Here is a 144,179-nt window from a genome sequence, read left to right on the forward strand (position 1 = left end):
TTGTGCCTTGTAGATGGTGAACAGGCACTGGGAAGTCAGGTGGTGAGATACTCGCCACAGAATTCCCAGCCTCTGACCTGCACTTGTAGCCACAATATTTATGCGGCTGGTCCAGTTCAGTTTCTGGTCAATGGTAACGCCCAGGATGTTGATTGTGGGGGATTCAGCGATGGTAATGCCATTGAACATCAACGGGAGATGGTTAGATTCTCTCTTGTTTGAGATGGTTGTTGCCTGGCACTTGTGTGGCACAAACATTACTTGCCACTTATCAGACCAAGCCTGGATGTTGTCCAGGTCTTACTGCATCTGGAAACGGGCTGCTTCAGTGTACTGGAATAGTCAAGCCTAGAGGTAACAAAGGCATGGATGGTTTCAGCAATACATGAGCTGAGGCAAGGTTGGAGGCAAGCGATACTAATAAGATGGAAAAAGGCAGTCTTAATGGTAACACAGTTATGTGGCCAGAAGCTCATCTCAGGGTCAAATAAGACATCAAGACTGCAGGTAGTCAGGCTCTGCCTCAGCAAGCTGCCAGGGAGAGGGATGGAATTGGTAGGTAGGCAACAGAGTTTGTGGCAGGGCTTTGGTCTTGAATATTTAGTTAGAATAAATTCCTGCTCTGTACTGGATGTCAGACAAGCAGTCTGATAATTTTGTGACACTTTGAGGGGTCGAGAGAGGTGGTGCAGAGGTGTCAGAAAGTGATGTGTTTTCAGATGATGTTGCTGAGGGGCAGCCTGTAGATGAAAAATAGGAGGGGGTCAAGGACAGGTTTTTGGGGGACACCAGAGTTAATGGTGGGAGAGTGAGAAGAGAATTCACTGGAGGTGATTCTCTGGTTATGACTGGATGGATAAGAATCCCTCATTGTGTCAATCATTTTGCAACAATAACTTGACGCAAGTACTTCTATCTCACAGTAGCAAACTTGTTTTGCATCAAGATGATAGGAGATTTTGGCTGATGTGTTAATGCTTTAATATTGTAACATATATACACACCCATATAGGGATAAATACTTGGAAGGAATTATGATGCATTAACAGAAGGTCACAGACCATTGCTACTGTACTTGGCATGGTGCCTTATACAAGTGTCAATCTGTGATAGCACTGGGGAAAGTGAATGACAAACTCACTCAACGATGCTGTAATACAATTAGATACAGTCTGTGATCAGGATCCTGCTGTCACTTTGACCCAAGCAAACTGTTCCATGCAGTGTCCTCAGCCTAAACCCAACTGGACCTGTGAAGTTCAGTCTATCTGTACTGCATCCAGTTCATTCAAAAATCTTCTGCATTTTGTCATCAACACTTTCAGGGCTTCAGATACCAACACTTCAGGGAGAAGAATTCCCGTTGACTCTACTGAAACTTTAAAGATAACAAAGCTTAGTGAACAGCAATTCCACAGAATCTTGGTCAGGTCTGGCACAATTTTTATTTTTTATATTTTAGAGATACAGCACTGAAACAGGCCCTTCGGCCCACCGAGTCTGTGCCGACCAACAACCACCCATTTATACTAACCCTACAGTAATCCCATATTCCCTACCACCTAACTACACTAGGGACAATTTATAACAGCCAATTTACCTATCACCTGCAAGTCTTTGGCAGTGGGAGGAAACCGGAGCACCCGGAGGAAACCCACGCAGACACAGGGAGAACTTGCAAACTCCACACAGACAGTACCCAGAATTGAACCCGGGTCCCTGGAGCTGTGAGGCTGTGGTGCTAACCACTTATTCCCCTCATTGAGTAAATGCTGGAATCTATTATTGAGGAAGACTTAATGGACTTAGAAAATCATGGTATGATCAAACAGCCAACTTAGGTTTACGAAAGGGAAATTGTGTTTGACAAATTTATTAAAGTTTTTGAGGATATAACTAGTAGGGCAGATGAAGGGGAATCAGTAGATGTTGAATTACTTGGATTTCCAAAGGCATGCGATAGGGTGTCACACAATGGTTAATTCACAAGATAAGGGCGCATGGAAATGGGGGGTAATATATTAGCATATATTAGGATTGGTTAACAGGCAGAAGCAAAGAGTTGGGATAAATGGGGCATTTTCAAGTTGGCAGGCTGTAACTAATTGAGTGCTGTAAGGACCAGTGCTGGGGCCTCAGCTATTGACAATCTATATTAATGATTTAGACGAAGAGACCGAGAGTAATGTATCTAAGTTTGTTGACGATACAAAGCTAGTTGGGAATGTAAGCTGTGAGGAGAACACAAAGCAATGAGATATGGATGGGTTAAGTGAATGGGCAACAAGGAGGCAGATGGAGTATAATGTGGAGAAGTGTGAGGTTATTAACTTTGGTAGGAAGAACAGAAAAGCAGAATATTTTTTGAAAGGTGTGAAACTTCTCATTGTTGATGTTGAGAGACTTGGGTGTACTTGTACAAGGAACACAGAAAGTCAGCATGCAGGTAGAGCAAGCAATTAGGAAAACAAATGGTATTTTGGCCTTTACTGCAAGGGGATTGGAGTATATGAATAAGGAAGTCTTGCTACAATTGCACCGGGCTTTGGTGAGACCACGCCAGGAGTACTGTCTGCAGTTTTGGTCTCCATATTTGAGGAACGATAAACTTGCATTAGAGGTGGGACAGCGAAGATTCACTAGATTAATTCCTGGGACGAGAGGGCTGTTCTATATTGAGAGGCTGAGTAAATGGGCCTATACTTTCTGGAGTTTAGAAGGTGATCTTATTGAAACATACAAGATTCTGAAGGGGCTTGATAGGGTGGATGCTGAGAGGTTGTTTTCCTAGGCTGGGGAATCTAGAACATGGGGGACACAGTCTCAGGATAAGGGGCTGATCATTTAGGACTGAGATGAGGAGCAATTTCTTCCCTCAGAGTTGTGAATCTTTGAAATTCTCTACCCCAGAGGGTTGTGGATGCTCTGTCGTTGAATATATTTAAGGCTGGGATAGACAGATTGTTGGTCTCTCAGGGAATCAAGGGATATGGGGAGTGGGTGGGAAAGTGGAGTTGAAGCAAAAGATCAGCCATGATCGTATTGAACGGCAGAGCAGGCTGTATGGTCTACTCCTGCTATTTCTTTTGTTCTTAATATTTTGGTAACAGGATGTGCTGCCTAGACTTGCCTCTGCACTGCAAGTCTTCACCCTAGTACATCCAGCCTGGTTGTAGAAATTTACAACTCACAAATCAAATCCAATCCTGTTTCTTCAACCCACTATTTTCTCTTCGTTAATAAAAGACTCAATTCAGATGATAGCATGGAGGGTGAATGCTCTCTGCTGATTTAGCTACAGTTGGCTTCAACAGCCTGAGCTGGGGAATTCCTGAATGACATTTACTGACCACTGAAGAAAGACTTGTCTTTATATAGCGCCTTTCACAAGCACCAGATGCACCAAAGTGCTTTACAGCCAATGAGGTACCTTTTCAAGAGTAGTCACTGTTGTAATGTAGGAAATGCTGCCAATTTGCACACAGCAAGCTCCACAACCAGCAATGAGAGAACCAGATGATCTGTTTTAATGACATTGATTGAGGGGATAAATACTGGGCATAATATCGGAGAGCTCTTCTTCAAAATAGTGTATTATGATTTTTACGTCCACCCACGAGAACAGACAGGGGCCTTGGTTTAACGTCTCATCCCTCAGTACTGCACTGGTGTGTCAGCCTAGATTGTTGTCCTCAAGGCCTCGGGTGGGAAATTAACCCACACCTTCTGACTCACAGAGCTACCCACTGAGCTATAGCTGGTACAACACAAGCACGTGTGAGAATGCTTGGTGAGGGAAGACTGGGCTTAGTCCAGATATGTCTCTCCCCACAAGTGGGATTGTAGTCAATACACGCAGCCTGGGCTCGCACATGAAGGAACTGTCTCCCTGCAAGATTCAGCACCTACTGGAAATGATGAAAGAAACTCTCGGGTGGGGCAGGGGCCAGAGACAGAGAGCGAGCGAAACGTGGGCGAGCGGTAGCGAGAAATGGATCAAGTGACCCATTATTTTCTTCACCCCAAAAGGCAGGGGGATGGGGACCTGAGGATAGACTCAGCTGGGACAAAATCAGAAATTAAAATGGAAGGCGGAAAATCAATGGATGAGTCTGGAAGTCAGAGGAAATGAGAGTTAGAAAATAAAAAAAAGAGAGTTTGGCAGTGCTCAAGGTTATCTCTTTCAATACAAGGAGTATAACAAATAATGCAGATGAGCTGAGGGCACAGATAGACACGTGGCAGTATGATATAATAGCTATTACAGAAACATGGCTTAAAGTGGGACAGGAATGGCATCTCAACGTTCCTGGTTACAGGGTTTTCAGACGTGATAGGGAGGGGGATAAGAAAGGAAGGGGAGTGGCAATTTTGGTCAGAGAAACTATTACAGCTGTGAGGAGGGATGATATGTTGGAAGGTTCATCAAATGAGACCTTATGGATTGAACTAAGGAACAAAAAAGGGGCAATCACACTGCTGGAGTGTACTATACACCCCCAAACAGTCAGAGGGAGATGGAAGAGCAGAAATGTAGGCAAATCTCTCAGAAGTGCAAGAACAATAGAGCAGTAATAAGAGGGGATTTTAACTACCCCAATATTAATTGGCATAGTTTTAGTATGAAAGGAATTGAGGGAGCAGAATTCTTGAGGTGCATTTATGGGAACTTTTTTGCCCAGTATGTAGCAAGTACAACAAGAGAGGGCACAGTTTTAGAAAATGAAGAAGGGCAGGTGGTGGAAGGAGTGGCAGTGGGAGAGTATTTTGGTGGTAGTGATCATATTATGGAAAAGGACAGAGATAGAACAGGAGTTAGAGTTCTCAATTGGGGCAAGGCTAATTTTACTAAACTGAGGAGTGATTTAGCCAAAGTGGACGGGAAACAGCTACTTGAAGGTAAATCAGTGTCAGAACAGTGGGAGGCATTCAAAGGGGAGATCCAAGGGGTTCAGGGTAAACATGTTCCCACAAAGAAAAAGGGTGAGGCGGCCAAATCTAGAGCCCCATGGATGTCAAGGAGCCTACGGGGTAAGAAAAGGCAGAAAAGAAAAGTTTCTGTCCGACACCGAGAACTCAAGAAAGCCAAAAGGAGAATAGAAAGTGGAGGGGTGAAATCAAAAAGGAAATTAGGAAAGAAAAGAGACGGCATGATAGAATATTGGCAAGCAAAATCAAGGTGAACCCAAAGATGTTTTGTCAGTATGTAAATAGTCCAACTCGGGAAGGGGCCATACTGGACCTGGTGTTGGGGAATGAGCCCGGCCAGGTGGTTGAAGTTTCAGTAGGGGACTACTTTGGGAATAGTGATCACAATTCCGTAAGTTTTAGAATACTCATGGACAAAGACGAGAGTGGTCCGAAAGGAAGAGTGCTAAATTGGGGGACGGCCAACTATACCAAAATTCGGCAGGAGCTGGGGAATGTAGATTGGGAGCAGCTGTTTGAAGGTAAATCCACATTTGATATGTGGGAGGCTTTTAAAGAGAGGTTGATTAGCGTGCAGGAGAGACATGTTCCTGTGAAAATGAGGGATAGAAATGGCAAGATTAGGGAACCATGGATGACAGGTGAAATTGTGAAACTAGTTAAGAGGAAAAAGGAAGCATACATAAGGTCTAGGTGGCTGAAGAAAGACAAAGCTTTGGAAGAATATCGGGAATGTAGGACCAATCTGAAACGAGGAACTAAGAGGGCTAAAAGGGGTCATGAAATATCTTTAGCAAACAGGGTTAAGGAAAATCCCAAAGCCTTTTATTTATATATAAGGAGCAAGAGGGTAACTAGAGAAAGGATTGGCCCACTCAAGGACAAAGGAGGAAAGTTATGTGTGGAGTCAGAGAAAATGGGTGCTATTCTAAACGAGTACTTTGCATCGGTATTCACTGAGGAGAGGGACATGACGGATGTTGAGGTTAGGGACAGATGTTTGATTACTCTAGGTCAAGTCGGCATAAGGAGGGAGGAAGTGTTGGGTATTCTAAAAGGCATTAAGGTGGACAAGTCCCCAGGTCCGGATGGGATCTATCCCAGGTTACTGAGGGAAGCGAGAGAGGAAATAGCTGGGGCCTTAACAGATATCTTTGCAGCATCCTTAAACACGGGTGAGGTCCCAGAGGACTGGAGAATTGCTAATGTTGTCCCCTTGTTTAAGAAGGGTAGCAGGGATAATCCAGGTAATTATAGACCAGTGAGCCTGACGTCAGTGGTAGGGAAGCTGCTGGAGAAGATACTGAGGGATAGGATCTATTCCCATTTGGAAGAAAATGGGCTTATCAGTGATAGGCAACATGGTTTTGTGCAGGGAAGGTCATGTCTTACCAACCAAATAGAATTCTTTGAGGAAGTGACAAAGTTGATTGATGAGGGAAGGGCTGTAGATGTCATATACATGGACTTCAGTAAGGCGTTTGATAAGGTTCCCCATGGTAGGCTGATGGAGAAAGTGAAGTCGCATGGGATCCAGGGTGTACTAGCTAGATGGATAAAGAACTGGCTGGGCAACAGGAGACACAGAGTAGCAGTGGAAGGGAGTTTCTCAAAATGGAGACGTGTGACCAGTGGTGTTCCACAGGGATCCGTGCTGGGACCACTGTTGTTTGTGATATACATAAATGATTTGGAGGAAAGTATAGGTGGTCTGATTAGCAAGTTTGCAGACGACACTAAGATTGGTGGAGTAACAGATAGTGAAGGGGACTGTCAGAGAATACAGCAGAATATTGGAGAGTTGGGCAGAGAAATGGCAGATGGAGTTCAATCAGGGTAAATGCGAGGTGATGCATTTTGGAAGATCCAATTCAGGAGTGAACTATACAGTAAATGGAAAAGTCCTGGGGAAAATTGATGTAGAGAGATTTGGGTGTTCAGGTCCATTGTTCCCTGAAGGTGGCAACGCAGGTCAATAGAGTGGTCAAGAAGGCATACGGCATGCTTTCCTTCATCGGACGGGGTATTGAGTACAAGAATTGGCAGGTCATGTTACAGTTGTATAGGACTTTGGTTCGGCCACATTTGGAATACTGCGTGCGGTTCTGGTCGCCACATTACCAAAAGGATGTGGATTCTTTGGAGAGGGTGCAGAGGAGCTTCACCAGGATGTTGCCTGGTATGGAGGGCGCTAGCTATGAAGAGAGGTTGAGTAGATTAGGATTATTTTCATTAGAAAGGCGGAGGTTGAGGGGGGACCTGATTGAGGTGTACAAAATCATGAGAGGTATAGACAGGGTGGATAGCAAGAAGCTTTTTCCCCCAGAGTGGGGGATTCAAATACTAGGGGTCACGAGTTCAAAGTGAGAGGGGAAAAGTTTCAGGGGCATATGCGTGGAAAGTTCTTTACGCAGAGGGTGGTGGGTGCCTGGAACGTGTTGCCAGTGGAGGTGGTAGACGCGGGCACGATAGCATCTTTTAAGATGTATCTAGACAGATACATGAATGGGCAGGAAGCAAAGAGATACAGACCCTTAGAAAATAGGCGACATGTTTAGGTAGAGGATCTGGATCGGCGCAGGCTTGGAGGGCCGAAGGGCCTGTTCCTGTGCTGTAATTTTCTTTGTTCTTTGTTAATACATTAAGGGTAAGAGGATAATTAAGGAGAGAGTAGGGCCCACAAAAGACCAAAAAGGTAACCTACGTGTAGAAACAGAAAATGTTGATATTGTTCTTAATGAATACTTTGCAACTGTCTTCACAAAAGAGGGCAACGATGCAGATATTGTAGTTAAGGAAGAGGGGTGTGATATATTGGATGTTATAAACATAGGGAGAGAAGAAGTATTAATGGGATTAGTATCTTGAAAGTTGATAAATCACCAGAGCCGGATGAAATGTACCCCAGGCTGTTAAAAGAAGCAAGAGGGGAAATAGTGTAAGGTCTGACCATCATTTTCCTGTCCTCACTGGATACAGGTGGGGTGCCAAAGGATTTGAGAACTGCTAACTGTTTAAAAAGGGAGCGAAGGATAAACCGAATAATTACAGGCCAATCAGTCTAACCTCAGTAGTGGGCAAATTATTGGAATCAATTCTGAGAGAGGATAAACTATGACTTAGAAAGGCACAGGTTAATCAAGGATAGTCAGCATGGATTTGTTAAGGGAAGATCTTGTTTGACCAACCTGATCGAATTTTTTGAAGAAGTAACAAGGAAGATAGATGAAGGTAGTGCAGTTGATGTGGTCCCACATGGCAGACTGGTTAATAAAATAAAAGCCCATGAGATCCAGGGAAATGCAGCAAGGTGGATACAAAGTTGGCTCAGTGGCAGAAACAAAGGGTAATTGTTGACGGCTGTTTTAACGACTGGAGGGCTGATTGCAGTGGCATTCCACATGGCTCAGTACTGGGTCCCCTGCTTTTTGTGGTGTATATTAACGATTTGGACGTAAATGTAGGGCGGACGACACAAAGTTTGGCCGTGTGATAGATAGCAAGGAGGATAACTGTAGGCTGCAGGAAGATATTGATGGTCTGGTCAGATGGGCAGAAAAGTGACAAATGGAATTCAATTTGGAGAAGTGTGAGGTGATGCATTTGGGGAGGTCAAACAAGGCAAAGGAATACACAATTTATGGGAAAATACTGAGAGCAGTAGAGGAAGTGAGGGACCTTGGAGTGAATGTCCACAGATCCCTGAATGTAGCAGGACAGGTCAATAAGGTGGTTATTAGCTGAGGTATAGAATACAAGAGCAGGGAGGTTATGCTGGAACTGTATAATTCATTGGTTCGACCACAACTTGAATACTGTGTGCTGTTCTGGTCACCTCATTACAGAAAGGATGCAATTGCACTAGAGAGGGTACAGAGCAGATTTACGAGGATGTTGCCAGGACTGGAAAAATGCAGCTATGAGGAAAGATTGAACAGGCTGGGGTTGTTCTCCTTGGAACAGAGAAGGCTGAGGGGAGATCTGATTGAAATGTACAACATTTTGAGGGGCCTGGATAGAGTGGAGGTGAAGGGTCTATTTACCTTAACAGAGAGGTCAGTGATGAGGGGACATAGATTTAAAGTGATTGGTAGAAAATTTAGAGGGGAAATGAGGAAAATCTTTTTCACCCAGAGAGTTGTGATGGTCTGGAACTCACTGCCTGAAAGGGTAGTTGAGGCAGAGACCCTCAACTCATTCAAAAGGAGTCTGGATATGCACCTCAAGTGCTGTAAGCTGCAGGGCTACGGACCAAATGCTGGAAGGTGGGATTAGAATAGGTGGATCGTTTTTGGCCGGCAGAGACACGATGGCCTCTTTCTGTGCCTTAAACTTTCTATGATTCTAAGGCCACATTTTGCCAAGCTCATCCAAGATAACCCATCCACAGCCTTTACTTACAGATGTAGTGATCTCGAACTCTGCCAAGACGGACAAGATTCTTCAGGACATCGTGGCGGAAAATCTCACGACTGCAGGTGTCCAAGCGAGGATTCACAACTGTTGCAAATTTTCTCCCTAAAGGAAAAGGAACAATTCACCTCCACATCATGAAAAGAATCAATGCTTTAGACTAGTCCAATACCTGAAACCACCAGGCTCATAGTTTTGAAACAGTCAAACTTATCATGTGCAATTAAGAATATGACAGATGGAAAACAGCATCAATATGGTGCTGATAAAACTGGATTTCCCCTACTCTGTCTTTTGGAGATAAATATTCTCACTCCCTACGTGGGATAGCTAAAGTCAGCACATTTGGCGAGGCCAGGATTTCACTTCATTGCAAAGTGATACCCTACAAAATTAATGAACTGTGCTATTGTCAGTTAACTATCAGACTTTACACAGAATTGACAGCACAGAAACAGGCCATTCAACCCAACAGGTCTGTGCCAGTGTTTATGCTCCACACAAGAATCCTCTCATCCTAAATAAAAACAGAAAGTGCTGGAAATACTCAGCAGATCCGGCATCATCTGTGGAGAGAGAAACAGAGTTAATGTTTCAGGTCTGTGATCCTCCCATCCTACTTCAGCTCATTCTATCTCCATATTCTTCTATTTCTTTCTCCCTCATACTTACCTGGCTTCCGATCTATGATATTTGTCTCAACTACTCCTAAGTGGTCGTGCATTTCATATCCAATCACTCTCTGAGTTTAGCAGGTGATTTGTATCACTCAAACTCCCATTTTTCAGAAGTTAATTTTTTATTGATAAATTTATAATATACTGATTTTTAATATACATAGACCACAAACTGCATAACACGAGCCAAGGTGACTAAATGTCCTGGGCCAAACTTTCTTCCATAGTGTTCCAGAACAACTGGTGTCCATTACAGGCCACGCCATAGAATCAATGATGCAACACAGGAGGAGGCCATTTGGTTCAACATATCTTGGCAATTCTTTAAAAGAGTTATCCAATTAGTCCCACTCCCCTGCTCGTTCCCATTGCCCTGCAAAATTCTCCCTTTCAAGTGTTTATCCAAACCCCTTTGAAAATTACGACTGAATTGGCTTCCACTGCCTTTTCAGGTAGTGAACTCAGATCACCATAACTTAATGCATTAAAATTTTTATCTTCATTCCTGCTCTGCTTTTCTTGCCAATTATTTTAAACCAGAGTCCTTGCGTTTGCCAACCCTTCTACCAGTGGAAACAGTTTCTCCTTAGTTACTCATTCAAAATATTATTTTGGTTAAATCTCCCCACAACCTTCTCTGGTCTAAAGAGCTCAAGAAACCGACTTAAAATTACAGCCTTCATACATAACAGGCTCACCATTCACTGTCTGCACATCGATGACTCCAGGAGAGAAGCAGCGCTTTAGTTCGTCTGCCAGATCCCCTTCCACAGGACTCAGCAGAGTTATATCGGGAAGAAGTCGGTAACTTGCTGTGGCAACGGGAGAGAACTTGGCGTGGTCTTTACCTGAAGGGAGCACAAAAGAAAATATATTCACATCGCATCTTACACTTAACTAAAAGAAGTTTCTCGGAATTCCTTATCAGATTTATTAATGGCCATCATATATTTAGTAACATAAGAGCAGGAGTAGGCCATTCAGCCCGTCAAGTCTGCTCTGCTATTCAATTAGATTGTGGCTGATCATCTAACTCCATGCCACTTTTCCGTGCTATCCACATATCCCTTGGTGTAATTAGTGTCCAGAAATCTATCGATTTCTTGAACACACTCAATGATTGAGCTTCCTCAGCCCTCCGGAGTAGAGAATTCCAAAGATTCACCACCCTCAGTGACAAAATTCCCCCTCATCTCAGCCTAAAATGGCCTGCCCCTTATTCTGAGACAATGTCCCTGGTTCTAGACACAACACCAAGGAAAACGTTTTACTTTTATTTTTAGTTATTTTTTACAATCTTTTTTTGCATTTATTTCATTTCATCTTAGTTTGTTCAGTTTGCTTACCCACTGTTTTATTCATGTCTGTACTTGTTGCTGTTCAACCTTCAGTCCATTAACACCCTATTTGTACGAATGCTTTGTCTTTCAACACACTATAAACATATTGTTTGCCTTTGCTCCATGACCTTTTGGTCAGCTATGTGGCCTGGTCCAAGCTACACCTTCTCCTTTATTTATTTTATTTATTTATTTAGAGATACAGCACTGAAACAGGCCCTTCGGCCCACCGAGTCTGTGCTGACCATCAACCACCCATTTATACTAATCCTCCACTAATTCCATAATCCTACCACATCCCACCTGTCCCTGTATTTCCCTACCACCTACCTATACTAGGGACAATTTATAATGGCCAATTTACCTATCAACCTGCAAAGTTTTTGGCATGTGGGAGGAAACCCACGCAGACACAGGGAGAACTTGCAAACTCCACACAGGCAGGACCCAGAATTGAACCCGGGTCGCTGGAGCTGTGAGGCTGCGGTGCTAACCACTGCGCCGCCCTTTGTTATCTCTTGCTCCACCCCCACCTCACTTGCTTATAACCTTTGACATTTCTAATATTTGCTAGTTCCGAAGGGTCACTGACACGAAACGTTAACTCTGCTTCTCTTTCCACAGATGCTGCCAGACCTGCTGAGTGGTTCCAACATTTCTTGTTTTTATTTCAGATTTCCAGCACCCGCAGTATTTTGCTTTTATTATACCAAGGAAAATTTCCTATCTGCATCCACAGAATTTTGTGTCTTAGAGGAATGCATATTTGTTGTTGACCATGTAATACTTCTTTAATTACTAGCCATTGCCTGTCTATCAAATCTTTTAGCGTATTTTCCCAATCCACCATAGCCAACTTGCCCCTCATACCTTCACAGTTTCCTTTGTTAAGATTTAAGACCCTAGTTTCAGAATGAACTATATCACTTTCAAACTTAATGTAAAATTCTATCATATTATGGTCACTATTTCTCAAAGGCTCCTTTACAGCAAGGTTATTAATTAGCCCTTTCTCATCATCTAATACTAAATCTAAAATAGCCCAATCCCTCGTTGGGTCTTCAACATATATACCCTCCAGGAATTCGTCCTCTTAAAGCATTAGTGCTGATTAGGTTTACCCAGTCTGTGTAAATTGAAGTCGCCCATTATTTCTGTATTACCCATGTTACATGCACCTCTAATTTCCTGATTTACAACGTGCTAACATTACCACTACTGTTTGGCGGCCTATAAAATGACGCCCACGGTCAGCCTCTTTTGCTTCCACTGTTACTTGATTATCTGACACTCTTCCACTCCATGCCTTGCTGTTTCTTAGCACCATCTAAACTGATTCTATATCTTGATCCTTCGATGTAAGATCCTCTCACTAATGCACTGATCTCGTCCCTTATTAAGAACGTTACCCCACCTACTTTTCCTTTTTGCCCATCCTTGCTAAATGACAAATATCCTTGAAAATTCAGTTCCCAGTCCAGATCACCCTGCAACCACGTCTCTGTAATGGCAATTAAATCATACCATTTACCTCTATTTGTGCCTTCAAATCATCTACCTTGTTGAAAATGCTATGTGTTTTCAGATAAAGTGCCCTTAACTTTGTCTTTTTAACATTATTCTGCACTTTGATCCTATTTGATGCTTGCCTTTGCTTCATCTGTCTTTTTTTATTTATTCGTTCTTGACATGTGGGCGTCGCTGGCTAGGCCAGCATTTATTCCCCATCCCTAATTGCCTTTGAAAAGGAGGTGGTAAACTGCCTCCTTGACCCAACTGCACTCCTTGGGATGTAGGTGCACCAACAGTGCTGTTAGGAAGGAAGTTCCAGGATTTTGACCCAGCGACAGTGAAGGAACGGTGATATAGTTCCAAGTCAGGATAGTGTGTAGCTTGGAGAGGAACTAGCAGGTGGTGGTGTTCCCATCTATCTGCTGCCCTTGTCCTTCTAGGTGGTAGAGGTTGCAGGTTTGGCAGGCGGCTGTTGAAGAAGCCTTGGTGAGTTGCTGCAGTGCATCTTGTAGGTGGTACATACTGCTGCCACTGTGCGTTAGTGGTGAAAGGAGTGAATGTTGATGGTGGTGGATGGGACGCCAATCAAGTGGGCTGCTTTGTCCTGGATGGTGTTGAGCTTCTTCAGTGTTTTTGGAGCTGCACCCATCCAGGCAAGTGGAGAGTATTCCATCACACTCCTGACTTGTGCCTCGTAGATGGTGGACAGGCATTAGGGGAGTAAGGAGGAGAGTTACTCGCCTCAGAATTCCAAGCCTCTGATCTACTCTTGTAGCCACAGTATTTATATGGTTGGTCCTGTTCAGTTTTTGGTCTGTCATAACCCCCAGGATGTTTACAGTGGGGGATTCAGTGATGGTAATGCCACTGAACATCAATGAGAGATGGTTAGATTCTCTTATGTTTGAAATGGTCATTGCCTGGCACTTGTGCGGCGCAAATGTAACTTATTACTTATCACCTCAAGCCTGCATGTTGTCCAGGTCTTGCTGCATCTGGACATGGGCTGCTTCATTATCTGAGGAGTTACGAATGGTGCTGAACATTGTGCAATCATCAGCGAACATCCCCACTTCTGACCTTATGATGGAGGGAAGGTCATTGATGAAGCAGCTGAAGATTGTTGGGCCGAGGACACTAGTAATGTCCTGAGACTGATATGTTTGACCTCCTTCGTCAACAACCACAAGCATCTTTTCTGTGCTTGGTATGACTCTAACCAGCGGAGAGTTTCCTCCCTGATTCCCACTGATTTCAGTTTTGCAAGGGCTCCTTGATGCCATACTCTGTCAAATGCTGCCTTGATGTCAAAGGCAGTCACTCTCACCTCACCTCTGGAGTTCAGCTCTTTTGTCCATCCATCCAAGTACAAAGAATCTCAAACCTGTTGGGCAATTGCAAGAGCTGAGGCTCCTCCACTTCTGCCTTCTTGATCCCCTTACCTGCCTCACTTGCGGTCACACCCACCTGTCCCTGACCAAATCAGAAGACCTGATCCTATGGGATGTGACTGCCTTCTGCAACAAAGTGTCCAGGTAACTTTCCTCCTCCCTGATGCATCGCATTGTCTGTAGCTCGGCCTCCAGCTCATTAAATGAGCCGAAACTCCTCAAGCTGCAGACGTGTTTGCTGTGGATCACACTGGCGTCCACCAGCTCCCACAACACATCGCCTGCCCTGCCATCTTTATAATGTGTTAATTAATTTATTTTTCTTAATTAACTTATAAGTAATAACCCCACTATTACTAAGTTTTACAACAGCTGGTGAATCTTACTACAACTAATAAAACCGTACTAAGAAATCACCTCAATAATCAGAAGCTTCTTAGGTTTCTTATTCCAATTAATGTTATACTAACCCCAATTAAAATTCCTTAGTTTAGATAAGAGAAAAAGCTAACCAACCACTTACCTTCTTTGATGGAACATCACACAACAATTCCTCTTTCCCCCTCTGCACCGAATTCCCACGTGAACCAAATTCCTACCTCAAACTCTGACTACGTCTCACTCCGGCGAAGTCTCCACTCCATAGGGGCCCCTAGTAATGGAATACTCAAAAGTGGAAACAGCTTCTCTATGTAACCCTATCAAACCCCTTGGTAATTTTAAAGGACTTGATTCAGTCACCTCTCTGTCTTCTCTTTTCTACAGAAAAGAGCCCCAGCCTTGTCAATTTTTCTAACACGGGGCTAACAGCCTTCTGGTACCTCAGTCAGTTGGCTATGCTTTACTCTGCATTAGTACTCCACCAAGGTTGCTGTAAACAATAGGCTCCCACCGCGAACATCCCCCCACCCCGTCTTACCGATTCCTTTCACGCAGTGCATGACAACATCGACTTCCTGCCCTGGCCGGAGCTGAGCAATCAGGATATCATCATGTACAGGTCGGATGTCAACCTGTCCGAAGAGGTCAGCCTGGTTCCCAATTGGTACCCACTTCATATGCTTGGAGTAGACTGCAAAGACAAATGGAAGAATGCAGGACCATTCTGTAACTGTGGTATGACATTACACGGTATTCATACAAGAGATCTTTGTTGAATATTGCAATGGTCTCAAATCAAGTCCCTGTTAGTTTTTATATTTAACTCCATTTTAAGAAGCTGCACCCAAACAGTGCAAGCCTGAAATGAAGACTGTTTACCTTTATGATTAAGATACAGTTCTTCAGGGTCGGAAGAGTCTTTATGTGCTTTAGGATTTCTCGTACACTTCACTTTAAGTTGAAACTGAAGAGTATCGATCTCTGTCCCTTCTTCATCCCCTTTATGTATAAATAAAGTATTAACATTTGTACAGATCCTTATTGCAATAGAACACCTCGAAGTGCTTCACATTTGATGAATAACGGCTGCCGATATGCAGCAGCCATTCTGCACCAGTCCCACAATCAGCCATGAAATGAATATCCGGTTAATCAGTTTTGGGTGATGTACACTAGGATAACACCTTGGTGTTCTTCTGAACAGTGCTATAGAATTGTTAACATTCACTTGAACCACTGAAATATCAGTTAGAGCCTGTTTAACATTTAATTTGAGGAGCAGCACCTCAAACAATTCACTACTTCTTCAGTACTGTACCGAATCATAGAATGGTTACAGAACAGGAGACCATCATTCGGCCTGTTGTGTCTGCTCCTGCTCTCTGAAAGAGCAACTCACCTAGTCACACTCCCCGCCTTTTCACTGTGGCCCTGCAATTTCTTTCTTTTCAGGTAACTATCCAGTTCTCTTTGGAAGGGCTCGATTAAATCTGCCTCACTCTCAGGTGGTGCATTCCAGTTCCTAACCACTCACTACATAAAAAAAGTCACAACACCTCAAACAATCAGCACCTTTTTCTCATGCTGTATAAACTGTTGCTCCCTTTGAAATTTGGCATTCTTGTGTCTGTCCTGATGAATGCAAGATGAAAAGCTTCAACAACATGTCTTTTTTTCCAGCAACAAAAACGTTTTTCCTCCTGTCACCATTGGTTCTTTTGCTAATCATCTTAAATTGATGTCCTCTGGTTCTGGATTCTTTGGCCAATGGGAATAGATTCTTCCTAACTATTCTGTCTAGACCCCTCATGATTTTGAACATCTCTTCAAACCTGCTGCGCACATACGCATTAGGAGCAGGAGTAAGCTACTAAGGTTCACAGGCCTGCTCCGCCATTCAACAAGATCATGGCTGATCTGTTTGCAACCTCAACTCCACATTCCCACCTACCCCAATAGTCTTTCACTCCCTTGCTTATCAAGAATCTATCTACCTCTGCCTGGAAAATATTCGATGACTCTGCTTCCACTGCCTTTTGAGGAAGAGAGTTCCCAAGACTCACAACCCTCAGAGAAAACATTTCTCCTCATCTCTGTCTTAAATGGGCGACCCCTTATTTTTAAACAGTGACCCCTAGTTCTAGATTCTCCCACAAGGGGAAACATCCTTTCCACATCCACCCTGTCAAGATCCCTCAGGATCTTATCTGTTTCAATCAAGTTGCCTCTTACTTTTCTAAACTCCAGCAGACACAAGCCTAGCCTGTCCAATCTTTCCTCATAAAACAACCTAGGTATTAGTCTAGTAAACCTTCTCTGAAATGCTTCCAACGCATTTACATCCTTCCTTAAATAAGGAGACCAATACTTTACACAGTACTCCATTTGTTGTCTCACCAATGCCCTGTATAACTGAAAGAATAATCTCCCTACTTTTGTAATCAATAAATATCGCAATAAACAATAACATTCTGTTAGCTTTCCTAATTACTTGCTGAACCTGCATGCTACCCTTTTGTGATTCATGCACTAGGACACCCAGATCCCTCTCAGAGCTCTGCAATCTCTCACCATTTAGATAATATGCTTCTTGTTTATTCTTCCCACTCTAAATCATCTCCAAGGAGGAGAACAGACCAGCTTCTCCAACCTATCCACGTAACTGAAGTTCCTCATCCCTGGGTCAAGCTGTGTAATATACTCAAGTTCTGGAGTGGGACTTAAACCTACAACCCTCTGATAACAATTATGCCAAGCTGACATTTCATTGGAGCATTCTCAATTATTATTAGTTATATATTTTGCTATTGTTCCAACAAATCGGTTTGTTAGTTAATGGCTAAAATTACATCTGATGTTGTAACACTCTATTGATAAACCTGTAGCTAAAGCACTGAACATTTATTTTTCTGTTATCCTGGGCTTGCTATCAAACCCAGCTAAAGATAGGGGGCCATGGAAGGTAATAAAGGCTTATTGCTTACGAGATTAATCTGAAATATAGAACCTACAGAAAATACATACAGCAAGAAGGGTAGAAAGGACAAAAATGTATCAATAATATTATACAAGGAGAGGAATTTTATACCATATATCACAAAAATGAAGTATGGGTTTGGTTTATTTCTTTGTCACAGTACATAAAAGAGTTAGCTATACTCAGAAAATGGTTCAGCCTGTTTTGAAACAATAGCTGCAGAATAAATCGGTTTAGTCAAGTATCTGAGAAAAAGGCAAGGTCATTCAATTCAAATACAAGCATCTAGCAGATTTTGTTTCATTGGCAAAGCTTTTTGAATTTAACAGACATTTGATTTCCATTACCACCAGCGTGTTTCTTGGAATTCTTTTTCAGCCTGTCCTGTTAAAATTGAGTAGTCTGTTTGAAACCAGCGAGATTCCATGGACAATCAGTAAAAACAACCCCATAAAGATCAATCCTTTGGGAATTTATGACCAGTCTACACTGTAGTTTAGTGCAGCAGTCACAACTCCTTGCTATTTTTCAATTTTAACAGGACAGGCTGAAAAAGAATTCCAAGAAACACGTTTTTATTTCAGATTTCCAGCCTACTCCATGTACCTGCCCACCCTAGGTTTATAACCCTCCTATTTTATGTAACCCACATTTGCAGATCATCCCACTCCATGTAACCCCAGGTTTACAGATCCTCCTGTTCTATAAATTCCTTATTTAGAGACCATCCCATTACCTGGTCTTCATTAATACAGCACAGCTTATCCTGAAATCGGGAACCAAATACCAGTTGCATTCCCATCTCTGAACATTCCCTTTTCTTTTAGCTTCAAAGTTGTAAACTGCATTCTGAGGAAGTTGCAGAGTAATGGAGAGGCAGTAATTTAGTTTGTCCCCTCATCCCCACCCCCCTCCCCCTAGGTCAGTCCTTGCCTCCCACAATTTAAAAAGGACAACACTAAATATTAGGAAGGCCATAACACATCTCTTCATAATTGAGGTGATGCAACCCCCTCACCTGTGCTCCTATACTCAAACAGTCGTGGGTCTGCTTTGATGGGGATGAGGCCCAGTCTGTGTGCCAGAATCTCATCCTGTACAATGGAGGTGTTGTTGTAGATAAATGCCTTCTCCACAGCCATTGTTGGGACCTGAACAACAGCCAAGGTTGGATTTAATGTAGCATGTTCAACATATTAAACAACAGCAAATGACGTCAAATAGGATCCACCAAAACTGGCAGCTCCCAATTGGTTCTGCAAATGTACTTGGTGAGCATTTGATTCATCCAGACCTGACAGTCTCATTCAATTCCCAGTTTGTGCTGAAATAGTTGATCTCTGCCAGGTTGGTGATAGGGGCGCTATAATAAGCCTCATGTGTGCATCTACTTTGATGGCCTAGAGTGTGCACCAAATCTCACCCTGTACAACAGAGGTGTTCCTATGGATGAATTGTTGGGTTAAAGAGGTGGATAAGAGTTCCTATTCCCGATTGCTGGAAGCACGTCTGTGCGGATGTTGGGAAAGGACAGGATTGGGCTTGGCAGTGATGCCATGGGTATTGAAACCATTTATCATTGCTCTGGCTACCATCTAACCCAGAAAAAAGCAGGAACTGAAGCTGAGATCTCGTGGGATTGTATGGCTCAGCATCAGACTGCAAGGTGCAAGTACCCGTTAAGTCTTCAAACCAAACTGAAGGTTTCTATAGTGGCCACATATTGTTCAAGACAGATCAGACTGCAAACGTCAGAGGCAAGTGTTGCAACATCACACAGCTATTCAAAGTCTCACTATATTCTCCACCACTGCACATTATAAAATACAAATATTTTAGCTTTTAAATTTAATACCACTGGGGGGACCTGATTGAGGTATACAAAATTATGAGGGGCATTAATAGGATAGATAGGAAGAAACTTTTTCCCTTAGCGGAGGGGTCAATAACCAGGCATAGATTTAAGGTAAGGGGCAGGAAGTTTAGAGGGGATTTGAGGAAAACATTTTCACTCAGAGGGTGGTTGGAATCTGGAACACACTGCCTGAAGAGGTGGTAGAGGCAGGAACCCTCACATTTAAGATGTATTTAGATGAGCACTTGAAACGCCATAGCATACAAGGCTATGGGCCAAGTGTTGGAAAATGGGATTAGGATAGGTGCTTGATGGCCGGCACAGACACGATGGGCCGAAGGGCCTGTTTCTGTGCTGTATAACTCTACGACTTAAGAGTGCTGCAAGATGAATACCATTACTAACCTAACACAGCCTGGAATTTCATTACCTCAGCAAGAAGGATCCTGCGGAAGGCATTTGCGATAGCAGCATCAATTCCAATCATGTCAAACTCCAGCGTATCTTCCTCCAACTGAACAATATCAACCCTGAAATTCTGAGAAAGAGACAAACTTCACAGGCAGTTCATAGCAAATGTAACACCTTTATTCAAGGAGGGAGACAGAAAGCAGGAAACTGTAGGCCAGTTAGCCTAACATCTGTCACGGGGAAAATGCTAGAATCTATTAAGGAGATTAGAGCAGGATACTTAGAAAATCATAATGGAATCAGGCAGAGTCAACATGGTTTTGTGAAAGGGAAATCATGTTGGACTAATTTATTAGAGTTCTTTGAGGCAGTGCAAGCAAAGTGGATAAAGGAGAAATCTGTAGATGTGGTGTACTTGGATTTCCAAAAGGCATTTGATAAGGTGCCACATCAAAGATGACGACACAAGATAAGAGCACATGGTGGAGGGGGTAACATATTAGCAGGATAAAGGATTGGTTAGAATTAGAACATTACAGTGCAGTACAGGCCCTTCGGCCCTCGATGTTGCGCCGACCTGTGAAACCATCTGACCTACACTATTCCATTTTCATCCATATGTCTATCCAATGACCACTTAAATGCCCTTAAAGTTGGTGAATCTACTACTGCTGCAGGCAGGGCGTTCCACGCCCTTACTACTCTCTGAGTAAAGAAACTACCTCTCACATCTGTCCTATATCTATCACCCCTCAACTTGAAGCTATGTCCCCTCGTGTTTGCCATCACCATCCGAGGAAAAAGACTCTCACTATCCACCCTATCTAACCCTCTGATTATCTTATATGTCTCTATTAAGTCACCTCTCCTCCTCCTTCTCTCCAACGAAAACAACCTCAAGTCCCTCAGCCTTTCCTCGTAAGACCTTCCCTCCATACCAGGCAACATCCTAGTAAATCTCCTCTGCACCCTTTCCATAGCTTCCACATCCTTCCTATAATGCGGTGACCAGAACTGCACGCAATACTCCAGGTGCGGTCTCATCAGAGTTTTGTACAGCTGCAGCATGACCTCGTGGCTCCGAAACTCGATCCCCCTACTAATAAAAGCTAACACACCATATGCCTTCTTAACAGCCCTATTAACCTGGGTAGCAACTTTCAGGGATTTATGCACCTAACAGGAAGCAGAGAGTAGGGATAAATGAGTCTTTTTCAGGTTGGCAAACTGTAACTAGTGGAGTGCCACAGTGATCAGTGCTGGGGCCTCAACTATTTACAATCTATATCAATGATTTGGATGAAGGGACCGAATGTGCGGTAGCTAAATTTGCTGATGACACCAAGATAGGAAGGAAAGTAAGTTGTCAGAGGAGGTAAAGAATCTACAAAGGGATAGATAGGTTAGGTGAGTTGGCAAAAATTTGGCAGATGGCGTATGATGTGGGAAAATGTGAACTTGTCCACTTTGGCAGGAAGAATAGAAAAGCGGCATACTATTTAAATGGAGAGACTGCAGAACTCGGTGGTACAGAGGGATCTAGTACATGAATCACAAAAGGTTAGTATTCAGGTACAGCAAGTGATTAGAAGAAAGCTCTTCTGGTTAATATCAAGGAGTTTTAAACCATGAAAGAAAATGTCTGGACATCTGTCTTGTATGACATAAGCTTTACCCATAATGGTACTTTGTTTTCATTAAAGAAAGACAATAAATTACTTTCATTCCTTCTCAACACAGTCCCAAAGGCCTGAAATTTAGAAGAATGAGAGGTGATCTTGTTGAAATATTTAATTTTTTTAAAGACAGCTTGACAGGGTAAATGCTGAGAGGCTGTTTTCCCTGGTTGGAGTAAAGAACTAGAGGACATAGTCTCAGGAAAAGGGGACTGAGAGAGCTGTGGATGCTCAGTCTATGAGTATATTCTAGACTGAGACCGACAGATTTTTGGGCACTAAGGGGATAGGGCTGGAAAGTGGAGTTCAGCCTTGATACTATTAGTAGTGAACAACTAGAGGGGCCAGATGACCCACTCGTGCTTCTGTTTCTTATGTTCTTATCCAAGCTGCAATTGCCACCCAGCCCCCTCTCCCAAGCATTGATACGCATCACCAATTGGGAGAAATGCCTGTTATTTTCACCCCCAAATCAATACTTTCCAGATTCCCTTGAGCCATGCAAAGCCATAATACACTAGCACACACCAACCGAACCACTGATTAGTCCTACTGTTGAACATGGTGTTAACAATGTAAATTCCTAAGTGAATTTGTCAACAACGCAAGGCCACCTGAAAACAGGAGCACTGCAACATGCCTAGAACAGGCAATCTAATGCTGTTCCTTGCAAGGACAGCGACATCATTGATGAAGATAACTTATAAAATGGGTGACATTCTCCGGCCGGACTCTTTTCACTGTAGCACTGTTTAGCTGTTACTGGTGCTCTGTTCATGTTGTACCTCCTCAAACCGCTGCTGGTTCCACGTGTCATCGTAACCGGGGTAATTTCCTGGGAAATCAGTAGTGTGAACCTGAAACACAAAAACAGTCGCGATCAATAGCAATCCCACTGATTTATATTAGTTAATTAAAACACAATCCAACCGACACTCACATTCTGGATCCCAAATTCCTTGAGAACCACACGATTCCGAATCAACTCAATCCGCTCTCGACCACCCGCCATGATCGCCAAGGTTGGTGAACTTTCAACCTCTGACCTGGCAAGAACCGGTTCAAACTCGCACGAGACTTCCGCTCCCGTTCCTGCCCGCGCGCGCAACCGTCCGTCAAACTCCACCCAGACCTCGCGAGATCTTTCCAAACGTCGCGAAGTTTTGCTGTCCACGTCGATCTGTCGCGGGTGTTTACAGTTGTGACCGATTATAATCGCTGCAGAAACGGTAGGGTTTGGAGCAAAACATGGCGGCAGGTGGTGGAGGGGAAAGGAGCGGCGAATGGGGAGCGTTCGAGGAGAACCTGCTACAGGTGAAATAATCAGATGGTGTAATGGTAGAGCGATGTGCCCCTTCATCTCTCTTCCCCCCCCACCCTCCGCCTCATCTCTCCCCTCCCCCCCCCATCTCTCCCCTCCCCCCCCATCTCTCCCCTCCCCCCCCCATCTCTCCCCTCCCCCCCCCATCTCTCCCCTCCCCCCCCCATCTCTCCCCTCCCCCCCCCATCTCTCCCCTCCCCCCCCCATCTCTCCCCTCCCCCCCCCATCTCTCCCCTCCCCCCCCCATCTCTCCCCTCCCCCCCCCATCTCTCCCCTCCCCCCCCCATCTCTCCCCTCCCCCCAATCTCTCCCCTCCCCCCCCCCCATCTCTCCCCTCCCCCCCCCCATCTCTCCCCTCCCCCAATCTCTCCCCTCCCCCCCCCTCCATCTCTCCCCTCCCCCCCCCCCATCTCTCCCCTCCCCCCCATCTCTCTCCTCCCCCCCATCTCTCCCCTCCCCCCCCCATCTCTCCCCTCCCCCCCCATCTCTCCCCTCCCCCCCCCATCTCTCCCCTCCCCCCCCCATCTCTCCCCTCCCCCCCCCCATCTCTCCCCTCCCCCCCCCCATCTCTCCCCTCCCCCCCCCCCATCTCTCCCCTCCCCCCCCCCCATCTCTCCCCTCCCCCCCCCATCTCTCCCCTCCCCCCCCCATCTCTCCCCTCCCCCCCCCATCTCTCCCCTCCCCCCCCCATCTCTCCCCTCCCCCCCCCATCTCTCCCCTCCCCCCCCCATCTCTCCCCTCCCCCCCCCCATCTCTCCCCTCCTCCCCCCCATCTCTCCCCTCCTCCCCCCCATCTCTCCCCTCCTCCCCCCCATCTCTCCCCTCCTCCCCCCCATCTCTCCCCTCCTCCCCTCCTCCCCCCCCATCTCTCCCCTCCCCCCCCATCTCTCCCCTCCCCCCCCATCTCTCCCCTCCCCCCCCATCTCTCCCCTCCCCCCCCATCTCTCCCCTCCCCCCCCCATCTCTCCCCTCCCCCCCCATCTCTCCCCTCCCCCCCCATCTCTCCCCTCCCCCCCCATCTCTCCCCTCCCCCCCCCATCTCTCCCCTCCCCCCCCCATCTCTCCCCTCCCCCCCCCATCTCTCCCCTCCCCCCCCCATCTCTCCCCTCCCCCCCCCCATCTCTCCCCTCCCCCCCCCAATCTCTCCCCTCCCCCCCCCAATCTCTCCCCTCCCCCCCCCAATCTCTCCCCTCCCCCCCCCCATCTCTCCCCTCCCCCCCCCATCTCTCCCCTCCCCCCCCCATCTCTCCCCTCCCCCCCCCATCTCTCCCCTCCCCCCCCCATCTCTCCCCTCCCCCCCCCATCTCTCCCCTCCCCCCCCCATCTCTCCCCTCCCCCCCCCATCTCTCCCCTCCCCCCCCCATCTCTCCCCTCCCCCCCCCCATCTCTCCCCTCCCCCCCCCCATCTCTCCCCTCCCCCCCCCCATCTCTCCCCTCCCCCCCCCCATCTCTCCCCTCCCCCCCCCCATCTCTCCCCTCCCCCCCCCCATCTCTCCCCTCCCCCCCCCCATCTCTCCCCTCCCCCCCCCCATCTCTCCCCTCCCCCCCCCCATCTCTCCCCTCCCCCCCCCATCTCTCCCCTCCCCCCCCCCATCTCTCCCCTCCCCCCCCCCATCTCTCCCCTCCCCCCCCCCATCTCTCCCCTCCCCCCCCCCATCTCTCCCCTCCCCCCCCCATCTCTCCCTCCCCCCCCCCATCTCTCCCTCCCCCCCCCCATCTCTCCCCTCCCCCCCCCCATCTCTCCCCTCCCCCCCCCCATCTCTCCCCTCCCCCCCCCATCTCTCCTCCCCTCCCCCCCCCATCTCTCCCCTCCCCCCCCCATCTCTCCCCTCCCCCCCCCATCTCTCCCCTCCCCCCCCCCATCTCTCCCCTCCCCCCCCCATCTCTCCCCTCCCCCCCCCATCTCTCCCCTCCCCCCCCCATCTCTCCCCTCCCCCCCCCATCTCCCCCTCCCCCCCATCTCTCCCCTCCCCCCCCATCTCTCCCCTCCCCCCCCCATCTCTCCCCTCCCCCCCCCATCTCTCCCCTCCCCCCCCCCCCATCTCCCCTCCCCCCCCCCATCTCTCCCCTCCCCCCCCCATCTCTCCCCTCCCCCCCCCATCTCTCCCCTCCCCCCCCCATCTCTCCCCTCCCCCCCCCATCTCTCCCCTCCCCCCCCCATCTCTCCCCTCCCCCCCCCATCTCTCCCCTCCCCCCCCCATCTCTCCCCTCCCCCCCCCATCTCTCCCCTCCCCCCCCCATCTCTCCCCTCCCCCCCCCATCTCTCCCCTCCCCCCCCCATCTCTCCCCTCCCCCCCCCCATCTCTCCCCTCCCCCCCCCCATCTCTCCCCTCCCCCCCCCATCTCTCCCCTCCCCCCCCCACCTCTCCCCTCCCCCCCATCTCTCCCCCCCATCTCCCCTCCCCCCCCCCATCTCTCCCCTCCCCCCCCCATCTCTCCCTCCCCCCCCCACCTCTCCCCTCCCCCCCATCTCTCCCCCCCATCTCTCCCCTCCCCCCCATCTCTCCCCTCCCCCCCATCTCTCCCCTCCCCCCCATCTCTCCCCTCCCCCCCATCTCTCCCCTCCCCCCCAACTCTCTCCCCCCCCAACTCTCTCCCCCCCCAACTCTCTCCCCCCCAACTCTCTCCCCCCCCAACTCTCTCCCCCCCCAACTCTCTCCCCCCCCAACTCTCTCCCCCCCCAACTCTCTCCCCCCCCAACTCTCTCCCCCCCCAACTCTCTCCCCCCCCAACTCTCTCCCCCCCCAACTCTCTCCCCCCCCAACTCTCTCCCCCCCCAACTCTCTCCCCCCCCAACTCTCTCCCCCCCAACACTCTCCCCCCCCCAACTCTCTCCCCCCCCAACTCTCTCCCCCCCCAACTCTCTCCCCCCCCCAACTCTCTCCCCCCCAACTCTCTCCCCCCCCAACTCTCTCCCCCCCCAACTCTCTCCCCCCCCAACTCTCCCCACCCCCCCCAACTCTCCCCTCCCCCCCCAACTCTCCCCTCCCCCCCCAACTCTCCCCTCCCCCCCCAACTCTCCCCTCCCCCCCAACTCTCCCCTCCCCCCCCAACTCTCCCCTCCCCCCCCAACTCTCCCCTCCCCCCCCAACTCTCCCCTCCCCCCCCAACTCTCCCCTCCCCCCCCAACTCTCCCCTCCCCCCCCAACTCTCCCCTCCCCCCCCAACTCTCCCCTCCCCCCCCAACTCTCCCCCTCCCCCCCCAACTCTCCCCTCCCCCCCCAACTCTCCCCTCCCCCCCCAACTCTCCCCTCCCCCCCCAACTCTCCCCTCCCCCCCCAACTCTCCCCTCCCCCCCCAACTCTCCCCTCCCCCCCCAACTCTCCCCTCCCCCCCCAACTCTCCCCTCCCCCCCCAACTCTCCCCTCCCCCCCCAACTCTCCCCTCCCCCCCCAACTCTCCCCTCCCCCCCCCAACTCTCCCCTCCCCCCCCCAACTCTCCCCTCCCCCCCCAACTCTCCCCTCCCCCCCCAACTCTCCCCTCCCCCCCCAACTCTCCCCTCCCCCCCCAACTCTCCCCTCCCCCCCCAACTCTCCCCTCCCCCCCCAACTCTCCCCTCCCCCCCCAACTCTCCCCTCCCCCCCCAACTCTCCCCTCCCCCCCCAACTCTCCCCTCCCCCCCCAACTCTCCCCTCCCCCCCCAACTCTCCCCTCCCCCCCCAACTCTCCCCTCCCCCCCCAACTCTCCCCTCCCCCCCCAACTCTCCCCTCCCCCCCCAACTCTCCCCTCCCCCCCCAACTCTCCCCTCCCCCCCCAACTCTCCCCTCCCCCCCCAACTCTCCCCTCCCCCCCCAACTCTCCCCTCCCCCCCCAACTCTCCCCTCCCCCCCCAACTCTCCCCTCCCCCCCCAACTCTCCCCTCCCCCCCCAACTCTCCCCTCCCCCCCCAACTCTCCCCTCCCCCCCCAACTCTCCCCTCCCCCCCCAACTCTCCCCTCCCCCCCCAACTCTCCCCTCCCCCCCCAACTCTCCCCTCCCCCCCCAACTCTCCCCTCCCCCCCCAACTCTCCCCTCCCCCCCCAACTCTCCCCTCCCCCCCCAACTCTCCCCTCCCCCCCCAACTCTCCCCTCCCCCCCCAACTCTCCCCTCCCCCCCCCAACTCTCCCCTCCCCCCCCCAACTCTCCCCTCCCCCCCCCAACTCTCCCCTCCCCCCCCCAACTCTCCCCTCCCCCCCCCAACTCTCCCCTCCCCCCCCCAACTCTCCCCTCCCCCCCCCAACTCTCCCCTCCCCCCCCAACTCTCCCCTCCCCCCCCAACTCTCCCCTCCCCCCCCAACTCTCCCCTCCCCCCCCAACTCTCCCCTCCCCCCCCAACTCTCCCCTCCCCCCCCAACTCTCCCCTCCCCCCCCAACTCTCCCCTCCCCCCCCAACTCTCCCCTCCCCCCCCCAACTCTCCCCTCCCCCCCCCAACTCTCCCCTCCCCCCCCCAACTCTCCCCTCCCCCCCCCAACTCTCCCCTCCCCCCCCCAACTCTCCCCTCCCCCCCCAACTCTCCCCTCCCCCCCCCAACTCTCCCCTCCCCCCCCTCCTCCTCTTCCCCCCCATCTCTCCCCTCCCCCCCTCCTCCTCTTTTCCCCCCCATCTCTCCCCTCCCCCCCTCCTCCTCTTTTCCCCCCCATCTCTCCCCTCCCCCCCCTCCTCCTCTTTTTCCCCCCATCTCTCCCCTCCCCCCCCTCCTCCTCTTTTTCCCCCCATCTCTCCCCTCCCCCCCCTCCTCCTCTTTTTCCCCCCTCCTCCTCTTTTCCCCCCCTCCTCCTCTTTCCCCCCCTCCTCCTCTTTTCCCCCCCTCCTCCTCTTTTCCCCCACTCCTCCTCTTTTCCCCCAACTCCTCCTCTTTTCCCCCAACTCCTCCTCTTTCCCCCCCTCCTCCTCCTCTTTCCCCCCCTCCTCCTCCTCTTTTCCCCCCCTCCTCCTCCTCTTTTCCCCCCCTCCTCCTCCTCTTTTCCCCCCCTCCTCCTCCTCTTTTCCCCCCCTCCTCCTCCTCTTTTCCCCCCCTCCTCCTCCTCTTTTCCCCCCCTCCTCCTCCTCTTTTCCCCCCCTCCTCCTCCTCTTTTCCCCCCCTCCTCCTCCTCTTTTCCCCCCCTCCTCCTCCTCTTTTCCCCCCCTCCTCCTCCTTTTTTCCCCCCCCTTCCTCCTTTTTTCCCCCCCCTTCCTCTTTTTTTCCCCCCCCCTTCCTCTTTTTCCCCCCCCCCTTCCTCCTCCTCCTCCTCTTTTTTTTCCCCCCCCTTCCTCCTCCTCCTCCTCTTTTTCCCCCCCCCCCTTCCTCCTCCTCCTCCTCTTTTCCCCCCTCCACTCTTTTGGCTGTTTCTTTGGATTTCATCAGTAATTGCACTGTAATTTTCCACGTTTTTCATTGAAAATGTTTAGGGTAGAAGCTCAGCAGTGATCGACATGGAGAACATGGACGACACATCCGGCTCAAGCTTTGAGGATATGGGAGAGATGCATCAGCAAATGGAAGAGGATGTTGGTGAGGAGCCTGTTGCTGCAGAGGAGGATGATGGAGCTTTCCTTGGTGTGAAGGGGTTAAAAGGGCAGTTGGGCCGAGATGTAGCAGATCAGGTATGGATGAAGATTTTGTCTTGTGTTGGGTCTGGTATTTTCATTCAGCGGTGAAGTCGCCTCATGATGAATTTCTCCTGTTTGTGTTACTTCACACCGTGCGAGATTGGGGAAAACATCTATGGACATTGGTACTAGTTATAGGAGATGTATCGGTGAATGGTCTTGGCTAGTGGCCCTTCGATTTGAAAGTGACCTTCATCTAACTGTTGACAGCAATGCCAACCAAGTATTTAACTCGAGTCCTGTTGTTTGCATTAAGAATCTAAAGCTTGCATACATAATTATTCTCCTGCTGACTTGTAGGAATCCCCTCCCCCTGAATTAATGTTGTATTCACCTCCCATTGTGCTTAGTCGCAGAAATCACTCCAATACTGGGGCTCTTCCTACAGGCAGCCCTTTTGTTTTACTTGTGCTTGATCCCAATATGACTGCCTCGATTTCCCATGGCCTGTATTGGAGTGCACCTGATGCCAATCTGGTGTTCTTTGTACAAGGGTCAACAGTCACTGGGACTTGCTTTTGTACTGGTTCAACTTTGGGAAGCCCAAAGCTGCCATCTTTTGCTAGTGCCACTGACTGCCCGAGAGGAAGGTGTAATCAAAAATTAATCAACAAAAATGCCATTTTTTAAAGGGGTGGGAGCAGTAAATGCCATATTATAAATAAAAAAGGGAAAGAAATCTTAACCTCTGCTGCTGAAACCTTTATTTCTGTCTTTGCTCCTTGCTGCCCTCCAAAACTGCCACATATATCCTGTCCTGCACAAAGTCATGTACTTCCACAATCCTTCAGTCCTGGCTGAACTATGTTGACTCCCCAGCTCCCAACATATGCCTGTGTGGAGTTTGCAAGTTCTCCCTGTGTCTGCGTGGGTTTTCTCCGGGTGCTCCGGTTTCCTCCCACAAGCCAAAAGACTTGCAGGTTGGTAGGTAAATTGGCCATTATAAATTGTCACTAGTATAAGTAGGTGGTAGGGAAATATAGGGACAGGTGGGGATGTTTGGTAGGAATATGGGATTAGTGTAGGATTAGTATAGATGGGTGGTTGATGTTCGGCACAGACTCGGTAGGCCGAAGGGCCTGTTTCAGTGCTGTATCTCTAATCAAATCTAATATGTGTTGTGTGTTCTATTCTGTGACTTTGACACAGGCATCCATTAAATGATCTGCCACTTCTAAGTTCGGATTATCTCTTGCAGGTGTGGCAGGCAGGCAAGAGGCAGGCATCAAAGGCTTTCAATGTATACGGTAATATTGATATTCTCAGACCGTACTTCGATGTTGAGCCTATCCAAGTCAGGAACAGGTAGGTGTGTATCCTGTCTTAAACTGTTATCCAGCTCTTTTCTAACATTTATGGATCAATAAAAAAAAATACAACTTGCAATAGAGATACAAACTGTTCAGCCCAACCAGTCTGATCAGCGTTTACTCTCCAGATAACCTGTAGTCTTAATTCCATGTGCCTGCTCTGTTCCCATATCTCTTTATCCCACTTTTATTACAGCCACCTCTATCTGTTCTTAAATTTGACATGTACTCTGCTTCAATCACTAACTCTGGTCATGTATTCCACATCCTCAAAATTCTGTGTTTATATTTTTAAAATATTCTGCTCTCCTACTTTTTCTGCATTTAATCTTGTATCTGTGTCCCATCTATGTAAAATTACACTTAGAATTTAAGTATTGCTGAAAATAGGGGCATTATGTCAAAGCTTTTCGTCTTGCACTCATCAGGACAATTCGCAAGAATGTCACTAAGGGAAAACAAATTTATACTGTATGGGAAGAGATTGGAAGGATTTTTCTAAATTTTCCTTTACAATTGCAGTTAGAAATATAGGAACAGTAGTATTCATTGTAACCTAAATGGATTCGACTGTAGTTTGTTTGAAGTTTATGCATTAATAGGAGCTTAGTTAATGGGTTGCAAGCCCTTTTTCCCTTTTTGTACTTTTCATATTCTGCATTTTTTTTGTTCACTATATCCCAGGGCTTTTAACCTTTGGAAATATTCAGACTTTGGATTCTGGGCTTCAGGGTCTGAAATCAGAGTTTGAATTATTCTGTAGTTTGAATATAGCAAGTCCTGCTACAAATAATCACAGTCTTGTACTGGCACTTAATACATTAGAAATCAGGCATGCACCACTTAGAACCATAGAAAAATTACGGCACAGAAGGAGGCCATTCAGTCCTTGGTGTCCGTGCCGGCCGGAAAATAAAAACCAGCAGTCCGATCTAATCCCACCTTTCAGCATCTGGTCCGTAGCCTTGCAGGTTACAGCACTTCAGGTACATGTCCAGGGACCTTTTAGAAGAATCGAGGGTTTCTGCCTCCACCACCATTCCTGGCCAGACACCCACCACCCTCTGGGTGAAAAAGTATTTCCTCATGTCCTCTCTAATCCTTCTACCTTAAATCTGTTTCCCCTGGTAATTGACCTCTCCACCAGGAGAAACAGGTCCTTCCTGTCCACTCTATCTAGGCCCCTCATAATTTTGTACACCTCAATTAAGTCATCCCTCAGCCTCCTATGTTCTAAGGAAAACAACCCTAGCTTCTCCAATCTTTCCTCATAGTTGCAACTTTCAAGCCCTGGCAACATTCTTGTAAATCTCCTCTGTACTTTCTCAAGAGCAATTATGTCCTTCCTGTAATGTGACCAGATCTGTACGCAATACTCCAGCTGCAGCCCAACCTGCGTTTTTGCAGTTCCAGTTAGAGGCCTGCTACCTGACCCAAATACAATGGGACCTGACGAAATGTGTCGGGTTCGGGTCGGGCCCATCTTCCAGGGCTGGCTTTCGGGCTCGGGCTGAGTCCAGATCAAGTCGGGTTGGGTTGGGCCGGACACACGCTAAGTGCTCTGCTGGTAAGTATTGGAATTTTAAAAAAACTTACCTGAGCTGGGAGTCCAGGACGAAACTGAGTATGCGCAGTGAGCGACTGACGTCACTATGACGACATCGCACATGCGCTGCAGGTTCGGTGTCAGGAAGGTAAGTAAAGGGATGGTCGGGTCGCGTAGTGGCGGGTTCGGGACGGGTTGGGCTCGGGGCAAAATCGGAGGGACTCTGGCCGGGTCGGGCTCGGGTCCGCTGTAGTTCGTTTGGGTTCTTTGTCCCAACCTAAAGCAGGCCTCTAGTTCCAGCATTACATCCCTGCTTTTGTGTTCTACACCTTGGCCAATAAAGGAAAGCATTCCATATGCCTTCTTCACCATTCTATCTATTTGTCCTGCCACCTTCAGGGACCTGTGGACATGCACTCTAAGGTCTCTCACTTCTTCTACTCCTTTTCCATATCCTTCCATTTATTGTGTATTCCCTTGCTTTGTTTGCCCTCCCCAAATGCATTACCTCACACTTCTCCTGACTGAATTCCATTTGCCATTTTTTCTGCCCAGTCAACCAAACCATTGATATCATTCTGGAGTCTACAGCTATCCTCATCACTACCAAATACATGGCCAATTTTTGTGTCATCTGCAATTTTTGTGTCATGGACAACTAAAGAGATTAGGGATAGCATAAAACAAAAAGAAAGGGCTTACAAAAATGCAAAACGCAGCACAGATACGGCCAAATGGGATCGATACAAAGACCAGCAAAGGGTCACAAAGCAGCTTATAAGAGCTATTAAAAGAAATTAAGAAAGGAAACTTGCAAGGGACATCAAAATCAATAAGAAATTTTATAGTTACATCAAGGGAAAGCAGGTGGTCAAGAACAATGTAAGTCCACTAAAAGCTGAAAATGGAGATATTGTCATTGATAATGAGGAAATGGCAGACATGTTGAACAATTACTTTGCCTCAGTATTTACAGTTGAAAAGGAGGATAACTTGCCGGAAGTCCCGAAAAAATTAATAGCCGATAGGGGACAGGAACTTAATACAGTCAAGGAAATTAATGGAACTCGAGTGAGAAATCTCCAGGACCTGACTGTTTCCATCCGAGGGTGTTAAAGGAAGTAGGGGAGCACATTGTAGATGCCCTAACTATAGTCTTTCAGAGTTCCCTAGATTCAGGAATGGTCCCTCTGAATTGGCAAGTTGCACATGTCACTCCACTTTTTAAGAAGGGTGAAAGGGGGAACCAAGGAAATTACAGACCAGTTAGCCTGATGTCAGTGGTGGGCAAGTTGCTGGAGTCTATAATCAAGGATAAGGTGACTGAACACCTAGAAAATTTTCAGTTAATCAGGGACAGCCAGCATGGATTCATGGCGGGAAGGTCATGCCTGACAAATCTCATTGAATTTTTTGAAGAGGTGACTAAGGTAGTGGACAGGGGAATGTCTATGGATGTTATTTATATGGATTTCCAGAAGGCATTTGATAAAGTCCCACATAAGAGACTGTTAACTAAGGTAGAAGCATTGGCAGGATGTGACTAGTGGTGTCCCACAGGGATCTGTGTTGGGGCCTCAATTATTCACATCATTCATTAATGACTTGGATGATGGCATAGTAAGTCATATATCCAAATTTGCTGATGATACAAAGTTAGGCGGCAGTCTAGATGATAGCATAAAATTGCAAAGAGATATTGACAGACTAGATGAGTGGGCAAAACTGTGGCAGATGGATTTCAATGTGGGCAAGTGTGAGATTATCCATTTTGGACCAACAAAGTATAGAGCAGGATACTTTCCAAATGGGAAGAGGTTAAGTACAGTGGATGTCCAAAGAGACTTGGGGTTCAGGTGCATAGATCTTTAAAATGCCACGAGCAAGTGCAGAAAATAATCAGAAAGGCTAATGTAATATTAGCCTTTATATCTAGAGGATTGGAGTATAAAGACACAGAGGTCATGCTGCAGCTGTACAAAACCCTGGTTAGACCTCACTTGGAGTACTGTGAGCAGTTCTGGGCACCACATCTCAGGAAGGATATATTGGCCTTGGAGGCAGTGCAACATAGGTTTACAAGAATGGTACCTGGACTACAGGGGGTTAAGTTATGAGGAGAGATTACACAAATTAGGCTTGTTTTCGCTAGAATTTAGAAGGTTAAGGAGTGATCTGATCGAAGTCTTTGAGATATTAACAGGAAAAGACAGGCTGTATAAAGATAAACTATTTCCACTGGTTGGAGATTCTAAAACTAGGGGGCATAGTCTAAAAATTAGGTCCAGACCATTCAGGAGAGATGTTAGGAAGCACTTCTTCACGCAAAGGGTGGTAGAGGTTTGGAGAAAACTCCCACAAACAGCAGTTGAAGCTAGAACAGTTGTTAATTTTAAATCTGAGATAGATAGATTTTTGTGAAGCAAAGATATTAAGGGATATAGGCCAAAGGCAGGTATATGGAGTTAGGCTGCGGATCAGCCATGATCTCATTGAATAGCGGGACAGGCTCGAGGGACTGAATGGCCTACTCCTGTTCCTATCTTCCTATGCCCAATCATGCCTCCCACACTTAAGTCCAAATCATTAATATATACCACGAACAGCAAGGGACCCAACACTGAGCCCTGTGGAACGCCACTGGAAACAGCTTTCCATTCGCAAAAACATCCGTCGACTACTACCCTTTGTTTCCCATCACTGAGCCAATTCTGGATCCAACCTACCATATTCCCCTGTATCCATGGGCTTTCATTTTACTGACCAGTCTGCCATGTGGGACCTTGTCAAATGCCTTACTAAAATCCATGTAGACCACATCCACTGCGCTTCCCTTGCTACTTCAAAAAACTCAATCAAGTTAGTCAGACATGACCTTCCCCTAACAAATCCATGTTGACTATCCCTGATTCATCTGTGCCTTTCTAAGTGGCAGTTTTTCCTGTCCCTCAGAATAAATTCTAACAATTTACCCACCACCGAGGTCAGACCGACTGGCCAATAATTATTTGGCCTATCTATCGCACCCTTTTTAAACAATGGTACAACGTTCGCAGACCTCCAATCATCTGGTACCTTGCCTGTATCTAGTGAGGATTTGAAGATGGTTCTCAGAGCATCCGCTATTTCCTCCCTGGCTTCCTTTAACAACCTGGGATGCAATCCATCCAGCCTTGGCGATTTATCCACTTTCAAGGATCCCAGACCCTCTAGTACTTCCTTTCTCATTATGCCTATTGTATCTAATATTTCACGCTCCTCCTCTTTAACTACAATGTCTGTATCAACCCTCTCCTTTGTGAAGGCAGACAAAAAGCTCATTTAGAACCCTGCCCACATCTTCTGCATCCACACATAAGTTCCCTTGTACATCTCCGATAGGCCCGACCCTTCCCTTAGTTATCCTTTTGCTCTTAATGTACTGATAAAACGTCTTCGGGTTTTCCTTGATATTTCCCTGCCAATAATTTTTCATGTCCTCTCTTTGGTTTTCTAATTTCCTTTTTTACTTCACCCCTGCTATTTCTATACTCCTCTAGGCTTTCTAAAGTATTAAGATTTTTGGCCTTTCCTAGTTCCAGACTTTAATATGTGTGTGTGTGTTTTATATTTTTTACCATTCCAGATTGCTGGAGTCTCTCATACCAGTCCGAATGATCAATTTCCCTCAGGTGTGTTTGCTTTGGTTCTGTTTATATTCCACTCCTAACCATCCGCCATTACTAGTTGAGAATGTAGTTAGGCACCCTGATAAACATTGTATCTAATGTTGAAAAAAATGTATAAATTAACCAAAGTGAATTTGTTAGAGGTGTGTATTACATGGTTAGGATAAACCTTGCTGTAAACAATTGCAATATGGTGTGGGGAAGGGGAAGAGTATTAGAAATCTGGAGCTTTCGTTCCACATTCCTATGCCCCCCCCCCCCCCCCCACCCCCCAACCCCAGACCAAAGAAATAGCTGTTGAGGCTGGGTTAAATTGAAAATTTGAAAACTGACATTGTTAGGTTTTTGTTAGGCAATGGTATTAAGGGTTATGGAATCCAGGCAAGTAGATGGAGTTCAGATACAGATCAACCATGATCTAGTCGACTGGCGGAACATGCTGAATGGCTGACTTCTGTTCCCATAGACCCAAGCATTTTCGTGGATTTGAATTTATTGAATACCACTGTTTGAAGAAGTAGTTCATTTGTTAGGAATTTGGTGGAATATTATTTACTGTGTTGTTTCTCTTGTAGAAAGTTGCAGGAGAACTGTATGGCCCCTTGATGCTGGTTTTCACACTGGTGGCCATTCTACTGCATGGGATGAAAACATCTGGGACAGTAATTGTAAGTATCATATTTGAGTACATGACTGATGAGTGGATAACAAGCAGTACCACATCAGATTTAGTTGCTCATCCTTCTTGGTTTCTATAATGATTTAAAGGTGGTGTGTCTTTATGGTGCAGAATAAGATCCTTCCTGGTCCATTTCATTTTCACCTCCTCCACTGATCACAAAATGTTTCATCTCATAGAAGGAATAGCAACACCATATCAGTATTTTGACAATCTTTGTACTAATAAATTTTATTTGGCTGATTATTGGGGATTCAGAAATGCTGGTGATCTGGACTTGGGTAGACTAAAGAAAATGAGAGGAGAACTGAAACAAATTGATTTTATTCAACAACACTTCAGCTGAAGACAAGTCAAGCACATTTAAGGGTATTGTGCTGAACATGCTAGGTAAATATATACTCAATATTAAGATCAAGTGAAGATTAAACAAATGTGATCTAAATGGATTAACAAATTAATCAGAAGTGAAATGAGGGGGTAAAAACCTACAAATCCTGTAGGGGAAAAAGGGGATGCAAAGTACAGTTGTTTGAAATTCTTTCATTACTATGACAACAACAGCTTGCATTTATATAGTACCTTTAACATAGAAAAATGTCCTACGATGCTTCGCAAAATGCCAGAGGGAATTTTACGACAACAGCAGAGGTTAGTGAGAAATGCCAGTTTAAAGTTATTAATGGCACTGATACCAAAAAATTACTGTAATTTATTTAATCTGCCTAATCATTTCCTCTGGAATTCACCCCACCAGAGAAGGTATGAGCAACATTTCCTCTCTAAATAAAATTATCCTAGCAGAATTGGTGGCAGAATTTAATAACTTCTCCATAAATGAGGTGAAAATCTGAGATACACTAAAAGAAGGAAAAATAACCTCCACAAATTGTGCTAGGGGAATAAATTCCTGGAATGGGTGACATTTATCCCTAAGGACTATGAGAGCTTAGCAGATTGGAGGCAGGCTGAAATGATGTCACTTTTTTTAAAAATGGAGACCAAATAGGCCCTTTAATCTTGTTACAATATTATATAAAATAATGGAATTGATTATCTGGAGTAAACATGAGGGTTGCTGTTATGATCACTTAGTCCATGCTGGTTACCATTTACTCTGATTGGGAAGATCCTATCTGACCAACTTCCTTGATAACACTATGGAAATCACTGGTGTACCTAGACTTCCAAAAGCATTTGCCAAAAGTTTTGCATGAAAGGCTGTTTAAGGCAGTGATAATTCAAGAAAATATGAACAACTCCATAACATCATTAGCAGCATCCCCAACACCGAACACCTATTCCTGCTGGGGGACTTTAATGCCAGGGTTGGGGCCGACCATGACTCATGGCCCTCCTGCCTTGGGCGCTATGGCGTTGGAAGGATGAATGAGAACGGGCAGAGACTGCTTGAGTTGTGTACCTATCATAACCTCTGCATCACCAACTCGTTCTTTCACACTAAACCCTGTCACCAGGTTTCATGGAGGCACCCAAGATCACGTCGTTGGCACCAGCTAGACCTCATTGTCACAAGGCGAGCCGCCTTAAACAGTGTTCAAATCACACGCAGCTTCCACAGTGCGGACTGCGACACCGACCACTCCCTGGTGTGCAGCAAGGTTAGACTCAGACCAAAGAAGTTGCATCATTCCAAGCAGAAGGGCCACCCGCGCATCAACACGAGCAGAATTTCTCACCCACAGCTGTTACAAAAATTTCTAAATTCACTTGTAACAGCCCTTCAAAACACTCCCACAGGGGATGCTGAGACCAAGTGGGCCCACATCAGAGACGCCATCTATGAGTCAGCTTTGACCACCTACGGCAAAAGTGCGAAGAGAAATGCAGACTGGTTTCAATCTCATAATGAAGAGCTGGAACCTGTCATAGCCGCTAAGCGCATTGCACTTTTGAACTACAAGAAAGCCCCCAGCGATTTAACATCCGCAGCACTTAAAGCAGCCAGAAGTACTGCACAAAGAACAGCTAGGCGTTGCGCAAACGACTACTGGCAACACCTATGCAGCCATATTCAGCTGGCCTCAGACACCGGAAACATCAGAGGAATGTATGATGGCATGAAGAGAGCTCTTGGGCCAACCATCAAGAAGATCACCCCCCTCAAATCTAAATCGGGGGACATAATCACTGACCAACGCAAACAGATGGACCGCTGGGTTGAGCACTACCTAGAACTGTACTCCAGGGAGAATGCTGTCACTGAGACTGCCCTCAATGCAGCCCAGCCTCTACCAGTCATGGATGAGCTGGACATACAGCCAACCAAATCGGAACTCAGTGATGCCATTGATTCCCTAGCCAGCGGAAAAGCCCCTGGGAAGGACAGCATTACCCCTGAAATAATCAAGAGTGCCAAGCCTGCTATACTCTCAGCACTACATGAACTGCTATGCCTGTGCTGGGACGAGGGAGCAGTACCCCAGGACATGCGCGATGCCAACATCATCACCCTCTATAAAAACAAAGGTGACCGCGGTGACTGCAACAACTACCGTGGAATCTCCCTGCTCAGCATAGTGGGGAAAGTCTTTGCTCGAGTCGCTCTAAACAGGCTCCAGAAGCTGGCCGAGCGCGTCTACCCTGAGGCACAGTGTGGCTTTCGTGCAGAGAGATCGACTATTGACATGCTGTTCTCCCTTCGTCAGATACAGGAGAAATGCCGTGAACAACAGATGCCCCTCTACATTGCTTTCATTGATCTCACCAAAGCCTTTGACCTCGTCAGCAGACGTGGTCTCTTCAGACTACTAGAAAAGATCGGATGTCCACCAAAGCTACTAAGTATCATCACCTCATTCCATGACAATATGAAAGGCACAATTCAACATGGTGGCTCCTCATCAGAGCCCTTTCCTATCCTGAGTGGTGTGAAACAGGGCTGTGTTCTCGCACCCACACTTTTTGGGATTTTCTTCTCCCTGCTGCTTTCACATGCGTTCAAATCCTCTGAAGAAGGAATTTTCCTCCACACAAGATCAGGGGGCAGGTTGTTCAACCTTGCCCGTCTAAGAGCGAAGTCCAAAGTACGGAAAGTCCTCATCAGAGAACTCCTCTTTGCTGACGATGCTGCTTTAACATCTCACACTGAAGAATGCCTGCAGAGTCTCATCGACAGGTTTGCGTCTGCCTGCAATGAATTTGGCCTAACCATCAGCCTCAAGAAAACGAACATCATGGGGCAGGATGTCAGAAATGCTCCATCCATCAATATTGGCGACCACGCTCTGGAAGTGGTTCAAGAGTTCACCTACCTAGGCTCAACTATCACCAGTAACCTGTCTCTAGATGCAGAAATCAACAAGCGCATGGGTAAGGCTTCCACTGCTATGTTCAGACTGGCCAAGAGAGTGTGGGAAAATGGCGCACTGACACGGAACACAAAAGTCCGAGTGTATCAGGCCTGTGTCCTCAGTACCTTGCTCTACGGCAGCGAGGCCTGGACAACGTATGCCAGCCAAGAGCGACGTCTCAATTCATTCCATCTTCGCTGCCTTCGGAGAATACTTGGCATCAGGTGGCAGGACTATATCTCCAACACAGAAGTCCTTGAAGCGGCCAACATCCCCAGCTTATACACACTACTGAGTCAGCGGCGCTTGAGATGGCTTGGCCATGTGAGCCGCATGGAAGATGGCAGGATCCCCAAAGACACATTGTACAGCGAGCTCGCCACTGGTATCAGACCCACTGGCCGTCCATGTCTCCGTTATAAAGACGTCTGCAAACGCGACATGAAATCGTGTGACATTGATCACAAGTCGTGGGAGTCAGTTGCCAGCATTCGCCAGAGCTGGCGGGCAGCCATAAAGACAGGGCTAAATTGTGGCGAGTCGAAGAGACTTAGTAGTTGGCAGGAAAAAAGACAGAGGCGCAAGGGGAGAGCCAACTGTGCAACAGCCCCAACAAACAAATTTCTCTGCAGCACCTGTGGAAGAGCCTGTCACTCCAGAATTGGCCTTTATAGCCACTCCAGGCGCTGCTTCACAAACCACTGACCACCTCCAGGCGCGTATCCATTGTCTCTCGAGATAAGGAGGCCCAAAAGAATTCAAGAAATTGATTGAAGGAAAGGAAGCTGTGTGTACTTATTACAGTAGTTATGTTGGGTTGGAACCAAATTAGATTAGATTAGATTAGAGATACAGCACTGAAACAGGCCCTTCAGCCCACCGAGTCTGTGCCGAACATCAACCACCCATTTATACTAATCCTACACTAATCCCATATTCCTACCAAACATCCCCACCTGTCCCTATATTTTCCCCACCACCTACCTATACTAGTGACAATTTATAATGGCCAATTTACCTATCAACCTGCAAGTCTTTTGGCTTGTGGGAGGAAACCGGAGCACCCGGAGAAAACCCACGCAGACACAGGGAGAACTTGCAAACTCCACACAGGCAGTACCCGGAATCGAAGCCGGGTCCCTGGAGCTGTGAGGCTGTGGTGCTAACCACTGCGCCACTGTGCCGCCCCAAATCTGAGTGAAGTCCCCAAAAATTGGTGTTGAAAGCCATTAAATCCAGATACTGCAAGTTGCTCAAGATCATGGAGGATATTAAACTAGTAGGAACAGTTGAATCTGAGAAGCAGTTTGAGAATTTCTATTTAAGTTGGATTTTGCAAGTGGACAGATCAATGGCGAAGTGCCAGGTGACTGTTAAATGTCCCGTGATGCTATTCAACGAAGAGCAGGGAATTCTCCAGTGTCCTAGCCAATATTCTCTCTCTCCAATACCTCTAGTAAACAGGTTAACACCTGGTCAGTTGCCTCACTGCTTTTTGTGGGCTCTTGCTGTGCACAAAATGAATATTAGAATTACCTACATAAATCACTACACTTCAATGTAATTAATTGTATGTGAAGTGCATCAAGAATTTTGTGATCAAGAGCTGCATAAATGGAAGTGGGTATTTTTCCTTAATCCATTTATGGCTAGAGCAGCATCTTGATGGGAGCAGTAGAATGCCTTTGCCTTCAGCGATTTATGCCAGCTACAGCACCAACTTAGGCAATGAATGGAATAAAAATATAAGAAATAGGAGCAGAAGTAGGTCATACAGCCCTACGAGCCTGCACCGTCATTAAATAACATTCATGGCTGAACTTCCCTTTCCAACAAAAAAACAATTAAACACGTACTTTGGTTCTGTCTTCACAAGTAACGTCCCAGAAATGTTAGGGAACAAAGAGTCAAATGAGAGGGAGGAATTGAAGGAAATCAGTATTAGTAAAAAAAAAAAAATAGTGCTAGGGAAATTAATGGGCTGTCAAATCCCCAGGGCCTGTTAATCTACAATCCTAGAGCACTAAAGGAAGTAGTGGATGCAATGGTGGTCATCTTCCAAAGTTCTATAGATGCTGGAGCAGTTCCTACAGATTGGAGGGTGGCAAATGTAACCCCATTATTTAAAAAAGGAGGGAGAGAAAAAACAGGGAATTACAGACCAGTTAGCCGTACATCAGTATTGGGGAGAATACGAGAGTCTATTATAAAGGATGTGATAGCAGGACACCTGGAAAGCATAATCTGGATTGGAGAAAGTCAACATGGGTTTGCGAAAGGGAAATCCTGCTTAACAAATCTACTAGAGTTTTTTGAGGACGTAACTAGTAGAATAGATAAGGGAGAACCAGTGGATGTGGTATATTTGGATTTTCAGAAGGCTTTTGATAAGGTCCCACATAAGAGGTTAGTGTGCAAAATTAAAGCACATGGGACTGGGGTTAATATACTGGCAATGTAGAGAACTGGTTGACAGACAGGAAACAGAGAGTAGGAATAAACGGGTCTTTTTCCAGGTGGCAGGCAGTAACTAGTGGGGTACCGCAAGGATCGGTGCTTGGGCCCCATCCACTCACAATATATATTAATGACTTGGGTGAAGGAACGAAATGTAACATTTCCAAGTTTGCAGACGACACAAAGCTGGGGGGAATGTGAGCTGTGAGGAAGATCCAAAGAGGCTCCAATGTGATTTGGACAAGTTGGGTGAGTGGGCAAATGCATGGCAGATGCAGTATAACTTGGATAAATGTGAGGTTATGCACTTTGGTTGTAAAAACAGAAAGGCAGATTATTATTTGAATGGTGATAGATTGGGAAAGGGGGAGGTGCAACGAGACCTGGGTGTTCTTGTACACCAGTCGCTGAAAGCAAGCATTCAGGTGCAGCAAGCAGTTAGGAAGACCAATGGTATGTTGGCCTTCATTGCAAGAGGATTCAAGTACAGGAGCAAGGATGTCTTATTGCAGTTATACAGAGCCTTGGTGAGACCACATCTGGAATATTGTGTGCAGTTTTGGTCTCCTTATCTGAGGAAGGATGTTTTGCCAGGGAGGGAGTGCAAAGAAGATTTACTAGGCTGATTCCTGGGTTAGCAGGATTGATGTATGAAATTGGGTCGACTAGGCCTATATTCACTAGAGTTTAGAAGAATGAGAGGGGATCTCAAAGAAACCTATAAAATTCTATGGTATGTTGGCCTTCATTGCAAGAGGATTCAAGTACAGGAGCAAGGATGTCTTATTGCAGTTATACAGAGCCTTGGTGAGACCACATCTGGAATATTGTGTGCAGTTTTGGTCTCCTTATCTGAGGAAGGATGTTTTGCCAGGGAGGGAGTGCAAAGAAGATTTACTAGGCTGATTCCTGGGTTAGCAGGATTGATGTATGAAATTGGGTCGACTAGGCCTATATTCACTAGAGTTTAGAAGAATGAGAGGGGATCTCAAAGAAACCTATAAAATTCTAACAGGACTAGACAGGCTCAATGTAGGGAGGATGTTCCCAATGGCTGGGGAGTCAAGAACCATGGGTCACAGTCTCAGGATACGGGGTATGCCATTTAGAACTGAGATTAAGAGAAATTTCTTCACTCAGAGGGTGGTGAACCTGTGGAATTCTCCACCGCAGAAGGCAGTGGAGGCCAAGTCATTAAATGTATTCAAGAAGGAGATAGATATATTAATGCCAAAGGGATCAAGGAATATGGGGAGAAAGTGGGAACAGGGTACTGAATTAGACGATCGGCCATGATCTTTTTTGAATGACGGAGCAGGGCCGAATGGCCTACTCCTGCTCCTATTTTCTATGTTTCTGCCTTATCCCTTAATTCCTATTAAGCCCAAAAATCTATCAATTCCCATCCTGAATATACTCTTTGAAAGAGCATACACAGTCCTCTAGGGTAGAGAATGCCAAAGATTCACAACCCCCTGAATGAAGAAATTTTTCCTCATCTCAGTCCAAAGTGGCAGATCCCTTATTCTGAGATTATACCCCCCACCCCCCCAGCTCTAGACTGTTCAGCCAGGAAACACTCTAATCTCCAGAGAGTATAGGCCCATTCTACTCAATCTCTCCTCATAGGACAGCCATATTATCCCAGGAATCCATCTAATGAACCTTTGTTGCACCCATTCTTAAGTATATTGTTCCTTGAGTAAGGAGAGCGAAACTGTGCATAGTAGCCCCTGAGTGGTCTCGCCAAAGCCCGATACAATTGCAGCAAGACTTCCTCAATCTTGCATTCCAACCTGCTTGTAATAAAGACTAACATACCATTTGCTTTCCTAACTGCTTGCTGTACCTGCATGTTAACTTTTTGTGATTCCTCTGCATACTAATATTTACTAGTCTCTACCTGTTAAAAATATCCCTACCAAAGTGGACAATTTCAAACTTCCCTCCATTATATTCCATCTGCCACCTTCTTACCCAATCAGTTAACTGGTCAATATCTCTCTGCAGCCTCTTTGTATCAGCGGCAAACTTGGATGCATTACATTCGGTCCTTTCATCTAAGCCATTGATACAGGTTATAAGTAGCTGAGGCCTGAGTATTGATGCATGCAGTACTCCACTAGTTATGTCCTGCCATCCTTAAAATAACCCTTTTTATTACTACTCTCTGTTTTCGGTCTGTTAATCAATCCTCCATCCATGCTAATATCACCCCCAATCCATGAGCCCGAGGAAAAAATAGGGAGAATACACCAAGAGCAGGGGAGAGGCAAGAATAGTGTGGAGTTCCTGCTGTTGATTATTTTTAAACAAGCAGAGTTGTTACACTGACACATATTGCTGACTGGATCACTGCTGTATATTCCTACAGAGAGAGGGTACACTGATGGGCACTGCGATTGGAACCTGCTTTGGTTACTGGCTGGGCGTCTCCTCCTTTGTCTACTTCCTGGGCTATTTGTGCAATGCCCAGATTACAATGCTGCAGATGCTGTCATTGCTGGTGAGTGTTGCGGGCAGTGGGATGTGCAGGGGCAGGTTACATACGTTTGTGTGTTAATCAGTAAATGGAAAGAATTAAGAGTTATTTTTGTCAATAATCTCGCCTCTTGTGAAGGAGGTGACGTTTTCTGAGATTTAGCTCATGGACAGAGTCTTCCCTTTGGTATCCCATTCAGGTGATTGTTCTTCATGTTTGAGAGTTGACAGTGAATATTGCTGGGCTATTGATTATCATATTTGTTCATGGCAGCTTGACTTTGCTGGTAAGGCCAACATTTATTGCCCATCCCTAATTGCCCTTGAGAAGGTGGTGGTGAGCTGCCTTCTTGAACCGCTGTGTGGGGTATAGGTATGCCCACAGTGTTGTTGGGAAGGGAGTTCCAGGTTTTTGACCCAGTGACAGTGAAGGAACGTTGATACAATTCCAAGTCAGGATGGTGTGTGAGGGCATGGCTGAAGTATTGAATGAATTCTTTGCTTCTGTGAAGTGATACCTTTTGGTAGGAAGAAGAGGAGATGCAATATAAAATAAAGGGTGCAATTCTAAAGGAAGTGCAGACATGGAGACCCTGGGGATATATGTGCACAAATTGTTGAAGGTGGCAGGGCAGGTTGAGAAAGTGGTTAATTAGGCAAATGGGATCCTGGGCTTTAAAAATAATGGCATAATGTACAAAAGCAAGAAGGTTATGATGAACCTTTATAAAACCTTGGTTCAGCCTCAGCTGGAGTATTGTATCCGATTCTGGATTTAGAGGGGATGCAGAAAAGATTCAAGAGAATGGGTCCAGGGATGAGGGATTTCAGTTATGTGGATAGATTGGTGAAGCTGGGGTTGTTCTCCTTGGAGAAGGTTGAGAGGAGATTTGATGGAGGTTTTCAAAATCCATAAGCTGTATAGACAGGTTCATGGAAGAGTTGAGAAGCAGAGGACACCGATTTTAAGGTGATTGGCGAAAGAAGCAACGACAACATTAGGAAACACTTTTTCCCCACAGTGAGTGGTAGGATCTGGAATGTATGACCGGGAGTGTGGTAGTGTGCCTCTATCATGGCTTTCAAAAGAGAATTGGATAAGCACCTGAAGAGAGAAAATGTGCAGTCCTATGTGGAAAGGGTGGTGGTGTTACTGAAACAGAGAGCCAGCATGGACACACTGGGCCAAATGGCCTCTTGTACGGAGGCAGTGTCTTTACCTACTAGGGTGTAAATGGAGCTTTGTGAACATTATTAAACCCATGGAAAAAGTGCTTCAAAGCTGATGAAATCAACAGCGCAAATGCCATTGACCTTCAAATAACTGTATACCCTGCAAAACATGAGATTAGCTTAACGTGACCTATGTGAATTGTGTGTGTAATGGGCAGCTCGATAATTGTAGATTCATTCTGTCTACTTTTTATTTCTGAGATTACAAATAGTCATTTGGTAGTATAAAACAATCTAGAGAACCAGGCTGAGTATAGAAGATCCAGAGGGGAAGTGAAAAAGCAAATAAGAGAAGCAAAGAGAGAGCATGAAAAGAGACTGGCAGCTAGCGTTAAAAGGAAATCCCAAAGTTTTCGATAGGCATATAAATAGTAAAAAGGTGGTAAAAGAAGGAGTAGGTTCAATTACAGACCAGAAAGGGGATTTACACATGGAGGCAGAGGACATAGCTGAGGTATTAAATGAATACTTTGCATCTGTCTTTGCCTGGGTTGCATTTTCTTCCTTGGTAATGTTGGAAAAGGAGGTAAATCAGACACTAGAGGGGTTTAAAATTGATAAAGAGTAAGTATTAGATAGGCTGTCTGTACTTAAAGTGGATAAAGCACCAGGACCAGATGAGATGCATCCAAGGATACTGAGGGAAGTGAGGGTGTAAATCAGAGGCATTGGCCATAATCTTTCAGTCTTCCTTAGACTCCCGGATGGTGCCAGAGGACTGGAGATTTACAAACGTTACACCTTTGTTCAAAAAAGGGTGTAAAGATAAGCCCAGCAACTATCGGCCAGTCAGTTTGACTTCAGTGGTGGGGAAACTTCTAGAAACAATAATTTGGGCCAAAATCAATAGTCACATGGACAAATGCAAGTTAATTAAGGAAAGCCAGCATGGATTTCTTAAGAGAAAATCATGTTTGACTAACTTGCTGGAGTTTTTTGAGGAGGTGACAGAGGGTTGATGAGGGCAATACTGTTGATGTGGTGTACATGGACTTTCAAAAGGCGTTTGATACAGTGCCACACAACAGACTTGTGAGCAAACCTGTAGCTCATGGAATAAAAGGGACAGTAACAACATGGATACGAAATTGGCTGAGTGACAGGAAACAAAGAGTAGTGGTTAATGGATGTTTATCAGGCTGGAGGAAGGTTTGTAGTGGAGTTCCCCAGGGATCAGTGTTGGGAGCCTTGCTTTTCCTGATATGTATTAATGACCTAGACCTTGGTGTACAGGGCATAATTTCAACATTTGTGGATGATATGAAACTTGGAAATATTGTGAAATGTGAGGAAGATGGTGTAGAACTTCAAAAGGACATAGACAAGTTGGTGGAATGGGCATACAGGTGGCACAAGAAGTTCAGTGCAGACAAATGTGAAGTGATTCATTCTGATAGGAAGAACATGGAGAGACAATATTTTTTTTTTAAAATGTACAATTCTAAAGGGGGTGCAGGAGCAGAGGGACCTGGCTGTATATGTGCATAAGTCATTGAAGGTGGGACAGGTTGAGAGCGCGATTAATAAAGCATACAGTATCCTGGGCTTTATTAATAGGGGCATAGAGTACAAGAGTGAGGAAGTTATGTTGAACTTGTACAAGTTGCTAGTTCGGCCTCAGGTGGAATGTTGTATCCAGTTCTGGGCGTCACACTTTAGGACAGTACAGAGAAGATTCATGAGAATGGTTCTGGGATGAGGGACTTCAGTTATGAAGATAGGTTGGACAAGTTTGGACTGTTTCCCTTGGAGAGAAGGCTGAGAGGTGATTTGGTAGAGATATTCAAAATAGTGAGGGGTTTGGACAGAGTAGATAGAAACTGTTCCCAGTCATGGAAGGATCGAGAACGAGAGGGCACACATTTAAAGTATTTGCTAAGAGAAGTGAAAGTGACATGAGGAAAAATGTTTTCACGCAGCGAGTGGTTAAGGTCTGGAATGCACTGCCTGAGAACATGGTGGAGGCAGGTTCAATTGAAGCATTCAAAAGGGAATTAGACAGTTATATGAAAAGGAAGAATGTGCAGGGTTATGGGGAGAAGGCGGGGGATTGGAACTGAGGGAACTGCTCTTTCAGAGAGCCAGTGTGGACACGGTGAGCTAAATGACCTCCTGCACTAACAATTCTGTGATTTTGTGAACTTGAGTATCGTTGAAAATAGAGGCATATTATCGAAGTTTTTTGTCTTGCACTCATCAGGACAATCTGAAAGAATACCAATGTAAGGGAAAACAGCAACTTTATACTGTATGAGAAGAGAGTGCTGATTGGTAGAGGTGTTGCCATGGAGAATGCACCAGTTTATGGTGACTGACCGTTAACTGCCAAGCTTTGTTTGAAATTTAAACCAGGCCGCTTGACTCTGCTCAAGGCATTGCCCTGAGGAATGAACCAGCGAATAGCTATAACTTGTTTTGTTCAGCTGAAACAAGCGCAATGTTTGTACATGTTCTTTCTGTCTGCAAAGAACGGGGCCCTGTGCATTAATATATGTACCTTCCAGTAAACTCAAATGGGCCACACTGCGAGCCTTATTGACAATCTTAAATTGGTTGTCAGCGTAATTCTTAGTACACTGAGGATTGTTTAGCAAATGTTGTCCAATTGCGGAATTACATCTAATGTTGGACTGTTTTGAGTTTTGCAAGTACGGGCTGGTTGGGTACGGCCTGCACCTTGCCTGTTGCGAACAGCGGAAGAGACATGTTGTTTGATATGATCCGCCAGTCTTTGGGACATACGGCCTTTCTACCTAGCATCACACTGGCATTGAAATTCATATATCATATTTCTCATTTGTGTGATAGGCAGGGCGTCTTTTTGGCTTGACGGCAGCATCCTGTTAGTGGCAAATACCACACGTGTTGCTACTGCATAGTAGCAGCTTGAAACAGCTAGCTTCACCTGTTGCTCACATTTTTGGGATACATTACCCTTTCAGGGTAATCTGATGTTGACTGGGCACTTTTCAGGGTCGAAAATGACGGTCTTAGGCCATTCATAAGTTTGCGTGATATACAGCGAGAAATGATCTGATCAGGGTAGCCATTGTCACGCAGGATGTCTTTGATTCACCCTATTTCAGCATCAAACTTGCATGGTGAGCAAATGGCTCGGGCCCTATTTACAAGATTGCCGATGATACCAATCTTATAGCGTGTGGAACTGTAAGAATCCCAATGCTTGTACTGACCAGTGAAGGTAGGTTTGCGGTAGACCATGGTAGCTTCGACAGCATGTCTCTATTTTCAACAATACTCAATTTTTGGGATTGTTGCCCTCGGCTAAATACAGGATTCTAACGGGTAGAATGTTATATATCCAGTTGACTGAGCCAATAGTCAGACGTGAATGTAATGTTTTCCAGTGAACCAACCAGCTCAGTCCAGTGGCTGAAAAAAAACTCAACCGATTTACCACCTATGGGATTGGATTATATTAGGTTAATAAAATTTGATACTTTTCTCTCTCCCTATATATATTACCCCCAAGTTTCTTGCCTCAAATAGAGCATCAGCTTTGGCTGAGAGACCATTCAGGTAATTTACTTTGAGGCCTGGAGGAGGGATGAGGCAATCCCTTTAAACTCTTTCTTCATGACAGATTTTACTACTTTGCATCGTAGGAATACCGTTGCCAACTTTATATTTTTCAAGCAAACATTAACTGAGTCCGATTCTGACAAAAGCACCTTTTAGATTAAAAAGTAAATATCAATCTGTAACTGGCTGTGCTACAATCAGTGGGTTTTTAGACTATCCGATTAATAGCCATCAGAACCAAGGGATGTGGCACAGTACATTTAATGTAATACATGCCTTGTCAGAAAGGTAACTGGATGCCGCACAATGAGACAACAGCAAAATGCTGCAGATGCTGGAAATCTTAAATAAATGCAGAAAATGCTGGAAATATTCAGGTGTGTAGCGAGAGAAACTTTTTTCATTGATTTCTAGGATGTGTAAGTCGCTGGCTAAGCCAGCGTTTATTGCCCATCCCTAATTGCCCATGAGAAGGTGGTGGTGAGCTGCCTTCCTAAACCGCTGCAGTCCTTGGGTGCAGGTATACCAACAGTGCTGTTAGGAATGGAGTTCCAGGGTTTTGACCCATTGACAGTGAAGGAACAGGGATATAGTTCCAAGTAAGGATGGTGTGGGGCTTGGAGGGGAACTTGGAGGTGGTGTTCCCATGCATCTGCCTCCGTTGTCCTTTTAGTTGATAGAGATTTCATGTTTAAAAGGTACAGTCGAAGGAACCTTGGCGAGTTGCTGCAGTGCATCTTTTAGATGGTACACATTACTGCCACAGTGCATTGGTGGTGGAGGGAGTGAATGTTGAAGGTGGTGGATGGGGTGTCAATCAAGCGGGCTACTTTGTCCTGGATGGTGTCGAGCATCTTTAGTGTTGTTGGAGTTGCACCCATCCAAGCAGGTGGAGAGTATTCCATCACACTCCTGACTTGTCCCTTGTGACTCGTCGCAGAATTTCCCACCTCTGACCCGCTCTTGTAGCCACAGCATTTATGTGGCTGGTCCAGTTCAGTTTCTGGTCAGTGGTGACCCTGCCCCCCTCAGGATGTTGATAGTGGGGGATTCAGTGATGGTAATGCCATTGAACATCAAGGGGAGATGGTTAGATTCTCTCTTGTTTGAGATGGTCATTGCCTGGCACTGTGTGACACGAATGTTGCTTGCCACTTATCAGCCCAAGCCCGCATGTTGTCCAGGTCTTGCTGCATATGGACATGGGCTGCTTCTTATCTGAGGAGTCGCGCATGGTGCTGAACATTGTGCAATCATCAGTGAACATCCCCACTTCTGACCTTATGATGGAGGGAAGGTCATTGATAAAGCAGTTGAAGATGGTTGAGCCGAGGATGCTACCCTGAGGAACTCCTGCAGTGATATCCTGGGACTGAGATGACTGACCTCCAGCAAGCACAACCATGACTCCAACCAGTGGAGAATTTTCCCCTGATTCCCTTTGACTCCTGTTTTGTTAGGGCTCCTTGATGTCATACTCTGTTAAATGCTGCCTTGATGTCAAGGGCAGTCACTCTGTCCTCACCTCTGGAGTTCAGCTCTTTTGTCCATGTTTGGACCAAGGCTGTAATGAGGTCAGGAGCTGAGTGGTCCTTGCAGAACCCAAACTGAGCGTCAGTGAGCAGTTTATTGCTGAGCAAATGCTGCTTGATAGCATTGTCGACGACCCCTTCCATCACTGTGCTGCTGATTGGGAGTAGACTGATAGGACGGTAATTGGCTGGGTTGGATTTGTTCTGCTTTTTGTGCACTGAATTAATGTTTCAGGTCTGTGACCTTTTATCAGAACTCAGTCCTGTTTGTGGATTTTGGGAAGGAGGTAGAAGTGAGCTGTACGGGGTTGAGGGACAATGAGGTTGAAGGCTCTGGAGGGAAGATCTCCAGAGGAGATGAGGTAAGTGACAGCCCTTGATGTTCGGTGGTGGAGTCATGGTCCGGGGGAGGTAGCAGGAAGTGTCAGAGAGTTGGCGTTCAGCTTCTGCTTGGTAGAGGTTGGTATGCCAGATAACAATGGCACCACCCTTGTCAGCAGGTTTGAAGATGATGTTGGGGTTGGACCTGAGAGAACAGAGTGCTGCAAGTTCAGAGGGTTAGTGTGCGTGAGAGGAGCAGAGAAATTGAGAGAGCTGATTGCTCGCTAACAGTTCTCAATGAAAAGATCTAGCGAGGGTATGAGGCCAGAGGGAGGTGTCCAAGTGGAGGGAGAATACTGGAGATGGGTAAAAAGGTCCACTGGGGAATGGGGGTGGGGTTGAAGAGACTGCTGGACAATGAAGTGAGCACAGAGGTGAAGGCGACAGATGAAGAGTCCAGCGTCATGCCAAGCTCAAAATTCATTCAGATGGGGGCATAAGAGGATGAAGCTGAGGCCTTTGCTGAGAACAGATCGTTAAGAGTCATAGAGGGGAAGGTCAGAGGGTATCGTGAATACACAGCAAAGGGTGAGATTCGAAGAAGGGATGGGATCAGAGGGAAGGGAAGGGGAAGAAGGATCCGGTTGGTACCCATGAGTTGTTGAAGCTTGTGATCCTTCACACCTGCAAGGAAGATAAAGTTTTTTGTTAAAGTGTTGAAGAAGTGAAGGATGAAATGAAACTGTAGCCCAGGATAGCTTTGAGATCGTGAGTAGGTGCTGATGAAGAGAGAAATAAGAGTCTGCATGTGGCGGCACATGGCATTGACAGTGAATCTTAGGATGTGGCGAGAACAGTGGTTTGAGGAATTCTGACTATCTCGGAGATTATCTGTAATCGTGGGTCAATCTGAAATACAGAGGGTGGAATTTCAGTTGGAATGCATGTGGAATAAGTCGGAACTGGAGATGGTAGCTAAGGAAGGAGATGTGGCTCGAAAGTGAGTTTTGATAGATACCTGATCAAACACAAGAAGGGAATAGAAAGCAATGAAGGTGAACAAGGTAAAAGAGACAAATGGAAATCCCGTCAGAGAGAACAGAACTTGTTCAAGGCGGCATTCCTGAAAGAGAAGTAGCAGTGAATTAAATACAAATACAAAAGCAAAATATTATAGATACTGGAAATCTGAAATAAAAACAGAAAATGCTGGACTTAGCATGTCAGGCAGCATCTGTGGAGAAAGAAGCAGAGTTGTCGTTTCAGCTTTGTTACTTTTTGTCAACAGCTCCACAATGAGAGTTTGTTTCGAGGTACTTGCTGTCAGCTTGTATAATCTGGTAGTGTAACACTCCAAATGATGAATCACATACCCAAAGATTTGTTACCTTTCTGTGGAATGACGATATCTCTGTCCTGAATTGATTCTACTGTCTTGTTCACAGGGTTATGGTCTGTTTGGACCCTGCATTGTGTTGGTCGTCACCTACAATGTTCATCTCCATTCCCTTTTCTATCTGCTGTGGCTGATCATTGGAGGACTGTCCACACTCAGGATGGTAGGACATTTTTCTCTCTTTCGTTGGTAACTGTGCACAGGAAACCATTGAGTTGTGGTCTTAATATTACAAAACGCATGTAGAGGCACTGGAGAAGGTGCAAAAAAGACTTGAGAATGTCATCATAGAGACAGCACTGAAACAGGCTCTTCGGCCTGATCTGTGCCGACCAGCAACCACCCATTTGTACTAATCCTACATTAACCCCATATTCCCTACTACATCCCCAATTCTCTCAATTCTCCTACCACCTACCTACCACCAATTTACAATGGCCAATTTACCTATCAATCTGCAAGTCTTTGGCTGTGGGAGGAAACCGGAGCACCCGGCGGAAACCGACGCAATCACAGGGTGAACTTGCAAACTCCACACAGGCAGTACCCAGAACTGAACCCGGGTCGCTGGAGCTGTGAGGCTGCGGTACTAACCACTGTGCCGCCCGAATGATACCAGAATTTGAGAGGTTATACCTGTCAGGAAAGTTGAATAGCCTGGGGCATCTTGAAAAGAGAAGGCTGAAGAGTGACCTAATAAAGGTCTTTAAAATCGTAAAGGGGTTCAGTAGGGTATCCATAGCGAAGATGTTTCTACTTGTGGGGGAATCTAAAATTAGCAGTCATATGTACAAGATCAGGGTTGTCCAACTTTTTCACATATGGGGCCATATTACAATATTTGTCTTGCATCGGAGGCCAGGAAGAGAATTCTGAAAGATAAAGGCATTAAAAATTTATTTTAATAATCAAAACAACAAAGCAAATGTGCATTTGTGTGATGAAGCGTTAAATGAGAAGATTAATTTATTGACTTACTTTCTCAACACTTTGTTGGCACTGATTTAATGAGATACCTAGCATTTTTTTTGCTTGCACAAGTAGTCAATGTTTTCCAGCACGCCTGTAGCCCCTCTCTGACAGTTGCTGCGAACTGGAGCGCTTAGCTTTTAAAATCTGTGTCAGTTTCACGGCTGGCTTTTAAAAACAAATGGGAACTTGCCGCATAATCCCCAAATTGTCCGAAGTTCAGAAACCGCTGTTCCCACTCCAAGCACCTACCAGCTGTGAAACTAATAATTTATTTGCTGAAACTAATTAAAGGGAACTAGGAATCAAACCTGAAAACTTCTGTGTGGCTTGTATTGCAGCATTTATTGCACATTTACTCACTGAGCTACGGATGTTAACTCACTGGGGGGATTTCTTGTAGTTCAGCAGTGCAATGCGCTTAGCGGCTTTGACAGGTTCCAGCTCTTCAATGTGAGATTGAAACCAGTCTGCATTCCGCTTCACACGTTTGCCATAGGTGGTCGTTGCTGAGTCGTAGATGGCGTCTCTGATGTAGGCCCACTTGGTCTCTGCATCCCCTGTAGGAGTGTTTTGAAGGGTTTTTTCAAGTGAATTTAGAAACTTACGTAACAGCTGTGGATGAGAAATTCTGCTAGTGTTGATGCGCGGGCGGCCCTTCTGCTTGGGGTGATGCAGCTTCTTTGGTTTGAGACTAACCTTGCTGCACACCAGGGAGTGGTCGGCGTCGCAGTCCGCACTGTGGAAGCTGCGTGTGATTTGAATGCCGTTTAAAGAGGCTCGCCGTGTGACGATGAGGTCTAGCTGGTGCCAACGACGTGATCTTGGGTACCTCCAAGAAACCTGGTGACAGGGTTTAGTGTGAAAGAATGAGTTGGTGATGCAGAGGTTATGACGGGGACACAACTCAAGCAGTTTCTGTCCATTCTCATTCATCCTACCAATGCCATAGTGCCCAAGGCAGGAGGGCCATGAGTCATGGTCAGCCCCAACCCTGGCATTAAAGTCCCCCAGCAGGAATAGGTGTTCGGTGTTGGGGATGCTACTAATTATATTATGGAGTTCCTCGAAGAACTGGTCTTTAGCTTCAGGTGGGGAGCAGAGTGTTGGAGCATAGATGCTGAGTAGGTGTACTAGACCAGAGGCGGTGAGCAGTTGGATGGACAGTATGCGTTCTGAGCCATTTGAGGGTGGCTCTAACATGCTGAGCAAAGAATTTCTGATGGCGAAGCCCACTCCATGCTGTCTTGGTGCTTCAGGATCCCTACCCTGCCAGAAGAAGGTGTAGTCTTGCTCTCTTAGAGATCCGCTCGCAGGGAGGCGTGTCTCCTGAAGTGCTGCAATGTCCACATTGAGTCGACTGAGCACGTTGTTAATGATGGCGGTCTTCCGAGAATCGTTGATTTGTGTGAGGCCTTCCAACAGGCCAAGACATATAGTTCTGATGTTGCAGCTTGCAAAACGAAGGGCTGGTACCTTCTTTCCTTTTTTGGTCGTGCTGTTTGGTGCGGTGTTACAGTCCACTTGTCGGGCAATGAGCCTGAGCTCCAAGCACCCATTGAAGCAGGTGGACTGTGGCGGGACAGAATCTTACTGACCGGGGGCTGCCCGGTTTGAGGCGGGCAGTAGCTGTCCAGTGAGAAGCGATGACCTCTCCCACCGACAAAGGCAACCCGTGGCGCCCAATCTCTACGCCAATTGAGCTGGACTTATAACCCGTAACTGCTGCCTTCCGTGTTGATTTGGTCGCTGTGAGGCGACAATGGAGTGACCTCTCCAGGGCACATGCCTGGGCGGATGTATGGAGGTTGTTGGTTGCCCAAGCGTCAAAACCCCCCTCTCGGCCTTCCTGGTGGGGTCCAAAGGAGTGCCGAGCACGACGTTTGGCACCGGTATGGCTGCAGGAACTGCCGGAAACATGCCAAAGGTGACACATGACCGCCTACGGGGTTCCACTCCAGATTTTCTGTTAGGGTTTACTCCCTTAGCCTTGGTCTCTCCCGAGACACCCACAAGGCAGTGGGGTTGTTAGGGCCCCTACACCGGGGTAGGTGGATGCCGGGGGAAGGGGGTGCGAGGGGGGTGAGCCGGGGGGGCGGAGGGGGTGCAGGTAATAAAACATTTCATCAGCTCCCACCATTGTCCCTTTTACAATGATGTACTGCTACTGGGATCCGGGAGCCGAGCCGGAGTTGTGGGGAAGGTTTGTGTGGAAACAGCGCGGAGTCGCCGAGTGAGTGGGAGCCACTGCCGGGACCATGTGGCCGCTCTTCCTTCTGATTGCCGCCGTGGACGGGCTCCCCGAACACAGTCATCCGTAGCACTTAAAGCAGCCAGAAGCACTGCACAAAGAACAGCCAGGCGCTGCGCAAATGACTACTGGCAACACCTATGCAGTCATATTCAGATAGCCTCTGACACCGGAAATATCAGAGGAATGTATGATGGCATTAAGAGAGCTTTTGGGCCAACCGTCGAATCTAAATCAGGGGACACAATCACTGACCAACACAAGCAAATGGACTGCTGGGTGGAGCACTACCTAGAACTGTACTCCAGAGAAAATGTTGTCACTGAGACCGCCCTCAATGCAGCCCAGTCTCTGCCAGTCATGGATGAGCTGGACGCACAGCCAACAAAATCGGAACTCAGTAATGCCATTGATTCTCTAGTCAGCGGAAAAGCCCCTGGGAAGGACTGCATTACCCCTGAAATCAAGAGTGCCAAGCCTGCTATACTTTCAGCACTGTATGAACTGCTTTGCCTGTGCTGGGACGAGGGAGCAGTACCACAGGACATGCGCGATGCCAATATCATCACCCTCTATGAAGAACAAGGGTGACCACGGTGACTGCAACAACTACCGTGGAATCTCCCTGCTCAGCACAGTGGGGAAAGTCTTCGCTCGAGTCGCTTTAAACAGGCTCCAGAAGCTGGCTGAGCGTGTCTACCCTGAGGCACAGTGTGGCTTTCGAGCAGAGAGATCCACCATTGACATGCTCTTCTCCCTTCGTCAGATACAGGAGAAATGCCGCGAACAGATGCCCCTCTACGTTGCTTTCATTGATCTCACCAAAGCCTTTGACCTCGTCAGCAGACGTAGTCTCTTCAGACTACTAGAAAAGATTGAATGCCCACCAAAGCTACTAAGTATCATCACCTCATTCCATGATCATATGAAAGGCACAATCCAGCATAGCGGCACCTCATCAGACCCCTTTCCTATCCTGAGTGTTGTGAAACAGGGCTGTGTTCTCGCACCTACACTGTTTGGGATCTTCTCCCTGCTGCTCTCACATGCGTTCAAGTAAGTACGGAAAGTCCTCATCAGGGAGCTCCTCTTTGCTGACGATGCTGCATTAACATCTCACACTGAACAGTGTCTGCAGAGACTCAGACAGGATTGCGGCTGCCTGCACCGAATTTGGCCTAACCATCAGCCTCAAGAAAACTAACATCATGGGACAGGACATCAGAAATGCCCCATCCATATATATCGGTGACCACACTCTGGAAGTGGTTCAAGGGTTCACCTACCTAGGCTCAACTATCACCAGTAACCTGTGTCTCGATGCAGAATTCAACAAGCGCATGGGGAAGGCTTCCTTGCTATGTCCAGACTGGCCAAGAGAGTGTGGGAAAATGGCGCACTGACACGGAACACAAATATCATGTATCATGCCTGTGTCCTCAGTACCTCGCTCTACGGCAGCGAGGCCTGGACAACGTACGTTGGCCAAGAGCAATGTCTCAATTCATTCCATCTTTGCTGCCTCCGGAGAATCCTTGGCATCAGGTGGCAGGACCATATCTCCAACACAGAAGTCCTCGAGGCAGCCAACATCCCCAGCTTATACACACTACTGACTCAGCGGCGCTTGAGATGGCTTGGCCATGTGAGCCGCATGGAAGATAGCAGGATCCCCAAGGACACATTGTACAGTGAACTCGTCACTGGTATCAGACCCACCGGCCGTCCATGTCTCTGCTTTAAAGACGTCTTTAAAGCGGAGACATGAAGTTCTGTGACATTGATCACAAGTCGTGGGAGTCAGTTGCCAGCGATCGCCAGAGCTGGCGGGCAACCATAAAGGCGGGGCTAAAGCATGACTAGTCGAAGAGACTTGGCAGTTGGCAGGAAAAAAGCCAGAAGTGCAAGGAGAGAGCCAACTGTGTAACAGCCCCGACAACCAATTTTATCTGCAGCACCTGTGGAAGAGTCTGTCACTGTAGAATTGGCTTTTATAGCCACTCCAGGCACTGCTACACAAACCACTGACCACCTCCAGGCGCTTACCCATTGTCTCTCGAGACAAGGAGGCCAAAGAATATACTCACTGAGCAATGGGGAGCCATATCTTAATCTCTCTTTGTCAGAAATAGGTATGTTTAGAGGAAATGTTGTTTAATGCATTGCTATTTTGAATTGCCAGTAAAAACAAAAGCTTGCTAATGTGTTACTTGCATTGTGCTCTGAATCTCTCTTTTACAGGTCGCAGTGATGCTCTCCCGTACAGTCGGACAAACTCAGCGACTCACTGTCTGTGGGATGCTTGCTGCCCTGCACATGGTCTTCCTGCTCTACCTGCACTTTGCCTATCACAGGATTGTAGAAGGTACAGAAAAATACCTGAAAGTGAGCAGACTAAGTGGCTGTACCCTGCAGTGTTAATGCACTTACTTTAATGTCAGCTGGTCCTATCTGAGGGAGGCATTGACTGCCACTTCCCGGCAGTGGGGAGAAAATTAGATTCTGAGTCAGTCTGTATTTTCCTCATTTATGTCAAATTGCTTGCAGATAGATCAGGAATTCTGTATGGCGCTTGGGAATCAGAAACGTAATTAGGCAGGGGTGAACAAAGTGGAAGAAAGCTGTTTAGGAATCAAGACCAATGATTTACGGTGAATGAGTAAAAAACTATTAAGATATTGAGATTCCGGAGTCTTACTGAGGATCATAGTCTGCTTCTCCCATTTTTCCATGAAAAGCCCAAATTATTTGCTTTTGTTTAGACTCTTATGCGTTGCTGATTATTGCCTTACTCCACAGCATAAGGTGGATAATAGGATGAATTAACATGGGCTACTTTAACACATTTGTTGGCGCGACTGTAATACTGAACTTGAGAACCAGTTGCCTGTTGACATTGCAGCCAGGAAGCTGTAATTGTGCAGTAGCTTCACAGTAAGAAGAAAACGTAAACTAAAATGGATGCAAGAATAATGTGTTTTTTTTTATTCATACATGGGATGTGGGCGTCGCTGGCTAGGCCAGCATTTATTGCCCATCCCTAATTTCCCTTGAGAAAGTGGTGGTGAGCTGCCTTCTTGAACCACTGCAGACCATGTGGGGTAGGTATACCCACAGTGCTGTTAGGAAGGCAGTTCCAAGATTTTGACCCAGCAACAGTGAAGGAACGACGATATAGTTCCAAGTCAGGATGGTGTGTGGCTTGGAGGGGAACTTGCAGGTGGTGGTGTTCCCATGCATTTGCTGCCCTTGTCCTTCTAGTTGGTAGAGGTCGTGGGTTTGGAAGGTGCTGTCGAAGGAGCCTTGATACATTGCTGCAGTGCATCTTGTAGATGGTACACACTGCTGCCACTGTGCATCGGTGGTGGAGGGAGTGAATGTTTGTCGATAGTGTGCCAGTCCAACGGGCTGCTTTGTCCTGGATGGTGTCGAGCTTCTTGAGTGTTGTTGGAGCTGCACTCATCCAGGCCAGTGGACACTCTTGACTTATGCCTTGTCGAGGCTTTGGGGAGTCAGGAGGTGAGTTACTTGCCTCAGGATTCCTAGCCTCTGACCTGCTCTTGTAGCCATAGTATTTATATGGCTACTCCAGTTCAGTTTCTGGTCAGTGGTAGCCCCTAGGATGTTGATAGTGGGGGATTCAGCAATGGTAATGCCATTGAATGTCAAGGGGAGATGGTTAGATTCTCTCTTGTTGGAGATGGTCATTGCCTGGCACTTGTGTGGCGCGAATGTTACTTGCCACTTATCAGCCCAAGCCTGGATATTGTCCAGGTCTTGCTGCATTTCTACAGGGACTGCTTCAGTATCTGAGGAGTCACGAATGGTGCTGAACATTGTGCAATCAGCGAACATCCCCACTTCTGACCTTATGATTGAAGGAAGGTCATTGATGAAGCAGCTGAAGATGGTTGGGCCTAGGACAATACCCTGAGGAACTCCTGCAGTGATGTCCTGGAGCTCAAATGATTGACCTCCAACAGCCACAACCATAACCATCTTCCTTTGCGCTGGGTATGACTCCAACCAGCAGAGGGTTTCTCTCTGATTCCCATTGACTCCAGTTTTGCTGGGGCTCCTTGATGCCATACTCGGTCAAATGCTGCCCAGCTGTCAAGGGCAGTCACTCTCACCTCACCTGCAATTTCCACTCTCGCCACCAACCCCTTTGGTTATCCTGCCTTGAAGATAGACTTGTGCTGGGATTTGGCCCTGCAGGTGGTAACTGCTCGTGTTTGATCCTCAACTGAGTGTGGAAATTTTGCAATTGTAGCACCTAAATTCCCAACGCTCTTGAGATCAGCTAATTCAGCATAGCCTAGGGATTGAATCTGGGATCTTCCTACTAAGTGGCTCATTTTTACAAGATTCATTTACTGACAAATCCACTGGAGGATTTTTAGAAGTAATTTTTCTGCCTTTCCTTCTAACTGTGCTGTGCCTTGTTGTGATTAAGTTATAGTATTTTCAGTAACTCTAATCCAGTGGTTGATTTGAGAGAAATTGTGGCTGTGTTTGATATCCTGAAGTGATCGCGAGGTATAAAACTCTTCAAAATTCTTTGCCTCTTTTTTTAAACAGGTATCCTGGATACCTTGGAGGGACCCAATGCAGGGCCAGTGAGATTTCCTCGGGACATACCGGAACTTTCTATCACTTTGCTGAACAGCACAGTGAAGCCGATCGGAGCCAGCCTGCAGATGCATTCACTATGAATTATCTTTGATTCTTTCTTCCTTGCCTCAACTCCCCATGGAGACATTGTGTATGGACCAGGCTGGGTGTAATGTATCGCAAGGAAAGGCTCACACTCTCCTGTACGCTGCTTTAACAGCAGTTTCTAGTCTTTAGATAAACTATTTCATTGTGGTGATATGGGCTGTCAATTCCAGCCCCACATCTCAACTGATCAACACAATCTGTACATAATTGAGCTGTACTTTTTAAAGATTATATGTGTGTATGTTTAAGATCTGATAGTATTTATTTGTATTTTCTCAATGCTTGGATTGGTTGCTGTACAGTTCTTGGCTGACTGTAAATCACATTCTGCATCTTTTTATTCAGGGTTTCAGTTTGAAAAAACATAATCCAGTGACCTCCCTTAGAAACATAATCCAATGTGGTCTGCATTGGCTCAGAAGTCAAGACTATGTCTCAGAGCCAGATTGTGCTTTTAGTTGATCTCAGCTAAGGTGCTACAATTGTGCTTAGCTAGGAAGAGAGAATTGCTGAGGATTCTCACTCCTGTCTGCTACCCAAGAACCTGCATTGGACACAGATAAAGATAGGAGCATTGTAGTCTGTTAGCCTGCTGATGCTCTGTGTTGAGGGTCACGCATAACTGATAACTGCTTGGATGAGGCACCGAAAGATGGAGCTAGGGAACCTCTTCACCAGGGAGTCAGTGCCCTTGGGGAAAGGGAGAAAATTTAGAATGTAGTGAATTGGTGTAAATTACATGCAACTTGTGTTAAGCTGGTCGCTGGATAGGACAGTGCTGCTGTTCTTGGTCACTACTTGTTTTAGTCTGTTCTCACTTTCAGATGAGATGTTAAACTGAGGCTCTCTCTTCCCTCTCAAGTGGACGTAAAAGGTCCCACAGTACTATTTTGAAGACGAGCGGAGGAGTTCTGGTGTCCTGGCCAATATTTATCCCTCAACCAACATTACTGAAACAGCTTACATGATCATTTATTTCTTTGCTGTTTATGGGACCTTGCTGTGCACAAATCAGCTGCTAAGTTTCTAACATTACATTGAATGAAATGCTTTTGTTATAAACACCTTTGGGACATCCTGAGATCGTGAAAGGTGCTATATAAATTCAAGCCTTTTTCCTACTTGCATAACATTTTTAGTCTAAATTTTGCTGTATGCTTTGGGCATGGAAATGGACTGATAGCAAACTTAACCATAATATAAAATTTGGTACAATTTAAAATGCAGCCTTTTCAGGTATGACTGCTCTGGTGTAGAGATCAGCAGAATCCATTTCAGAACTTCACCTCAATTAAGAGGAACTTACTTTCATACTAATACTATCATGATCCTGCAATCTGCCCCTACTTCCCCGATTGCTAGTGTGAGTCTCTACCTGTGTGCCCTTTGCTGGTAATAGATCTTTATTTCTGCTCCCTGTTCCCCCGTTGCTGCTATAGTTCTCTATCTGTTTGCTAATCTCCCCCATTGCTGTATAGATCTTGTATTAATACCTATCATTAAATGGGAAATGGCGGGAGAAGCGGAAGATTGAAACATGTTACCTTGAAATAACAAGTTATTAAAAGTTATTGAATTGTAAAGTTGAGAGGTTTGAATTGAAGTGGGCTTGTTACTGCTGTGTATCCCAACACCCAATATATCTTGTACCTTTGCGTTCAATCAATCCTGGGTGGTAGAAGGGACAGGATGTTTGGGTGAAAACATTAACCAAGTGGTTAATTCTGTGATGTGTAACAGAAGGAGAAGCAACATTGATTTATTCTTTTTTGAGGTGATTACAGAACTGGTCCTTATACAATCAGTATATGATTGGGTAATGCTGCTTCACAATACATTAAGTTTATCAGTTGCCTTTATAAAGTTACTTGGGTCACCAATCCCTTTTAACAGATTTACTGTCAGGTTATGTCCTTTTTGTTTTAGACCTGATACTAGCTCCTCTACTGTAATGGTTTAGTCTGTGAAGGCTCAATCTGAACTATCCTTGGGGTCCCAGTTTAAATCCTGTGCCCTCTTGATCTGAATGCTAAAGCCAGTTGTCTTCAGCCTGTTGCATTTGAAGATAATACAAAAACAGGGACAGCAGTAAGGACGGAGGATACAATTAAAGATTCATAGCACTATTTAGCAATTGGGCAGACAAATGAAATTTAATACTATTGAAAGTTGAATTTTTTTTAAATGATTAATTTTAATTTGGCAGAAGGTGATTTTGAAAGGGACTTGGAATAAATGACCTCGTCCCTTTCAAACAATGGGCAAAACAAATGGCATTTTGGGCTGTATAAACAGAAAAATGGACCTGCTTAGATTTTATAATGCACTGGTGTTTAGTTTTGATCATGGTATAAAAAGGGTTAACATATTCTGGGAGAGCCTGCAGACAATGCTTGCAGATTACAACATTCCTACAACAGTGACTACATTTCAAAAGTACTTTTTTATATTCATTCACAGGATGCGAACGTTGCAGGCAAGAACATAATTGTCCTGGAGGAGGTGGTGGTGAGCGGCATTCTTGGCAACTGAGTGGCATGTAAGGCCAGTTAGGAGTCAACCACATTGTAGTGGAATTTCATTGGCTATAAAGTGCTTTGGGATGTCCTGAGGTCATGAAAGGCACAATATAAATGGAAGTTTTTTTTTAACAGATGAACTATGAGGAATAGAATCGAATCATAAAATGGTTACAGCAACGAAGGGACCATTTGGCTTATCATGTCCATTCTGGCTCTCTACAACAGCAACTCCCATTGCCCTTTCTCCATAGGCCTGTAAATGGTCTCTCTTCAGGTGTTTATCCAATTCTCTTTTGAACGCCATGATTGAATGTGCCTCCACCACATTCTCGGGTAGTATATTTCAGATCCTAACCACTTGCTATGTAAAAAAAAAAAATGTTTCTTCATGTCACTGTTGCTGCTTTTGCCAATGACTTTAAATCGGTGTCCTCTTCTTGACCTTTCCACCAAAAGGGACATTGTTTATCTAGACCCCTCATGATTTTGAATACCTCAAAGAAAGAAGTCCAGTTGAACCAAGATTTTCAGAAAAGGAGACATGGGTATAAAAACAGAAAATTCTGGAAATACTCGGCAGGCTAGGCAGTATCTGTGGAGAGAGAAACAGAATTAACGTTTTGGCTCAATGACCTTTTATCAGAACTGGTAGAAGTTAGAGATGTAATAGGTTTTGAGTGTATGGAACGGGGAAATTGAGAAGAACAAAAGGGATGGTCTGTGATGGGGTGGAACAAGGTAGAAGAGACAAATGGAAATCCCATCAGCGAGAAGAGCAGAAGTTCTTCAAAGTGAGGATTCCTGGAAGAGAAGTGGCAATTAATTAAACAATACAAAAGCAAAATACTGTGGATGCTGGAAATCTGAGACATGGCTATGAATTGGTAACAGTAAGTTCAGGGTTAAAGGCTGGAAGCAATTCTGTACAAGTAATACTGGGAAAGGTTTTCTGGGTAGGTTCGAGGAAAAACATTGGAATCAATTGAATAGTGTGTGCAAGAATTGTAGATTCTATGCAGGATGAGTTACGTAGCCTTTCTCATTCATACTTTGTGAACCCAAAGCGTACTGTGGTTAATGGGGGAACCTCTGAGGGGTATCAAATTCTGCATGGAATTGTCTATGGTATGTTGAAAGTATACTAATATTAGGTGGTGATTGATTACGAAGAGAAACTTTAGGATCTTGCAACTTCGAACTGTGACCAGAGCCTTCAGCTCTAATCCCGCATTGTCACTGGGTCAAAGTCCTGGATTTCTCTACCTAACAGTATTATGCAAGTCCCATCACCACTTCAAGGGCAACTAGGGATGAGCAATAACAGCTTGCCAACAATTCCAACATCTCAACAGTTATTCGCAAGAAACTTTGTTACCAACCGAGTGGCTAAAATGTGGAGCATGCTACCACAAGGAGTAGTTGAGGTAAATAGCACAGATGCATTTACGGGGAAACCAGATAAATGCAAGGGAGAAAGAATATGCTGATATGGTTAGATGAAGTGGGAGGAGGCTCATGTGAAGTGCAGACACCAACATAGACCAGTTGGACTGAATGACTTGTTTCTGTGCTGTGAATTCTATGTAACTGTTAACAGAAAAGTGTGATCTAAATTGTAAGATTTGCAGACAAGAATTAAGCCCTATGCCAGATTTGTCTCTGCTAAACCTGAATATTACTTGAGTAACTCAGACTAATAGAAACAGATGACATCAGTTTGCATTAATAAAAAGCTAATTTAAAATATTTGGGGGAAAAAGTTTCCTCAGTGATAAGTATTTGAAATAATCATCTGGGCAAGGTTGCAACGGTCAAACTATTACAAATGCAGAATGCAGTTGGATGCGAGGTTAGGTGTCTAGACAGCTGAGCTTGATGTGACGTGTTTTATTGCATCCCTGGTTCTTTAGCTGATCTCAGTCAGGGCAGTAGCAATTGGCCTCAGCATTCCTGAGTGAGGGAAGGGTGAAATCACTCCTGGTCAGTAGGCATTGACCCCTCCTAATTCAGTATGTGGGGGGAAATATGTTGGCCGAGTAGCTGTCATTCCCTCCACTGTCGAATGTTACAAAAGTACTCTGTCCTGGGGATCAGGCAGAAATACCATCAGGCCTATACCATGAATCAGTGTGTTCAGCAGAGGAAGGAGGTGCAGAGAGGACCTGTGTAAGTGGTGGTGACATAAAAACAAGAAATGCTGGAAATACTCAGCAGGTCTGGCAGCATCTATGGAGAGAGAAGCAGAGTTAACGTTTCAGGTCAGAGGCCCTTCATCAGAATTGGCAAAGGTTAGAAATGTAATAGGTTTTAAGCAAATAGAGCGGAGGTGGGGCAAGAGATAACAAAAGGCAAGGTTTAAGTGGTGATGAAACCGGGTACAAGTATCTGTTACTCCATAGTGCTGTACCATATGACATTTAGAGGAAGATTCATATCTTTTCCCCGTGTGTTTATTCTCAACCAGGCCCGCAACAGGTGAGAAACATGCACACCCAGCATTGCTCACAAGGACATGCGCGTGCACAAGAAGTGTCTCAGCTGGGGAGTTTATGGGAGACCGAAAGAAAGATTAGCACCAGTGCAAACTGGAAGGTGAAGTTTTTAAAAGAAAATCCAGGTGTATGATTTCCTGTGGCAAGAAAAGGGTTTCTATATCAACTCAAAAGAACTCTTAACAATTAAATGCCTTTTAACTTTTAAAATGCATTTGCTATCGAGTGTCCTTTAGAGGTTCCTTAAGTGTTTAATGACAAATATTTAGAACTGTAGAAAATTCAAGAATTTTCTTTCCCCAAAAAGGTTTATTCTCTCAATACACTACTGTTACTACGCCTTCACCTGGCCTTACCATAACAGGTTTTAATTTTAAACATGCCATGTTTTAGTTCCCCCTTGGTGCATCCTTGTTCACCGCTTTCCAATTATAAGGCAAAGAAACGAGCACAAACAGGGTTTCTTAGGTTTAAAGAAGAAATGTTGAAATCTATTAAAATTGTTGGCCACTAGCCTTAGGAGTTCAGACTTCCTAGCCTTGCCACATACAGTGATCCCACACTGCTCAGCCATTTTTCTCAACTCCTCCATGGACAGTACTTTTAACTTATCCCAAGTTACTTCACCTTGTCTTGGAGAGCTACTAGCTTCAGTTGCAGACATGTAGTATTCAAGCACGCACAACCACAAGATAACCTGTACTGAAATCTTGCTCTTTTTTTGATTGGGAGCAATTTGGCTTCCCACTTCCAATTTCTCTCATTTGTCTGTGGGTCAATCCCGGACGTGCCCCCAAATTTCTGTTACGACCAGGTGAGAAAGGTGTCTAGGGGTCACTCAGCCTTCACCTGGCCTTACCATAACAGTGTTTAATTTTAAACATGCCATGTTTTAGTTTCCCCCTTGGTGAGTCCTTGTTCACTGCTCTCCAAATATAAGGCAAAGAAACCAGTGCAAACGGGCTTTCTTAGGTTTAAAGAAGAAAAGTTGAAATTTATTAAACTTAGACTCTAATTTGGTTAACGCCTACGGATACACGACGTGTCCACGCTAGCATACATACTTGATACACACATGCAAGGAGACAGAAAAGAGCAAGAAGAAGGAAAATAAAGTGGAAAAGCTTGAGGCAATATCTGAAGAGTTTTTGTTACGGTACTTTGATCTCACTGTGGAATCCTTGATTGTAGGTAGATTTTGCTTTTCATTGGGACCCAGTATTCTTCTTAAACTTGTTCACTGTAGGAGACTTTTCTGTCTTGGGGTTCATGTATCTTCAGTGGAGTCAGAGGCTTGTGAGAAAGAGATGGGAGCAGACAGTGAGGAGAGATCTCGGTCCAGGAGAATTCTGCTTTTTGCCAAAACTGTGTACAAATTCAAAAAACTCAGGTTGCCCAGCAGGTTAGTCATATAACTAGCTGCAGCGACCACATCGGTTTGTGTATTCGGCCATCTTAGCAGTCAACCTGGAACGTGAGCTCCCCCACCTTCAATGTCTGGTGATCAAAAGTCCATTGTGAATTGAATGTGTCAGGGAATGGCTGCTTTATCCTTCCAAACACTGTCTGTTAATATGCAAATGTCTTTCCAGCAATGGCTGATCTGTTTAACAAGTCCTTTCTTCACTCCAGTAACAGTTTAAAATCAATGTTCATGACAAAATTCATGTGCCTCAGGCTTGATATGTGGGGGCCTAGCATGACAACTAGCAATAGTAATCTTACTAAATTTTTTTTACAGATATCCCACTCTGATTGTTTATAACTTGCATTTAAATAGCACCTTTAACATAGTAAAACGTCCCAAGGCGCTTCACAGGAGTATTAACAAATAAAATTTGACATCAAGCTGCATAAGGGAAGATTCAGGCAGATGATCAAAAGATTGGTCAAAGAAGTTGGTTTCAAAGAACATCTTAAAGGAGGAAAAATGTGGAGAGGTTGAGGGAGGGAATTCCACAGCTTAGGGCCAAGGCAAATGAAAGCACACCCGTCAATAGTGGAGTGAGTTGGGATGCAGGCAGCGGAGGTTTAGAGAGGATGCACTATGGGAAGCTGGCCAGGAGAGAGTTGGATTAGCTAAGTCTAGATGTAACAAAGACATGAATGAGGGTTCCAGAAGCAGGTGAGCTAAAGCAGGAACGGGGTCAAGTGATGTTAGAGGTGGATATTGGTGGTCTTAGTGAAGGTGCAGATATGTTGCCTAAAGCTCATCTCGGGGTCAAATAGGACTCTAAGGTTGTAAATAGTTTGGTTCAGCCTCAGACAGTTGCCAGGGAGAGGGATGGAGTTGGTAGCTAGGGAACAGAGTCTGTGGTGGGTACCGATGATGATGGTTTGATCTTTCAAATATTTAGTTGGAAGAAAAATTCTGCTTTTCCAAAACTGGATGTTAGACAAGCAGTCTGACAATTTAGAGACAGTGGAGGGGTCGAGATAGGTGGTGGTGAGGTAGAGCTGGGTGTCATCAATGTACAAATGGAACCTAACATTATGATTTCAGATGATATTGCCAAGGGGCAGCATGTAGAAGAGAAATAGGATGGGGCCATGGGTAGATTCTTGGGAGAGACACCAGAGGTAGCAATGTGGGAGCAGGAAGGGAAGCCATTGCAGATGATTCTCTGGCTCTGAATGGATAGATAAGAATGGAACCACGTGAGTGCAGTGTCACCTAGATGGACAGCAGAAGAGAAGCGTTGGAGGAGGATGGTGTGATCAACCAAGTCAAAGGCTTCAGATGGGTCGAGAAGAACGAGGAGGGATATTTTACCAGCATCGCACTCACCTGGGATGTCATTGAAGACTCTGAGAAGAGCTGTTTTGGTATTGTGGCATGGGTGGAAATCTGATTGGAGGGATGTTTAGAGCAGGGGTGTCCATTCTGCACCCCCACCTTCCTCTGAGCATTGGCAATTCAATCCAGTCTGTCAAGTCTTATTTTCTGGTTTGTGCTGTTTGAATTTGAGGCCCCAGAGGTTTGGGAAGGGCTGTACTTAGTATTATTGTCTCAGTTGTGGATCAACTTTAAATCCAAACACCACAATATGTTGGCATTAACAGCTTGCGATATCCTCAAACAAATGGATGAGAAAGACAACAGATCTTTTAAACATTGCTCCTTGCAAGGCTCTGTAGGACACAGTATCAAGAAAACATGCTATGCTGAATGAGGACTTTTTAATTCATCGGTTAGAAACCTGCATTAAACTCTTAAAAAGGAAAGCTGAGATTCTACATTTACTTTGAAAAAAGCCAGCAGCCAAGATGGCCAGCACATTCCAGGACATTTAATGTCTAACAAGGCTCCCGTCAGGACAATGGCTTGGATAGCTGAGTAGATTATCCAGTACTACTCTCATTAGTGGGACATTCAAAGCCATTTTGAAGCATTGATTATTGGAGACATACCTCCAGGGGTAAACTCTGACACTACAACCTGAGAGAGATTTGGCTTTTAGACTTTGGACCTCATTTTAAGAAAAAGGTATTGAGAGAACCATGTGACAGTCTCCCCAGGCTGTGTAAAACTTGGAGTTTTGTTACACATAGCAGATAAGCTTTAAGTGCTAACCAGGCAGGACCCCAGTGGGGCTATGTGTGTCTTTCTTTTTCTCCAGATATACTGCAAGTTTTGAAAGCTGTCTGCGACTGCAGAACATCCAAGTCTACCATTGCTACAGACAGAGACCCAGGGGAAAAAAGCCACCTACATCACTGTCTCCAAGAAAGACTAGAACCAGGTGGGCCAGCTGCAAAGTGCACTTCTATCAACCAGAGATTTCAAGATCACGAATTCAGATGGAAGATAACTGAATTACCAGACCCCATAGGCTGCATATTATTTTTACTTGTTCTGAACTCTAATCCAACCCAAACTATTGTTCATAACTCTGTAACCTATTTGTGTGTGTGCAATTCTTGTGTGTGTGTGAAAGTTGTAGCATAGTTTTATTACTTTACTTAGATCAGGTTTAGATTTTTAAGTACAATAAACTAACCTTTTTCTTGTTTAAACTCAAGAAAACCTGTCTGATTGCTTCTTTTATGATCACAATTAAGGTGAAGGATTAAACACTCACTGAATTGGTAAGCACATCCACTATTTAAAAAGGAGTAAACACTGTTATGGTCAAACAAGGAGAAGGACAAGAGGGGAGCCTTGCAACCCCTCCTCACCTGATCGTAACAACTGCATGTAACCTATGAAGACAAAAGCTTGGATGCACCTGCTATTGAGGCTAAACCTGATGGATATAGAAATACTGCCAATTGTAACTTCATTTCCATTTCCTATTCAGTTCCTGTCTTTTTAGTTAGGGAATTCATGCACAGGGTTCCCTGGTGGCTGCATGAGTAAGTACATCATGTGCTATGGTACTCAGTGACACACAGTCGGAAGGGCCCAGCTCCACACTCAAAAAGCTGAAATCAGCTGGAGGAAGGATGATGGTGCTACAGTTAACCTCAAGGTGCTGCGTTTGAGGTCAAGGGAAGTAGAGAGATTAGCCAGGGTTCCTCTGGTGAGCCCCACCCCAATTTGTGAGATTGGATTGGACCTGGTTGTGAAGCAACAACAACTAATATTTATATAGTGCCTTTCACACAGTAAAACATGCCAAGGCACTTCACAAGAACGATAAATAATCAACATTCTGACATTGAGTCACATAGGGAAATATTAGCACTGATGACCAAAAGCATGGTCAGAGGCAGGTTTTAAAGAGCATCTTAAAGAGGGAAAGGTGTGGTCATTCCTGTCATGTAGGGAAACACAGTAACCAATTTACGTACAGCAAGGTCCCACAAACAGCAATGAAATAAATGACCAGAAAATCTGTTTTTCGATTGATGGTGGTTGAAGGATAAATATTGGCCAAGACACCAGGAGAACTCCCTTGTTCTTCCAAATAATGCTATGGGACCTCCTTTATCATTCACCCGAGAGAACAAATGGGGCCTTAATTTAACATCTCAACTGAAAGATGGCACCTTCAACAGTGAAGCACTCCCCTCAGTTGTGAGCTGGAGAGTCAGCCAGTATTAGGTGCTCTAGTCTATTCTTCTTTCTTTCTTTTGGGCCTCCTTATCTCGAGAGACAATGGATACGCGCCTGGAGGTGGTCAGTGGTTTGTGAAGCAGCGCCTGGAGTGGCTATAAAGGCCAATTCTGGAGTGACAGGCTCTTCCACAGGTGCTGCAGAGAAATTTGTTTGTTGGGGCTGTTGCACAGTTGGCTCTCCCCTTGCGCCTCTGTCTTTTTTCCTGCCAACTACTAAGTCTCTTCGACTCGCCACAATTTAGCCCTGTCTTTATGGCTGCCCGCCAGCTCTGGCGAATGCTGGCAACTGACTCCCACGACTTGTGATCAATGTCACACGATTTCATGTCGCGTTTGCAGACGTCTTTATAACGGAGACATGGACGGCCGGTGGGTCTGATACCAGTGGCGAGCTCGCTGTACAATGTGTCTTTGGGGATCCTGCCATCTAGTCTATGGAGTAGGACTTAAACCCACGATCTTCAAGGGTCAAGAGACAGACGAGTGCTCCCACTGAGCCACACCTGACACCTTGGTGGTGATTCTGTTGATTCAACAAAAGTTTGAATTTTATATAGTGCTTTTAACGTAGAAAGACATCCCAAGGTGTTTCACAGGACCATAATCAGACAAAAATTGATGCCCACCCAAAGAAGGAGACATTAGATGGTGTAATCAAATGCCGGGCCAAGATGTGGGTTTTAAGGCCGGGGAGGCTGAGGTTTGGGGAAGAATTCCTGAGCTTAGGGCCCAGATGACTGAAGGCACGGCTGCCAATGGTGCAGTGAAGGAAAGGGGGATGGTGCACAGGGGACCAGAATTAGAGGATTGCAGAGATCTCAGAAGCTTGTGGGATTGGAAGAGGTTACAGAGATAGGGAGAGGTGCGGCCATGGAGGAAATTGAATACAAAGTAGTAATTTTAAATTTTAGGCATTGGTGGAACCGAGAACCAAAGTTGGTCATTGAGCACAAGAGTGATGGGTGAAGAGAATTTGGTGAAGGATATGAGAGGGGCTGCAGAGTTTTATATGAGCTCAAGTTTATGTGGGTGTAGAATAGGAGGCCATTGAGAGAGCATTGAAATTGTTGAATCTGGTAGTTACAGATTAGGGTTTCAGATGGGTTAAGGCAGGAATGTTGTGTCATTGTTATGGCAGTGAAAGTAGGCCTTTGTGATGGAGAAGATATGGCAGTCAGAAGCTGAGTTTGAGGTCAAATAGGATGCTGAGTTTGTGAACAGTTGACTTCAACCTGAGACAACAACAGCGTGCATTTATATAGCACCTTTCAAGTATTAAAACTGAACAGAGAGGGGGATGTAATCTGTGCCAAGTTAGTGGTGCAGATGAGAGCAGGAAATTGCAGAGGGGTATAGACAGATTAAGTGAATGGGTAAAACGATGGCAGATGGAATTCAATGTGGGCAAATGTGAGGTCATCCACTTTGGACTTAAGAAGGATAAATTGGAATATTTTCTAAATGGTGAGAAACTCGGAACTGTAGAGGAGCAAAGAGATTTGTGAGTCCAAGTACACAAATCATTTAAACCTAGCAGACATGTACCAAAAGTAATCAATAAAGTCAGGAGGCATGGGATAGTGGGGAATGTGGCCAGTTGGATTAAGAATTGGCTAACTGATAGAAGGCAGAGAGTGGTCTTAGATGGTAAATACTCAGCCTGGAGCCCAGTTACCAGTGGCGTGCCACAGGGATCAGTTCTGGGTCCTCTCCTGTTTGTGATTTTTATTAACGACTTGGATGAGGAAGTCGAAGGGTGGGTCAGTAAATTTGCAGATGATACAAAGGTTGGTGGAGTTGTGGATACCGAGGAGGGCTATTGTCGTCTGCAAAGGGACTTGGATAGGTTGCAGTGCTGGGCTGAAAAGTGGCAGATGGAGTTTAACCCTGAAAAGTGTGAGGTCGTCCATTTTGGAAGGACAAACACGAATGCAAAATACTGGGTTAACGGTAGGGTTCTTGGGCATGTGGAGGAGCAGAGAGACCTTGGGGTCTATGTGCATAGATCGTTGAAAGTTGCAACTCAAGTGGATAGGGCTGTGAAGAAGGCATATGGGGTGTTAGCGTTCATTAGCAGAGGGATTGAATTTAAGAGCCGTGAGGTGATGATGCAGCTGTACAGGACCTTGGTAAGGCCTCATTTGGAGTACTGTGTGCAGTTCTGGTCGCCTCATTTTAGGAAGGATGTGGAAGCCTTGGAGAGGGTGCAGAGGAGATTTACCAGGATGTTGCCTGGAATGGAGAATAAGTCTTACGAGGAAAGGCTGAACATTCTAGGCCTCTTCTCATTAGAACGGAGAAGGATGAGGGGTGACATGATAGAGGTTTATAAGATGATCAGGGGAATAGATAGGGTAGACAGTCAGAAACTTTTTCCCCGGGTGGAGCAAAGCGTTACAAGGGGTCATAAATTTAAGGTGAAGGGTGGGAGATATAAGGGGGATGTCAGGGGAAGGTTCTTTACCCAGAGAGTGGTCGGGGCATGGAATGCCTTGCCTGGGGAAGTTGTTGAGTCAGAAACTTTAGGGACTTTCAAACGGCTTTTAGATAGGTATATGGATAAAGGAGAATGATGGGGTATAGATTAAATTGTCCTTGACAGAGGACAAAGGATCGGCACAACATCGTGGGCCGAAGGGCCTGTTCTGTGCTGTATTTTCTATGTTCTATGTTCTATAATAAGGCGAATGGAATGTTGCTTTTTATCTCAAGAAACTTGGTGAGACCCCAGAAAAGAAAAAAGAAAGACTTGCATTTATAGAACATCTTTCACAACCACCTGTTCCTTCAAAGCACTTTACAGCCTATGAAGTGCTTGCCATGTGTCTAATCAAGGTTTGATGCATCTGAAGACCAACTTCCATCCCTTTGCATTCTTGGTCTCGTGAGATAAAGCTCAACATTCCATTTACCTCATTGAACTACTCCCATCTGCAATATTGTGTTCAATTTTGGCTATTGCAACTCAGGAAGGGTATATTGGCCTTGGAGGGGTGCAGCACAGATTCACCAGAATGATACCAGGACTCAGAGAGTTTAAATTATGAGGTTGCAGAAATTTGGCATATGGTATGGAAGATTTGGTGATCTGATCAATGTTTAAAATGGTAAAAGGATTTTGATGGGGTAGATACAGACAAGCTATTTTGTCAGTTGGGAAATCAAAAAAAGAGGGGACATAATCTTAAAATTAGAGTTAGGCCATTCAGGAGTGAAAACATGAAACACTTTTTCACACAAAGGCGAGAGATGTTTAAGGAGAAATTTCAGGTACCAGCCAGGCACATTTCAACAAGATGGAAAGGCTGGGTAACCAAAGCCAGGGCTCCTTGGATGACAAGGAAGATGGGGAATATCATGAAATAAAAAATGAGGGTGAATTCTTCAACAAGAACCAGGCCAAATACAATTTGGGAGAAGAAGTGAAGAGGGAAATAAGACTGGCAAAGAGAATATGAGAATAGAATGGCAGTTAACATAAAAAGTAACCCAAAAATCTTCTACCAGCATGTAAGATAAGAAATAGAAGCAGACGTAGGCCATTGAGCCCTTTGAGCCTGCTCCGCCATTCAATGAGATCATAGCTGATCTTCTACTCGGCACAGTGGCGCAGTGGTTAGCACCGCAGCCTCACAGCTCCAGTGACCCGGGTTCAATTCTGGGTATTGCCTGTGTGGAGTTTGCAAGTTCTCCCTGTGACCGCGTGGGTTTTCCCCGGGTGCTCCGGTTTCCTCCCACTGCCAAAGACTTGCAGGTGATAGGTAAATTGGCCATTATAAATTGCCCCTAGTGTAGGTAGGTGGTAGGGAATATGGGATTACTGTAGGGTTAGTATAAATGGGTGGTTCTTGGTCGGCACAGACTCGGTGGGCCGAAGGGCCTGTTTCAGTGCTGTATCTCTAAACAAAAAATAAATAAAATAAAATCAGTGGTAAGGCTTTATAAACAATAATCAGGGGGAAAAAATTAATGGGCTCTTGGAGAGGTTTGAGCTAATTAAGGAGAGCCAGCACGGATCATGCTTGACTAATTGATTTTTTGATGAAGTAACAGAAGGTTGATGAAGGGAATGCAGTGAATGTTGTCCATATGGATTTTAAGAAAGCGTTTGACAAAGTACCACATGAAAGGCAGGTTAACAAAATTGAGGCCTTTGGAATAGGAGAGTCAGTGTCAGCTTGGATGAAAAATTGGCTTAAGAACAGAAAACAGTGAATCGTAGTAAATGGTTGCTTTTCAGACTGAAGGAAGGTAGACAGTGATGTTCTTCAAGGGTCAGTACTGGGACCACTGCTTTTTTATTTATATAAATGACTTGGATATTGGAATACAAAGTAAAGTTTCAAAATTTGCCTATGATACCAAACTTGGAGGTGTGGCAAATAGTGAGGATGATAACAATCGACTGCAACAGGTCATAGATAGGCTAGCAGAATGGGCAGACAAGTGGCAGATGGAATGTAATACAGAGAAGTGTGAGGTGATGCTTTTTGGCAGAAGGGATTGGGAGAGCAATATAGACTAAATGGCACAGTTTTAAAGAGTGTGCAGGGACAGAGGGGCTGGGGGTGCATGTGCATAGATCTTTGAAGGGAGCAGCACATACTGAGGGAATGGTTTCAGTAAAAACATCATAGGCTTCATAAATAGAGGTATTGAGTACAAAAGGGAAGTTATGTTGAACCTTTATAAAGCTCTGGTTAGACCACAACTAGAGTATTGTGTCCAGTTCTGATCACCACACTTTAGGAAGGATGTGAGGGTCCTTGAGAGGGTGCACAGGAGATTTACCAGAATGGTTCCAGGGATGAGGGAATTTAGCTACAAGGTTAGTTTGAAGAAGCTGGGGTTATTCTGCTTGGAGCAAAGGAGATTGAGGGGTGATCTGATCGATAAATATGGGCGGCACAGTGACACAGTGGTTAGCACTGCAGCCTCACAGCTCCAGGGACCAGATACAGTGGGGATGTGCGGAAGAACTTTTTTATACAGCGAGTGGTGAGGAGCTGGAACTCCTACAAGAATGGTGGCAGCAGAGAGGATCAATGATTTCAAAAGGAAATTGGATAGCTGCTTGAGGGAAATAAGCTTGCAAGGTTATGAGGACAGAGCAGGGGAATGGGACTGGATTGCTCTACAGAGAGCCGGCATGGACTTGATGGGCTGAATGGCCTCCTTCTGTACCATAATGACACCATGACTCTATAAGAAAGATGGAATTCTGTTCCCCAAAAAGGGGCTGTGGATGCTGGGAGTCTATTGAAGCTTTCAAGACAGAGGTTGATAGATTTTTGTTGGGTAAAGGTAACAAGGGATAGAAAGAAAAGCTGGGTTAATGGAACTGAGGTCCAATGGTCCAATTGAATGATGGAGGAGGTTTGAGGAACTGAATTGGTGACTCCTGTTCCTATGCACAGAGTTTGTGCCGGGGTCTGAAAGTGATAAGCCCAAACTGCAAGATTTCACAGCAGGAAATATTTCTGGAATGTAGGGGGAAAAAACTACAATGGTGGAAATCTGAAATAAATTCTGTAGAAATATACAGTAGGTTTGTGAGCATTTGAAAATAGAAAAGGCAGGTTAATGATTGAGGCAGAGATTCTTCCTCAGCAATGAAAAGCAAGCCCCAAAATGGAGCTGATTAAATGGATGAGGGAGAGGCTTGTGGAAGAGAGAACAAACCACTCAGTTTGAAAACAGGAATGCATAAATCCTGTCATTTGTTCTTTATCTCCCTTCCACCACCCTTTTTTTGTTCAGTCCCGTTTAAAAGTTTACTAGTTTTCAGCCCTCAGGGAGGATCTACACTCAAAATGTTAACATGTCTTTTTAGAAATGCTGACAGGGCCTGCTGTGATGGGCGAGGGGGAGGGGTGGGGGTTTGAGAGAATACATCCCATTGTCTGGGAGACCACCTATTGTGGTAATGATACATATTCATGAGTCCTTGTCTATTTAGTGGAGAATGTTGAAGCACTAGTCTGTTCACCTCCAGAAGCTGTATTCAAGTTGCAAGAACTGCCACAAAGACAGAACTGAGGAAGTTTCTCTAGCGTGGGGAAAGAGGGAGTGGTGGAGTTCACTACAGTGCAGTTAAATAGCAGTAGTTTAGTATTGTTCTCTCTCCCGTTCTTCTTCTTTGGCCTCCTTGTCTCGAGAGACAATGAGTAAGCGCCTGGAGATGGTCAGTGGTTTGTGAAGCAGCGCCTGGCGTGGCTATAAAGGCAAATTCTAGAGTGACAGACTCTTCCACAGGTGCTGCAGATAAAATTGGTTGTCGAGGCTGTTACACAGTTGGCTCTCTCCTTGCGCTTCTGTCTTTTTTCCTGCCAACTGCTAAGTCTCTTCGACTCGCCACACTTTAGCGCCGCCTTTATGGTTGCCCACCAGCTCTGGCGATCGCTGGCAACTGACTCCCACGACTTGTGATCAATGTCACAGGACTTCATGTCATGTTTGCAGACGTCTTTAAAGCAGAGACAAGGATGGCCGGTGGGTCTGATACCAGTGATGAGCTCGCTGTACAATGTGTCCTTGGGGATCCTGCCATCTTCCATGCGGCTCACATGGCCAAGCCATCTCAGGCGCCGCTGACGCAGTAGTGTGTATATGCTGGGGATGTTGGCTGCCTCGAGGACTTCAGTGTTGGAGGTACGGTCCTGCCACCTGATGCCAAGGATTCTCCGGAGGCAGCGAAGATGGAATGAATTGAGACGTCGCTCTTGGCTGACATACGTTGTTCAGGCCTCGCTGCCATAGAGCAAGGTACTGAAGACACAGGCTTGATACACTTGGACTTTTGTGTTCCGTGTCAGTGCGCCATTTTCCCATACTCTCTTGGCCAGTCTGGACATAGCAGTGGAAGCCTTTCCCATGCGCTTGTTGATTTCTGCATCGAGAGACAGGTTACTGGTGATAGTTGAGCCTAGGTAGGTGAACTCTTGAACCACTTCCAGAGCGTGGTCGCCGATATTGATGGATGGAGCATTTCTGACATCCTGTCCCATGATGTTGGTTTTCTTGCAGGCAGCTGCAATCCTGTCGATGAGTCTCTGCAGACACTCTTCAGTGTAAGATGTTAATGCAGCATCGTCAGCAAAGAGGAGTTCCCTGATGAGGACTTTCCGTACGTTGGTCTTTGCTCTAAGACGGGCAAGGTAGAACAACCTGCCATCTGATCTTGTGTGGAAGAAAATTCCTTCTTCTGAAGACTTGAACACATGTGAGAGCAGCAGGGAGAAGAAGGGCGGCACAATGGCGCAGTGGTTAGCACCGCAGCCTCACAGCTCCAGCGACCCAGGTTCAATTCCTGGTACTGCCTGTGTGGAGTTTGCAAGTTCTCCCTGTGTCTGCGTGGGTTTTTGTCGGGTGCTCCGGTTTCCTCCCACAGCCAAAAGACTTGCAGGTTGATAGGTTAATTGGCCATTATAAATTGCCCCTAGGACAGGTAGGTCGTAGGGGAATATAGGGACAGGTGGGGATGTGGTAGGAATATGGGATTAGTGTAGGATTAGTATAAATAGGTGGTTGATGGTCGGCACAGACTCGGTGGGCCGAAGGGCCTGTTTCAGTGCTGTATCTCTAAATAAGATCCCAAACAGTGTAGGTGCGAGAACACAGCCCTTTTTCACGCCACTCAGGATAGGAAAGGGGTCTGATGAGACACCACTATTCTGAATTGTGCCTTTCATATTGTCATGGAATGAGGTGATGATACTTAGTAGCTTTGGTGGACATCCGATCTTTTCTAGTAGTCTGAAGAGACCACGTCTGCTGATGAGGTCAAAGGCTTTGGTGAGATCAATGAAAGCAACATAGAAGGGCATCTGTTCGCGGCATTTCTCCTGTAGCTGGCGATCTCTCTGCTCGAAAGCCACACTGTGCCTCAGGGTAGACACGCTCGGCCAGCTTCTGGAGCCTGTTTAAAGCGACTCGAGCGAAGACTTTCCCCACTATGCTGAGCAGGGAGATTCCACGGTAGTTGTTGCAGTCACCGCGGTCACCCTTGTTCTTATGGAGGGTGATGATATTGCCATTGCGCATGTCCTGTGGTACTGCTCCCTCGTCCCAGCACAGGCAAAGCAGTTCATAGAGTGCTGAAAGTATAGCAGGCTTGGCACTCTTGATTATTTCAGGGGTAATGCCGTCCTTCTCAGGACTCCAATCTAAATAGATGAAGGTGAAGGCTATCTGTCTCAGAGCTGTAAATGAAATGGGCCTAACCTGTCTCAATCCAGCTCCCAACTTTAGCTGATTACTTGTGGTTACTTCAAGATCATGAAAGGACCTCATTGGCTGTAATGTGCTTTGAGGCGTCCTGTGATCATGAAAGGTGCTTTATAAATGCAAATCTTTGCTTCTATAATCAAAAATAAGAGAACAGCAGCCCGAAATCCCACTGGGAATCAAGGCAGTTCCACCTCTACACAACCCAATGTGACAAGACTCAGGAGAAAAATATGAATGAAAAAATACCTGATTTGTACTTTATTCAACAGACGTTAGACATCAGACCATAGTGCCAATCTTAATAAGGTATTTTTATGTTTTTGTGGAAGTACAATGGTATAGCTGTGGCTCAGTTGGTAACATTCTTGTCTCTGAGGTAGAAGGTAATGCGTTTAAATCCCACTCCAGGACTTGAGCACAACAATCAAGGCTGATATTCCAGTGCTGCATTGTTGGAAGTGCCACCTTTCAGGTGAGGTGTTAAACTGAGGCCTCTCTGCCCTCTCCGGTGGATGTAAAAGATCCCATGGCACTATTTTGAAGAAGAGCAGTGAGTTATCCCCGGTGTCCTGGTCAATATTTATCCCTCAACCAACATCACAAAAACAGATTATCTAATCATTACCACATTGCTGTTTAAGTGCAAATTGGCTGTTGTGTTTCATTACATAGAAACATAGAAAATAGGAGCAGGAGTAGGCCATTCGGCCCTTTGAGCCTGCTCCGCCATTCAATACGATCATGGCTGATCATCCAAACTCAGTACCCTGTTCCCGCTTTCTCCCCATATCCTTTGATCCCTTTAGCCCTAAGAACTATATCTAACTCCTTTCTTGAATATATTTAATGATTTGGCCTCAACTGCTTTCCGTGGTAGAGAATTCCACAGGTTCACCACTCTCTGGGTGAAGAAATCCCTCCTCATCTCAGTCCTAAATAGCTTACCCCTTATCCTTAGACTGTGACCCCTGGTACTGGACTCCCCCGCTATTGGGAACATCCTTCCTGCATCTAGTCTGTCCAGTCCAGTTAAAATTTTGTACGTTTCTATGAGATCCCCTCTCATTCTTCTAAACTCTAGCGTATACAAGCCTAATCGACCCAATATCTCTTCATATGTCAGTCCTGCCATCCCAGGAATCAGTCTGGTGAACCTTCGCTGCACTCCCTCCAAAGCAAAAACATCCTTCCTCAAATAAGGAGACCGAAACTGCACACAATATTCCAGATGTGGTCTCACCAAGGCCTTGTATAATTGCAGCAAGACATCCTTGCTCCTGTACTCAAATCCTCTTGTTATGAAGGCCAACCATTTGCCTTCTTAACTGCTTGCTGCACCTGCATGCTTACTTTCAGTGACTGGTGCACCCGGGTGTCATTGTACCTCCCCCTTTCCCAATCTATCGCCGTTCAGATAATAACCTGTCTCTCTGTTTTTGCCACCAAAGTGGATAACCTCACATTTATCCACATTATACTGCATCTGCCATATATTTGCCCACTCACTCAACCTGTCCAAATCACACTGGAGTTTCTCTGCATCCTCCTCACAGCTCACACTCCCACCCAGCTTTGTGTCATCTGCAAACTTGGATATATTACATTTAATTACCTCATCTATATCATTAATATATATTGTGAATAGCTGGGGTCCTAGCACTGATCCCTGTGGTACCCCACTAGTCATTGCCTGCCACTCGGAAAAAGACCCATTTATTCCTGCTCTTTGTTTCCTGTCTGTTACCCGGTTCTCTATCCATTACCCCCAATCCCATGTGCTTTAATTTTGCGTGCTAATCTCTTATACGGGACCTTATCGAAAGCCTTCTGATAGTCCAAATACACCACATCCACTGGTTCTCCCTTATCTATTCACCAGGTCCCTCTGTTCCTGCCCACTCTTTATAACTGTGTCTTTGAGTCTATATTACCTCTCCCTATTCCTTCTACCAAAATGCATCACCTCACATTTGTCAGTATTAAATTCCATCTGCCATCTCTCTGCCCATTCTGCTAGCCTATCTATGTCCTGTTGCAGGCAGTTCATATCATCCTCACTGTTTGCCACACTTCCAAGTTTGGTGTTGTCAGAAAATTTTGAGATTCTACTCTGTATTCCAAGATCCATTTATATATATCAAAAAAGCAGTGGTCCCAGCACTGACCCTTGGGAACACCACTGTCTACCATCCTCCAGTCTGAATAACAATCATTTACTATGATTTCTGTCCATAAGCCAATTTTTTTTATCCAGTTGGACACTGACCCTCCTATTCCATGAGCTTCAGTTTTGTTAGCTAGTCTTTTATGTGTTACCATATCAAATGCTTTCTTAAAATCCACATAAACGACAACCACCGCATTCTCTTCATCAATCTTCTTGGTTACTTCAACAAAAAAATTCAATTAATCAAGCATGATCTGCCTTTTACAAATCCATGCTGGCTATTCTTAATTAACTTGAACCTCTCTAAGTGTCCATTGATATTTTCTCTGATTATAGTCTCTAAAACCTTACCCACCACTGCTGTTAAACTAACAGGCCTGTAGTTGCTAGGACTGTCCTTACACCCTTTCTGGAATAAAGGTGTCACATTTGCCACTCTCCAATCCTCTGGCATCTCCCATGTATCCAGCAATGATTGGAAGATTATGGTAAGCCCTTCTGCTATCTTCATCCCCACTTCCTTTAGCAACCTGGATACAAGCCATCTGGACCAGGTGACTTATCTATGCTAAGCATAGCCAGCTTTTTTAGTACCTCCCCCCTCTCAATTTCTATCCTGTCCATTGCTCGACTTGCTCTGCTTCTACTGATATTTTGTCAGCCTCCATTTCTTAGTGAACACTGATACAAAGTACTCATTAAGTATATTATCCTTACCCTGCGCCTTTAAACATATATTACCCTCTCTGTCCCTAACAGGCCCCACTCCTCTTCTTACTACTTGCTTACTATTTACATGCCAGTAGAGATCTTTGTGTTCCCTTAAATGTATTAAGGAGAGATTTTTAGCGAAGGAAGAGGAAACTACCCTCTTAGATTATGTGTCAGAATTTCGAGAGAGACTCACAAAGGAGTGTGAGATGACCAGAAAACATCTCAAGATTTCTCAGCAAGTGATGAAAACTCAAGCGGATAGAACAGCCAAGGCACGCAGTTTGTAGCCTGGAGACAAGGTGTTAATTCTGTTGCCTTTGCCTGGGGAACCATTGAAAGCTAGGTTCAGTGGATCTTATTTCATTAAGAGGAAACTTAGTGAGGTGAACTATTTGGTTAGTACCCCTGTCAGACAGAAAGTCAAAGGGTTTGTCACATGAATATGTTGAAAAGAAACTATGACCGTGAACCTTGTCAGCCAGTAAACGTATATCAAATGACAGAAGAGGAGGTTAAAGGTAGTTACTTTTGAGGAACTGAATGAAGGGGCAGGGACTGAGAACTCTCAGATTGAACCCCCTGCAATGAAACTGGCAAACACAGAGTGTTAGAAAATCTAGATACAACTCTTCACTATCTTTCTGAACAGCATTAAAGCCAAACTGTGAAAAGAGTTTATAGCCCTTTGTGCAGATAAGCCAGGTCAAATGCTTCTGACTATTCATGGAGTTGATGTGGGAACAGCTACTCACATTAATCAGAATCCTTATTGACTCAATCCTGATAAATTGGCTCAGTTCAGATAGGAGGACCAGTATATGCTGAAGAACGATATATTTGAACCTAGTAGCTGGAGTTCACCAGTGGTGCTAGTAATAAAACCGGTTGGTTCCAAAAGATTTTGTATTGATTATTGGAAAGTCAATGCAGTAACTAAAACAGACTCTTACCCAATCCCACAACCTGAGGATTGTATTGACAGAGTGGGGAATTCGGTCTTTATTCGCAAGATTGACTTGCTGAAAGGTTATTGGCAAGTCCCCTTGACTGACCAAGCTAAGGAAATTTCTGCCTTCATGGACTCAGATGGCCTTTTTTAGTGTAAGGTCATGCCATTTGATATGAAAAATGCACTGGCCACATTTCAGAAGTTGACCAACCAGGTGATTGCTGGACTGAGCAATTGTGTTGTGTACTTTGATGATCTGTTGGTATATAGTGACACCTGGGAAGACCATGTTAAACACTTAAAAGCTCTGTTCGACAGGTTAGAGAGAGCCAATTTGGTAGTAAACTTAGCAAACAGCGGGTTTGCTAAGGTTAAGGTCAACTATTTATGGCATGTGGGTCAAGGTCAAGTGTTCCCTCGGGAAGCTAAAGTTCAGGTGATAATAGACTTTCCAGCCCTAAGACAAAAAGGGAGATACTACAATTCCTGGGGATGTGCGGGTTCTACCGGAAGTTCATTCCTAACTTCAGTATGGTATAACTTCACTGACAAATTTATTAAAAAAGGAGGTGAAGATCCAGTGGACAGAATCATGTTGAATGTCATTTGAGAAGTTAAAGGCCGTTTTAATAAATGAACCTATGCTAGCAGCACCAGATTTTGGCAAGCCCTTTAAAGTGGCTTCTGATGCCAGTGATGTAGGAGTAGGAGCAGTATTGCTCCAGGATTATGCTCATGGAATCGAACGACCAGTCTGTTATTTTTCGAGAAAACTCAGTAAGTACCAGAAGAAATACTCCACTATTGAGAAGGAGGCTTTAGGCCTTGTATTGACGCTTCAGCAATTTGATGTATACATCAATAATGACCAAGGGGAAATAACAGTTTACACCAATCACAATCCATTGAGGTTTCTAGAAAAATTCTAAACCAACAACACTAGATTATTTCAGTGGAGTTTAATGTTACAATCATTTACCTGAAGGACAGTACATGTTGCAGGAAAGAGCAATGTAATTGCCAATGCTCTATCCAGAATTTAAAGAAGGGGTAAAATGGAGGAAAACAACTCAGAAATATAAAATATTGTTAGCCATGTAAAGTGTAAAATGTTAATAATGAATATGTTGACAATGTTATATGTGATTATGTTGTAAGAAAAACCATTACTATGGTAAAGACTTCTATTTTTAGGGAGGTGTTATGAACACTGGACCTTGTAACATGATTATATTTTAAAAATATGATTTTTAAAAGTTCAAGTTGAAGTCTGGCAGGTCAGGTGACCTCACCTCCACTTTGCAAAAGGTTACCAGGACAACAGAGAACACAGATCAAAGACTTTTTTCTGAAAAACTGAGACTGTAGGGCTAACACCTGAAGAACAATTGGTTTCGCCCTCCCAGACTTTTGGGTCGTAAAAAAAGGAGTCGGTAATACAGAAAGTATAAATGTACCAGGCAGCTGTTAGCACCTGGAAACAATGGAAAGGCCTATGTGGCTTTGTGAAACCAGACTTCTGGACTCTGTATTTTTGGAATAATACAATAAGCGATTGACTTCTGAGTCCAGATAAATTTAACAGCCTTTCTGAAGGCAAACAGGCTAAAGAGAAGAAACCAATGGTTGTGGCCTCAAGGCAGGTTGGAAGAAGGGAACCCAGTGGTTGCAGCCTCAAGAGAGAGAGGAGACACCTGCTCTTGGAAGCCTTTTATAGTAAAAGGCTGCAAAGACTTGAACCTGTTTTGAAAGTCAAAGCTTGCGGAGAAATAGAAGACCAGCAGGATCACCATGCCATGTCTTATTTATGGACGTCCAGGTCGGAAGTGCTTGGAGAAGTAAGCAAAGAGAACATTGATTTTTGAATTAGTCTGGGAGATCCAACCCATTGCAACTGGGAGGAGTTTGGGACTTTTAATCACAAAGGATTTCATCATCCAAAAGGACTGTAATATCTAAGTGTGGTGCGAAGTTTTCAAGTATTTTTAATAAGTCAAGAAAATACCTTTCTCTGTAATTTGGGGTATCAGCCACTTACAAAGTACTATTCAGTTAATTGGAGATTTCTTTTAGTTTAGTTATAATAATAAAAGTCTTAAAACATGAAATCTTGTCATGTAATTCTTTAAATTGGTCTGGGGTTTCATATCTTGTATTTTAATGTGAATGGTCTCACTGAGGTCATAACAGAACCATAGAAAAGGTTCAAAGAACAAAAGAACAAAGAAAATTACAGCACAGGAACAGGCCCTTCGGCCGTCCAAGCCTGCGCCGATCCAGATCCTCTATCTAAACATGTCGCCTATTTTCTAAGGGTCTGTATCTCTTTGCTTCCTGCCCATTCATGTATCTGTCTGGATACATCTTAAAAGACGCTATCGTGCCCGCGTCTACCACCTCCGCTGGCAACGCGTTCCAGGCACCCACCACCCTCTGCGAAAAGAACTTTCCATGCATATCCCCCCTAAACTTTTCCCCTTTCACTTTGAACTTGTGACCCCTAGAAATTGAAGATTACTCAATGAAGATTCATTAGAGTGATTGATACTAAGAATAAGAGGAAAAGCTATGTGAAAAAGCTCCAAAAAGTGGGGCTGAAACAAAGAGGGTTCAACGAATCTTACAATGCAGAAGGAGAACATTTGGCCTGTCGTGCTTGCGCCAATGTTAAGGGAAGCAACATTAAGTTGGAATATATACCAATTAATTGGAACATGGATTTAAAGTTTTCATGTGAACCTCAAAGCTCTATGGTAGAAATTACAAACTTAATGGGTCTGCCAAGACAAAGGCTTAGACATCCCCACCTTACTGACCCAGAGGTCAGAATGCCTAACATCTGACTGATTAAAAAGGAGAAATTTACAGAGCACAGGAGTGGGACTAATTAGATGCTCTTTCAAAGAGCCACTAGAGACACAGTGGGCCAGATGACCTCTTTCTGTGTTGTGTAATTCAATGACCTTGACAGCAATAACAACTTGTATTTATTTTCACCTTGGTAATGGCCAATGGGTATTTTTGTGACTGGAACACTGTTTCCAGTGGGGTTCCACAGGGTTTGGTACTAGGCCTCTTGCTTTTTGTGGTATATATCAATGATTTGGACTTGAATGTAGGGGGTATGATTAAGAAGATTACAGACAGTACAAAAATTGGCCACATGGTTGATAATGAAGAACAAAGCTGTAGACTGCAGGAAGATATCAATGGATTAGTCAGGTGGGCGGAACAGTGGCAAATAGAGTTCAATATGGAGAAGTGTTAGGTAATGCATTTGGGAAAGGCTAACAAGGCAAGGCTTTACAAAATAAATAGGAGGATTCTGAGAAGTGTAGAGGAATAGAGGTGCCTTGGAGTGCATTTCCACAGATTCCTGAAGGTGGCTGGACAGGGAGATAAGGTGGTCAGGGAGGCAAATGAGATATTTGCCTTTATTAGCTGAGGCAAAGAATATAAGAGCTGGGAGGTTATGCTGGAACTATATAAAACACTAGTTAAACCACAGCTGGAATACTGTGTGCAGTTCTGGTCACTGTACTATAGAAAAGATGTGATTGCACTAGAGAGGATACAGAGAAGATTTATGAGGATATTGCCTGGACTGGAGAATTTTAACTATGAGGAAAGATTGGATAGACCCGGGTTGTTTTCTTTGGAACAGAGGAGGCTGAGGGAGACCTAACTGAAGTGTGTAAAATTATGAGGGGTTTACATAGTGTGGATAGGAAGGCCCTATCCTCCTTGGTTGAGGAGTACATAACCAAGGGCATAGATTTAGGGTAAGAGGTAGGAGGTTTAGAGGAGATTTGAGGGGAAATATTTTTCACTCAGAGGGTGGTTTGGTTCTGGAACTTACTGACTGAAAGGGTGGTAGAGGCAGAAACCCTCATAACATTTAAAAAAGTACTTGGATAGGCACTTGAAGTGCTGTAACCTACAAGGCTATGGACCAAGAGCTGGAAAGTGGAATTAGGCTGGATGGCGCAGACACAATGGGCTCAATGGCCTCCTTCTATGCTGTAAATTTCAATGATTCTGTGATTAACATAGTAAAATGTCCCACGGTGTTTCACAGGAGTGTCATCAAGTGAAACTTGACACTGAGCCATGTAAGAAGATACTAGGACTGATGGCCAAAATCTTGATCAAAGCAGTAGGTTTTAAGGAGTGTCTTCAAGGAGGAGAGAGAGGTGGAGAGGTGGAGAGGTTTATGGAAACAATTCCAGAGATTAGGGCCCAGGCAGCTGAAGGCATGGCCACCAATCACAGAGCAATTGAAATCAGGGATACTCAAGAGGCCAGAATTGGAGAAGTGCAGAGATTTCGGAGGGTTACAGAGCTTCACAAACCACTGACCACCTCCAGGCGCGTATCCATTGTCTCTCGAGATAAGGAGGCCCAAAAGAAAGAACAGAGCTGGAGGAGGGGCAATGCCATGGAGGATTTGAACACAAGGATGAGAATGTTACCAGACTGGGAACCTATTTAGCAATGACAAATATTTTTTAAAAAAGCATTTCATCCTGATATATAGTCTGATGAGCAGTTAAAGTCAGTAGTACATTGGATTTTATAAATGAAGGTCACAGACTACAACAGCAAAGAAGTAGATTTGTACCCGATAATGGTTAGGCTATGGCAGCAACTTATAAAAAGAACATTAAAGCCATTGAGAGTGTGCAGTGTAAATAAATCATGATAATGCCAAGGATCAATACTGTCGTTAGAACCATAGAATGCTATAGCACAGGAGGCCAGTCAAACTAACCCTTTGATAGAGCAATCCAATTAATCCCACTTCCACTGCTCTTTCCCCATAGCCCTGTAATTATTTTCCCTTTTCAAGTAATTATTCAATTTTCTTTAGAAAGTTACTATTGAATCTGTTTCAACCAGTGTACTCCTTATAATAACAACTTGCTGTGTAACAAAGTTTCTCCTCATCTCCTCCTTGGATCTTTTGTATCCTCTGATTAATGACCCTCTTGCTGTTGGAAACAGTTTCTCCTTGTTTAAACTCTATTTAAACTCTACTTAAACCACTCATGATTTTGAACACCTCTATAAAATATCCCTTAACATTCTCTGCTCTAAGGAGAACAATCCCAGCTTCTCTATTCTGTCCTTCATTCCTGATACCATTCTAGTAAATAATCCCAGCACCCTCTCCAATGGCTTGACATCCTTCCAAAAGTGTGTTGCCCTGAATTGGACACAATCACTCCAGTGATTTATATAGGTCGAGCATAACTTCCTTACTTTTCTTCTCTCTGTCTCTATTTATAAAGCCAAGGATCCTGTATGCTTTTTTTTTTAACAGATTCATCAACATTAACAAGGATTTATATGTGTGAAATGCCAGGTCTCCTGGTTCCTGCACCCCTTTTAAAACTGTACTATTTATTGTATAATTTATTGCCTTTCCTCATTCTTTCCACCAAAACATATCACTTCTACTTCTCTGCCTAACTTTTATCTGTCATGTGTTTGCCCATTTCGCCAGGTTGTTTATGTCTTCTTGAAGTCTCTACTATCTTCCTTACTGTTTACGACATTTCTAAATTTTGTGTCATCAGCAAACTTTAAAATTATTCTCCCATACCCAAGTCCAGCATCTTCCAAACCTGCAAACTCTCCCACCTACAAATACAAGGGCAGCAGACACACGGGAACACCACCACCTGCAAGTTCCCCTCCAAGCCACACACCACTCTGACTTGGAAATATATTACCATTCCTTCACTGTCACTGCATCAGCCTCCGACCACATATCCACACCACCACCCACTTCCATCTCTGAAACATCGCCCAGCTCCACCACTCTCTCAACTCATCTTCCACCCTCCATAAACTTGAGCTCATCCAAAACTCTGCTGCCCATATCTGAACTGTCCCAACAAGAACAACTTACATTTATATAGCACCTTTAATGTCATAAAACGTCCCAAAGCACTTCACAGGAACATTATAAAACAAAGTATGGCAGTGAGCCACAAAAGAAGCTGTTAGGTCAGCTGACCAATAGAAACATAGAAACATAGAAAATAGGAGCAGGAGTAGGCCATTCAGCCCTTCGCGCCTGCTCCGCCATTCACTATGACCATGGCTGATCATCCAACTCAGTAACCAGTTCCCGCTTTCTCCCCATATCCTTTGATCCCTTTTGCCTCAAGAACTATATCTAACTCCTTCTTGAAAACATACTATGTTTTGGCCTCAACTGCTTTCTGTGGTAGCAAATTCCACAGGCTCACCACTCTCTGGGTGAAGAAACTTCTCCTCATCTCAGTCCTGAAAGATTTACCCAGTATCCTTAGATTATGACCCCTGGTTCTGGACCCCCCCACCATCAGGAACATCCTTCCTGCATCTACCAATAGCTTGGTCAAAGAGGTATTTTTAAGGACGCCATTCAAGGATGAAAGAGAGATAGAAAACTGGTGAGGTGTAGGGTGGGTATTCCAGAGCTTGGGGCCTAGGCAACTGAAGGCACAGCCACCAAAGGTGGAGCAATTAAAATCGAGGATGCTCCAGAAGCCAGACAGAATCAGATGAGTGCAGATATCTCGGAGGGTTGTGGGACTGGAGGAGATTACAGAAATAGGGAGGGGGGACCATCTGGGGATTTGAAAACAAGGATGAGAATTTTAAAATTGAGGTGTGCTTGACTGGGAGTCAAAATAGGTTCACGAGCATAGGGGTGATGAGAGAATGGGACTTGGTGTGAGTAAGGACACAGGCAGCAGAGTTTCTGGAGGGTAGAATGTGGGACACCAGCAGGAGTGTGTTGGAATAGTCAAGTCTCGAGGTAGCAAAGGCATGGATGAGGGATTCAGCAGCAGATGAGCTGAGGTAGGAGCAGAGTCAGGCAATGTTACATTATAGAAACAGAAAATGCTGAAAATATTCAGCAGGTATGGCAGCATTTGTGGAGAGAAACAGAGTTAACCTTTCAGGTCAACAACCTTTTGCTTAATGTTACATTATCACTACACTATTATTTTTACATCTTTCTGAAACAGTTGTGAGGAGCGACGAAACAGAAACAGAAAATGCTGAAAATACTGAGAATTTCCAGCATTTTCTGTTTTTGTTTCAGATTTGCAGCAGCCACAGTGTGTTGCTTTTGTATTAGTGAGGAGAGATGGGATTTTAAAAGAATTTGCACTGGATAAAGTGGTGATTTAAAATTATGAAGATTTTAATAGGATTTGAAGTAATGGAAGCAGTGGCTGCAGGAAGACCACAGGGAATTCGTTTTGGATTGCTGGGGCAAAGGGCCATGCCAGACACAATGGTCTGAATAGCCTCCTTCTGTGCTGCAAACTACTGCGGTCTCTCAGCACCAGAATAGAGATCAGTTACAGTTGGGAGTTAAAGAGGTGGGTTTGGGTTCTTTTTTTGAAAATACATTACATCAGGTTGGGCCAAAACTGAAACCAGATGTCACTTTCCAGGTGCTGATGGCCCAGGAGAAGATTACAATGCAGGGTTGGCACCCTTCCATCTAAGAAAGATGATGGACACACAGCGAACAATCCATTTAGGTGGAATGTCTTCTCTTGCTGCACCTTTGCTGATGGCTGTGAAGACCAATCCTTGAGAGGCAGGCTCTGCCACAGGTGCTACACATGAAGCTGCCAAATGACGCTGTGAGTTGTTATTTTTAGTGTTGGTGCCTGTTGCCAAGCTGCTGTAGCAACTGGTCGTCGTGGTAATGCACACCAGTCCACAGGATGTGTTGCCATTTTCCTCTTTCGCCAGCTAGTGACTCCCAAGTGTGATAGTCTACATTTAGGGGCTTCATGTCACGCTTGCAAGCTTCCTTGAAGTGCAGCTTTGAGCCCCACTGGTCATCTGGCCCCGGATACCTCACCATACAGAAGGGTTTTGGGTATGTGACTGTCTTCCATCCTACGGACCTGTCCGATCCACCAAAGCCACCTCTGTTTGTTCAGTGCCAACACACCTGGGAGCTCTGTCTTTGAGAGGATTGCTGCATTTGTGATTTTGTCATGCCAGGATAAACCCATAATGTGTCGCAACAGTGAAGATGGAAATTATATCCAGCTTCTTTCCTGGTAGCTGTAAGTCACACATATTTCACAGCCATACAGCAAGGTGCGGAGAACACAGGCCTTAATAAACCATCAGCTCAGTCTGAAGGGTCAGCTTGGTGTTATCCCATGCATGTTTCACAAGTCGGCCAAAGGTGGTAGCTGCTTTCCCTATGTGTGAATCGAGCTCTGCATCAAAGGACAGATTGTCTGTCACCATGTACCCAAGGTAGCAGAATTTACTAACCACTTCCAGTAGGATGTTATTCAGTGTGATCAGGGGCAGGTCCTGTGACCACAGTTTTCATGATGCTTATAGTCAAAAGAACAAGTTACAAGCATGAGAGAGAGAGTCCATGAGTCTTTGTAGCTGTGTTTCGTGTGAGTGACTATTGCAACATCATCAGCCTAGAGGACTTCTCTGAGCAGGATGCAATGTGCCTTTGTCTTCGCTGTCAGCCTTGATAGATTGTAGAGCTTGCTATCTGACCTAGTGTGCAAGTAGACTCCTTCCATATCTGCAGGGAAGGTGAAGGTCAGGAGCATGGAGAAGATGATGCCAAATAGAGCGGGGATTAGGGCTCATCCCTGTTTCACTCCATTCTGAACTCTGAAACTGTTGGAAGTGAAGCCATCAAACTGTACTGTGCATGTTGTCATGGAACTTACCTGGAGGGAGGCGTGAGCAGCAACAGCGTCAGAACTGTGAGCAACCTACCGGAGAGAGTATAAAGCAAGACTCAGGCTCGGGGCCTTCACTTACCTGGAGGGAGTCTGGAGCGGTGGTGGACCTGCGAGGAGACAACTAACGGAGAGAGTATAAAGCAAGACCCAGGCTCGGGGCCTTCACATATCTGGAGGGAGTCAGGAGCATCGGCGGACCTGCAAGGAGACAACTACCGGAGAGAGTATAAAGCAAGACCCAGGCTCGGGGCCTTCACTTACCTGGAGGGAGTCAGGAGCAGTGGTGGACCTGCGAGGAGACAACTACTGAAGAGAGTATAAAGCAAGACCCAGGCTCGGGGCCTTCACTTACCTGGAGGGAGTCAGGAGCAGCGGCAGACCTGCGAGGAGACAACTGCCTCTACGCGCCAGAGTTTGATTAAAAAGAACGTGACATCACAGGAAATTGATGAGTTGATTGGCTGGTGAATATTTGCTGCTCAGGAACTCAGTCTAAACAACTGGGAGCTTAAAAAAATTAAAAATATGAAGTAATAATCACAAGTTACAAGTGAGTAGCTGGTGAGTCCTATCTTTTATTTTTAAATAAGGTTTATTATTGTTAGCATTTTAGCATTGGCAGTGTATATTAATATTGATACGGTAGATCAGTATTGGTCAAGTTTGGTATTAGCAGTAGTAAGACTATTATTACTAATGGTAGGGTTATTAGTATTAGTAGTAGCAGGGTTTATTAGCAGCAGGGTTTCTTTGTAGTACCAAATAATAGGTAGAGGAATGGCAGGGCTGCTCCAAACTGAAGAGTGCACATCCTGTGCTTTGTGGGTACTCCAGGATGCTTCTTGGGTCCTGGATAACCATATGTGCAGGGAATGTTGTCAGTTGCAGCAGCTTGAGCTCCAGGTTGTGAAACCTGAGCAGCAGCTGGCATCACTGTGGCACATCTGTGAGGATGAGAGCTTCATGGATAGCACATTTGTAGATGTGGGTCACCCCATAGCTTAAGAGTATGCAGGCAGAGAAGGAATGGGTGACCACCAGACAGTCAAGAAGAAACAGGCAGGTATTGCAGGAGACCCGAGTGCATCTCATTCTCCAACAGGTATTCATTTCTGAATAATGAGGTAAATAATGGTTCATCTGGGGAGGGCAGCCAGTCTATAGACAAGCAACTAGTGGGAAGGACGTGGAGGAACAAATTTGCAAGGAAATTACAGAGAGGTGCAAAAATTATAGGTTTAAAAAATTTTTTTTTCATTCATTCATGGGATGTGGGCATCACTGGCTATGCCAGCATTTATTGCCCATCCCTAATTGCCATTGAGAAGGTGGTGGTGAGCTGCCTTCTTGAACCGCTGCAGTCCATTTGGGGTAGGTAGACCCATAGTGCTGTTAGGAAGGCAGTTCCAGGATTTTGACCCTGAGACAGTGAAGGAACAGCGATAAAGTTCCAAGTCAGGATGGTGTGTGACTTGGACGGGAACTTGCAGGTGGTGATGTTCCCATGCATCTGCTGCCCTTGTCCTTCGAGGTGGTGGAGGTCTTGTAGATGGTACACACTGCTGCTACTGTGAGTTGGTGGTGGAGGGAGTGAATGTTTGTAGATGGGGTGCCAATCAAGCGGGCTACTTTGTCCTGGATGGTGTCAAGCTTCTTGAGTGTTGTTGGAGCTGCACCCATCCAGACAAGTGGAGAGTATTCCATCACACTCCTGACTTGTGCCTTGTAGATGGTGGACAGGCTTTGGGGAGTCAGGAGGTGAGTTACTCACCTCAGGATTCCTAGCCTTTGACCTGCTCTTGTAGCCACGATATTTATATGGCTACTCCAGTTCAGTTTCTGGTCAATGGTAGCCCCTCGGATGTTGATAGTGGGGGATTCAGCGATGGTAATGCTGTTGAATGTCAAGGGGAGATGGTTAGATTCTCTCTTGTTGGAGATGGTCATTGCCTGGCACTTGTGTGGCACGAATGTTACTTGCCATTTATCAGCCCAAGCCGGGATATTGTCCAGGTCTTGCTGCATTTCTACACGGACTGCTTCAGTATCTGAGGAGTCGTGAATGATGCTGAGCATTGTGTAATCATCAGCGAATATCCCCACTTCTGACCTTATGATTGAAGGAAGGTCATTGATGAAGCAGCAGAAGATGGTTGGGCCTAGGACACTACCCTGAGGAACTCCTGCAGTGATGTCCTGGAGTTCAGATGATTGACCTCCAACAACCACAACCATCTTCCTTTGCGCTAGGTATGACTCTAGCCAGCGGAGGGTTTTCCCCCTGATTCCCATTGACCTCAGTTTTGCTAGAGCTATAATGGGTAGCTATAATGGGGGACTTCAATTATTCAAACACAGACAGGGATAGTAGTAGTGTAAAGGGCAGTGAGAGGCAAGAGTTCCTAATGTGTGTTCAGGAAAATTTTCTACAGCTGTATATTTCTAGTCCAACGAGAAAGGAGGCAGTGCTATAGCTGTTTCTTGGGAATGAGGTGGGCCAAGTGGATCAAGTATCAGTAGGAGAGCATTTAGGGGATAGTGATCATTATATCATAAGGTTTCGGCTGACTATGGAAATGGACAAGGAACAATCCAGAATAATAATAAATAACTCGGGGAAGGCCAACTTCAATGGGATAAGAATGGACCTTGGGTAAATAAATTGGAATCAAAGGATGGCAGGAAAAACGGTAGCTGAGCAATGGGCTAACTTCAAAGATGAGATAGTTTAGGCACATTCGAAGTATATCCCTCGATGGGCAGACAGTACGGCAAGGACAAGTGTTGCCAAGAACAGCAAAAGCACATGCACTGGTGGAGTTCTCTACCCCGAGGACTAAGTGAGAAATCATGAGGTTTTTGGGGATGTGAGATTTCTACTGAATGTTTGTACCAAATAGCAGCTCCACTGACAGATTTACTACGGAAAAAGAAAACCCAGATAGTGTGGTCAGGAGAGTGCCAAGCATCTTTTGAGAGGCTGAAAGCCATTTTGATTAATGAACCAGTGTTGGTTGCTCCAAATTTCATTAAGCCCTTCAAGGTAGCAATTGATGCTAGTGACCTGGGGGTTGATGCAATCCTGTTACTTGATGATGAATCAGGTATAGAAAGGCCAGTGGGATACTTTTCCGAAAAGCTGAATCGACTTTGCATCAGTATTCACCAAAGAGAAGGACTTGGTGGATGATGAGCCTAGGAAAGGGAGTGTAGATAGTCTCAGTCATCTCATTATCAAAAAGGAGGAGGTGTCGGGTGTCTTGCAAAGCATTAAGGTAGATAAGTCCCCAGGGCCTGATGGGATCTACCCCAGAATACTGAGGGAGGCAAGAGAAGAAATTGCTGGAGCCTTGACAGAAATCTTTGCATCCTCATTGGCTACAGGTGAGGTCCCAGAGGACTGGAGAATAGCCAATGTTGTTCCTTTGTTTAAGAAGAGTAGTAAGGATAATCCAGGAAATTATAGGCCGGTGAGCCTTACATCAGTGGTAGGGAAATTATTAGAGAGGATTCTTCGGGACAGGATTTACTCCAATTTGGAAACAAACAAACTTATTAGCGAGAGACAGCATGGTTTTGTGAAGGGGAGGTCGTGTCTCACTAACTTGATTGAGTTTTTTGAGGAAGTGACGAAGATGATTGATGAAGGAAGGGCAGTGGATGTTATCTATATGGACTTTAGTAAAGCCTTTGACAAGGTCCCACATGGCAGACTGGTATAAAAGGTGAAGTCACACGGGATCAGAGGTGAGCTGGCAAGATGGATACGGAACTGGCTCTGTCATAGAAGACAGAGGGTAACAGTGGAGGGGTGTTTTTCTGAATGGAGGGATGTGACTAGTGGTGTTCCGCAGGGATCAGTGCTGGGACCTTTGCTGTTTGTAGTATATATAAATGATTTGGAGGAAAATGTAGCTGGTCTGATTAGTAAGTTTGCGGACGACACAAAGGTTGGTGGAGTTGCGGATAATGATGAGGATTGTCAGAGGATACAGCAGGATATAGATCGGTTGGAGACTTGAGCGGAAAAATGGCAGATGGAGTTTAATCCGGACAAATGTGAGGTAATGCATTTTGGAAGGTCTAATGCAGGTTGGAGCGATACAGTAAATGGCAGAACCCTTAGGAGTATTGACAGGCAGAGAGATCTGGGCGTACAGGTCCACAGGTCACTGAAAGTGGCAACGCAGGTGGATAAGGTAGTCAAGAAGGCATACGGCATGCTTGCCTTCATCGGTCGGGGCATAGAGTATAAAAATTGGCAAGTCATGTTGCAGCTGTACAGAACCTGAGTTAGGCCACACTTAGAATACTGCGTGCAATTCAGGTCGCCACACTACCAGAAGGACGTGAAGGCTTTGGAGAGGGTACAGAGGAGGTTTACCAAGGTGTTGCCTGGTCTGGAGGGCATTAGCTATGAGGAGAGGTTGAATAAACTCGGATTGTTTTCACTGGAACGACGGAGGTGGAGGGGTGACATGATAGAGGTTTACAAAGTTATGAGCGGCATGGACAGAGTGGATAGTCAGAAGCTTTTTCCCAGGGTGGAAGAGTCAGTTACTAGGGGACATAGGTTTAAGGTGAGAGGGGCAAAGTTTAGAGGGGATGTGCGAGGCAAGTTCTTTACACAGAAGGTGGTGAGTGCCTGGAACCTGCTGCCGGGGGAGATGGTGGAAGCAGGTACGACAGTGACGTTTAAGAGGCATCTTAACAAATACATGAATAGGATGGGAATAGAGGGATACGGTCTCCGGAAGTACAGAAGGTGTTAGTTTAGGCAGGCATCAAGATCGACGCAGGCTTGGAGGGCCAAATGGCCTGTTCCTGTGCTGTACTGTTCTTTGTTCTTTGACACCAAAAAAGGTATTCAACAGTGGAAAAAGAAACCCTGGGCTTATTACTAGCTCTTAAGTATTTTGAGGTCAATGTCCACCATGACTACAGAGAGACACTGGTATATACTGATCATAACACCCTAGCCTTTGTGGAAAAATTCAAAAACTAAAATGCCAGACTATTCTGATGGAGTTTACTAATACAACCTTATCACTTAAAGATTATCCACACTGCAGGAAACAATAATGTAATTGCAGATGCTTTGTCTAGCATTTTTAACTCTGTTTTGAGTTATCTGAGTGCAAAGATGCGGGTAAAGAGTGAATGAGAATGAATGTGTAAATGTGTTTTAAAATTTTCATCTGTTTTTTCCATACTTTGTAATGAAACACATTTGAAAATGGTGTTTCATTCCTCCAAGGATGGAGGTGTTATGACAGTGCTTCCATTTTTTGTTAAATTTTTGAGGACTTATATTTAAATTGTGGAATTGGATTCATTTTGTGGAGGCTGAAGTTTTCATAGTTACTGGACTCTTATTAAAGTTCACCGAGGGGACACTTGAGGTTGTTGTTGAAAACAACCTTTTGCTGGAAATCATGTGATTTAAGATAAATAAATAACAGATACCTTGGACTAAGGGGAGATGTTTACAAAGAAGCAACAAGGCAAGATTTATGAGGGTCAGGGGATTTTTGACCTGTTGTTTGGAGTTTTTCTTTTGGAGAGTTTGTTTTTAGTTTCGCTTTGGACAGAGTTGGGGGTGTGGACAGTGTTAAAAAAAAAGTTGGAGAAAACTTGCCGAGGGAGCAAACCCCAACTCAGCTTTTTCCATTGCTTTGAATGGCCTGCCAGCTTTTCGATCTCTTTAAGAAGCCCTGAGAAGCAAGTGTAAGAAACAGACTGAAACTGTTGCCACTTTTCTCCTGAAAAGCCTACCAAACTTATCCTCAACATTGCCTGAAAAGAACTGTTCTAGGAAGATCCCAATGACAGCTGCCTTAGCATAATTGTGACGACAGACAAAAAGGGACAAACGACATCTTTCCATATCTTCTCTTTTTTTCTTCAAGAATTAGCAAATATTTGGCCAAATTATTCTTTTTTTTTTGTAACAAACCTCTGCAGAGAGAGAATTTCTGTATTTTTTCAGACTGAGTGTGAGTGTGTGAGGGGCTAATTTAAAAAAGGAACTTTCATATTTCAATCTGTGCATTAATGCTTTGCTTTGTTACTATGCGGCAATGTGGAAAATTGTCCAGGTCTGTCCTGTACACAAAAAGCAGGACAAGTCCAACCCGGCCAATTACCACCCCCTCAGTCTACTCTCAATCATCAGTAAAGTGATGGAAGGTGTCATCAACAGTGCCATCAAGCAGCATTTGCTTAGCAGTGATATCCAGTTTGGGTTCCGACAGGGCCACTCAGCTCTTGACCTCATTACAGCCTTGGTCCAAACATGGACAAAAGAGCTGAACTCAAGAGGTGAGAGTGACTGCCCTTGACATCAAGGCAGCATTTGACCGAGTATGGCATCATGGAGCTCTAGCAAAACTGGAGTCAATGGAAATCAGGGGGAAAACTCTCTACTGGTTAGAGTCATACCTAGCGCAAAGGAAGATGGTTGTGGTTGTTGGAGGTCAATCATCTGAGCTCCAGGACATCACTGCAGGAGTTCCTCAGGGTAGTGGCCTAGGCCCAACCATCTTCAGCTGCTTCATCAATGACCTTCTTTCAATCATAAGGTCAGAAGTGGGGATGTTCGCTGATGATTGCACAATGTGAAGCAGACTGTGTAGAAATGCAGCAAGACCTGGACAAGACTTGGGCGGCACAGTGGCGCAGTGGTTGGCATCGCAGCCTCACAGCTCCAGGGACCCGAGTTCAATTCTGGGTACTGCCTGTGCAGAGTTTGCAAGTTCTCCCTGTGACCGTGTGGGTTTTCGCCGGGTGCTCCGGTTTCCTCCCACAGCCAAAGAGTGGCAGGTTGATAGGTAAATTGGCCATTGTAAATTGCCCCTCGTGTAGGTAGGTGGTAGGGAATATGGGATTACTGTAGGGTTAGTATAAATGGGTGGTTGTTGGTCGTCACAGACCCGGTGGGCCGAAGGGCCTGTTTCAGTGCTGTATCTCTAAATAAATAAAATAAAAAATAAATATCCAGGCTTGGGCTGATAAGTGGCAAGTAACATTTGCACCACACAAGTGCCAGGCAATGACCATCTCCAACAAGAGAGAATCTAATCATCTCCCCTAGACATTCAATGGCATTACCATCGCTGAATCCCCCGCTATCAACATCCTACAGGCTACCATTGACCAGAAACTGAACTGGAGTAGCCATATAAATACAGTGGCTACAAGAGCAGGTCAGAGGCTAAGAATCTTGCGGCGAGTAGCTCACCTCCTGACTCCCTAAAGCCTGTCCACCATCTACAAGGCACAAGTCAGGAGTGTGATGGAATACTCTCCACTTGCCTGGATGGGTGCAGTTCCAACAACACTCAAGAAGCTCGACACCATCCAGGACAAAGCAGCCAACTGGTTTGGCACACTATCCACAAACATTCTCTCCCTCCACCACCGACGCACAGTGGTAGCAGTGTGTACCATCTACAAGATGCACTGCAGCAACGCACCAAAGCTCTTTAGACAGCACTTTCCAAACCCACGACCTCTACCACCTCGAAGGACAAGAGCAGCAGATGCATGGGAGCATCAGCACCTGCAAGTTCCCATCCAAGTCACACACCATCCTGACTTGGAACTACATCGCCGTTCCTTCACTGTTGCTGGGTCAAAATCCTGGAACTCCCTTCCTAACAGCACTGAGGGTGCACCTACCCCACATGGACTGCAGTGGTTCAAGAAGGCAGCTCACCACCATCTTCTCAAGGGCAATTAAGGATGGGCAATAAATGCTGACCTAGCCAGTGATGCCCACATCCAATGAATTTTTTTAAAAATGGATAATTTTGTTGATTATTAAAGAAACCTGGTTGGTTGAACGCATCAGTATCTGGGTAAACATTTAAATATATGTTGTGACCTGTGGAGAAGTAGAACTAGAAAAGACAGTGCACTCCTCCCGCCTCGGTCATAACAGAAGTGAGGGTGCAGATTGCGGAGGCACTGGCCATAAGTTTCCAGTCTTCCTTAGGCTCAGGGGTGGTGCCAGAGGACTGGAGAATTGCAAACGTTACACCCTTGTTCAAAAAAAGATGTAAAGGTAAGCCCAGCAACTACAGGCCAGTCAGTTTAACTTTGGTGGTGGGGAAATTCTAGAAAGAAGAATTTAGGACAAAATTAATAGTCACATGGGCAAATGCGGGTTAATTAAAGGGAAAATTGTATTTAACTAACTTGCTGGAGTTTTTTGAGATGTTAACAGGAGAAGGCTGATGAGGGCAATGCTGTTGATGTGATGTACATGGACTTTCTAAAGGCATTTGTTACAGTGCCACACAACAGACTTGTGAGCAAAATTATAGCTCATGGAATAAAAGGGACGGTAGCAACATGGATATGAAATTGGCTGAGGGACAGGAAACAAAGAGTAGTGGTTAATGGATGTTTTTCGGGCTGGAGGAAGGTTTGTAGTGGAGTTTGCCAGGGGTCAGTGTTGGGACCCTTGCTTTTCCTGATATATATTAATGACCTAGACCTTGGTGTACAGGGCATAATTTCAAAGTTTGCAGGTGATATGAAACTTGGAAGCATTGTGAACTGTGAGGAGGATAGTGTAGAACATCAAAGGACATAGACAAGTTGGTAGAATGGGCAGACAAGTGGCGGATAAATTTCAATTCAGAGAAATATGAAGTGATTCGTTTTGGTATGAAGGACATGGAGAGACAATATAGAATAAAGGGTACAATTCTAAAGGGTGTGCAGGAGCAGAGGGACCAGAGTGTATATGTGCAAAATTCATTGAAGATGGCAGACAGGTTGAGAGAGTGGTTAATAAAGCATACAGTATCCTGGGCTTTATTAATATGGGCATAGAGTACAAGAGCAAGGAAGTTACGTTGGATTTGTATAAGATACTACTTCGGCCTCAGCTGGAGCATTGTGTCCAGTTCTGAGCGCCACACTTCAGGAAAGATGTGAGGCCATTGGAGAGAGTAGAGAAAAGATTCATGAGAATGGTTCTAGGGATGATGAACTTCAGTTATGACAATAGATTGGAGAAGTTAGGACTGTTTTCCTTGGAGAAGGCTGAGAGGTGATTTGATAGAGGTATTGAAAATCAGGAGGGGTCTGGACAGAGTAGATAGAGAGAAACTGTTCCCACTCGTGAAAGCTTCGAGAATAAGAAGCCACAGATTTAAAGTAATGGGTAACAGAGGCAAAAGTGACATGAGGAAAAACTTTTTCCACGCAGTGAGTGATTCTTTTTATTCATTCAGGGATGTGGGCATCGCTGGCCAGGCCAGCATTTATTGCTCATCCCTAATTGCCCTTCAGGAGGTGGTGGTGAGCTGCATTCTTGAACCGCTGCAGTCCATGTGGGGTAGGTACACAGTGCTGTTAGGGAGGGAGTCCTGGATTCTGACCCAGCGACCAAGTCCGGATGGTGTGTGGCTTGGAGGGGAACTTTCACGTGGTGGTGTTCCCATGCATCTGCTGCCCTTGTCCTTCTAGGTGGTAGAGGTCACGAGTTTGGAAGGTGCTGTTGAAGGAGCCTTGGTGAGAGGCTGCAGTGCATCTTGTAGATGGTACACATTGCTGCCACTGTGCGTCGGTGGTGGAGGGAGAGAATGTTTGTAGATGGGGTGCCAGTCAAGCGGGCTGCTTTGTCCTGGATGGTGTCGTGCTGCTTGAGTGTTGTTGGAGCTGCACCCATCCAGGCAAGTGGAGAGTATTCCATCACACTCCTGACTTGTGCCTTGTAGATGGTAGACAGGCATTTTGGAAACAGGAGGTAAGTTTTCCACATTGCCGGGTCTTGTATCTGTACTGGAACAGCTTGGCTAGGGGCATGGTTAGTTCTGGAGCACGGGTCTTCAGTACTATTGCCGGAATGTTGTCAGTACCCAGAGCCTTTGCAGTATCCAGTGCCTTCAGCCATTTCTTAATATCAAGTGGAGTGAATTGGATTGGCTGAAGACTGGCATCTGTGATGCTGGCGACCTCAGGAGGAGGCTGAGATGGATGCAAATGCTTCAGTCTTATCTTTGGCACTGATGTGCTGGGCTCCCCCATCATTGAGGATGGGGATATTTGTGGAATTTCCTCCTCCTGTTAGTTGTTTAATTTTCCACCACCATTCACGGCTGGATGTGGCAGGACTGCAGAGCTTAGATCTGATCTGCTGGTTGTGGGATCGCTTAGCTCTATCTATCGCATGCTGCTTATGCAGTTTGGCATGCAGATAGTCCTGTGTTGTAGCTTCACCAGGCTGACACCTCATTTTGAGGTCTGCCTGGTGCTGCTCCTGGCATGCCCTCCTACACTCTTCATTGAACCAGGGTTGGTCCCCTGGCTTGATGCTAATGGTAGAGTGGGGGATATGCCAGGCCATGAGGTTACAGATTGTGGTTGTATAAAATTCTGCTGCTGATAATGATCCACAGCACCTCAAGGATGCCCAGTTTTGAGTTGCTAGATCTGTTCAATATCCACCCCATTTAGCACGGTGGTAGTGCCACACAACATGATGGTGTGTATCCTCAGTGTGAAGAGACGAGACTTTGTTTCCACAAGGACTGTGTGGTGGTCACTCCTACCAATACTGTCATGGACAGATGCATCTGCCACAGGTAGATTGGTGAGGACGAGGTCAAGTATATTTTTCCCCTTTGTTGGTTTCTTCACCACCTGCTGCATACTTAGTCTAGCAGCTATGTCCTTTAGGACTTAGCCAGCTCAGTCAGTAGTGGTGCTACTGAGCCACTCTTGGTGATGGACATTAAAGTCCCCAACCCAGAGTACATTTTGCACCCTTGCTACTTTCTTCCAATTGATGTTCAACATGAGATGCAATGATTCATCAGCTGAGTAATCAGCAGGAGTTTTCCTTGCCCAGGTTTGACCTGATGCCATGAGATTTCATGGGGTCCGGAGTCAATGTTGAGGACTCCCAGGGCAACTCCCTCCCTGGCGACCACTGGGCATACCCAGGGTGGTGCCTAGGACATTGTCTACAAGGTATGATACCGCGAATATGACTATGTCAGGCTGTTGCTTGACTAGTCTGTGGGACAGCTCTCCCAATTTTGGCACAAGCCCCCAGATGTTAGTAAGGAGGACTTTGCAGGGTCAACAGGTCTGGGTATGCTGTTGTCGTTTCCAGTGCCTAGGTTAATGCTTGGTGTTCCATCCAGTTTCATTCCTTTTCTCAGACTTTGTAGTGGTCTGATATAACTGAGTGACTTGCTAGGTCATTTCGGAGGGCATTTAAGAGTCAACCACATTGCTGTGGAGTCGCATGGAGGCCAGATCAGGTAAGGACAGCAGATTTCCTTCCCTAAAGGACATTAGTGAAGAAGATGGGGTTTTACAATAATTGACAATGGTTTCATGATCACCATTTGACCAGCTTTTAATTCCAGATGTTTATTCCCTCTGTGGTGGGATTCGTACCCATGTCCCCAAGCATTAGCCTGGGGCTCTGGGTTACTAGTCTAGTTAAAGTCTGGAATGCGCTGCCTGAGAGTGTGGCGGAAGCAGGTTCAATTGAAGCATTCAAAAAGGAATTAGACTGTGATATGAAAAGGAAGAATGTGCAGGGTTACAGGGAGAAGGTGGGGGAATGGAACTGAGGGAATTGCTCTCTCCGAGAGCTGGTGCAGACACGATGGGCCGATTGGCCTCCTTCTGCACAGTAACAGTTCTGTGTGTCTAAGGTTACAACGCAGAAGGAGGCCATTGGCGCCATCCTGCCTGTGCTGGCTCTAAGCTTGAGCAATGTGTCTGCTCTCCGCTCTGCCAGCATCCACCTGCCCTGCTTCTGATTGGTAGAGTTCCCAGCGGGGGCGGGTTCACTTGCCTCTCTTCTTTTTAATTGGTTGTACTGAAATAATCCCCGCCCTCTTTCTGCCCCTACTGTCTCCTCATTGGGCGCCAGGTGGGCGATGACCTCTTGTTACTGTGTGTTGATTGGGCCAGGTTGAGGGGGCGGGACTAGTGCTCTCCTCTATCTGTTGGGCTGTGGAGGGCGGATCGGCCTGACTGTTTGCTGGGTTGTCAGTGCATTTGCTGAGCTTCACCTCATAGCAGCTGCAATGTCTCAGGAGCCGAGCGGACTCACCGACCAGCAGGCTTTCAGCGCTTGTTCCGAGCCAGATGCAGAAACCAAGGTTCGGTGGCGGCTGGGGCTGGGGCTGGGGCTGGGGCTGGGGCTGGGGCTGGGGCTGGGGCTGGGGCTGGGGCAGGGGATGGGGCAGGGGATGGGGCAGGGGCTGGGGCAGGGGCTGGGACAGGGGCTGGGGCTGGGACAGGGGCAGGGGCTGGGGCTGGGGCTGGGGCAGGGGCTGGGGCAAAACGAGGTGTCGCGGGTGGGTAGACTCGGGTTGACATTCGAGCCGGGCGGATGCATTGGGAGGCTGCAGGCCCCAGAGTGGAGGGTTACCTACTGACTGATTGAGTGGCACGAATGTTGGGGGATTGGGGCAGTGCTGGACGGTTGAGATCACATTGCTCCGGCCGGGTTTGGTGACTAGTTAATTAATATTAAGCTCTGGTTAGATACTTTGCCTGGTGTGGTTCTGAGCCATTCTGAACAGAACGGTCATGTCACCTATTCCCAGTCCCTGCTGTCAGCTGGTTAGGCTCAGTGCCAGTTGAACTTGGGGATGGGTTTTCACTTCTGAGAGCTATCCAGTAACCGCCTGCCGAGAAGTGCCTGTGAGGACAGGATCAAGTGGACTGTGCAACCCTTGCAGTTGAATAGTATGTTGAAGTCAGTCTCCAGATCATGAATGAAGGCTAGCCACTTAATATTGGAAAAGAGCAAGAGTACAAGGAAGGGGAATAATGACTTGGGTGAAGGAATAGAGTTGTACATTCAAGTTTACAAATGACATTTTTGAGGCACAATAAATTGTGTAGATAGGAGCAGTAAATTACTAAGTGACATAGACAAAGTGACTGGGTAAAACTGTGGCAGATGGAGTTCAATCTAGGGGAGTATAACATAATCCACTTTAGTAGATCCAAAAAGATATCAGAATATTTTCTTAATGGTGAGAAAGCAGGAACTGTGGAGGAACAAATGGATTTGGGTGTCTATGTACACAAATCACAGGTATAGGTTGGAATACAAAAGTGAGCAAGTTATCCTTCCTTGTACAGAGTCTTGGTCACACTGCATCTGCAGTATTGTGCTCATTTCTGGGCATTGCACACGGGAAGGATATATTGGCCTTGGGGGACAAAGTGCACATTCAGGGCTCAAAGGTTTAAATGTGAGGACAAGTTGCAGATACAGCTTGTATTCCATTGAGTGAGAGTGATCTAATTGGAGTTCGGGTTGATACAGGGAACTATTTCCTCTGATGGTGGGAATCTAGAACAGAGAGGCACAATGTTAAAATTACAGCCATGACATTTAGGAGTGACATCTGGAAACACAAAATATATTGAAAATGTGGAACTCCCTTCCCTCGAAGGCCATGAATGCTAAGTCAATTGAAAGACTGAAATCAACAGATCTTTATTAGGTAAGCGTATCTAGGGATATGAAACAAAGGTGGGTAAATGGAGTTGAGGTGCAGACCAGCCATGATCTAAGTGAATAGGCTTGAAGGAGCTGAATAGCTTACTCCTGTGCCTTGTATTCTTGAGTGGATAGCTTTTTCTGTATGGGTTGCTACCTTCAGGAGGAGATGTGTAATAAACAAATAACTTGTATGTAAATAAAAGCAAAATACTGCGAATGCTGGAAATCTGAAATAAAAGCAGAAAATGCTGGAAATACTCAGCAGGTCTGGCAGCATCTATGGAGAGAGAAGCAAAATTAATGTTTTGAGTCTGTGATTTTTCATCAGAACTCTCCACAGATTCTGCCAGACCTGCTGAGTATTTCCAGCACTTTCTGCTTTTATTTCACTTGCATGTAACTGGTTTTCTTCCCCCAAATGTTGTATGTTTCATAAATAAAATTCTTAACTGGAGCACATTTATTTTGCAATGTTCTTACCAGTCCCACTCTTCCAGGATTTTGTGATGCAACAGACGATGTTGAGAGTGAAAGATCCGAAAAAATCTCTGGATTTTTACACCAGAATCATTGGAATGACGTAAGAAATATATTTTAAAAATTGAATAAAGAGAGCAAAACAGTAAGTGATTGTTTGTTTTTAGAGATAAGAATGGAAGCAAGAAATATGGAAGAGGCCACAGACTAAAACAAAATGATGCAAACAGATATCACTCTGTCAGCATCTGAAAGTCAGGTTACCTTTTGGGATGCAAGCTTTTGTTAGAACCATAGAACAGTTATGGTACAGAAAGAGGCCATTCAGCCCATCGTGTCTGCGCCAGCTGAAGAAATTAATTGGTCATTCTAATCCCACCTTCCAGCACCTGGTCCGTAGCCTTGCAGGTTACAGCACTTCAGGTGCAGGTCCAGGTATCTTTTAAATGAGTTGAGGGTTTCTGCCTCCACCACTGATCCGGGCAGTGAATTCCAGACACCCACCACCCTCTGGGTGATCAAGATTTTCCTCATGTCCCTTCTAATCCTTCTACCAATTACCTTAAATCTCTGCCCCCTGGTAATTGACCTCTCTGCTAGGGGAAACAGGTCCTTCCTGTCTATGCTATCTAGGACTCTCATAATTTTGACATAAGTCACCCCTCAGCCTCCTCTGTTCTAAGGAAAACAATCCTGGTCGCTCCAATCTTTCCTCATAGCTGCAATTTTCAAGCCTTGGCAACATTCTTGTAAATCTCCTCTACTCTCTCCAGAGCAATTATGTCCTTCTTGTAATGTGGTGACCAGAACTGTAAGCAATACTCCAGCTACAGCCTAACCAGCGTTTTTATATGGTTTCAGCATTATATCCCCGTATTTGTATACTATACATTGGCCAATAAAAGGAAAGCATTCCATATGCCTTCTTCACTTTATTTACCTGTCCTGCCTGTGGACATGCACGCCAAGGTGTCTCACTTCAACTACCCCCTCAATATCCTTCCATTTATTGTGTATTCCCTCGCTTTGTTTGCCCTCCCCAAATGCATTACCTCACACTTCTGACTGAATTCCATTTGCCATTTTCCACCCACTCAACCAAACCATTGATATCATTCTGGAGTCTACAGCTATCCTCTTCACTATTAACTACATGGCCAATTTTTGTGTCAATGATCCTCGAAGCATCTGCTATTTCCTCCCTGACTTCCTTTAACAGCTTGGGATGCAATCTGTCTGGCCCTGGCGATTTATCCACTTTCAAGGATGTCAGACCCTCTAGTACTTCCTCTCTCATTATTCTTATTGTATCTAATATTTCACACTCCTCGTCTTTAACTACAATGTGTGCATCAACCCTCTCCTTTGTGAAGACAGAGACCAAGTACTCATTAAGAACCCTGCCAACATTTTCTGCATCCACGCACAAGTTCTCTTGTACATCTCTGATAGGCCCGACCCTTTCCTTAGTTATCCTCTTGCTCTTAATGTACCGGTAAGACATCTTTGGGTTTTCCTTGACTTTTACCTGGCAATATTTTTTTCATGTCCTCTCTTTGCTTTCCTAATTTCCTTTTTTACTTCACCCCTGCACTTTCTATACTCCTCAAGGCTTTCTAAAGTATTACGTTTTTTGTGACTGTCATAAGCTTTCTTTTTCTGCTTTATCTTACCCTGTATTCTTCTAGATAACCGGGGGGCTCTAGATTTAGCAGTACCACCTTTTTTCTTTGTGGGGACATGCCTACACTGTGCCTGTAGAATCTGGCTTTTGAATGCCTCCCACTGGTTTGCCACTGACTTTCCTTCAAGTAGCTCTATCCAGTCCACTTTCGCCAGATCACCCCTCAGCTTTGTAAAATTATCCTTCCCCCAATTTAGAACTTTTACTCCTGTTCTATCTTTGTCCTTTTCTATAATAATGCTAAATCTAACTGTATTATGGTCACTATCTCCAAAATGGTCACCCATGCTATTTCATCCACTTGCCCAGCTTCGTTTCCCAAGATTAAATTTAGAATTGCGCCCTCTTTCGTTGGTTTTATGTGCTTGCTAAAAAAAAAAGTTCTATTGAATGCAGTTCAAGGATTTTGTGCCTTCTGTGCCATAGAGTTGTACAGCACTGGAACAGGCTCTTCGGCCCACCAAGTCTGTGCTGACCATCAAACACCCATTTATACTAATCTTACATTAATCCCATACCACATCCCCACCTTCCCTCAATTCTCCTACCACCTACCTACACTAGGAGCAATTTATAATGGCCAATTTACCTATCAACCTGCAAGTCTTTGGCTGTGGGAGGAAACCGGAGCACCCGGCGTAAACCCACGCAGTCACAGGGAGAACTTGCAAACTCCGCACAGGCAGTGCCCAGAACTGAACCCGGGTCATTGGAGCTGTGAGGCTGTGGTGCTAACCTCTGCGCCACTGTGCCACCCTAAAAAAAAAATGTTCTAAGTAACTTGCCCTTCACACTATTTGTATCCCAGTTGATATTAAGGGCGTTGAGATCCCCAACTATTATTGCCCTATTGTTTTTGCACTCCGAAATTTGCCTACATATTTGTTCTTCTATTTGTCTCTCACTATTTGGAGGTCTATAGTACACTCCTAGTAGTGTGGCTGCCCCTTTTTTTATTTCTGAGCTCAACCCATATGGCCTCATTTGATGATTCATTTAGCATATCAAAGCTGTAATTGATTCTTTAACCAATAATGCTACACCCGCTCCTTTTTAACCCCCTCCCTATCCCATCTGAAAACTCTATATCCAGGGATGTTGAGCTGCCATTTTTGCCCCTCTTTAAGCCAAGCTTCCGTTACATCAATGATATCATGCTGCCATGTGTCTATCTGTGCCCTCAGCTCATCAGCTTTATTTGCTATACTCCTTGCATGAAAATAAATACCTTTTTAACACTGCTAAATTCCTGTGCTGTATACTTTTTATTCATTGCTTCTTCTGTCTTTCAGTGTCACTCGCTAATTTTCTGCCTCTGTTCTTACTCTGAATTTGTCCTATCTGAAACTGCCCTCAGTTTCCCCTGCCAATCTAATTTAAACTATCCCTAACAGCACTAGCAAACCTCCCTGCAAAGATATTTGTCCCAGTCCTGTTCAGGTGTAGACTGTCCGGCTTGTACAGAATCCACCTTCCCCAGAACCGGTCCCAATGCCCCAGAAAACTGAAGCCCTCCCTCCTGCACCATCTGTCCAGCCAAGCATTCATCTGGCGTATTCTGATATTTCGATACTCACTAGCGCGTGACTTTGGGAGTAATCTTTGAGGTCCTGCTTGCTAATCTTTTTTCCTAACTCCCTAATCTCAGCCTACAGGATCTCATCCCTTTTTCTATCTATATCATCAGTACCGATGTGTACCACGACCTCCAGAATGCTCTGTAGCCGCTTGGTGATATCCATGACCCTTGCACCAGGGAGGCAACATACTATCCTGGAATCACGTCTGTGACCACAGGAATGCCTGTCTTATCCCCTAACTATAGAATCCCCTACCACTATTGCTCTCCTGTCTTTTTTTCCTCCTTCCCTGCACTGCTGAGCCACCCATGGTGCTCTGGTCATGACTCTTGCTGCATTCTCCAGAAGAATTCTCTCTCCCATTAGTACTCAAAACTGAATACCGGTTAGAAAGTGGGATGCCCTCCGGGGACTCTTGCACTACCTGCCTTGTCCTTGTTTGTCTGGCAGCCGCCCGGTCCCTCTCTGACTGTGCTCTCTTAAGCTGCCGGGTGACCACCTCCTGAAATGTGCTATCCACGTATCTCTCATCCTCGCGAATGCACCTCAGTGACACCAGCTGCTCTTCGAGTTCCAAGATTCGGAGCTCGAGCTTTTGCATTTGTTGGCATTTTCTGCACATGTAATTGTCCAGGACATGGGTAGGGTCCTGGAGTCCCCAGATGGCACAGGATGTGCATTCAATGGGTGTGAGCAGCCCTGCCATGTCTCGAATTATTTATTCACTGCACTAAAATTGGAAGTTAAATGAACACAAAATGGTTATAAATAGAACAAATGAGTAACTACCTACCGACTACTAGTATTTTAGCTTCTACTTAGTAGGTAGACTTAAATGTTCGAGGAAAAATAACAATCAGCAGAAAAAGGAAAATGAAGAAAACACCCACCAGATACTCACCGACCAGCTCCCTGTGCCTCGCAGCTCTCTTGCGCTGTTTGTAGCTCCGAAGTCTCACCCAGAAATCACCTATCTGCTTCCAGATGATATCACACCTCGATGTTTCTTTCCGAATGCCGGCAGACTGGCAGCAGCAACAGCTAGCCCCACTCCCCTCTCGTTGATTCCTGGTGATCTCCTTCTCTCTCTCTCTCTCTCTCTCTCTCTCTCTCTATTAAATTAAATTGATTTTTGTTAATTTATAGTTCCCCTCCTTACTGAACTCCCTTCTTCACACTATGTACTCAAGCAGCACTCAGAGACCCCTGAATTTATACTCGCTGAAAACAATGATGAATCAGCTTTGCTAGAACTCAGAAACCAGTTTAAGCTATCTACCTAATTAACTAGCTGCAGCTACTCTGAGAGCTTGTATAACCCCTGCTTAAAACTGTAAGAAACTTAACTTGCCTCTTAACTTAAACAGTAATTTTAATTAATTGCTAAATTTAAACAAAAAAGAGACTAGAGAGATTAACCCTTAAAATGCCGTCACTTACCAAACCCCCTCCTTCACACTCCGTGCAGACTGTTAATCCAGTTCTGCAATTAAAGGTTAGACCTGAAATGATCACCTTGCTTTCTCTTTTAGGTGTGAACTGGACTGATGTATATTTCCAGTATTTTCGGCTTTTGTTTTTTCCTCTTGCAAGTTCATGTGGATTCTGGAAGCTTTGGATTTTCCCTTAATTTTTGTTGGTTTTATCGTGTCCCATTTTAATCCATGCTGCTTTTAAAATAGAGCTCCATGGAATACTATTCAAGTCTATGGAGCTTGTATTCCAACTCAAACAGTACGTAAGTGCATGTCAAAAATGCAGTTGACACTTCTGTTAATATTGTAGTTTAATAAGTCATTTTGTTCCCTTGCCCAGTATTATGCAAGCCCCCATATCCTATCGAAAACTCTGCCGCCTCATATTTAGGCAACTGTTGCCCATTTCTTGCTTGCCTCCACTGACCTGGTGCTCCTAATGTACTGGTTTCAAAATCAGTCTACAAACCTTTCCATTGCCTTGCTCCCACACTATCTCTGTAACCTGTTTCAAGTCACACTCCCTTCTTATTCAGCTTGCTGTGTCTCCCTTCACCGTCATCAGTGGCAGAAACTGCAGGCATCCAGCTCTGCACTATGGAACTCTCTCTTAAACTCTCTACCTCATCCCAACTCCCACATTCAAAAGCCTCTGCAAAAGGTGGAAACAAGTTGCCAGTTGTAGTCATAGAAACATAGAAAATAGGAGTAGGCCATTCGGCCCTTTGAGCCTGCTCTGCCATTCATTATGATCATGGCTGGTCATCCAACTCAGTAACCTGTTCCCACTTTTGCCCCATATCCTTTGATCCCTTTCGCCCCAAGAGCTATATCTAACTCCTTCTTAAAAACATACAATGTTTTGGCCTCAACTGCTTGCTGTGGTAGCGAATTCCACAGGCTCACCACTCTCTGGGTGAAGAATCTCTCCTCATCTCAGTCCTGAAAGGTTTACCCCGTATCGTTAGTCTATGACCCCTGGTTCTGGACTCCCCCACGATTGGGAACAACCTTCCTGCATCTACCCTGTCAAGTCCTGTTAGAATTTTTTAGGTTTCTCTGAGATCCCCCCCTCACTCTTCTGAACTCCAGCGAATATAATCCTAACCGACTCAATCTCTCCTCATATGTCAGTCCTGCCATCCCAGGAATCAGTCTGGTGAACCTTCGCTGCACTCCCTATATAGCAAAAACAACCTTCCTCAGATAAGGAGACCAAAACTGCACACAATATTCCAGGCGTGGCCTCACCAAGACCCTGTATAATTGCAGCAAGACATCCCTGCTCCTGTACTCGAATTCTCTCATTATGAAGGCCAACATACCATTTGCATTTTTTACCGCCTGTTGCACCTGCATGCTTACCTTCAGCGACTGGTGTACGAGAACACCCAGGTCTCGCTGCATATTCCCCTCTCAGTTTATAGCCTTTCAAATAATCTGCCTTCCTATTTTTGCTACCAAAGTGGATAACCTCACATTTATTCACATTATACTGCATGTGCCATGCATTAGCCCACTCACTCAACTTGTCCAAATCACCCTGAAGCCTCTCTGTATCCTCCTCACAACTCACCCTCCCACCCAGTTTTGTCATCTGCAAATTTGGAGATATTACATTTAGTTCCCTCATCTAAATCATTAATATATATTGTGAATAGCTGGGGTCCTAGCACCGATCCCTGCGGTACCCCACTAGTCACTACCTGCCATTCGGAAAAAGACCCGTTTATCCCTACTATTTGTCTCCTGTCTGCCAACCAATTTTCTATCCATCGCAATACACTACCCCTAATCCCATGCGCTTTAATTTTACATGCTAATCTCTTATGTGGGACTTTGTCGAAAGCCTTCTGAAAGTCCAAATAAACCACATCCACTGGCTCTCCCTCATCAACTCTACTAGTTACATCCTCGAAGAATTCTAGTAGATTTATCAAGCATGATTTCCCTTTCGTAAATCCATGCTGACTCTGTCCGATTCCACCACTGTTCTCTTAGTGGTCTGCTATAACGGACTCTAGAATTTTCCCCACTACCGACGTCAGGCTGACTGATCTATAATTCCCTGTTTTCTCTGGACCTCCCTTTTTAAATAGCGGGGTTACATTAGCTACTCTCCAATCCGTAGGAACTGTTCCAGAGTCTATAGAATCTTGGAAGATGACCACAAATGCATCCACTATTTCTAGGGCCACTTCCTTAAGTACTCCGGGATGCAGACCATCAGGCCCTGGGGATTTATCGGCCTTCAATCCCATCAATTTCCCCAACACCATTTCTCTACTAATACTGATTTCCTTCAGTTCCTCCCTCTCACTAAACCCTGTGTTCCCCAACATTTCTGGTATGATATTTGTGTCCTCCTTTGTGAAGACAGAACCAAAGTATGCATTTAGTTGGTCAGCCATTTCTTTGTTCCCCATAATAAATTCCCCTGTTTCTGACCATATGGGACCTACATTTGTCTTCACCAATCTTTTTCTCTTCACATACCAACAGAAACTTTTACAGCCAGTTTTTATGTTCCCCGCAAGCTTACTCTCGTACTCTATTTTCCCCTTCTTAATCAATCCCTTGGTCCTCCTTTGCTGAATTCTAAACTGCTCCCAATCCTCAGGTCTGTTGTTCTTTCTGGTGAATTTGTATGCCTCTTCCTTTGATCTAATGCTATCTCTAATTTTCCTTGTAAGCCATGGTTTGGCTATCTTTCCTGTTTTACTTTTGCGCCAGACAGGAATAAACAATTGTTGCAGTTCATCCATGGGCTCTTTGAATGTTTGCCATTGCCTATCCACCTTCATCCCTTTAAGTAACGTTTCCCAATCCATCATAACCAACTCGTGCCTCATACCTTTGTAGTTTCCATTACTAAGATTCAGGACCCTTGTCTCAGAATCAACTATGTCACTCTCCATCTTGATGAAGAATTCTATCATATTATGGTCACTCATCCCCAAGGGGTCTTGCACAACTAAATTGTCAATTATTCCTCTCTCATTACACAATACCCAGTCAAGGCCTGGGCTGGTCTGCTGTTCCCCCTATTATTAAAATCAGTGAACGAAGTTGGATCAAAAATCACAGCCAAACAAATTAAAAGTAAACAGCCAACAGAGATGTAAGATTTTGTATCTGGGGCTGTGAGTTGAAGTGATTTGCATGTACAAGTCCATCTTGAAGTAGATGTGAAAGTAAAACAGAAGTGGGACGATACAGGAAGGGGGAAAATAAGGGGGGTGGGGCTATAATAGTATGACAGCTGCTTTTGTAGTGCAGGCTTTGCTCTCCTGCAGTGCCTATTGGTAGTATATCCTGTCTTCCTCTGAACCATCTGAAAAGTGGCTCTCTGTATTTAATGTGTGTGCAGACAGGCTATAGCAATGTGGCTGCTATACATGTGTAAAAGCTTAGTGCCATGGAACCACAAGAGTGAATCTAGCTGTGTGTGCAAGTGATGGGATTGCTGCTTGAATTGTGCTAATGAAGAACGTGTTTACTGAGCCCAGGAAAAGTGCTGGCAGGTGGGAAGATCCAGTTTCAAAATGGGAAAGAGAAAGAAAAAATTACATTCAGTGCATTTAGCTTTTGGTTGCTGCTAACTGTGTGAACCAATGGATCTTCTCTATCCCATCACCTAGTCCCTCCCTCTTGCTTGTGTGCTCGATGGACCTCCCTTATCCCGTTGCCCATTTCCTCCCTTTCACCCACTACCTCGCTCCCTCTCTTTCCTTATTCCACTCTGATGGCTTCTCTTGACTTTGTTTACAGGCTTCTGCAGAAATTCGACTTCCCTTCTATGAAATTCACACTCTACTTTTTGGGCTATGAGGACAAAAAGGAAATCCCAGCTGATAAGAATGAGCACAAAGCCTGGACCTTCTCTAGGAAAGCGACCATCGAGCTGACGCAGTGAGTATAGCATGGAGTCAGGGTATGGGAGTTCAGCTGAGACAGATTATCTTGTCTGTACTGAATGCTGAATATTACTGGACTTTCATTCCAATGTTACTGGCCAGAAGTGTCATATAAATGACTATTTACCTACACGATAAGCAATTATGCTGTAAACAATAATTCACTGCCTGTGAAGGTTCTCTATAAATGCAAGTTCTTCCTTCCTCCTCCATTTGCCGCTTCAATAAAGACGTTTTCCAAGGTTAAATTCAATAATTTCCATGGTTATTGCATGTTACAAATATGTACAATACATTGCAAACAATGACATGCAATAACAGCTACTTAATAACTTGCACTTGTATAGCGCCTTTAATGTAGTAAAATGTCCCAAGGTGCTTTGCAGGATCATTGTCAAACAATGTCTGACACTGGACCACACAGATCACAGGTCAAAGAAGTAGATTTTAAGGAACATCTGAAAGGAGGCGGGGGAGGGAATTCCAGAATTTAGGGCCTAGTCAGCTAAAGGCATGACTGCCAATAGTGGAGCCATATTAATCAGGGTTGTGCAAGAGGGCAGAACAGCATGAGAACAGAGCAGAGAGAGCCTTGGAGGTTATAGAAACAGTGAGGGCTGAAACATGGGGGGAAGGATTTGAAAACCAGGATGAGAATTTTAAAATTGTTGGACCAGGAGCCAATGTAGGTCAGTGAGCACAGGGATGATGTGCGAATGGGACGGTGCAAGTTAGGATACGTTTAATAGCTTACAGAGGGTGTAAGGTGGGAAACCGGCCAGGAGAGCATTGGAATAGTTGAGAGTCTAGAGATAACAAATGCATGGATGAGGTTTTTAGAGCAGATGAACTGAGGCAGGGGCGGAGGTGGGCAATGTTATGGAGGTGAAGTAGCTGGTCTTGGTGATGGTGAAGTTATGTGGTCGGAAGCTCAGCTCAAGGTCAAATATGACACCGAGGTTGTGAACGGTCTGGTTCAGCCTCACGGTGACCAATGAGAGGAATGAAGTCAGTGGCTAAGGAATGGAATTTGTGTCTTTGGTATTTAATTGGAGGACATTTCTGCTCATCCAATAGTGAAAACAGCATGACACATCTGTGGCAGTGGAGGGGTCAAGAGAGGTGGTGGTGTGGTAGAACTGGGTGCTGTCAGGTCATATATCAGGTCTTCTTGAATCCAGTGTAGTAAACTAGAACTACATTTAAAGGGTGTTCCATGTTTGATAACAGGGTGGATCAGCGGCCTCAGCATTAGGTGAGGTCGTGGTTTGGGTATTGCACTGACTTTGGGCGGTGGGTGCAGTGGATATGGATATTAGAGACTCGGGTATCCTGAAACAATTGGTCCCATTTGTTTCTTTGGGAACTGTGAGCAGGGTTGTTCTCCAGAAAGTGAGCCAATACCTGACTGTATGTGGGACTTGAGGAAACAGCCTCTTCTTTATTTGCTCAGACTGGCTGAAGTCCCACAGTAGTTTTGGTCATATTGCTGCCAGGTAATGGAATGGTCCAACCTCCTGCTGCAAAAAGAAACTGAGGTCACCCGACAGGCTGAGAGGGATCTTCCAAAGGGAAAATATTACCCCATACTTCTCTAATTTGGATTTGCTGCTTTTCCTCCCACATCCTCTGCTGCTCCAACTCTGGATTAATGCTGCCTCCTCACATCTTCTGCTCAGGATTATTACTCATCTCCTGTAGCTTCCAACCAACTCTTATGGCTGCTCCCTTGCGCCTGCTGTTCCTCTAACTCAGGATTACTGCTTCATACCCAAGGCTGTCATTGTGCACAGTCCTTTTATTATGTCAATACCTTGGAATTCGTAACCTAATGCTATTGTGGGAGAACCATCACTACAATGACTATCGCAGTTCACTTCAGTTTCTCCCAAGGGCATCCAGGGTGTTGGGAGAAGAATTTAGGATTTATGAGAACTGAATTCCCTTTCTCAATGCCCTCTCCTTTCAGATGCTCCTTAAAACCTACCTTTCTGACCACGCTTTTAGTTACCAAATCTAATTCTTTGGCTCAGCAGATTATTGTTTTTAAACTACACTCTGATGCACCTTGGGCCATTTTATACATTAAAGGCACAATATAAATGCAAATTTTGGTTTTGAGAAAGCTTTGCTAAATCTATCTCTGCCGTTAAAGAGGTGCAAGAAAGGAGTTCCAGAGGATAGGGTCCTTTTTTAATTCATTCATGGGACGCTGGCTGGACTATTGCCCACTGAAGGCATTTAAGAGTCAACCACATTGCTGTGGGTCACATGTAGGTCAGACCAGGTAAGGACAGCAGATTTCCTTCCCTGAAGGACATGAGTGAACCAGATAGGTTTTTACAACAATCGACAATGGTTTCATGGTCACCATTACACTAGCTTTTAATTCCAGATTTATTAATTGAATTCAAATTTCAACATCTGCTGTAGTGGGATTCGAACCCATGTCCCTGGAGCATTAGCCGAGGCACCTGGAGTGCTAGTCTAGTGACATTACCACTACGCCACCATCTCCCCAGATGATTTCACACTCTGAAACCATGGAGGAGTAGTAGCGAAGGGAGTGGATGCGCTGACTGAGACATGGGGTTGGTGAAGGCCGCAAGAGGGATTTTATTGGTACAGTGATATGCTGTATATTTGCAGAAAGGCGTGGTTTGATCTGGAACCCTCAATGTCCTTGTTTGTGTTTTACAGCAACTGGGGCACTGAGAATGATGAAAACCAGGCCTATCATAATGGAAACTCTGATCCTAGAGGATTTGGTAAGTTTGTCTGCTGATTTTGGTTCAGTTGTTTGAAATTTCTTTGTGGAGTCACTTGGCAAAGAAGTAACTATGCCCCACAGATCAATAAGGTCCAGCTCCAATTCTCACATTGGTGAGGTGGCATTTCTCAGTTGGGCCAACAGTATGTTAATGGGTCTCAATACTCCAGACTAGGAAAACAGCGAAGGGTTTGTTTTTTTTAGGGGAGGTGAGGAAACCAGCTAGGGTCCTTGCTTCACATTACTTTTGTGTGTGTGTGTGTGTGTGTGTGTGTTAGAGGAGTGGGAGGTTTGCTGTGCTACCTGCCACAGTTTTGTTGTCTACCAGGGTTAGACAGTGTTCAGCAGTGACAAGCACATTTTATTTCTTCCTACTCACCCACCTATCTCTTTTGATAGGCAAAGGATGCTGAGGGAATGCTATGCCACCATTATTACTTTGACTAAGACTGATTCACTCAACACAGACTGTGAACAGCTTAACAAATAAATGAAACTAAGCTTCCAGAACTGAAGGAACCTTTGAGAATTTTTTTTTAATATAAAATATCTGTTCCTCTGCTCTCGCATTCCTGCCAATTTGTGTGTGGAGATCTTCAGTTTCAAAACTTGCAGATGACACTAAAGAGAATGATAAGGAGGATGGTGATAAATGTCAAGAGGAGATGGACAAGCTGGTGGAATGGGTTGACACGGGACAGATGAAATTAATGCAATTTAATTAGTGCGAAGTGATACATTTTGGTAGGATGAACATGGAACGTCTATGTAAAATAAAGGGTGCATATAAGATTCTGAGGGGGCTTGACAGGGTAGTTACTGAGAGGATGTTTCCCTCATGGGGAATCTAGAACTAGAAGGCATAGTTTAAAAATAAGAGGTCTCCCATTTAAGACTGAGATAAGGAGGAAGTTCTTCTCTGCGGGTAGTTAATCTTTGGAATTCTGTTCCCCAGAGAGCAGTGGAAGCTGGGTCATTGAATATATTCAAGCCTGAGTTAGACAGATTTTTGATTTACAAGGGAGTCGAGGGTTATGGGGAGCCAGCAGGAAAGTGGAGTTAAGGCTACAATCCGATCAGCCAGAATCTTATTGAATGTTTTAGTTTAGTTTTAGAGATACAGCACTGAAACAGGCCCTTCGGCCCACCGAGTCTGTGCCGACCATCAACCACCCATTTATACTAATCCTACACTAATCCCATATTCCTACCACATCCCCACCTGTCCCTATATTTCCCTACCACCTACCTATACTAGGGGCAATTTATAATGGCCAATTAACCTATCAACCTGCAAGTCTTTGGCATGTGGGAGGAAACCGGAGCACCCAGAGGAAACCCACGCAGACACAGGGAGAACTTGCAAACTCCACACAGGCAGCACCCAGAATCGAACCCGGGTCCCTGGAGCTGTGAGGCTGCGGTGCTAACCACTCCGCCACTGTGCCGCGGAGTAGACTCAAGGGGCCGAGTAGCCGACGCCTGCTTCTATTTCTTATGATCTTAACTCTAAAGTGGGTACAGGTACACACGATTTACACGAATGGTTCCAGGCATGAGGGACTTCAGTTCACAGAATCACAAAATTGTTACAGCATAGAAGGAGGCCATTCAGCCCATTGTGTCTCCGAATGAGCAATTCACCGAGTGCCATTCCCCTGCCTTCTCCCCATAACCCTGTACGTTCTTCGTTTTCAGGTGACCATCTAATTCCCTTTTGAATCCTTGGATTGAACCTTCCTCCACTGCACCCTCTTTGGCAGTGCATTCCAGATCCTAACCACTCGCCGCGTAAAAGTTTTTCCTCATGTCACTATTGTTTCTTTTGCCAATTACTTTAAACCTGTGCTGTCTTGTTCTTGATCCTTTCATGAGTGGGAATAGCTTTTCCATATCCACATTGTCCAAAACCCTCATGACTTTGAATATCTCCTCTCTGCCTTCTCTTCTCCAAGGAAAACACTCCCAACTTCTCCAGTCTATCTTCGTAAATGTTCCTCATCCCTGGAACCATTCTTGTGAATCTTTTCTGCACTCTCTCCAATGATTTCACATCTTTCCTTGAATGTGGTGGCCATAACTGGATGCAATACTCCAGCTGAGGCCGAACTAGTGTTAACATACAAGTTCAACATAATGTCCTTGCTCTTGTAATCTATGCTCCTATTAATAAAGCCCAGGTTACTGTATGCTTTATTGACCGGTCTCTCAACCTGCCCTGCCACCTTCAATGACTTCTGCACATATACACTCTGGTCCCTCTGCTCCTACACCCCCTTTAGAATTGCACCCTTTATTCTATATTGTCTCTCCATGTTCTTCCTACCAAAATGAATCACTTCATATTTCTCTGTATTGAACTTCATCTGTCACCTGTCTGCCCATTCTACCAACTTGTCTGTGTCCTTTTGAAGTTCTACACTATCCTCGTCACAGTTCACAATGCTTCCAAGTTTCATATCGGCCACAAATGTTGAAATTATGCCCTGTACACTAAGGTCTAGGTCATTAATTCTTTTGGGCCTCCTTATCTCGAGAGACAATGGATAAGCGCCTGGAGGTGGTCAGTGGTTTGTGAAGCAGCGCCTGGAGTGGCTATAAAGGCCAATTCTGGAGTGACAGACTCTTCCACAGGTGCTGCAGAGAAATTTGTTTGTCGGGGCTGTTACACAGTTGGCTCTCTCCTTGCGCCTCTGTCTTTTTTCCTGCCAACTACTAAGTCTCTTTGACTCGCCACAATTTAGCCCTGTCTTTATGGCTGCCCGCCAGCTCTGGCGAATGCTGGCAACTGACTCCCACGACTTGTGATCAATGTCACACGATTTCATGTCGCGTTTGCAGACGTCTTTATAGCGGAGACATGGACGGCCGGTGGGTCTGATACCAGTGGCGAGCTCGCTGTACAATGTGTCTTTGGGGATCCTGCCATCTTCCATGCGGCTCACATGGCCAAGCCATCTCAAGCGCCGCTGACTAAGTAGTGTGTATAAGCTGGGGGTGTTGGCCGCTTCAAGGACTTCTGTGTTGGAGATATAGTCCTGCCACCTGATGCCAAGTATTCTCCGAAGGCAGCGAAGATGGAATGAATTGAGACGTCGCTCTTGGCTGGCATACGTTGTCCAGGCCTCGCTGCCGTAGAGCAAGGTACTGAGGATACAGGCCTGATACACTCTGACTTTTGTGTTCCGTGTCAGTGCGCCATTTTCCCACACTCTCTTGGCCAGTCTGGACATAGCAGTGGAAGCCTTACCCATGCGCTTGTTGATTTCTGCATCTAGAGACAGGTTACTGGTGATAGTTGAGCCTAGGTAGGTGAAGTCTTGAACCACTTCCAGAGCGTGGTCGCCAATATTGATGGATGGAGCATTTCTGACGTCCTGTCCCATGATGTTCGTTTTAATATATATCATTAATATAGGTCATTAATATATATCAGGAAAAGCAAGATCCCTGGAGAACACCACTACAAACCTTTCTCCAGCCCAAAGAACATCCATTATCCACTACTCTGTGGTTCCTGTCACTCAGCCAATTTCATATCCATGTTGTTACTGTCCCTTTTATTCCATGAGCTCTATCTTTGCTCACAAGTCTGTTGTGTGGCACTGTATCAAATGCCTTTTGAAAGTCCATGTACACCACATCAACAGTATTGCCCTCATCAACCCTCTCTGTTACCTCCTCAAAAACTCCAGCAAGTTGAAAACTATTTTCCCTTGACAAATCCATGCTGGCTTTCCTTAATTAACCTGTATTTGTCCATGTGACTATTAATTTTGTATCGAATTATTGTTTCTAGAAGTTTCCCCATCACTGACGTTAAACTAACTGGCCTATAGTTGCTGGACTTATCTTTACATCCTTTTTTGAACAAGGGTGTAACATTTGCAATTCTCCAGTCCTCTGGCACCACCCCTGAGTCTAAGGAAGACTGAAAAATTATGGCCAATGTCTCTGCAATCTTCATGATCGCTTCCCTCAGTATCCTTGGATGCATCTCATCCGACCCTGGTGTTTTATCAGCTTTAAGTATAGACAGCCTAATACTGCCATCTTTTATCAATTTAAAATTCTTCTGGTGTATTAATTACCTCCTCATTCACCATGACCTGGGTTGCATCTTTTTCCTTGGTAAAGACAGATGCAAAGTATTAATTTAATACCGGTTATCCCCTCTGCCTCCAAGTGTAAATCCCCCTTTTGGTCCCTAATCAGCCCTACTTCACCTTTTTACCACCCTTTTACTATTTATATGCCTATAGAAGACTTTGGGATTCCCTTTTATGTTAGCTGCCAGTCTCTTTTTGTACTCTGCCTTTGCTTCTCTTATTTGCTTTTTCACTTGCCCTCTGAACCTCCTATAATCAGCTTGGTTTGTTGTTGTATTATCTGCCTGACATCTGTCATAAGCACACTTTTTTTTCTTCGTCGTCTCTTTTGTCATCCAGGGAGCTCTGGATTTGTTTGCCCTACCTTTCCCCTTCGAGGGTATGTACTTTAACTGTGCCTGAACTATCTCATCTTTGAAGGTAGCCCATTGTTCAGCTACCGTTTTTCCTGCCAACCCTTGATTCCAATTTATTCGGCCCAGATCCATTCTTACCCCATTGAAGTTGGCTTTCCCCAAGTTAATTATTCTTGCCCTAGATTGTTCTTTGTCCTTTCCCATAGCCAATCTAAACCTTATGATACAATGATCACTGTCCCCTAAATGTTCCCCTTCCGAAATTCAATCCACTTAGCCCACCTGAGTCCCAAGAACCAGGTCCAGCAGTGCCTCCATTCTTGTTAGACTGGAAACATACTGCTGTAGAAAATTTTCCTGAACGCACTCTAGGGGTTGGATGTGGCATTGGGCGGACAGAAGCTGGCCACAGACGTAAAGGTCGGTGGCGAATCCGCTTCCGCCCAGCCCGGGGATCTGACCCGCATTTTACGGGTCCCCGGGCTTTAATTGTTGCGAGGCGGAACTTCCACCCGCTTGAGGGAGGAAGTCCCACCTCATTTGCTCCCAGTGGCGCTGCTGGGACTGTGGCCACTGATGGGACTGCAGCCTAGCCGAGGACATGGTGTCAGGAGTCCAGGTAAGTTAGGGTTTCCTCACTGGGCTAATAGGTCGCGCCCCGGCGAGGCAAGGGTGGTCTTTTGGGGGGAAGGGAGGTGGTTGGGGAAGCAGGGGCAGCCTTGTGCCTGTTTGTCAGCCACCTCCTCCTCCCCCCGGTGCGCTGAGAGGCCGCCAGGTTTCACTCGGTGGCCTTTCACATCTCCTGGACGCCCGCTTTCCACGGGTAAAATCCACAAGGGCATTGATTGGTCCGGGGCGGGCGGCTCGTTTCTCACCGCCCCCCCCCCTACTCCCCCAGCCCACGTAAAGTGGGGTGGAGGCGGGAGTGGGTCAGGAAGGCCTCCTGGAGCCTCCCACTCAATTTAACGCCACCACCATCCCCCCCCCCACTGACCCTGCCACCATCCGGCTCGCTGGGGTAGTGTAAAATTCCAGCCTAGGACCTTTTGCTCCTCCCTACCCTTTACACGACTACTATCCCAGTTTATAGTCGGATAATTAACGTCCCCCTTTACAACTACTCTATAATTTTTTGCACTTCTGTAATTTCCTTGTGAATTTGTTCCTCTACATCCTTTCCATTAGTTGGTGGTCTATAGACTACACTGCGCAATGTAATTGCACCTTTTTTTGATCCTTGGCTCTCGGCAAAATAGATTCTGACCGTGACCCCTCTGGGATATCCTCTCTCTCAAGCACTGGAATACTCTCCTTAATCAATATTGCCACTCCTCCCCCTCTTCTTCCTTTCCTATCTTTCTTGAACACCTTGTACCCAGGAATATTTGCCCTTCTTTGAGCCAGGTCTGAGTGTGGAGGCAGATTAAATTCTAACTTTCAAAATGGAATTGGATAAGCATCTGAAGAGAGAATTTGCAGAGGTATGGGACTTTTTTTTAATTTCATGAGATGTGGGTGTTGCTGGCTGGGCAGCATTTATTGCCCATCCCTAATTGCCCTTGAGAAGGTGGTGGTGAGCTGCCTTCTTGAACTGCTGCAGTCCATGTGGGGTAGGTACACCCACAGTGCTGTTAGGAAGGGAGTTCCAGGATTTTGACCCAGCGACAGTGAAGGAACGGTGATATAGTTCCAAGTCAGGATGGTGTGTGGCTTGGAGGGGAACTTGCAGGTGGTGGTGTTCCCATGTATTTGCTGCCCTTGTCCTTCTAGGTGGTAACGGTCGCGGGTTTGGAAGGTGCTATTGGAGGAGCCTTGGTGCGTTGTTGCAGTGCATCTTGTTGCATCGGTGGTGGAGCGATTGAATGTTGACGGTGGTGGATGAGGTGCCAACAAGCGGGCTGCTTTGTCCTGGCTGGTGTTGAGCTTCTTGAGTATTGCTGGAACTGCACTCATCTAGGCAATTGGAGAATAGTCCATCACACTCCTGACTTGTTCCTTGTAAATGGTGGACAGGCTTTGGGGAGTCAGGAGGTGGGTTACTCACTACAGAATTCCCAGCCTCTGACTGAGAGCATGGCTACCCGACCTGAACCCGACTGGGCCCAACAACATGTGTCGGGGGCGGGTCGCTCTTCCGGGTCTGGCATTCGGACTCTGGTTGGGTCGGGTCGGGTTGGCACAGTGTAGCTTGAATGTTACTTGCTACTTATCAGCAAAAGCCTGAATGTTATCCAGGTCTTGCTGTATATGGACACTGACTGCTTCTGTATCTGAGGAGTTGTGAATGGTGCTGAACATTGTGCAATTGTCAGCAACCTTTACCACTTCTGACCTTATAGGAACATTCGAATTAGGAGCAGGAGTAGACCATTCAGCCCCTTTGAGCCTGCTCCGCCATTTAATAAGATTATGGCTCATCTGATTGTGGCCTCAACTCCACTTTCTCACCTACCCCGATACCCTATGACTCCCTTGTTAGTCAAGAATTTATCTACCTCTGTCTTAAAAATATTCAGTAACTCAGGCTCCACTGCTCTCTGGAGAACCGTGTTCCACAGACTCTCAAGCCTCAGAAAAATTTCCCCTCATCCCCATCTTAAATGGGTGACACCTTATTTTTAAACTGTGTCCCCTAGTTTTAGTCTCTCCCACAAGGGGAAATATCCTTTCAGCATCCACCCTGTCAGTCCCCTCAGGATCTTATGTGTTTTAATAAGATCACCTCTCATTCTTCTAAACTCCAATGGATACAGACCCAACCTGTCCAACCTTTCTTCATAAGATAACCCCCCAACCCCCCGCCCCCATCCCAGGTATCAGTCGGGTGAACCTTCTCTGAACTACCTCTAACATATTTATATCTTTTCTTAAATAAGGAGACCAAAACTGTATACAGTACTCCAGATGTGGTCTCACCAATATCCTATACAGCTGTAACAAAACATCCCTACTTTTATATTCCATTCCCCTTGCAATAAACATCAATATTCCATTTGCCTTCCTAATCACTTGCTGTAACAGCGTACCAACCTTTTGTGATTCGTGTACCAGGACACCCAGATCCCTCTGTACCTCAGAGTTTTGCAATCTCTCTCCATTTAAATAATATGCCGCTTTACTATTCTTTCTGCCAAAGTGGATAAGTTCACATTTCTCACATTAAACTCCATTTGCCAATTTTTTGCCCACTCACTTAACCTATCTATATCACTTTGCAGACTCCTTGTGTCCTTGTCACAACTTATTTCCTATCTATCTTTGTGTCGTCAGCAAATTTAGCAACCATACATTTGGTCCCTTCATCCAAAATCATTGTTATAAATTGTAAATAGTTGAGATCCCTGTGGCACTCCGCTCATCACATCTTGCCAACCTGAAAATGGCCCATTTATGGCTACTCTCTGTTTCCTGTTAGCTAACCAATCCTTGATCCTTGCTAATATATTACCCCCTATACCATGGGCTCTTATTTTGTTTAGTAACCTTTTGATGTGGCACCTTGTCAAATGCCTTCTGGAAATCTAATATAGCATAGCATATCCACAGGTTCCTCTTTATCCATGTTGTTTGTTACTTCCTCAAAGAACTCCAATAAATTAGTCAAACATGATTTCCCTTTCATAAAACCATGTTGACTCTGCCTGATTACATTGAAATTTTCTATGTGCCCTGCCATAACTTCCTTAATAGATTCCAGCACTTTCCCTGTGGCCTGAAGTTTCCTGCTTTTTGTCTCCCTCCTTTCTTGAACAGAGGAGTCACATTTGCTATTTTCCAATCTGATGGGACCTTTCCAGAATCTCGGGAATTTTGGAAAATTAAAACCAATGCATCCACTATTTCAGCAGCCACTTCCTTTAAGACCGTAGGATGAAGTCCATCAGGACCTGGGGACTTGTCAGCTTTTAGTTCTAATAAATTTCTCAGCACCTTTTCCCTGGTGATTGTAATTATTTTAAGTTCCTCCCTCCCTTTCTCCTCCTGATTCACAATTATTTCTGGGATTTTATTTGTATCCTCTACAGTAAAGAGGACAGATGTAAAATATCTGTTCAGCTCATCCGCTATCTCCTTATTTTCCATTATTAATTCCCCAGACGCACTCTCTAGAGAACCAACGCTCACTTTACTTATTCTTTTCATTTTTAAATACCTGTAGAAACTCTTATTATCTGTCTTTATATTTCTAGCTAGCTTTCTTTCATACACTCATTTCTCCTCCCTTCTAGTCATTCTTTGCTGTTCTTTGTATTCGGTCCAATCTTCTGACGTGCCACTCATCTTTGTGGAATTATATGGTTTTTCTTTCAATTTGATACTTTTAACTTCCTCAGTCACCCACGGATGGAGTGTCCTTCCCTTAGTCTGTCTTTCTCACTAGAATGTATCTATTCTGCGTATTCTGAAATGTCTCCTTAAATATCTGCCACTGCATCTCTACTGACCTATCCCTTAACCTAATTTTCCAGTTTACTTAGCCAGCTCTGCCTCATAATTGCCCTTGTTTAAGTTTAAAACACTAGTCTTAGATTCACCTTTCTCTCCCTCAAACAGCATGTGAAATTCGATCATATTATGATCACTGCCATCTAGGGGCACCCTCACTATGAGGTCATTAATTAATCTCATCTCATCGCACAATACCAGATCTAGTATAGCTTGCTCTCTGGTTGTAGAACGTGCTGCCCCAAGAAACTGTCTCAAACAGTCTATGAACTCAACATCCAGGCTACCTTTTCTAATCTGATTCATCCAATCTATATGTAGATTAAAATTACCCATGATTATTGCTGTACCTTTCTCACAAGCCCCCATTATTTCATCCTGCATACCCCGTCCGACATGGTTACTGTTAGGGGCCTATAAACCACTCCCACAAGTGAATTCTTACCTTTTTACTATTTCTCATCTCTACCCAAACTGATTCTACATCTTGATCTTCAGAACTAAGGTCATCTTTCTCTACTGTACCAATGTCATCCCTAATTAACAGAGCTATCCCTCCACATTTTCCTAGCTTCCTGTCCTTCCTAAATGTCATGTACCCTTGAAAAGTCAGGTCTCCGTCTTTGTCATCTTGCAGCCATGTCTCTGTAATGGCTATCAGTTTAGTTTAGAGATACAGCACTGAAACAGGCCCTTCGGCCCACCGAGTCTGTGCCGACCATCAACCACCCATTTATACTAATCCTACACTAATTCCATATTCCTACCACATCCCCACCTGTCCCTATATTTCCCTACCACCTACCTATACTAGGGGCAATTTATAATGGCCAATTAACCTATCAACCTGCAAGTCTTTGGCATGTGGGAGGAAACCGGAGCACCCGAAGGAAACCCACGCAGACACAGGGAGAACTTGCAAACTCCACACAGGCAGTACCCAGAATTGAACCCAGGTCACTGGAGCTGTGAGGCTGCAGTGCTAACCACTGCGCCACTGTGCCGCCCATATCAGATCATATGTATTTATGATGGAGGGAAGGTCATTGACGAAGCAGCTGAAGATGGTTGGGCCTAGGACACTACCCTGAGGAACTCCTGCAGTGATGTCCTGGGATTGAGATGATTGGCCTTCAACAATCACACCATTCCTTTGTGCTAGGTATGACTCCAACTAGTGGAGAGTTTTCCTGATTCCAGTTTTGCTAGGGCTTCTCGATGCCATACTCAGTCAAATGCTGCCTTGATCTCCAAGGCAGTCACTCTCACCTCACCTCACCTCATGAGTTCAGCTCTTTTATCCATGTTTGGACCAAGGCTGTAATGAGGCCAGGAGCTGAGTGACCTTGGCGGCATCCAAACTGAGCATCACTGAGCAGGTTATTGCTGAGTAAGTGCTACTTGATAGCACTGTCAATGGCTCCTTCCATTACTTTGATGATCAAGTAGACTGATGGGGCAGTAACTGGCCGGATTGGATTTGTCCTACCTTTTGTGTACCTGGGCAATTTTCCACATTGTTGGGTAGATGCCAGTGGTGGCAGCTGTACTGGAACAGCTTGGCTAGGGACATAGCCAGTTCTGGAGCACAACTCTTCAGGACTATTTCCAGAATGTTGTCCAGTCCTATAGCCTTTGCAGTATCCAGTGCCTTCAGCTGTTTCTTGATATCATGTGGAGTGAATCGAATTGGCTGAAGACTGGTATCTGTAATGCTGGGAACTTCAGGAGGAGGCAGAGATGAATCATTCATTCGGCATTTCTGGCTGAAGATGGTTGGAAATGCTTCAGCCTTGTCTTTTGCGTTGTGCTGTGCTCTCCCATCATTGAGGATGGGGATAGTTGTGGAGCCTCCTCCTCCTGTTAGTTAAATTGTCCACCACTGTTCCCAACTGGATGTGGCAGGATTGCAGAGCTTAGATCTGATCCGTTGGTTGTGGGGTTGCTTACCTGTCTATCGCATGCTGCTGCCACTGTTTGGCATGCATGTAGTGCTGTGTTGTAGCTTCACCAGGATGACACCTCATTTTGAAGTGTGCCTGGTGCTGCTCCTGGCATACCTTCCTGCACTCTTCATTGAACCAGCTAAGTTACTCTTGCGGAGAGCCAGCACAGACATGATGGGCCGAATGGCCGCCTCCTGTGCTGTAACCATTCTATGAATATCTGGTTCCAGTCCACATGACAGATGAGCTGCTCCTGAGTTTATGCCTAATTTGCCATGAGCCATTAGCTAGGAGATGGCTAAGACTGGTTTCTAACTGAAATGTGCACTGGATACTGCCCCACGGCAGAGAGCTGGAACTTGAGAAGGTGGATTATTTCTTTCAAGTATTGTGCATTCTTATGGAAATGGATGTTCAAGCAATCTAATGCTCATGTCTTGAATTTTCACATGGATCTAATACTTACCTGCAGGTCACCTGGGCATTGCTGTCCCTGATGTTTACACTGCTTGCAAACGGTTTGAGGAGCTGGGAGTAAAGTTTGTAAAGAAGCCAGATGATGGTGAGTAGTCGCTGCACTTGCTGATATTTGTTTTTGAGCAATCAAACGAATCTTCAACTGAGACCTTTTCCCCCTTGCAAACTCTTGATTTTTGTTTTCATCCATTCCTGTTTGACAGCTGTATTTTCAAAATTATTTCACTGAATGTAGACGATTGCTGTTGAAGTCAGTACAATAAGTAACCAAAATTTGGATTTGCTGCCCAAAAAAAGTCTACTTTCACTCATGCTTTTCAGTTTTGAGGTGGTTGTAAGACCATCATGTTGAATTTAAGGGGTATTGATACTTTCTAGTTTGAATGCTACAGTGTGCTGCACAATGCTGTGGCTGGACAAGGGTCTCCTGCACTTTTGTATTGTCTTTTTTTTCTTTTCCTCCCCCTGGCCTGTTCAATCCCTGCTTTATGCTGTTATCTGGTATCTCAGTTGGAGAACTGGCCTCAGCACCATTCGGTGAAACCAGCCAGCATTCTTGCTCCTGCCCACTAGCCAGTGAACCGTGTTGAAAAGTGTGTGCTGAGTGAGGACCAGATCTGGCTCAGCTGTGATGCCTGTTGTGAATGAAGAGGCTGCTGAAATTTCATACTATTCTTGATAGATAAATAAATAACACCTAATGGTGTGAGTTGCAGGTTAGACTTGAGTGACAGGGAGGGGAGTGGGAAATGGTGAAAAATACAATGAATACCAATGCTTGCTCTTCTTTTTTTCAGGTAAAATGAAGGGGCTCGCTTTCATTCAGGACCCAGATGGTTACTGGATAGAGATTCTCAGCCCAAACCAAATGCTCACCATAGTCCCTTAGGTGAGAAGTGTGGGCTGTGAAGCTCGACGGCAAGTTTCACACTTGAGTATACAGAACACTCGTGCAAGTTGTACTGACGAGAGATACCTCGGTACCAGTAGTCAGACATTATAGTATTGTTTGTCCTGAAAAATAACTAGAATTATACTGCAGTGGCATTTAGGCATTTAATATAAATGTTGTTAATTGGGGATTTTTCTTCAATGTTCGATTATCTCTGGGAAGTCATTACCAACTTTCTCTGACACCAGAAAGTCATATTAACCAATCCCATAGAAAGGTTGCGGCTGGAATATTCCACAAGTGTTAAGTCCTGGATCTGCAAGAATTGACAGTGTGAAACCTTGACCAATCCAAGTACAAAATGCCAAGTATATTGTGATATCTAACTTGCCTGCACATAACCTCCCTTTTACAACCTTCATTGAGGGGAAGAGAAGTTACACACTCAGATTTTTGTCACAGAACACAAAACATTTTGGAAAGTTTGTCTTTAGGACTCCAAACTGACTTTTCCACTTCCTTTTAAGGTAGTTTAAAATTCCAGCCCTTACTGTAATATCTGGTTAAAAGGGATGGGGAAAGTCAACTCGCCAGCCATCTCTCTCCAGTTCAGTTTGAACTTCTCCAAAGGACTTGTGTTGAGCTCAGCGCATAGATTGGTAAAAGCTGACTTGACAAATGTCAAAATAAGTGTTGGATGGAGCTCTTCTGGGAACCACTATTGTCTAAAATTGTTGAGTGAGTTGTTACACTGAAGGTTGCTTTTCCTCCTACCAAAAAAATACTGTTCCAATCCCAATACACTTGCAATGTTCTGATGAAAGGTCACTGACCTGAAACATTAACTCTGTTCTCTCTCCACAGATGCTGCCTGACCTGCTGAGTATTGCCAGCACTTTTTGTTTTTATTTCAGATTTCCAGCATCTACAGTATTTTCTTTTTATACACTTGCTATGTTGTAGGTTATAATCTTCCTCCACAACCCAGCTACCTGCTCAAACTTTCCACTCAGCCTGCTTATAAAATGCTGTTGATTATTGTTGGTACTTGCTTTGTCTTAATCAGAAATCTTCTGTTTTGTGCTTTGTGACATACAGCACTTTATGGCAGCTACATTTCTTCTTGGGAGCAGTCCCACATGCAAATTTGTAGACTAACTAACTTTAATTGCTATTAACTGACATCTCAGCTAATTGCTTTCATGTAGAGTCTTGCAATAAATGTTTATTTTCTTCAATAAACTTTGCAGGGGTATGTTTTCCCCTCCCTTTTAATGTATTGAATGGAAGCCTCTAGGCTTGAAGTTCCTTGCAGCTGTCAGTACAAGAAAATACAAGACCCTTTTAGAACAGTAAAATACCATCAAGCCCATCTCCTCTCTGTATCCCTCAGTTTCCCATTGTCCAGAAACACCCCAATACTGCAGAGCTGGAAGTAGTGACCTTGGTGAATGTGGGGCTCAAAGCTCGGCTCATTCAAAACGGATACCAGTTTTTCACGTTGTTTGACAAGCCTGAACAGGCGATTGGAAAAGGGTGTAGACTTTATTTTGGGCCCTGAAAATGATGACTGGTCTTCTCAATGATTGGGATGGAGGAAATTTTTACTCATTTTTACCTGAGGTCAAACATGCAGTCCAACAGTGGTCACGGGGCTTAGAGAAGTGATGAGATGCAGGGCTGCATGGTAACATCTAACTGGAGGCTGACCCTGTGCCTGCAGATGACATCACCGGGGGGGTGGAGGGGGGGGGGGGGGGGCGAGAAAGCATATAGATGAGGAAGAGGAGGCATTTTTGACCAATTTACTGAACAAAAACATTAAATCATTGCAACAAGTGCCCTAGCACACCACGAATACAATAAAGTAAATAGGTCTAATTAAACTTACGTATTTAATAAAGCAACAGATAAAAACTAGAAATAATCTCAACAATTACTTGTTTTTAATTCAGATTTCCAGCATCTGCAGTATTTTGCTTTTATTTTAGAATTAAATTGTGATGTTGTGATCAGCACCCAGGAAACATTTTATATCCTGTGGTTCCCACAGTTCACAAAAAAGATGGAACAAGGGAAGGCAGTAGAAGACAAGGACCCTATGTTTTCCTGGGACCTGGGCCACGTTGCCGGCAAGGGTAGAAAATGAGGCAGGACAAGGCAAAGCCAGGTCCCTGCCCTGGATTCAAGGGAATTTCCTCTAGGGATGGATGGTAGTTTTTGTCTATTCTTTTGTAATATCACTTAAGATGGCATCATGTACTGAAATTCCTGCTGCTGCCACATTCCTTGGCCTGAACGTAGTGGCCACTGTAAGATTTCAGCAGAATGTTTTGAGGGTGGGTTTGATGCTGAAATTTTGGTCCCCAAAAATGGGGCCAATTTCAAATTTGCTCAGCAGTATGAAGCTGAACCCACCAACTTTACAATTTGGTGCAGAAAAGTTCTGCATTCTGCCACTCACCCCTTCCAGGTGGGTGCCCAAGATGTGCTGATACTGCTACAGGCCCCCGCTTGCATTATGGAAATTGCCTGTCACTGGAAAGGCCTGAAGAGTTGGTCTGCTAATCATTGGCAGGGCAGCATTCCTGTTTCACCAGCTCGGACAGCAGTGCAGGATTTTGGTTCCATAAATATTTTCAATGAGTAATTGGAGGGATGGGAGAGGGTGAGATGCTCGAATGAGGAAAAGATCCCTGAGGAGTAAGGGGGCGAGCACATGGTGGAACGATGCAATGAGAACCCTTGTTGGTGCCAGTCTTTGAGCAGTGTACATCGTAAAATGTGTAGCTGACAGAAGGCTGCAGTAATGGAATGCATCACTGCCCATAAACTAGGTTTTAATGAAAGGCCCTTGGTCTGTAATGTTAACTTTGTTTCTCTCTCCACAGATGCTGCCTGACCTGCTGAGTATTTCTAGCATTTTGTTTTTCTTAGCCAAGTTTTAATGTCCATTTATTTATCCACAGTGAAATTGTGGCTGGCAGAATTGTTGCTTATGAGATTGTAAGTTTGTGTTTGATGGAAAAAGTAGAGGATGTGTGGTCAATAGTGAAGAGGCTGCACTATAAGGGACTTCAGGGGTCACGTTGTCAAGGGGGTGAAAGGGGTAATGGGATTTAGTCGAGAGGACATGTTTCCTGGGCTGGAGCATTTCAGCTATGAAGAAAGACTGGAAAGGCTAGGGTTGTTTTCCTTAGAGCAAAGAAGATGAGGGGGGACCTGATTGAGGTGTACAAAATTATGAGGGGTATTGATAGGATGGATAGGAAGAATCCTTTTTCCCTTAACAGAGGGGTCAATAACCAGGGGGCATAGATTTAAGGTAAGGGGCTGGAGGTTTAGAGGGGATTTGAGGAAAAACTTTCCAACCCAGAGAGTGGTTGGAATCTGGAACACACGGCCTGAAGGAGTGGTGGAGGCAGGAACCCTCAGAACATTTAAGAAGTATTTAGATGAGCAATTGAAACACCATAGCATACAAGGCTATGGGCCAATTGCTGGAAAATGGGATTAGAATAGATAGGTATTTGATGGCCGGCACAGACACCATGGGCCGAAGGGCCTGTTTCTGTGCTGTATAACTCTAAGACTCTGACATTTGAGGTGGCTAAGGGGAAAAGAATATGGCAGCACGGAGATCAAGCAGAAGCCAGGTCACAGAATCATTTCTGTGCATCTCATCTCATCTACCGATTAGGCACACTACAGCCTGCCGGACTGAACATTGAGTTCAATAATTTCAGAGCATGACAGCCCCCCACTTTACTTTCATTTTTAGTTATTTTTTCTTCCCTTTTTTTTGCATTCCTTTTTACATTTTTTACAATCTTTTTTTGCATTTATTTCATTTCATCTTAGTTTGTTCAGTTTGCTTACCCACTGTTTTTTTCAGGTTGTTTTTCTTCAGGTTTGCACTTGCTGATGTTCAATATTCAGTATATTCACACCTAATCTGTACTAATGCTTTGTCTTTCAACACACCATTAACATATTGTTTGCCTTTGCTGCGTGACCTTTTGGTCAGCTATGTGGCCTGGTCCAATCTGCACCTTCTCCTTTGTTATCTCTTGCCCAACCCCCACCTCACTTGTTTATAATCTGTGACTTTTCTAATATTTGTCAGTTCCGAAGAAGGGTCACTGACCCGAAACGTTAACTCTGCTTCTCTTTCCACAGATGCTGCCAGACCTGCTGAGTGAATCCAGCATTTCTTGTTTTTGTCACAGAATCATTGAATGGTTACAGCAGAGAAGCAGGCCATTTGGCCCATTATGTCTGTGCTGGCTCTCTGCAAGAGCAACTCATCTAGTCCCACATTGCTGCCTTTTCCCTGTAGCCCTGCAATTTTTTTCTCTTCAGCTAACTATCAAGTTCTCTTTGGAAGGCCTCGATTTGAATCTTCCTCCACCACATTTTTAGGCAGTGCATTCCAGATTCTAACCACTCACTGCATAAAAAAGATTGGGCACAAGTGGCAACTCTGAGAAGACCCTTTAAATACAATATTGAATAATCTAATCAAACTCTGAGAATAAAATGAAAGCCAAATACTGTGGATGCTGGGAATCTGAAATAAAAACAGAATGTGCTGCACATACTCAGCAGGTCTGGCAGCATCTGTGGAGAGAGAAGCAGAGTTAATGTTTCAGGTCAGTGACCTTTCATCAGAATGCAATTCAGAGGATAAAACCCCCAGTCCAGATGGATTGCATCCAGGAATTTTAAGAGTATCTAGGGAAGACATAGAGATAGCAGACACATTACTACACGTTTCTAATAATCCATGAGAAAAAGGTGTAGTGCGAGAGGACTGGAGGATAGCTAATGTAATTCCTATATTTAAGAAAGGTGACAGAACATGCCCAGGAAATTATACACCAGTCAGCTGGGTCTCTTCTTTTGGAAAAAGGAGGCTGAGGGGTGATCCAAGAGAGGTCTTTAAAATTATGAAAGGTTCTGACAGAGAATGTTTCCATTTAGAGTCATAGTTATACAGCACAGAAACCGGCCCATCGTGTATGTGCCGGCCATCAAGCACGTAACTAGTCTAATCCCATTTTCCAGCACTTGGTCCGTAGCCTTGTATGCTATGGCATTTCAAGTGCTCATCTAAATACTTCTGAAATGTTGAGGGTTCCTGCCTCTACCACCCCTTCATGCAGTGCATTCCAGATTCCAACCACCCTTTCCTCAAAGCCCCTCTAAACCTCCTGCGCCTTACCTTAAATCTATGCCTCCTGGTTATTGACACCTTTGCTAAGGGAAAAGGTTTCTTCCTATCTATGCCCCTTATAATTTTGTATACCTCAATCAGGTCCCCTCTCAGCCTTCTCTGCTCTAAGGAAAACAACCCTAGCCTATCCAGTCTTGTTTGATAGCTGAAATGCACCAGCCCAGGCAAATCCTGGTGAATCTCCTCTGCACCTTCCAGTGCAATCACATCCTTCCTATTGTGTGGCCACCAGAACTGTACACAGCTGTGGCCTAACTAGCGTTTTATATAGCTCCGACATAACTTCCCTGCTGTTGTATTCTATGCCTCGGCTAATAAAGGCAAGTATCCCTTATGCCTTCCTAACCACCTTATCTACCTGTGCTGTTGCCTTCAGTGATCTATGGACAAGTACACCAAGGTCCCTCTGACCCTCTGTACTTCCTAGGGTCCTACCATCCATTGTATATTCCCTTGCCTTGTTAGTCCCCCCAAAATGCCTAACCTCACATTTCTCAGGATCAAATCCTATTTGCCACTGCTCCTCCCATCTTACCAGCCCATCTATATCGTCCTGTAATCTAAGGCTTTCCTCCTCACTATTTACGACACCACTAATTTTCATGAATATTCTCATCATACCTCCTATATTCACATCTAAATCATTAATGAACTTTACAAACAGTAAGGGTCCCAGCACCGATCCCTGCGGTACACCGCTGGTCACAGGCTTCCAATCGCAAAAACAACCCTTGACCATTATCCACTGCCTCCTGTCACGAAGCCAATTTTGGATTCAATTTGCCAAATTGCCCTGGATCCGATGGGCTCTTACCTTCTTAACCATGCAGGACCTTATCAAAAACCTTACTGAAGTCCATGTAGATTACATCAACTGCTTTACCCTCATCTACATATCTAGTCACTTACTCGAAAAATTCAATCAAGTTTGTTAGACAGGATCTCCCCCTGACAAAGCCATGCTGACTATCCTTGATTAATCCCTGCCTCTCCAAGTAGAGATTAATCCTGTCCCTCAGAATTTTTTCCAATAGTTTCCCAACCACTGATGTTATACTCACTGGCCTGTAATTACCTGCTTTATCCCTGCTACCCTTCTTGAATAATGGTACCACATTCGCTGTCCTCCAGTCCTCTAGTACCTCTCCTGTGGCCAGAGAGGATTTGAAAATTTGTGTCAGAGCCCCTGCTATCTCCTCCCTTGCCTCACATAACAGTCTGGAATACATCTCATCTGGGCCTGGGGATTTATCCACTTTTAAGCCCGCTAAAACAGCTAATACTTCCTCCCTTTCAATGCTAATTTGTTCAAGTATATCACAATCCCCCTCCCTGATCTCTACACCTACATCATCCTATTCCATAGCGAACACAGACGAAAAGTAATCATTTAAAACCTCACCTATGTCTTCTGGCTCCACACACAGATTGCCACTTTGGTCTCTAATGAGCCCGACTCTTTCCCTGGTGATCCTCTTGCCCTTAATATACTTATAAAATGCCTTGGGATTTTCCTTTATCTTGTCTGCCAGTGTTTTTTCATATCCCCTCTTTGCTCTCCTAATTACTGTTTTAAGTACCCCCCTACACTTTCTATACTCCTCTAGGGCCTCCGCTGTTTTCAGCTCTCTGAATCTACCATAAGCCTTTTTTTTTCTCCTTATCTAATCCTCGATATCCCTTGACATCCAGGGTTCCCTGGACTTGTTGGTCCTACCCTTCACCTTTCCGGGAACATGTTGGCTCTGAACTCTCACTATTTCCTTTTTGAATGACTCCCACTGGTCTGATGTAGACTTTCCTACATGGAGCTGCTCCCAGTCCACTTTGGCCAGATCCTGTTTTATCATATTTAAATCGGCCTTCCCCCAATTCAGTACCTTTATTACCGGTCCATCTTTGTCCTTTTCCATAACTACCTTAAATCTTAGATTTATGGTCACTATCTCCGAAATACTCCCCCACTGACACTTCTACCACTTGTCCGGCTTCATTCCCTAGGATTAGGTCCAGTACTTTGACAGAAATCTTTGCATCCTCATTGGCTACAGGTGAGGTCCCAGAGGACTGGAGAATAGCCAATGTTGTTGCTTTGTTTAAGAAGGGTGGCAAGGATAATCCAGGAAATTATAGGCCGGTGAGCCTTACGTCAGTGGTAGGGAAACTATTAGAGAAGATTATTCGGGACAGGATTTACTCCCATTTGGAAACAAACGAACCTATTAGCGAGAGACAGCATGGTTTTGTGAAGGGGAGGTTGTGTCTCACTAACTTGATTGAGTTTTTTGAGGAAGTGACGAAGATGATTGATGGAGGAAGGGCAGTGGATTTAGTAAAGCCTTTAACAAGGTCCCTCATGGCAGACTGGTATAAAAGGTGAAGTCACACGGGATCAGAGGTGAGCTGGCAAGATGGAAACAGAACTGGCTCGGTCATAGAAGACAGAGGGTAGCAGTGGAAGGGTGTTTTTCTGAATGGAGGGATGTGACTAGTGGTGTTCCGCAGGGATCAGTGCTGGGACCTTTGCTGTTTGTAGTATATATAAATGATTTGGAGGAAAATGTAGCTGGTCTGATTAGTAAGTTTGCGGACGACACAAAGGTTGGTGGAGTTGCGGATAATGATGAGGATTGTCGGAGGATACAGCAGGATATAGATCGGTTGGAGACTTGGGCAGAGAAATGGCAGATGGAGTTTAATCCAGACAAATGTGATGTAATGCATTTTGGAAGGTCTAATGCAGGTGGGAGGCATACAGTAAATGGCAGAACCCTTAGGAGTATTGACAGGCAGAGAGATCTGGGCGTGCAGGTCCACAGGCCATTGAAAGTGGCAACGCAGGTGGATAAGGTAGTCAAGAAGGCATACGGCATGCTTGCCTTCATCGGTTGGGGCATAGAGTATAAAAATTGGCAATTCATGGTGCAGCTGTACAGAACTTTAGTTAGGCCACACTTAGAATATTGCGTGCAATTCTGGTCGCCACACTATCAGAAGGACGTGGAGACGTTGGAGAGGGTACAGAGGAGGTTTACCAGGTTGTTGCCTGGTCTGGAGGGCATTAGCTATGAGGAGAGAACAAAGAACAAAGAACAGTACAGCACAGGAACAGGCCATTCAGCCCTCCAAGCCGGCGCCGATCTTGATGCCTGCCGAAACTAACACCTTCTGCACTTCCGGGGCCCATATGCCTCTATTCCCTTCCTATTCATATATTTGTCAAGATGCCTCTTAAACGTTACTATCGTATCTGCTTCCACCACCTCCCCTGGCAGCAAGTTCCAGGCACTCACCATCCTCTGTGTAAAAAAAACTTGCCTCGCACATCCCCTCTAAACTTTGCCCCTCGCACCTTAAACCTATGTCCCCTAGTAACTGACTCTTCCACTCTGGGAAAAAGCTTCTGACTATCCACTCTGTCCATGCCGCTCATAACTTTGTAAACCTCTATCATGTCGCCCCTCCACCTCCGTCGTTCCAGTGAAAACAATCCGAGTTTATCCAACCTCTCCTCATAGCTAATGCCCTCCAGACCAGGCAACATCCTGGTAAATAAAAGCAAAATACTGCGGATGCTGGAAATCTGAAATAAAAACAAGAAATGCTGGAACCACTCAGCAGGTCTGGCAGCATCTGTGAAAAGAGAAGCAGAGTTAACGTTTCGGGTCAGTGACCCTTCATCGGAACTGACAAATATTAGAAAAGTCACAGGTTATAAGCAAGTGAGGTGGGGGTGGGGCAAGAGATAACAAAGGAGGTCTAGATTGGACCAGGCCACATAGCTGACCAAAAGGTCACGCAGCAAAGGCAAACAATATGTTAATGGTGTGTTGAAAGACAAAGCATTAGTACAGATTAGCTGTTAATACACTGAATATTGAACAGCAGCAAGTGCAAACCTGAAAAAAAACAGTGGGTAAGCAAACTGAACAAACTAAGATGAAATGAACTAAATGCAAAAAAAAAAAGGTTGTAAAAAAGAATGTTTATAAAAAAATAACTACAAATGAAAGTAAAATGGGGGGCTGTCATGCTCTGAAATTATTGAACTCAATGTTCAGTCCGGCAGGCTGTAGTGTGCCTAATCGGTAGATGAGATGCTGTTCCTCGAGCTTGCGTTGATGTTCACTGGAACACTGCAGCAATCCCAGGACAGAGATGTGAGCATGAGAGCAGGGGGGAGTGTTGAAATGGCAAGCAACCGGAAGCTCAGGGTCCTGCTTGCGGACTGAGCGGAGATGTTCCGCAAAGCGGTCACCCAGTCTGCGCTTGGTCTCCCCAATGTAGAGGAGACCACACTGTGAGCAGCGAATACAGTATACTACATTGAAAGAAGTACAAGTAAATCGCTGCTTCACCTGAAAGGAGTGTTTGGGGCCTGGGATGGTGAGGAGAGAGGAGGTAAATGGGCAGGTATTACACCTCCTGCGATTGCAGGGGAAGGTGCCATGGGACGGGGACGAGGTGGTGGGGGTAATGGAGGAGTGGACCAGGGTGTCGCGGAGGGAACGATCCCTTCGGAATGCTGACAGGGGAAGGGAGGGGAAGATGCGACTAGTAGTGGCATCACGCTGGAGGTGGCGGAAATGGCGGAGGATGATCCTTTGGATATGGAGGCTGGTGGGGTGAAAAGTGAGGACAAGGGGAACCCTGTCACGGTTCTGGGAGGGAGGGGAAGGGGTGAGGGTAGAGGTGCGCGGAATGGGCCAGACACGGTTGAGGGCCCTGTCAACCACAATGGGGGGAAATCCTCGGTTGAGGAAAAAGGAGGTCATATCAGAAGCACCGTCATGGAAGGTAGCATCATCAGAGCAGATGCATCGGAGACGGAGAAACTGGGAGAATGGAATGGAGTCCTTACAGGAGGTAGGGTGTGAAGAAGTGTAGTCGAAGTAGCTGTGGGAGTCGGTGGGCTTATAATGGATATTAGTAGACAACCTATCTCCAGAAATGGAGACAGAGAAGTCGAGGAAGGGAAGGGAAGTGTCAGAGATAGATCATGTAAAGGTGAGAGAAGGGTGGAAATTGGAAGCAAAGTTGATAAAGTTTTCCAGTTCGGGGCGGGAGCAGGAAACGGCACCGATACAGTCATCAATGTACCGGAAAAAGAGTTGGGGGAGGGGGCCTGAGTAGGACTGAAACAAAGAATGCTCGACATATCCCACAAAAAGACAGGCATAACTAGGACCCATGCAGGTACCCATAGCAACACCTTTTACTTGAAGGAAGTGCGTGGAGTTGAAGGAGAAGTTGTTCAATGTGAGAACAAGTTCAGCCAGGCGGAGAAGGGTGGTGGTGGATGGGGACTGGTTGGGCCTCTGTTCCAGGAAGAAGCGGAGAGCCCTCAAACCATCCTGGTGGGGGATGGAGGTGTAGAGCGATTGGACGTCCCTAGTGAAGAGGAGGCGGTTGGGACCAGGAAACTGGAAATTGTCAAAATGACGTAGGGCGTCAGAAGAGTCACGGATGTAGGTGGGAAGAGACTGGACCAGCGGAGAAAAGATAGTCTAGATAGGAAGAAATAAGTTCAGTGGGGCAGGAGCATGCTGACACAATGGGTCTGCCGGGACAGTCCCGTTTGTAGATTTTGGGAAGGAGGTAGAAGCGGCCTGTCCGGGGTTGTGGGACTATGAGGTTGGAAGCTGTAGAGGGAAGATCTCCAGAGGAGATGAGGTCAGTGACAGTCCTTTGGACGGTGGCTTGATGTTCAGTGGTGGGGTCATGGTCCAGAGGGAGGTAGGAAGAAGTGTCCGTGAGTTGGCGTTGAGCTTCTGCAAGGTAGAGGTCGGTACGCCATACGACAACAGCACCACCCTTGTCTGCAGGTTTGATGACCATGTCGGGGTTAGACCTGAGAGAACGGAGTGCCTCAAGTTCAGAGGGGGACAGGTTAGAGTGAGTGAGGGGGGCAGAGAAATTGAGACGACCAATGTCTCGCCGACAGTTTTCAATGAAGAGATCAAGAGCGGGTAAGGGGCCAGGGGGAGGGGTCCAGGTAGAGGGAGAATGCTGGAGGCGGGTGAATGGGTCTGCTGGTCGGGGGGAGGACTCCTGGTCAAAGAAGTGAGCCCGGAGGCGGAGGCGACGGAAGAAGAGTTCAACGTCCTGCCGAGCGCGAAATTCATTGTGGTGGGGGCGTAAGGGGATAAAACTGAGACCTTTGAGTACAGAACGCTCAGCATCAGAGAGGGGGAGGTCAGAGAGTATAGTGAATACACGGCAAGGGGTCAGATCAGAAGGGGTGGGGTCAGAGGGAAGTGAAGCGGAGGGAGGATCTGGAGGGGCATTGGTCCCCATCAGCTGCTGGAGCTTGCATTCCTGGTAACATCCTGGTAAACCTCCTCTGTACCCTCTCCAAAGCCTCCACGTCCTTCTGGTAGTGTGGCGACCAGAATTGCACGCAATATTCTAAGTGTGGCCTAACTAAGGTTCTGTACAGCTGCAACATGACTTGCCAATTTTTATACTCTATGCCCCGACCGATGAAGGCAAGCATGCCGAATGCCTTCTTGACTACCTTATTCACCTGCGTTGCCACTTTCAGTGACCTGTGGACCTGTACGCCCAGATCTCTCTGCCTGTCAATTCTCCTAGGGATTCTGCCATTTACTGTATACCTCCCACCTGCATTAGACCTTCCAAAATGCATTACCTCACATTTGTCTGGATTAAACTCCATCTGCCATTTCTCCGCCCAAGTCTCCAACCGATCTGTATCCTCTGACAATCCTCATCATTATCCGCAACTCCACCAACCTTTGTGTCGTCCTCAAACTTACTAATCAGACCAGCTACATTTTCCTCCAAATCATTTATATACACTACAAACAGCAAAGGTCCCAGCACTGATCCCTGCGGAACACCACTAGTTACATCCCTCCATTCAGAAAAACACCCATCCACTGTTACCCTTTGTCTTCTGTGACCGAGCCAGTTCTGTATCCATCTTGCTAGCTCACCTTTGATCCCGTGTGACTTCACCTTTTGCACCAGTCTGCCATGAGGGACCTTGTCAAAGGCTTTACTAAAGTCCATATAGACAACATCCACCGCCCTTCCCTCATCAATCATCTTCGTCACTTCCTCAAAAAACTCAATCAAATTAGTAAGACACGACCTCCCCTTCACAAAACCATGCTGTCTCTCGCTAATAGGTTCGTTTGTTTCCAAATGGGAGTAAATCCTGTCCCGAAGAGTCCTCTCTAATAGTTTCCCTACCACTGACGTAAGGCTGACAGGCCTATAATTTCCTGGATTATCCTTGCCACCCTTCTTAAACAAAGGAACAACATTGGCTATTCTCCAGTCCTCTGGGACCTCACCTGTCGCCAATGAGGATGCAAAGATTTCTGTCAAGGCCCCAGCAATTTCTTCCCTTGCCTCCCTCAGTATTCTAGGGTAGATCCCATCAGGCCCTGGGGACTTATCTACCTTAATGCTTTGCAAGACACCCAACACCTCCTCCTTTTTGATAATGAGATGACTGAGACTATCTGCACTCCCTTCCCTAGGCTCATCATCCACCAAGTCCTTCTCCTTGGTGAATACTGATGCAAAGTACTCATTTAGTACCTCGCCCTTTTCCTCTGGCTCCACGCATAGATTCCCATCTCTGTCCTTGAGTGGGCTGACCCTTTCCCTGGTTACCCTCTTGCTCTTTATATATGTATAAAAAGCCTTGGGATTTTCCTTAATCCTGTTTGCTAATGACTTTTCATGATCCCTTTTAGCCCTCCTAACTCGTTGCTTAAGTTCCTTTCTACTTTCTTTATATTCCTCAAGTGCTTCATCTGTTCCTCGCCTTCCAGCCCTTACAAATGCTTCCTTTTTCTTTTTGACTCGGCTCATAATATCCCGTGTTATCCAAGCTTCCCGAAACTTGCCAAACTTGTCTTTCTTCCTCACAGGAACATGCTGGTACTGGATTCTAACCAGCTGACGTTTGAAAGACTCCCACACGTCAGATGTTGATTTACCCTCAAACAGCCGCCCCCAATCTAAATTCTTCAGTTCCTGCCTAATATTGTTATAATTAGCCTTCCCCCAATTTAGCACCTTCACCCGAGGACTACTCTTATCCTTATCCACAAGTACCTTAAAACTTATGGAATTATGGTCACTGCTCCCGAAATGCTCCCCCACTGAAACTTCGACCACCTGGCCGGGCTCATTCCCCAATACCAGGTCCAGAATGGCCCCATCCCTAGTTGGACTATCTACATACTGTTTCAAGAAGCCCTCCTGGATGCTCCTCACAAATTCTGCCCCATCCAAGCCCCTCGCACTAAGTGCATCCCAGTCAATATTGGGGAAGTTAAAATCACCCACCACTACAACCCTGTTACCTTTACATCTTTCCAAAATCTGTCTACGTATCTGCTCCTGTACCTCCTGCTGGCTGTTGGGAGGCCTGTAGTAAACCCCCAACATCGTGACTGCACCCTTCCAATTCCTGAGCTCCACCCATATTGCCTCGCTGCATGACCCCTCTGAGGTGTCCTCTCGCAGTACAGCTGTGATATTCTCCTTAACCAGTAATGCAACTCCCCCACCCCTTTTTACATCCCCCTCTTTCCCGCCTGAAGCTTCTAAAGCCTGGAACATTTAGCTGCCAATCCTGCCCTTCCCTCAACCAAGTCTCTGTAATAGCAACAACAACATATTTGCAAGTACTAATCCAAGAGGTTGGAAAAACTCGGATTGTTTTCACTGGAACGATGGAAGTGGAGGGGCGACAGGACAGAGGTTTACAAAGTTATGAGCGGCATGGATAGAGTGGATAGTCAGAAGCTTTTTCCCAGGGTGGAAGAGTTAGTTACTAGGGGACATAGGTTTAAGGTGCGAGGGGCAAGGTTTAGAGGGGATGTGCGAGACAAGTTGTTTTACACAGAGGGTGGTGAGTGCCTGGAACTTGCTGCCAGGGGAGGTGATGGAAGCAGATATGATAGCGACGTTTGAGACATCTTGACAAATACATGAATAGGAAGGGAATAGAGGGATATGGGCCCCGGATGTGCAGAAGGTGTTAGTTTAGGCAGGCATCATGATCGGCGCAGGCTTGGAGGGCCGAATGGCCTGTTCCTATGCTGTACTGTTCTTTGTACCACCCCTTCTCTTGCAGGACTTTCTACGTGCTGACTCAAAAATCTCTCCTAAATGCACTTTAAGAATTCTACCCCATTTAAGCCTTTTGCACTAAGACTATCCCAGTTGATATTGGGGAAGTTGAAATCTCCTACAATTATTACCCTATTATTTTTACACCTCTGAGATTTGCCTGCATCTCTGCTCCTCGATCTCTCCCTGACTGTTTGGAGGCCTGTAGTACACTCCCAGCCAAGTGATTGCCCACTTTTTGTTTTTAAGTTTACCCATATGACCTAATTTAAGGAACCTTTTTTTTTTAGAACATTAGAACATTACAGCGCTGTACAGGCCCTTCGGCCTTCGATGTTGCGCCGACCTGTGAAACCATCTGACCTACACTATTCCATTTTCATCCATATGTCCATCCAATGACCATTTAAATGCCCTTAAAGTTGGCGAGTCTACTACTGTTGCAGGCAGGGCGTTCCACACCCCTACTACTCTCTGAGTAAAGAAACTACCTCTAACATCTGTCCTATATCTATCACCCCTCAACTTAAAGCTATGTCCCCTCGTGTTTGCCATCACCATCCGAGGAAAAAGACTCTCACTATCCACCCTATCTAACCCTCTGATTATCTTATATGTCTCTATTAAGTCACCTCTCCTCCTCCTTCTCTCCAATGAAAACAACCTCAAGTCCCTCAGCCTTTCCTTGTAAGACCTTCCCTCCATACCAGGCAACATCCTAGTAAATCTCCTCTGCACCCTTTCCAAAGCTTCCACATACTTCCTATAATGCGGTGACCAGAACTGCACGCAATACTCCAGGTGCGGTCTCACCAGAGTTTTGTACAGCTGCAGCATGACCTCGTGGCTCTGAAAATCGATCCCCCTACTAATAAAAGCTAACACACCATATGCCTTCTTAACAGCCCTATTAACCTGGGTAGCAACTTTCAGGGACACCATTCAGACTTGGAACTATATCGCTGTTCCTTCACTGTCGCTGGGCCAAAATCCTGGAACTTCCTTCCTAACAGCACTGTGGGTATACCTACCCCAAATGGACTGCAGCAGTTCAAGGCAGCAGCTCACCACCACCTTCTCAAGGGCAATTAGGGATGGGCAATAAATGCTGGCCTGGCCAGTAACGCCTACATCCCATGAATGAATAAAAAAAAAGTTTGGAGTCATCGAGTTATACAGCACAGAAACAGGCCCTTCGGCCCATCATGTCCATGCCAGCCATCAAGCACCTAACTATTCTAATCCCATTTTCCAGCACTTGGCCCGTAGCCTTGTATGCTGTGACATTTCAAATGCTCATCTAAATACTTCTTAAATGTTGTGAGGGCTCCTGCCTCTACCACCTCCTCAGGCAGTGCATTCCAGATTCCAACCACCCTCTGGGTGAAAAAAACCTTCCTCAAATCCCCTCTAAACCTCCTGCCCCTTACCTTAAATCTATGCC

General features: G+C 45.4%; 3 protein-coding genes across 3 annotated transcripts; 2 read left to right on the forward strand and 1 right to left on the reverse strand.

The window, feature by feature from the left end:
- Nucleotides 1-966: 966 nt before the first annotated feature.
- On the reverse strand, nucleotides 967-22,614 carry polr1c (RNA polymerase I and III subunit C). The gene is made up of 9 exons (XM_068019763.1): nucleotides 22,503-22,614; nucleotides 22,348-22,419; nucleotides 19,906-20,013; nucleotides 18,639-18,771; nucleotides 15,523-15,642; nucleotides 15,182-15,334; nucleotides 10,718-10,867; nucleotides 9,331-9,447; nucleotides 967-1,378 (listed from the first exon to the last, which is right to left on the reverse strand). Exons 1-9 carry the CDS (start codon nucleotides 22,572-22,574, stop codon nucleotides 1,260-1,262), a joined length of 1,044 nt encoding a protein of 347 aa, XP_067875864.1. The 5' UTR covers nucleotides 22,575-22,614; the 3' UTR covers nucleotides 967-1,259.
- Nucleotides 22,615-22,703: 89 nt separating this feature from the next.
- yipf3 (Yip1 domain family, member 3) lies at nucleotides 22,704-61,463 on the forward strand. Its single transcript, XM_068028125.1, has 9 exons — nucleotides 22,704-22,876; nucleotides 28,255-28,449; nucleotides 29,654-29,760; nucleotides 34,937-34,982; nucleotides 35,555-35,647; nucleotides 43,804-43,935; nucleotides 51,985-52,098; nucleotides 57,397-57,520; nucleotides 59,737-61,463. The coding sequence occupies exons 1-9, from the start codon at nucleotides 22,811-22,813 to the stop codon at nucleotides 59,868-59,870; spliced, it is 1,011 nt and encodes a 336-aa protein (XP_067884226.1). The 5' UTR covers nucleotides 22,704-22,810; the 3' UTR covers nucleotides 59,871-61,463.
- A 41,258-nt stretch (nucleotides 61,464-102,721) lies between these two features.
- glo1 (glyoxalase 1) lies at nucleotides 102,722-129,666 on the forward strand. The gene is made up of 6 exons (XM_068028152.1): nucleotides 102,722-102,892; nucleotides 104,751-104,833; nucleotides 113,241-113,381; nucleotides 116,087-116,154; nucleotides 127,486-127,575; nucleotides 128,288-129,666. Exons 1-6 carry the CDS (start codon nucleotides 102,818-102,820, stop codon nucleotides 128,377-128,379), a joined length of 549 nt encoding a protein of 182 aa, XP_067884253.1. The 5' UTR covers nucleotides 102,722-102,817; the 3' UTR covers nucleotides 128,380-129,666.
- The last annotated feature ends 14,513 nt before the right edge of the window (nucleotides 129,667-144,179 follow it).

The sequence above is a fragment of the Heterodontus francisci genome, chromosome 3 (assembly GCF_036365525.1).
Source record: "Heterodontus francisci isolate sHetFra1 chromosome 3, sHetFra1.hap1, whole genome shotgun sequence".
Classification (NCBI taxonomy): Eukaryota; Metazoa; Chordata; class Chondrichthyes; order Heterodontiformes; family Heterodontidae; genus Heterodontus; species Heterodontus francisci.

Excerpts from the sequence above, each read along its gene's own strand:
- polr1c (XM_068019763.1), bottom strand. The coding sequence starts at position 22,574 with ATGGCGGGTGGTCGAGAGCGGATTGAGTTGATTCGGAATCGTGTGGTT. Across the intron at positions 15,643-18,638 it reads GTTTGAGTATAGGAGCACAG|GGGATGAAGAAGGGACAGAG; the intron begins GTGAGGGGGTTG and ends TTATACATAAAG. Across the intron at positions 9,448-10,717 it reads CGATGTGCAGACAGTGAATG|GGAGAAAATTTGCAACAGTT; the intron begins GTGAGCCTGTTA and ends CTTTTCCTTTAG.
- yipf3 (XM_068028125.1), top strand. The coding sequence starts at position 22,811 with ATGGCGGCAGGTGGTGGAGGGGAAAGGAGCGGCGAATGGGGAGCGTTC. Across the intron at positions 28,450-29,653 it reads GCCGAGATGTAGCAGATCAG|GTGTGGCAGGCAGGCAAGAG; the intron begins GTATGGATGAAG and ends TATCTCTTGCAG. Across the intron at positions 34,983-35,554 it reads GAATGATCAATTTCCCTCAG|AAAGTTGCAGGAGAACTGTA; the intron begins GTGTGTTTGCTT and ends TTTCTCTTGTAG.
- glo1 (XM_068028152.1), top strand. The coding sequence starts at position 102,818 with ATGTCTCAGGAGCCGAGCGGACTCACCGACCAGCAGGCTTTCAGCGCT. Across the intron at positions 104,834-113,240 it reads ACCAGAATCATTGGAATGAC|GCTTCTGCAGAAATTCGACT; the intron begins GTAAGAAATATA and ends CTTTGTTTACAG. Across the intron at positions 127,576-128,287 it reads TGTAAAGAAGCCAGATGATG|GTAAAATGAAGGGGCTCGCT; the intron begins GTGAGTAGTCGC and ends TCTTTTTTTCAG.